This window comes from Chiloscyllium plagiosum, unplaced genomic scaffold (genome assembly GCF_037043375.1).
Source record: "Chiloscyllium plagiosum isolate Xiang-an unplaced genomic scaffold, Cpla_swu_hap1 HiC_scaffold_10, whole genome shotgun sequence".
NCBI classification, from domain to species: Eukaryota; Metazoa; Chordata; class Chondrichthyes; order Orectolobiformes; family Hemiscylliidae; genus Chiloscyllium; species Chiloscyllium plagiosum.
In genome coordinates, this window is record NW_028270148.1 from 31,634,078 (window position 1) to 31,778,256 (window position 144,179).

At 41.8% G+C, this 144,179-nt stretch overlaps 1 protein-coding gene across 1 annotated transcript; it reads right to left on the bottom strand.

The window, feature by feature from the left end:
- Nucleotides 1–4,322: 4,322 nt before the first annotated feature.
- On the bottom strand, nt 4,323–85,839 carry LOC122552714 (calpain-2 catalytic subunit-like). Its single transcript, XM_087991256.1, has 21 exons — nt 85,458–85,839; nt 80,375–80,444; nt 49,499–49,617; nt 48,712–48,845; nt 46,982–47,150; nt 44,127–44,210; nt 40,735–40,820; nt 35,884–35,958; nt 29,528–29,688; nt 27,503–27,672; nt 26,965–26,976; nt 26,169–26,380; nt 24,851–24,893; nt 23,823–23,882; nt 19,717–19,774; nt 15,345–15,409; nt 13,334–13,402; nt 12,655–12,733; nt 11,186–11,302; nt 8,418–8,476; nt 4,323–5,017 (listed from the first exon to the last, which is right to left on the bottom strand). The coding sequence occupies exons 1-21, from the start codon at nt 85,692–85,694 to the stop codon at nt 4,994–4,996; spliced, it is 2,103 nt and encodes a 700-aa protein (XP_087847382.1). The 5' UTR covers nt 85,695–85,839; the 3' UTR covers nt 4,323–4,993.
- Between the last annotated feature and the right edge of the window lie 58,340 nt (nt 85,840–144,179).

The window sequence follows — 144,179 nt, forward strand, 5'->3', positions numbered from 1 at the left end:
ATAAATTACTAGGCTTATCCTTACCACCTTTGTGAACAAGGCTGTGATGTTTTCAATTGTCCAGTCTTGTGCCTCCCATGAGAATAGGGAAGACTGAAATATTATGGCCAATGCCTCTCAATTTTGACTCTTGCTTCAACAACCTTGCATGCATCTTATCTGGTCTCAATACCCTATCAACTTTCGGACTATTCAACACTTTTCCCTTATCAGTTTTGAACCTTTCTCAGAAAAGAGTTTCTTTTGTCATCATGGTTTGTGTAGCACCTACTGCAATAAAGAGCGATGCAAAGTACAGCCATTCCATCTGCCTGCAAGTGGAAATCCCTTTTTTGGTCAAAAATCAGCCCACTTCCTCTTTTTGCCACTCTAAAATGCTTTTTCACATCTCTATTGACCCTTCTATATTCTTCCTGATTCTCAATTGTACTTTCTAGCTGATGCTTGTTGTAAGTGCACTTTTCTTTATCTTAATTTCTTCTCTGTCATCAGGGAACTCTGGCTTTATTTGTCTTTCCCTTTCCCCTTTGATCATGTATACATTGTGCTAAACCTTATGACCTCACTGTCCCCTAAATGTTATCCAGTGACTCTTGATCCACTTGGCCCACCTCATTTCCAAGAACCAGGTCTAACTAACCTTGCATCCTTTCTTGTTGGACTGAGCATGTACTTTTGGAGGTAATTCCCCTGAACAAAATGTAGGAGTACTTGCTATGCCTTTGATTATCCAAATTTAAATTATAATGTTGGCGTCTCTTTGCAATTTCCCTGCAGATTTTTTTCTATATGTTCATATCACTAATTGGTCTATGTAATTGCACCTTTTTTGTTCCTTAGCCTTAGTTAAATTGATGTCTTTGAATCCTCTGAGATGTTCTTTTTCTCCAGCACTGTATTGCGAACCTTTACCAACACAACCACCTCTCCTCCTTTTCTTTCTTTTCTATCTTTTCTGAATTTCTGTAATCTGCAGGAATATTTAACACCCAATCTTGCCCTTCCTTGAACCATTCTGTTATTCCATTTCATATTTGCACCTACCAATCTGCATCTGTTACTCACCAATTTCATTTCCAGTGGTCAATGCATTCATGTGTATGCACATGTACCTAGTAACCCTGAGTTAGACTTCATTACTTTCTCCCTCACTTTGAATTCATTTATTCATTTCCTATTTTCTATGCGATCATTCTCTATAAATTTTGTGAACCCTTCTATTCATCAATATTCTCCTTTGTTTTCCATACATCTACAAGTTAGTTTAAAGTACCCACAAGAAACTCCATCCCAACTCTGTTCAAGTGCAATTTGTTTGGCTTCATGCCAATCAGAGCCAGTCTGTGTTGCAGGAATCTGAAGCCCTCCTTCCTGCACTGTTTTTCCATTCACCTTTTCATCTGCACTATCCTACTTCTGAACTCATTTGCATATGGCATTGGAAGTAATTAGGAGATTGTTACATTTGAGATCCTGCTTGCTAGTTTTCTATCTAGTTGCCTAAATCTGTAAGATCACATTCCTCATCCTAAGTCATTGATACCCAACATAGTCCACAACGTCTGGCCATTCAGCCCCCGTCCAGAAAAATCTGTAACTACTCAACCCTGGTACACAGGGAGGCAACAAAACATCCTGGAGTTATATCTGTGGCCACAGTAACATCTGACTGTTTCCCTAATTGACAAGTTATCTATCGTTATTGCTCTTCCTTTTTTCTTCCCATTTTGTAAAGTAGAGCTGCTCGTGGTGCCAAAAACGTGGCTCTGACTGCGCTTCCGTGAAGAGCTAGCACTATCAGCAGCTTCCAAAACGCACAATCAGTTTGAGAGTTGGACCCCAGGAAATTTGCAAATCCTGATTTTCTCTTGGACTGCCTGGTAGTCACCCACTTCTTTTGCGTCTCCAGGCTCTTAAGCTGTGCTGTGGCCATCTTTCTGAATGTAATTTGCTGCCTTGTAGATGCATCACTTCCTGCACTTATTCAGTGGATTGGCCATGGGAGGTGCAGGATTACAGAGATGGGAGGTGGGTCTGGGTGGGATCCTCTTTAGAGGGTCTGTGTAGACTCGATGGCAGAATGACCTGGTTACACAATGTAAGGATTCTGATTCTATTGTCACCTATATCACTGGTAGGGTCAGTGACTTCCCACAAATTACAGGTCACGTTCCACACAGCTGAACTGAGTTGCTTTTTTTAAAATTTACTTCCCTTACATCAACATCAGTTTGCCTTGGATTACTTATTGCTTCATTATATTGGCACTGACTTTCCTTCATTCCTGTGGTTCTCAATTTAAATATTAGCACCACTTGGACATAAAAATAATATGCTTTTCTAATTCTCAGCAATTTAGAAACAGCCTCTAATACCCACCAGTGAACTGAGGGAAAAGGCCAAAAACACCTCTGCTGCCCTCCACTAGACTCCTCACTCAGCCCTCTTTCAGTAAATTAAAGTACCCCTTTTCCCCTCTGCATCAAATTCCCAGATATACTCAGTTGCCCTCTATCTCACTCAAGTCTCCCTCACATTGAACTTGGGCCCTCTTTTTTTTATTAGAGCTGTGATGAGTCACTTTCTAGCTTAATGTGTTGCTAAACCACTTTATTCAACATTTCTTTTGGGTGCAAAATCAGAAAATGCTGGAAAAACTTAGCAGGTGTGGCAGCTTCTGTGGAGTTATTGTTTCAGATTCAGTGACCTTTTAGAGAAGGAAATCTTTGCTTAGTTTGGCTTTTATGTGAATTGAGATCCACAGCTATGTATTTGGTTCTTAACTTATCAATTCAAGGGCAGTTAGGGATGGGCAACAAATGCTGGCCTTACCAGGAATATCACATCCTGTGAAAAAATATATTTTGAATGCAACTTTTTCCTTTTAGAAATATTAGTTTGACTAAAAAAATTACCAGAATTTTGCAGATAGTATTGTGAGCAATCTGTAGGAAATATTTAATACAATTAAAAGGTGAGTTTACATTAGAGTGGATTATGCTCCTAGTTAGGATACTCAAGAGAACCAATAACCTTTTTTTGCAGGAATTTCTGAAAGGTCAGAACCTATTTTAAAGGTGTAAATGCCTCTGGGCGGAGCAAAGAGCATGCATGTGCAAAAGGGTACCAGATGTCATTCTGAAATGACAGAAAGCAGTAGCCACTCTGAGATGGTGCTGCTTGAGGTTCCTTGTAACCCAGAACTTGGTGGCCTGAATAATGTTGTGTATTGAATATTGAGGGCCAGATCATGAGGCCTTTGAAGAGTCACTGCAGAACGAAGCCCAAGCTGCAGCATTGTGCAATGGCTATACAAAGTTAGCAGTCCAAACCTGTACGAAGTGATGGCGAGGGAGACCTACAGGTGTAGGAGGGGTTTGGAACAGGAGGGCTCCTCCCTTGGCCAACAGCTCAAATGAGGGCACAGAGGCAAAGTGACTATGGTGAAGTGGTGCCATCAGCGCACATGCTGATATTTCCTGTGACCGATCATGGCCCACTGATACTATGGGCCGCCTTTGTGCATGTATGGTAGACCATTTTCGCATTATAATTAATAATTCTATATTTTAAAAACTGGTCCTATCTTTAGCTATATATCTGTAAATAAGTCAAAGTGTAAAGTGACTAGTAATGTCTACGTTGCTAATTTGGAGAGATTACAAGATCATTACAGATGCCTTGAACTTTACACGTAGGCATCCTGCTTACTTAAAAGGCTGAGTTTGTTTCTGGATGATAGGGAATCTCCATTTAGCCTAAATGAGTCAGGTACCTGAATCATCTTTAGATTGTGAGCGAGTGCATACGCAGTTCCCTTTCACAATTTGATACTTAGTTGTCAGTGTATTTTTATGTAAGTCCTTGTTTCCAGGAACTGTGTGGAGATTGTAGTTCTTGAGATTAAAATGCGATTACACATTGCTATATTGTACTGAACCACAACTGTCTACCACGATGAGGCATGGTTTCATAAGTATTACTTACAAGACATGCTGCAACAATTCTGTAAGGCTCCTTTGGTAAAATCTTCCACCGAAAAAGACAACTGCAGTGATGTGATAGCGCCTAGAACTTCCCCTCCAAGCCTGTGCGATCCTGACTTGAAAGTATATGGCTATCCCTTCAGTTCATGGACCTGTATCCTGGAATTCCCTATCTAACAGTATTGTGGGTGCCCCTACAGCAGCTGGTCTTCAGTGGTTCAAGAGACACTTCATCATTATGTCAAGAATAATAAGGGATTGGCAATAAAGAACCCACTTCTGATAGAATAAAACTAAATTGAGTCATATTGAGAGCTTCCACAAAAAGGCAGTTGCCCATGTACTCGTATTTAATTTCCAGATACAGTTTTTGTCAAAAGTAATTTGATATTTCTGATTATATTAAGCATACAACTCTACAAAAACCACTAATATCCATACCATTATAATTTTAAGATAAACGATAGCAATTATAAGTGCCATTCTTTCAGTACCTAATTAATGACAAAGGACAGCAGTCAGACATCTGTTGCATGTTCACTAGTTTGAATATTACATTTGCATTTAAAACATGATGTCCCCAAAATTTTAATCCCGATTCTCCTCAGCTGCAGATCTCAGCTTTAACCTCATGTCTGCATCTACAAATCCATTTTTAAAAGAAGCAATTTGAAGTTTAAATGATTTAGGTTTTAGCAGATAAATGGAACAGATCAATAATTGTAATGAAAAACACATTCTCCGCCATCCAAAAATTGCGTTATACAAAGATTAAAATGTCCTTCATGAGCATGAGTTCTGATTGGTTAATTCATTGCCACCCAAAATGTTGAATAAAGCACACAATGGCAATGTATTTAAAAAAAGCAAACACACGTATTCCCTCATTCCACACACGTTCATGATGCCCATCAAACTAAGCATTTCCCATTTTTCCATTATAGTTTAGATATGTCTGTGGCAAGTGCCTTTTGATTGGCTGAAGTCTGAGTTCTTGCAGCTGAACTTTAGTTTAGTACCAAGTGCAACCACTGAAAAGGAAAATCAGATAATTATTAATGAATTTCACACTATGCAAATTAGGAAGAACATGTAATGTTTGCACAATATGGAATTACCCTCCCCCCAGCAAACAAAAACACACTGATTTAAAACAGGAACTTTTAGCAGTGCATGTTGAAATGAAAGCTAACATTCTAAGTTGAAGTAAGCACTAATGAGTAAGTATTTTTCAAACTGTTCTTGAATTAGGTAAATTGGACAAATTGAAACGAATGTTTATGCTCAATTTCTATGGTAATCTTGTTATCATTAATAAATGAGTCTGAAAAGCAAATTAATGATGAGAAAGGAAATAAGATTAACGAGTATCACATTTAGGGACAAAAGCAGGAGAAACAGGCAAAAATGAAGAGGTAAAAGAATTGAGATGAAAGCGTGATTCTATAGTTAACTCTTGTGAGCTTATCTTGGATATTTTGCTGCTTGTGGCTTTTACAAGGAAGATTAACTTCCATATTATTCCACAATAGCAACCCAAAATATTAGCATTGCATGTGTAGTCAAGCTTCAACCCACAACTATTAATATCACTCTATCTGTCAGCCCTCTGATTACAGGTATCCATGAGGTAGCTTACACATCTCTGACTTTGAGGGAATTTTTTTTATCCGGTAGATAATATAAAAATGTGGATAAATGTACAGCTGAATCCAAAGAGTCATCAATCAAGCTACACCTGTTCTTCTCATCACTTCATTAGGGCTAACCAATAAATGTGCCGAGTCAAATGAAAACACTCAAGAAAGAGTTTCTGTATTTGCCCCCTCATTATGTGCAAGGTGCAGGCTTTGCAGGAGGCAGAAAAATTAAAACCAGTTTCCAGAAACATCTGTTTATAACAGTGACTTCTGGAGCTGCCCTTTTGCCACCCCAATACATTGGCAAGTACCCAAATAGTAGCAGAATACAGAGTAGTTGGTTTCCTGTGTTTTTTTTTAAAACTAACTTTTAATGAGGTCAGTGTTTTTGACTATGATTATTGTATCTACCCTTTGCAGGAATTTTAACATTGGAAGATTTGGCCAAGAGATCATATTTCTATTAATTTTAAAGTAGTTATGAACAAGGATAGAACTGATCAAAAAGTTAAAGGTTCTAAAGGCCATTTTTGATGGTATTAGACAGGAACTTTCTAAAGTTGATTGGAGGAGTCTGTTCACAGAGGAACGCATAGTTGCGAAGTGGGAGGCCTTTAAAAATGAGATAATGGGGTTCAGAGGTAGTACCTCCCTGTTAAGGGCAAGGCTGGTAGGTGTAAGGAATCTGGATGACTAGAGAAATTGAGGCTGTGGTTGAGCAAAAGGAGGAGGCATGTCAGGTTTGGACAGCTGGGATTGAGTGAATCCTTAATGCAGTTTAAGGGCAGTAGGAATAAGCTTAAGAGGGAAATCAGGAGGGCAAAAAGGAGACATGAGATAGTTTTGACAAATAGGGTTCAGGAGAATCCAAACAGATGATATAAGTATTTTATGGACATGAGTAATTGGAGAGAGAATAGGGCCCCTTAAGGATCAACATGGCTGTCTATGTGCGGAACCACAGGAGGTGGATGAGATACTAAACAAATATTTTGTGTAAGTATTTACTGAGAAGGAGGACGTGGAAACTGGGGAACTTAGATAAATAAGTTGTTCATATTAGAGAAGAGCAGGTGCTGGAGATCTTAAAATGCATAAAAAGTAGATAAATCTTTGGGACCTGATTAGATATTGTGTAGAACTTTCTGGGAAGCTAGGCAAGAGATTGCTGAGCCCCTTTCTCAGATGTTTGCATCATCGACAGTCACGGGTGAGGTGCCAGAAGACTGGAGACTGGCTAATGTTGGTGCTGTTATTTAAGAAAAGGCATGAGAACAGACAGGGAACTATAGACCAGTGAGACTAACATCAGTGATGGATAAGCAGTTGGAAGGTATTCTGAGGGACATGATTTATATGCATTTGGAAAGGCAGGGACTAATTAAGAATAGTCAATGTGGCTTTCTGCTTGGGAAATTGTGTCCTGGAGAGTGTCATTAGAGTCATGCACCATGGAAACAGACCCTTTGGTCCAACTAGTCCACGTCGACCATGTTCCCAAACTAAACTAGTCCCACTTGCCTGTGTTTGGTCCATATTCCTCCAAACCTTTCCTGTTCATATACATATCCAATTTTTTAATTAAAATTGTAACTGTACCTGGATCCACTACTTCCTCTGACAATTCACTCCCAACATGAACTACACAGTGTTTAAAAAACAAAAAGGTGCCCCTCATGTCCTTCTTAAAAACCTTTTCCTCTCACCTTAAAAATATGCCCCCGAGTTTTAAACTCCTCTCCTCTAGAGTTAAAAAAACTGTTGTTCACCTTATCTATGGCCCTCATGATTTTATAAACCTCTCTAAGATCATCCCTTAGATTCCTGCACTTAAGTGAAAAAAGTGCTAGCTTATCCAGCCTATTTTTATAACTCAAATCCTCCATTCCTGGCAACATCCTAGTAAATCTTTTTTGAATCCTCTCCAGTTCAGTAATATCCTTTCTATAGCAGGGTGACCAAACTGCATACAGTACTCCAGAAAAGACCTCACTAATATTCTGTACAACTTCACCATGAGTGTTGTTGAACAAAGAGACTCGGGTGTAGGTGCATAGTTCCTTGTAAATGGCTTTGCTGATATACAGGGTGGTGAGGAAGGCAGTTAGCATCCTTGCCTTCATTGATCATAACATTGAGTTGTGATGTCATGTTGTGGCTGAAGATGACATTGGTGAGGCCACTTTTAGGATACTGCGTGCAATTTTGGTCTCCCTCCTATGGGAAGCACATTGTTAAAGTTTAGAGTGTGCAGAGAAGATTTACAAGGAAGTTGCCAGAACTGGAGGGTTTGATTTGTAGGGAGAGACTAAATACGTTGGTGCTTTTTTTCCCTGAAGCATCAGAGGCTGAGAGGTGACTTTATAGAGGTTAAGAAATCATAAGGGACATGGATAGGGTGAATAGCCATGATCTTTTTCCTAGGTTAGGGGTGTCCAAAACTAGAGGGAATAGGTTTTAGGTGAGAGGGAAAAGACTTAAAAAGGACCTGAGGGGAAATTTTTCATGCAGAGGGTGATGTATGAATGGAATGAACTACTGGAGGAAGTAGAGAAGGCCGGTACAATTACAACACTTAAAAGGCTTCTGGATGGGATGTGGGTCAAATGCTGGCAAATGGGACTAGTTCCTACTGGGATGTCTGATTAGCATAGACGAGTTGGACTGAATGGTCTGTTTCCATTCTTATGATGCCAATTCATTCTCACTGCATTTGCCAGGAAACTTTGACACGTTTTATATACCCTGTTCTAAGAGTTCATATGGATTCACTTCATCACAAAATACATACCTGAAATAGATCCAGTTCAGCATATCCCTCATCATCCATCTCTAATTGCTTAAATATTCCTGAAAAGGCAAGAACACAAATGGGCCCATTTCAAAAACGAATCTCCTTTCTTTCAGGCGGAGGATTGGGGATCTTTGAATTTTATGTCAAACAGCTGGTTGTTTCAGTATCTTTGCATTTCTATCTTAAAATGTAGATTTTTTTGAGTAAAACAGCAAAATTGCATATTTGACAGGAAATATGTTTGAAATGGAGCCTGATAGGTTCAGCTTAAGGAATTAGATGATGAATTATCACTTGTGTCAGCTGATCAACAAGGGAATATCGTGGGTGGTAATCTCACAATCGTTGGCATCTGATTGGCCAAACACCCATATCGCAAGACCACTCTCTGTGGCATAGCAGTTTTACAGATATTTATAGGCAGCTTGTGCAACCAGTACATGCAGAACACTGATATACTACACTCCTTCACAACAACCCACCCCCACAAAAAAGGGCCAAGGGACAAATAAATGCTGAAAAGTGAGACTGCAATTATATAAAAGCTTTAGCATTCCCATTCTCAATATCTTAAGCACACTGTAACATCATGAACAACATGCTCAGAACACTAGAACAATAAATGAGATCGCTATGGATTATTGATGAGGCTAATTCACTTGTTTGTTGCAGGTGCAGGCAGCGTTTGAACACTACTAACAGTGAACATATCTACTATGTCTCTCCCGTCAAATTGAGAGAAGTTTCTTTCATAATTCACTCATGGGAAAAATGTCTAAGCCTTGATGCTGCACAAATTACCAGGTGAGGCAGCTAGATGGCTTTGTAACTGAGACACTTGGCAGCCAGTTTCCTAACCTTGTAGCCTCACTGTATAAATTATTTATATTAAAGATTTTTAAAAATTTTGAAAATTTAATCAGTACTTTTTTGAATTTGTTTCTGGAGTCCATTAACTTCTGCAAACATGAGAATTTGAGGGGCATCGTGACAAGATAGAAAAGTTACATTGTGATGCATTATTCAACTTTAGGGATGTAAAACAGGCAGCATATGATCAGCTTCCTAGTCCACAACCTGCCAAATTAACCTTTCTGTTGACATTTTATGATGAATGCATGTTTAAATTATGTCCCTATATCAAATTCTACCAACGTCTACTGAATAGTTTAAAACTGAGCCAAGCTTCAAGTAGGTGGGAGAGCCAAATGCTTTCAGTAATGTCAGAATTAGTGCTGAATCTTAGGTTACTGCCTGTAGCTGGGGAATAGACCTTCTTGATGTGACACATCCTGGACAAAGAAAAGTCCAACTATAATTTGCTGGTGAATAACGTTTGGGGAATATCAATGTATTCCTGGGCAGTTTTTGAATTCCATCCAATAATGCTGTTAGTCTGAGATTATCTCTCCCATAATGTCAGTTAAGATCTTTTATTTCAGTCATTATAGGCGTCCATTCTGTTCTCTCAAGTGTATGGTGCCATTCTGGCTTCCCTACAGGTATTGGGACAAACGCTTCTCACATGTTCTTACAGAATTTCATGTGATCTATCCTTGTGGTTTGGCAAAGGATCTGAATTAATCTCCATCAATGAGAATTCTGAGTTATTCCATAAGACCATAATAAATAGGAACAGGCATAGGCAGTTGGTTGCACAAGCCAGTCTAGCCATTCAATAGGATCGTGGCTGATGAGCCATTTCTAAGTCCACTTTCTTGTATTTATTCCGACTGATCAAGAATCAATCTATCTCAGCCCTAAATATACACTAGGACTCCGACCCATAGCTGTGGCAAGGAATTTCAAAGATTCTCAGTCCTCCAAGAAGAAATTCCTTTTTATCTCAGTCTTACATTGGGGTGGCTTTATTCTGAGACGATGCCATTTTGTTCTGTACTCTCCCATGAGGGAGCACATCCTCTCAGGTCTTACCCTGTCAAGCCCTTAAGAATCCTGAATGTTTCAACAAGATTACCTATCATTCTTCTAAACTCCAATAAGTCCCAATCTGTTTAGCCTTTGTTCATAAGACAATCCCTCCATACCAAGGATCATCCTAGTGAACCTTCTCTGAACAACCCCAAATGAAATATCTTTCTTCAGACAAGGGACCCAAAATTGCTTGCAGTGCTCCACATGTAGTCTCATGAGTATCTTGTATAGTAAGACTTACCTATTTTAGGTAAGTCAATATTCCATTCGCATTCCTGATCACTTGCTGCACCTGTGTGCTAGCTTTCTGTGTTTATGCACAAGTATCCACAAGTCCCTTTCTTTTGCAGCTCTCTGTAGTTTTTCTCCATTTAAATAATACTGTTCTTTTGTTCTCGATTCCAAAATGAATAACTACACATTTTCCCACACTACACTCCATTTGTCAACTTTGTGCCCACTTACGTAATCTATCAACATCTCTGTTTCTATTACTTTTGCAACTTGTCTTTCCACCTATTTTAATGTTGCCTGAAAATTTGGCTACAGTACATTCACTTCCTTCCTCCAAGTTATTAATATATTCTATAAACAGTAGTCCTAGCACTGATCCTTGTGGAACCCCACTGATTATAGGTTGTCAACTTGAAAAAGAACTCCTTATTCCCCCTCACTATTACCTGCCCTAGCCAATTCTCTATCCATGCCAGTATACTACTTTCAACATCATGGGTTCTATGCTTACACCACTAGAGCAGGGTTCCTGAAAGTTGGACCCGACATGTTTACAGAACTTGGACTTCAATGAAGATAGTTTATAAATAACTTACTGAACATGGTTTCCAGACGGATCAAAGAGCCAACAAAGTTATCAAAGTCAATGAGAAGGTCAGTACTTGCATAACGGGCAACAAGGATCTGAGTCAATGTATTATTCAGAGTGAAACCTGGGCAGTAAACCAGAATTACATATCAATACAATTGTTAATTTTATTGACAATGCATTCTGTGTGCACACATTTCTGATCACTATATAACTATGAATAGGAATGCAGACATTGTTTTGGCAAGGTTTGGAATTGACTGTTAGGAGGTAGCATTAAAGGATCTAGAAGTGTTAATACAGTAAAAGAAAGATTTTAAAGTAATAGTATTTGTGGAAAAAGTACATTTGCATAAATGGACAGCCTTCATCTCTTAAAAGTACCTCCGAGATCTGTTTTTCTGCTGAAGGTGTTCAGGGACGGAGGACTGATTTAAAATAAATTATTGTTAATGAAGGGTATTAAGAGGCCTAAAACCAAATCAGGTAAATGAATGTAGCTGAAGTTGTAACATGCTCAAGAAGATGAGTAGCCTACACCTGTTCCTCTGTATTTCCTCCAAGTATATACAAGAATATTCACTTTTCCCTTTCACAGACCCATTCCACCTACATGAAAGTTGGGTCTTATGTAAGTGTTCTAATCTTTTTCCCTAATTAGTATGAACTGCTGTTACAACAAGAACATGCAAAATACCAAATGGACTGTTCGCAATATTAGTGCTAATACTGCCCAGTTACCCCACTGTTCAAAATCAGTCAATCTCTGCTTGAGTGCACTCAATGACAGAGCAGATAAAGCAAGATTATAAATTTCCCCTCATCTTAGTCCTAATTTGTGACCTCTAAACATCATCTCAGCAATATCCTAAAAATCTCTCAAAATGAAATCACCAATCATTGTTCTAAACACTAGTGAAGATAGGCTTGTTCAACACAATTCTCCTTATCTCAATATTCAGTTAAGTAAACCTTCACTGCAATTCTGTGAAGGTAGGTATGTCTTTTCTTAGATGGAGCAACCTTAGCTAAGGTCATATTAAGCAAGACAATAATGATGGAAATTAGCATGCATGATAATACCATATCATTATAATTTCCTTTTAAATATATCCATCCTCATTTTTGGGTGAATATTACTGTTTTGGCCAAATAATTTTGGTACAATGATGAGTACGGATTGAGTGCACCAAATTCTGTTTAGCCTGCAAAAATGTCACCATGAAAATGGGGCAAATATAGGCTGAGACTTATCAGGAACTGACTGAAGAAGAGTGATAAAGTCCGTTGATGAGACAACAAGAATGATCTTTTTGGGCCTAAAAGCTTCTTTTTAAGAGTTTCTAAAAATTCTTGTGTTCTTAAAACAGCTAAATATTTATTGAGCATTTTATACTCTAGTAATAGTAAGTCTCCAAATGCAGTTTGGTTTCATATGGATGATTGATTGGGACAGATGAATTGTTCAAATATTACCTGCTTCTTCAAGTGCCATTCTCATTTCATGTGAACTCATGGTACCAGAGCAATCAACATCCGTCTTCTTGAAGATTTTCTAAATGACAGAAAAATTTTTTTTTTCTGGTTTTATTTTTGAGTTTTACATCAGAATTTTAGTATGATGAAAAATAAATTTCACCACAAATTTCTATGGTTTAAATCAGAAGAGACATAGCATACACATAAACCTATGGTCATATTTATGCATCAAGCTGACTACAATCCCTGTGTAGCACCTTAACTTTCATAAAACAGTGCTTTCGCTCAATTTCCAATTTTTCTATTATTAAGTATGTACTCTCAATCAATCAAAAAATATATTCTCTCTCCAATGTCACAAGCTTCAATAACTCCTTTCAGTCATGATTACAGATTCACCTGTTTCTTTGGCTTCTTTAAATGCCATTCCATGTGACCAGCAGAGGGTGTACATTTCATGCTTTGAACAATTTCTTTACAAAGATCAACTGCGTCCATGGGTTGATTTTCATATACAACCTCTGGGCCATTCAATAAAGTGACTGTAATGAATTGGTTGGACCTCATTTAAATTAATTTGATGAAATATCTTTGTAGTACAAGGCCCTTTAAATGCAGTTTATTGATCTGAGAACAAAGAATCTAACAGAAGGTTGACACAAATCAGGAAACTTACCAGAAACTTCTGTAATTTGTTCCAAAATGTTTTGAATTCCACTAGTCCAATTTTTCCAGATCCATCCTTCTGTTTTACACTTCTCATTCAGGAAAACTACTTTAAAGTACCTCATACAGAAATGTAAAAAATTTAGTAAATCCCATCTTTTATGTCATTCATTAGAACAAATCTTACCCCTGGGCATGATCTGCTCAGACAATATCTGGGATGCATATAGCTGGGTCATTTGGAAGTGAGGGACCTTCACCAGCAAGTGATGTAATGACAGGACACCATACTTGCATTCATTTCACAATCTCTACCTGGGAATTTGGGAAAGGCAGCAGAGAAGTGAAACCATTCCCCAAGAAATTCAGGAATAAAGGCAAAAATGAATCTAAATTGCAATTGTTACACACGTGACAGCTAATTTAAGACTGACAGCACCAGAAACCTGGATTCAGATCACCAGTTTGGTAAGAAAATATTAACAAAGTTGATGTTCAGAGACTGAGACAAATAAAATTTCATCCTGATTTTCATTTCAGCCGAGGAAAGAAGAAGAAATATGATCAAAATAAATTTTGAAGATCTCTTGTGATACAGTGGGTAGTGTCCCTATCTCTGAGCCAAAAGACCTGGGTTCGGTCCACCTGCTTCAAAAGGGGGTATTAACAGGTTGATTAAAAAATATTTTTTAAGACACGAAGAAATAAGTGCTGGTCCTCATGGCAAAGGAATAAGGGCAGTGGATTGGATAATGAGTTTAGCAGCAAAGATGGTTGCTTACATCATGACAGTTAACCAGGAACGTTAAGGATAGCATTGAATTTAAGTAAAAAGAAATACAAAATGTCAAAGGTCAGTGAAAATTCAAAAATGGGAACAAAACTAACAAAAGATGACCAAAAAATAATGAGAAGATAAACTTTGAGGGAATACTTGCAAGTAATATCAAGATGGGCAGCAAAGGCTTCTTTAAATATTTGAAAAGGAAGAGAGGCCAAAATGAATTTAGGCCCCTTAGAGAATGAGGCTAGGGAAGTAATAATGAGAATAAATACTTTGCATTAGTCTTCAAAGGAGAAGACATAATATTCAATAATACTAAATAATCAAGGAACAAAATACATACAATAGCTATCACTAGAAAAAAGTACTCATGAATAAATCACAAAAAGCTAATATACAAACTTAGCAGGCAGTAGGCAAGGCAAATGGAATGTTACCCTTCATTTCAAAGGAAATGGAATATAAAATTCGGGAGGTCTTGCTAAAATTATACAAATCACTAGTTAGATTACAGCTGGAACAATGACCAATTTTAGCTAGTTAACTCAGGAAAGATATACTGTCATGAGAGGGAGTCCAGAGAAAGAACCACTAGATCAATCATGAGCATGGACGGACCATTTTGTGAAGATAGATTGAGAAGGTTGGACTTGTGTTTATTGGCTGCTTTCCCTTGTGGGAGAGTCAAGGATCAGAGGGCATAATCTCAGAATAAGGGGTGCACACATTTAAACTGGGGAGGAGTTTCTTAGATGGTCATGAATCTATGGAATTCTTTATAGCAGAATGTGGTTAGGCTAGATAGTTAAGTATATTCAAGGCTGAGAGTTGCCCCATCTGTCTCTCCATCTCTCCTTATCATAAGCTAGCCAATAGATAATTCCATCCTTCTCCCTGATCCTCTTCCAACATCTCAGTTTCCATTCCTGTCTGAACTCCCTTAGAGATTGGCCCTGGGTTAGGTGGATGATGGACCTTGCATCAATGATGCAATCTTCTGATGCCCATGAGTCAGCTAAAGCTGTCTGAAAACCTCTTTCAAAATAGATGGCAAAGGTGAACACATACCTGTCTTTTAATCGGTAAGCGTATCAAGGATTATGGGGAAAAGGCAGGAAAATAGAGTTCAGGATTAACAGATCATCCATGACCTCATTGAATAACAGAACAAACTTGTTGGGCTGAATTGCCTATTGCTCCTGCCTTATGGCCACAATTGGATCATTTAAAAGGATACATCGAATAGACTAATTACATTTCGACAGGTTTCCAAACTAAAACCATCACTTTGAATGTCATCCCCTAAAATGAAAACAGTGCATATTATTACAGAATAAGGAATGGAAATATAATTTAAGTCAACATTTAAACAGTTGTGTTAATGATGTAACATGAGATTTGAACACAGGGACAGCCCAAAGATCATGAAGCAGGGATTCTTTATTCCATTGACATCAGGTCATTATGAACATGAGAGGAAATTCAGATTAAATAAGGAAGACAACATTTATATAGCATTAAGGCTGTAGTTTACATCTGGTGGAGGAACTCTGGCAGTTTTCACTCCTGTTTCAGACCCCCGGATGGAGTTGGCTTCTCCCCTCTGGATGCACTATAGATTCACCACAACCAAGTCATTCCAGGATTTTTCATTACTGTCTGGCTTCACATGAGATATCACGCACAGTTTCTGCAATGCTACTGGGTGAGCTGCTGGCCTTCATCCACTAGATTCCTGACCTCAAACAAGGTCCCTTTGTGAACTGTAGCTCCAATTGGAAGGTCAATCCTGTCAATGTTGCAATCATGCAATGTTATTCTTCTCTCTGTCTCCTGAACACCTCACTTACCTTCGTGTCATGCTTGGCTATCCACCCATTGACCTGACCATCCCCATCAGCTACAGTAGTGAGGAAGGATTAGGTCTTGTCCAAAGAATGGAGAATAGCCTTTGAATGATGTGAGGTTCTGTTGTAAGCATAAACTAGCCTCTAGGGTAGTACTTGCACTATTTTTGTTTCCACTCAGGAGGCAAGGTAAACAAATGGTCCATCCCCTCTTAGTGATAGGACTGAGGGCAAGGAGTGCAGCTCTTGGCAATATCATTGACCTTGCAAAGTTTGTGTAGGATCTTGCTTTTGAAGTTGCATCCTGATCACTGTGAATCTAACACAATAAAGGAGAAATCAAGCATATATAAAATTCCAGCTTTAATTGAGACCTTTTGGTCAGGAGTGGGAATGGCCTGTGTGAACTTGGTGAAGGCATCCATGAGGCCGAGAATGCATTCAATCATGTTATTACTAGTGTTGAGGACCACAAAATCCATTGCAAGGACCAGCGATCCCATGCTGCGTTGAAGTTGCTTCCCTGCTTTGGCCAAATTGTACCTCTCTTAATTTTGATGCCAGTTATTCATGTCAGAAGTCATTCCGGGCCAGCAACACTGCCATCCGCTCAGGGCAGTCAGCTTTTTAGTCATTTGGTATCTTGCTTGATCACGAACTGTGAACAACAATTGATGCTTGAGGCCATTGGGAAGGATGAGTTGCCCATCTGTCTCTCTCTCTCTACTTATCATAAGTTAGCCAATAGATGACTCCACCCTTCTCCCTGATCCTCCTCCAACACCGCAATAGTTTCCATTCCTGACTGGAATTACCTCTTAGAGATTACCTCTGAGTTAGGTGGATGCCGGGCCTTCCACCAATGACGCAATCTTCTGACGCCCACATGAATCAGCTGAAGCTGTCTGAAGACCTCTTGCAAAATAGATGGCAAAGGTGAATACATACCTGTCTTTACCTGTCTGAACCTGATTTAGCTCTCATTCGTAAGTGCACCAGTGAAACTGTGATGAATCATCAACTGCATGTAATAAGAGTATCAGTGTCGGAATGCTGCATTTGATTTGGGCATTGGCACAGGCTGGGCCACAGCCCCTTTCACTTGGGCAGGCATGGGTTTGCTCCCATGGTCAGTCTTCCAACTAAGGCCATCTGCATTTGTGTTATTTTTGCCTGGCCGATACTGGACAAGGCCAGACCACTAAAACATTCTTAAGCAGGCAGCCCAGACCATAACTTTGCAATTTGTTTTGGTAAGCGTACAGTGAAAATTACCTGGAGTGAGTTAGCTAGGTTGACTAGCAGGTGTTAAAACTGACAAAACTTTATTCACAAAATTACACAATGAAACACCAAGTACAGAATAAAGAACCCCTGCAGAACTCAGTCCATCCAAACTAGACTTAATTATGCTGTTCTGAATATACACAACAGTCCCAAAAAGCAAACCTCCTTAAAATACAGTAAAAGAAAGGAACAGATGTTTACAGATTGAAGATAAAAGGACAGAGAGAGAGAGAGAGGCTGTTCACACTGTCCACTGATGAAGTCCCAACTAGTTCTGGAGTGAACTGCTCAGCTAGAGAGCTGACCACTCCCCTTTCATTATATAGATCACTTCTAAATCATGACCACTTTGGCTTTAAATTTCATCTATTTACATATAAACAAAAGGCCTCTCAAAATCCTTTTCACCTCTGTACCAAACCAGTCTGATCGGAGCCTGACCCGCCTACGACCCCTCTGAAAATAATCAACGACACAGTATCCTTGAGAAAAGGAACAGCTTTTAGAAAAAAAGTGACCAGCTTTGTGATAAATTGATAACTGAACAAGTGCAGTGGCCCATTGGGTCTCTCGTCCAAACTTGGCTGACATTTCAAAAGGATTTTGTTTTGCTGTGAACACTTCACATTCTGCACCAATCACAATGTCTCTGAGCTTCTGGGAACCACTTACTTCAAGATGGGCTAGGTTTCATGCTGGAGTAATTCTCCATATTCTTTTTGTTTGGCTTGAGACTCTGACAGGTATAAGTGATAATCACAATTTCTGTCCTTGAACCTGTGATAGCACCATTCCAAGGCCATGGAAACTGGTGACTGCTTCCAGTATAAAAGGAAGTTGGAAACCTGCGTAACCAAGGACAGGTAAAAGAACAGCCTGATTCTCTGCAACTGAGACAGTTCTCAGGTCTTGTAAAGGCAGATGGACCTTGAGTGCATGGTGCAAGGTCAAAGACGTTTGACCTGTTACAGTCTGAATGATGTGATCCCACATATTTGTTTTGCTCATGCTGGGTATCGGGTCCTTCGTTCTGGTGAGTTGTTGTCTGAGAATTCACCACAAAGGTATACAGGAAAGCCACACACACAGACCAAGTCCTGAACTACGAAAGCAACCACCCCAACACACACAAAAGAAGTTGCATCAAGACACTATTCAAAAGGGCCACAACACACTGCAGTACACCAGAACTGCAAAAAGAGGAAGAAGAACACCTATACAATGTATTCGCCAAAAACGGATACCCGCGCAATTTCATCAACAGAGGCCTAAGGGAAAGACAACGGAATGAGGACATGCCGCAACCCAAAGGACTAGCCACACTACCACACATCAAGAGCATCTCCGAACTGACAGCCAGACTACTGCGACCACTAGGACTCATAACAGCACACAAACCAACAGCCACTCTCAGACAACAACTCACCAGAACGAAGGACCCGATACCCAGCATGAGCAAAACCAACGTAGTATACAAAATCCCATGCAAGGACTGCACAAAACACTACATAGGACAAACAGGAAGACAGCTAACGATCCGCATCCATGAACACCAACTAGCCACGAAACGACACGACCAGCTATCCTTAGTAGCCACACACACAGATGACAAGCAACATGAATTCGACTGGGTCAACACTACTATTATAGGACAAGCCAAACGGAGAACAGCCAGGGAATTCCTAGAGGCATGGCACTCATCCAAGATTCAATCAATAAGCACATCGACCTGGACCCAATATACCGACCACAGCAACGGACAGCTGGAACTGACAACCGGAAGTGGCAGATTCAAACCACTACAAATGCCGGAGGAAAGATCATAGAAGTGCTTCACAGGAGGCTCCCAAGCACTGAGGATGTCACCTAGACAGGGGATGAGACATCTGCAACATAAATTCCCAGCTCGTCGAACAGAACCACAACAACAAGCACCCGAGCTACAAATCTTCTCACAAACTTTAAGGAGGGATCCATGAGGACACCACAGTCTAACAACTTTACCAGTTCCAGGGATACAGAGTCCAGATCCTCAGTTTAGTTGTTTGTGCTCTTCTTTAACTATGTCAGGCTTTTGATGTTCCACAATCCATTGTCAGTACCTGAAACCCCACTGCAGTCTTCTTTGAACAACCATACCACTTCCCAGTATATCCCAACAGGCTTTCCCATCCAGATGCTCCCCCCTGAACCCTGTCTGCTCGCTCACTTTGAGGCCACTGGACATCACTACTAGCTGTCTGTCCATCCTCAATCCAATCTTCAAGTGATAGATCATCAACTGTTTCCAATCTTCCCCCAAATCTGTCCATGTTTGGTCTCATCAGCAAGTAGACTTTCTGACCAGGAGTGTTCAGTTCTTTCTTCCATAGCATCAGGGGAATGCACGTGGTTAGCATTATGTTACAACAACTCGATTCATCTATCAGCACAGATTTACTGGTATAAATTTATGTAGTATGCTTCTTTACTTACGGTTAGACACAATTCTGTTCAGTATTCTTTGTAGCTCAAAGCAAGAAATTTCTGCATCCTGATTTTGAAAGAAAAAAAAAATCAGAATTCAAGTGCCATACCCTTCGCAGGAAAGCAGCCCAAATTCAAACAAATCAGGTAATACCAACCTAATGTTTACTTCCAAGTGGACGAAAATAATGGGTTGAATATTTTTCATGTTTTTTTCAAATAATTAACTAACTTCTTTTCAATTGATGTCACAGTCACTGCCCCAGCACCCCTTAGTTCTACTTGTTTCAAAACAATTCTATTAATATTCCCTGTATTCTTTTAATAACAATCCTGAATCCATGTCATCATGTTTCCAATTAGTTAAATAGTGGAAGATTTACCATTTCAAAGGTAATGCTTATAGAGGTGATAATCCCTATAATTCCTGTCTTATCCTTTTCTTCTTTCTTGAACATAGCCGTAACAAATTTTTTTCCTTGAATTCTTTGGCACAGTTCTTATTTTTTTTTTATTCTTTTTGGGAAATATCCAATTTGGGGACTTTTTGATATTAAAACACAATGAATGAATTTCATTTTCCCAATCGATATTTAATATTAGTAATGGCTCTTTGAAAGCACCCTCAGGCAATCTGCCAATCCTGTTCCATTATTACAAGATCTGATGAACTACTTGAATATTTCTGCTGTCCCATTATTCTGAAATTCAAGATGCCCTCTCTTATCCCTATGTAGCCATTCACCTTCTTTGACTATCCTATGGCCCTTGCCATTTCAATTCATACTGGAATATTTTGCGCTTTTTCCTGTACAATTTATTTACACTTCTTTTAAAAGCTTAATTTTGATCTAACCCCTCAAGCTAACCAGTAAATTCCTGCTACTGACATACCTCTTTACATCTAGTTGCAATACACTTAAACAAATTGTTTCATATTTGAATAATTGTGGATTGATGATCTGCTATCTAATTTTTTTTTGCCTTTCAAATGTGTTTATTTTTGGTTTGCCACCTTTATATTTAATCATAGAGTCATAGTCATAGTCATACAGCATCGAAACAGACTCTTCAGTCCAACCAGTCCAAGCTGAACATAATCCCAAACTAAACTAGTCCCACCTGCCTGCTCCTAGTGCATTTCCCTCCAAACCTTTCCTATTCATGTACTTATCCAAATGTGTGCTTATCCACCAGTTCCTCAGGAAGTTCATTCCATACATGAACCACTCTCTATGAAATAAATTTGCCCATTAAGTTGTTTTTAAATCTCTCTCCTCTCACCTTAAAAATGTGCTTCCAAGTCTTGAAATCCATCATCCTACAGAAAAGACAACTACCATGAACTCCACTATTTTAGAAACTTCTATCAGGTCACTTCTCAACCTCCTACACTCCAGTGAATAAAGTCCCAGCCTATCCAGCATTTCTTTATAACTCAAACCTTCCATATCAGGCAACATCCATTCAAAAACTCTTTTGAATCCTCTCCAGCTTCTTATTACTGGGCAACCAGAACTGGGCACAATATTCTAGAAGAGTCCTTTACCAATGTCCTGCAGAACCTCATCATGACATCTCAACTTCTACACTCAAAGGACTGAGCAATGAAGGCAAGCGTGCAATGTAAACTTCATGAAGTTATGAGTGTGGGGAATGGATGTTCATATTTTCTGATGCACTTGGCACTCTGGAATCAGCACACAATAAATTAAATATTTTCTGTCAATCTCAGGATGCATCTTACATGTGGGTCTTAGGCAATGATGTCTTCTCAAATAATGTTGCAGGCATATGTGTGAATTTCACTCAGTCATGTCTATGATGGTCCAAAATATATTAGCTTAGCTGTTTGTATTTTCACTAATAAAATGGTTTGAAAACTTTAAGAGGGTAATATAGCTTTGGTAGTAAAATAACAGGAAGAGCTTAAGAGAGCAAAGAGATAATGAAAACAGGATCATTCAAAGATATTGGTTGGGAATCCTGAGGGACAGAATTTATATGTATTTGTAAAGGCAAGGACTGATTAGGGATAGGCTTTGTGCATGGGAAATCAGGTCTCACTAACTTTTTTGAAGAAGCAACAGAGGATTGATGAGGGCAGAGCAGTGGACATGATCTATATGGACTTCAGTAAGGCATTCGATAAGGTTCCTCATAGTAGACCGGTTTGCAAGGTTAGATCACATGGAATACAGGGAGACCTACCTAGCTATTTGGATACTGAACTGACTTGAAGGTAGAAGACAGAGAGTGGTGGTGCAGGGTTGCTTTTCAGATTTGAGGCCTGTGACCAGTGATGTGCCACGTGGATTTATGGTGGGTCCACTGCTTTTTGTCATTTATATAAATGATTTGGATGTGAACATAGGAGGTATAGTTCACAAATTTGCAGATGACACCAAAATTGAAGGTGTAGTGGATAGTGAAGAAGGTTATCTCAGAGTACAGTGGGATCATGATCAGATGAGCCAATGGGCCAAGGAGAGACATATGGAATTTCATTTAGCTAAATGTGAGGTGCTGCATTTTGGAGATGCAAATCAGGGCAGGACTTTTCCAGTTAATAAGACCATAGGACATAGGAGTGGTAGTAAGGTCATTTGGCCCATTGAGTCCACGCTGCCATTTAATCGTGGCCGATGGGCATTTCAACTCTACTTACCTGCACTCTCACCGTAGCCCTTACTTCCTTGTGAGATTAAGAATTTATTAATCTCTGCCTTGAAGACATTTAACGTCCCGGCCTCACCTGTGCTCTGTGACAATGAATTCCACGGGCCCACCACTCTCTGGCTGAAGAAATGTCTTCTCATATCCGATCTAAGGCTGTGCCCATGGGTCCTAGTCTCCCCGCCTGACGAAAACAAATTCCCAATGTCCACCCTTTATAAGCCGTGCATTATCTTGTAAGTTTCTATTAGATCTCTCCTCAACCTTCTAAACTATAATGAATACAATCCCAGGATCCTCGGCGAGTCATCGTATGTTAGGCCTTCCGTACCGGGGATCATCCATGTGAATCTCCACTGAACACGCTCCAGTGCCAGTATGTCCTTCCTGAGGTGTGGGGCCCAAAATTGGACATAATATTCTAAATGGGGCCTAACCAAAGCTTTATAAAGCCTCAGAAGCACATCACCACTTTTATATTCCTGGACTAGCACTCCCTTTCACTTTGTACTTTGGCTTTATGAATTTTCTCACTGTTTATAAAATAATCCATGCCTGTATTCTTTTTTCCAACATGCAAGACCTCGCATTTGCTCACATTGAATTTCATCATCCATTTCCTGGATCACTGTGCTAAACTGTCTAAATCTTTCTGCAGCCTCTCCACCTCCTCAGTACTACCAGCCTGTCCACCTAACTTCGTATCATCGGCAAACTTCACCAGAATGCCCCCAGTTCCTTCATCCAGATCATTAATGTATAAAGTGAACAGCTGTGGCCTGGAGCGTCGGAGGCTGAGGGGTGACCTTATAGAGGTTTATAAAATCATGAGGGGCATGGATAGGTTAAATAGACAAGGTCTATTCCCCAGGGTGGGGGAGTCAAAAACTAGAGGGCATAGGTTTAAGGTGAGAAGGGAAAGATATAAAAGGGACCTAAGGGGCAACTTTTTAATGCAGAGGGTGGTGTGTATATGGTATGAGCTGTCAGGGGAAGTGGTGGAGACTGGCACAATTACAACATTTAAAAGGCATCTGGATGGGTATATGAATAGGAAAGGTTTAGAGGAAAATGGGCCAAGTGCTGGAAAATGGGACTAGATTTATCTAAGATATCTGGTCAGCATGGACGAGTTGGACCAAAGGGTCAGTTTCCATGTTGTACATCTCTCTGATTCTGTGGTAAGAGCTAAGTATATTTAGCTGGCTCACTGTTATTTTATTGGCAGTGACTTTTCACAGCACAGGAGGCCACCACTGAGCTTACCGTGGCTATGTCAGCTCCCTGTAGAGTAATCCAGGTAGTAAAGTTACTGTCCATATTTTATCTCAATTTACTTGAGAACAGGCAACATTAAAATAATAGAATAATGGCAAGCACAAGAGTAAAGTTTCAAAAGACATGTGGAATAACTCTAGTAGTGAATGTAAATTTCTCACCTGTCCTGCTAAATGTTCAAACAAAGTCTCAAAGCTCTCGCTAATGTCGTCTTCATCAACCTTTAGGAATTATTGAAGAAGAATTGAATTACATGCACATATAACCATAAATAACTAGAAAAAATTATTGATAAGGCAATACTATAAACATTTCATTTCCAGGAATCAGTCTCATTTAACATGGAAAAGCTCACATACTAGTATTTTTGAATGATACATAGTATTAACAGCATACAATACCAGCGCAGAAATATTAATATACTATCCTAACCAAAACCAAAGGGCAAGAGAAGAGTCTCGGTTCCATTTATCAGTGTCATTACTCTGTAAGGGAAGCCAGCCAGTTCACTAATAATTCTCAGCAGATGGAGTGAAGAGCTGCGCCCTGTAATGGCCACTGACAGCTTCAACTAGTCTTCAAGGAAGCACAGAACAACAAACAGCTATGTCACTGTTTAACGTATCCTTGGGGACCAAAATATCAAACTGTGATCAAACAGAAAATCTGTTCCAGTGTACCACTGCACAAAGTAATGAGTGTGGGTCTAAGTCCAACATTCCTCATGTGCCCTGGAGATTATAGTTGACAGAACTCAAGTTGCAGTCTGACTAAAGTAAAATAAATTTTGATCATGACCTTTACAGATTTTTTTGAATCAAACTTCCCTCTTCAGGCTATTCTATCTAGTTCTCCAATTGTACCCCACCCTTCAATCAGTCATCTTATAAACCTGTTGGGATTCTTAGCATTCAGAGTGGCAGCAGACAGTACCCAGACACTAAGTTCAAGTAGTTACATGGCACAAACCAGCAGCCAGGCATTTACAGAGGCAGAAGGACCCTATAAAAAAAATCAGGAAATAGGTGGCCTTATAGATGTCAGATTTTATACCAGTCAGGACAGCGAGAATGTTAGTAAGAGTTAGGAGAAATGGTGGTATTTCATAACGATGTTTTTGACATTGAGGACAAACAATCACAACTGATCCTATAACACCTGAAAAAAAGACAATTATAGTCACACATACCTCTTCATCTTCCAGTTTTGCATCAACCTCAACATCTATGACTCTGTAATAGAAAGACGATGCATATTACTTGCAATGAATATTTCAGCTGTGTTCCATATATCCTGAGTACATTGCAATTAAATGTATAGAATCCCATTTCTGAATGAAATGCATTGACACATGTTGGGATATTCTTCATGGGCCTGTCTGGCTAGCTACTGCCTCCAGGTTATTTTACCATGATGTGCATCATAAACGAGCTCAATCCCTCATTAGATTAGTACGCAGTCTTTCTAACACAGGACTCAAGACAGCAATCAAGAGGGAAACCTTGCCAAGCTTACTCTACTGTGGGATAGAGATAAAGTATCGTGCCTCCTGGTTGAGAATGACTAACATAGACCAGAAATCAAAACTGGCACCTTCCTCACCTGCATGGTTCAGATTTTACCAATTGCAGACCATAGAGATTGGGAGAGGTTGATTTAATGCTTCCAACATATTTTTGTGAAGACCAAATTAATTATTTGCATGGAATTTATATATGTTTAGGATAGAATTAAAGTATTTTTCTATGCACCGACTTGGAATCTTAAATTCAGACAAAAAGTAGAAAAATGGTTTGCAGAACATGTGCAGAGTTTTCATATAGAACTATTTTCTTCTGAAGGATGAATGCTGGGAAATTAATCATAATATTACTTATAATCAAATGGCACAAAAGGACGCTCATTCAAAAAGACATCCAATTAGTTCTACCTCAGCTCTTCCCTCACAGCCATGAAAACTTTCCCTTTCAAGTACATTTCCAATTTTGAGAGAAAAGATACTGCTGAATCTGTTTCTGCTTTTACTTCAGGCATTACATATTCCAGATGATAACGTAATAGCTCACTGCATAAAAAGAAACTTTGTCTCCCATCTGGTTCCTTTGCCAATTGTCTAAAAACTTTGTCATTTGTGTGCTGACCTTTCTGCCAGCAAAAAATGTTTTTTCCCCATGACTATATCAAAACCCACCCAAGCTTTGAACATTAAAACATCCCTTAAACTATTTTACGCTAAAAATGCAATTGCAGCTTCTCTAAACTCTCCACATATTATTAACACACGTCATTTAATTTCATGGAGAAGAGACCAAGAGGACAGAGATTTGGTCTTGATCCAACATCATAAATGTAGTGAGTTTTCACCGTATTTCCATAAATGTCATAACTGATGACTGGCAGCAGCTTTTGACAGTCCTAGACACGCTTGACTGAGAATGCTTGCTTTAAAAGTATCATGGCCTTTCACAGCATTTGCTCATATCTGAGTTTGTGTTGTTTATACTCACTGTAGATCAGTTTGTTTCTCTGTAAACACACGAATTGCAAAATCTCCATTCTTATGTGGCTCAAAAGTGGATGGTACAATGAGATACTGTCCAGGTTCAAGAGCAAGACGGTTCATGACTTCTCGCAGATTGATGAAGGTTTCTGATCTTGCACTGGCTGCATGCGTCATGAAAAAATCTCTCCTCAGCTGAATATTAGTTTGATCTTTATACTATGGATAAACAAAAGAAAATGACATTAACTTGTTTCTGATTTTGCCATACTTTTGAAATGTTATCACAATCTTTCTGTATATTTGCAATCTTAGCGCTGTTATCAGGAAAGCAACAAATAAACAGAATATATTCCAGCTCTGCACTGACTTCACTGTTAAAACTCTTCTTCAGCATGTGGTTTTGGTCAGGATAATCAAAGGGAAAAGAAAAATCAGACAAGAAGTAAATGTATATACTGATCAGATCAATAAGGTGATCCACTGTACCAGGAGGATACTCTCCCAAAATATAACTGTCTGTTGTGAAAAGAAATTCTAGGAGTTCAACTTCTTCACTTCTGAAGAAGGGTCACTGAACCCAAAATGTAAATGTTGCTTTCTCTCCGCAGACGTTGCCGGATCAGCTGAGTTTTCCCAGCATTTTCTGCTTGTGTTTCTGACTTCCAACATCTGCAGGCTTTGTTCTTTTTTTGCTTGAAGATTAATTGGATGATATTCAGTGCAATATTAAAAGCTATGAAAATACTACCGTCTTCTAAAAATCTAATTAATGTTGTAATCCGGATCTTATTTATACGCACCTCGTCAGGGACCTGTGAAGTTAAGAAAGAAGAACATAAGTCCAAAGGGTTTTATAAGGCATTTACAATTTATGCAAAGTTTAAAAATTTTTGAGCTGAACTGAAGTCATGTGTTTAAGTGCGGATACCAACAATTAAACTTATACGAACATTTCACAAATTCTGTAATGACAGAACTAATAATGTCTGTGCCCCAAAATGAGATTTTATGGTGATAAAGCTTTGGTACAGAGCAATCTAAGAAGATTTGCATTGGTGGCTGCCAATATTTTCATACAAGAGAGTGTGAAGACAGAGCCATATACTCTGCAGAGACTGTCCCAACTTCTAACTAAGGGAAAGATAATATTTCAGTGAAGTACTGTCTTGACAGTCTCAATGATCTGCAACATTAGGTTTATAATATTGATTTCTATTTCTTTTCACCAAATGTCTGAAAAGCCATATGTAAATCAGCATGACAGGAACTGTTACTTATTTTTTACCTGTTAACTTATTTTACATGATCAAAACAAGTAATGAAGCTCCTTAAACCTACCTCATAGATAGCGAAGCCTATGGTATGCATGTCTTCACCCATTTTTCTTTGCTTTCTACGATTCTTTTGAATCACACCAACCAGAAAGCTACATTTATCATCGTCATCTGTAGGATCATCATCTGCTTCATCCAGCTGGATTTTAAATTGAGGATTTGTCCAAAATGTTCCTATAAATGGAAACCAGTTCTGAGCAAGATCAGTCTTTCAGTAATTGATGCTGCTTGTGATGTAGTGTGTGAGATTTATATAGCATCATTTATTTTAGAGTTTGGATCTTGAACTGATGACCAGCATTCCCTCTAATGTTCTTACTGGCTGTGTGGGACAAGGTCAGTGCATGGCTGAGACTTCCAGAACTGGAGGTCAGTACTGCAATCAATGTGCCAATGCTGAATGCTGTGTACAGAGTATCAGAGTGGCTGCATGCATTCACAAGCTTAGAAAGAACACTGCTAGTGACATGTGGGATTTGGTCTGTGTGTATGAAGGAGTTAAATGATTAATTTGTAAGGCTTTCTGAGGCTATAGTTTGTTTAAATAAAAAGAGACAGGTATAGTTCCTGCAGATTAATGAGAATTTATTTACATTGGGAAAGTTTTAACTAGTCAACAGAGAAAAGAGATTGTTGTTCATAAGGTTTCATTTAGAAGGATCAGGCTTTGTGCTTTTTTTATTGTTGGTTTAGGGGAAATGCCCAAATCTTGCCAAGTCCTTCTGGTTTGAGTTTGTAGAAACCTTAGTTGAAGCTGGATGTGTAAAACAGTTTCTCCTGAAAAAGGGAGACAGTTTCAAGCTGTTAAGAAATAGGTTACATGCTTGACTTCGAAGTTCCAGAAATGTCTGTTGAAGGTCCTGAAGGGGGTTAGTTGAAGCTGAGAAAGTTTAAGGTCAGTTGAACGAAGATTCAAGGAAGAGGATATCAGATTCTCAGGACCAGGAATTGAAGCATCAGTTATGTTAAACGCTATAGATGTGATAGAGAAGGAAATTTTAACCGCCGTGAGTACTGTAAAAGGATGCTGTGGGTATTAATGGATTGTATTTTACTACCTATTTTGAAACCTCTACATTTGCATTATATGTAAATAGTTTGGTTTACTCTATTATATCTTGTTTTTCTGCAATAAACTTCTGTTTTATTGTTAAACTTAAATCCATTGTATTGCATGTTACAGTGAAAGACAATTTTGTTAAAACAGCAGAAATCAAACTATGATCTATCAAGCCAGATTTCAATCAGGGATCGGATTTGTCCAGTAACAACACCAGTTGAGATCATAACACCATGCACATTATTCTCGCAGGTCAAAACAGATGGCTTGTTTATTACTGTTTAGAAACAGACAAATAACATATATAATATTATATTTTACCACAGGTATTAATCACACTTTATATTAGAATCCCTACAGTGTGCAAATAGGCACCCAAATTAAAAAAAACGAAAAAAAACAGAATATGTAAAGGAAAGTAACATTAGATTTTGATAGAATTTGGTTATTTGTATGAAAATGTTGTAATTACTAGTGGAAAGGTGGATACAAGAGATCATAAAGCTATTTGAAAAATATATTGAACTGTAATACTATAGACTGATCAGTACAGATTTGGCAAAGAAGGAAGATGTAAAGCAGTAATATCTGATCTTGAAGGAGCAGCCACTCAAGGAAAATTAAACTTTCTTGTTACTGAAGTATCTTCAGTGCAAAGTCAAAAGAATCTCTTGTCAAACTGCATGTTAATAAACTGCATAGGTGGAGAAGATGCAAGATTAGCGATTATGTCAGCAGTAATGTCATAACGGAGTAGAACATGATGGAACCTGAAGCAGACTGTGTAAGGTCTCAGATGTTCTCTCCTATTCTCTCTGATGTAAACACAATTATATTTAATAAAGCCTGTTGATGTTCACTTAACTGAGTGCCAATATGATCTTCGTTCATTTATTAAGTTGCTTAATGTGATAGATTGAACAGAAAAGACAGTGCCATGGGTGAGAGAGAGAAATTGAAATTTCATACTTGGGTAATTTCGACATCCTCCTGCAGTAGATCCAGCCCTCCAACTCCCATTAAATGTCGTCATGCTCCATTTGTGAACTGTGTCACTGCTAAGGGTGTCAGGAGTAAGGTTGCATATTTCCACTCGGGAGAAATTTCGGAGAAAGTCAGTAAATGACATCCTGGAAGGAGATTGGGAATGAGGGCAGAGCCGACAAAAATTTACAGAGAAATGTGGACCAAAAAACACCTAACTATCTTCAACAAATAGTTTTCCTTCACTTCTGTCTTTAATCAAATTAGAATTATATCTACATAGGAATTACAATATAAAACAGGCATTTCAAAATCCTACTCCAATTGGGTGTGTACCCAGTAGTATTAGTCCTACCTTTAAGGTCAGCCTTTCTTCTATTCCTATATCTTTTTATTCCCCTTATTTTAATAATATCCTTCAATGTTGAACAAAAAAAAACCCAGAAGAACTGCAGGTGCTGATAATCAGAAAGAGAAACAGAAATTGCTGGAAAAACATAGCAGGTCTGGCAGTATATGTGGATAGAAATCAGATTTAATGCTTTGGGGCCAATAACCCTTCTTCAGAACTCTGAAGAAAAATCACTGGACCTGAAATGTTAACTCTGATTTCTTTCACAGATACTGCCAGATCTGCTGAGATTTTCCATCAATTTCTGTTTCTGTTCCTTTAATGTTGACATGGTTTCTATCTGAGCCACCAACATTACAGCAGTTCAAAGCCTCAGTAGTCCTCTGTTGAGTGTTTTTTTTATTCATCATTCTAAATTGTTCAGTTTTCTTCTTGTACTATAGTCTCTTCTAAAGTTCTTAATTATTGGAAGGCATTTGCTTCAATTTACTCCTTAAATAATCATAATTTTAAACATTTTTTATTGAATTGCTATGGTTCCTCATACTAGACAGCCTCCTGATGAAACAGCATTGAATGCTCTCTCAACTCTTATTATCCTTCCTAACCTGAAGACTCAGTAGTCCATACAGAAATCTGACGCTAAGATTTTAGACAGGGATAATTATTACCTCTTGGGATTTTATATTTCATTAGTCTATAGCAGTCTTTTAGAGTCATGGAGTCCTACAGCACAGAGACAGGCCCTTCGGCCCAAACTGGTCCATGCTGACCAAAATGTCCATCCACACTAACGCCATTTCCCTGCACTTAACCCATATCCTTGTAAACTTTTCCTATTCATGTATTTGCCCAAATGCGTCTTAAATGTTTGTTAATGTAGCCACCTCAACCACTTCTGCTGGCAGCTCATTCCATATGCGTACCACCTTCTGTGTAAAAAACGTAGCCCCTCAGGTTTATTCTTTCCCCTCTTACCTTAAACTGATGCCCTTAATTCTCCAACCCTGGGGAAAGAAAACTGAGTGCACTCATCCTATCCGTGCCTCTCATGATCTTATACACTTCTATAAGATTCCTCCTCAGTCTCCCATGCTCTAAAGAAAGAAGCCCTAGCCTATCCAACCTCTCCCTATAACTCAGACTCTTGAGTCCTGGCAACATCCTTGTAAATGGGTTCTGCACTCTTCCCAGTTTAATAACATCCTTCCTATAGCAAGGTGACCAAAACTGAACACAATACTCCAAGTGTAGCCTCACCAATGCCCTGTACAACTGCAACATAACTTCCCAATTCTATAATCAGTGCCCTGACTGATGAAGGTCAGTGTGCCAAAAGCTTTCTTCACTGCCCTGTCTGCCTGTGACTCCACTTTCAGATAACCGTGCACCTGAACTCCAAGGTCCCTCTGCTCCATTACACTCCTTAAGGCCCTACATTCACCATGAAACACCTACCCTGTCTTGACTTTCCAAAATGCGACACTTCACACTTATCTATATTTGCTGTTTCTTGGCCCACTTCCCCAGCTGATCAAGATCCTGCTGCAGTTTCTGATAATGTCCCTCACTGTCCCCAGTACCACCTATTTTAGTGTCATCAGCAAACTTACTAATCATGTCTTGTACATTCTTATCCAAATCATTGATATAGATAACAAATAGCAATGGGCCCAGCACCAACTCCTGAGACACACCACTAGTCACAAGTGTCCAGTCCAAAAGGCATCCTTCCACTATTACCCTCTGCTTCCTACCATTAAGCCAATTGTGTATCCAATTTGCCAGCTCTCTCTGGATTCCATGCGACCAAACCTTTTGGTTATTTGTTTTTAACTATCACCTTAACAGCTGAAGTACCTCATTTAAAATTTTGTGAATTTGAACTTATAAAATGTTCTGCTTTCCTATATCATCCAACCTTTCCTCACTTAAAGTATTTATTATGTAAATCAAGATGAAAAACCCCATAAGAATGGACACTGAAGGAAATAGGGAATGGGGTGAGGTGGAATTGGGTGGAGGATAGGCAGAGGCAATTAGAGGCGGAAGAGACTTGTTAGGAATCCAGATCTTATCCAATAACTCAATACCATCCGTATCACTCTTGCAACCACAGATAATGTGTTGGTCTCCATGTAAGATAGGGGTTTCACCTTCACATCCTGAAGTCCAAGATGAACAGACTTGGAATACTTTCGCATACAATTCAAATCCGCGCTTTTTCATTGCAAATAGATTATTTAGCATCTCTGGCCTGTTCCGCTATCCAATAAAGTATTGATCCACAACCCAACTCCTTTGCCCCGTACAGCTTAATAACTTTGGTTAACAAAAATCTATTCAACTCCCATTTTCAAAGTAACAATTGATCGGACTCCCGGCCTCAGCGTGGACTGGTCTCCCAGCATCAGCATGGACCCAGACTCCCGGCCTCAGCGGGGACCCAGACTCCCGGCCTCAGCGGGGACCCGGACTCCCGGCCTCAGCGGGGACCCGGACTCCCGGCCTCAGTGTGGAACCCGGACTTCGGATCTCAGCGTGGGACCCGGACTCCCGGCCTCAGCGTGGATTCCGGACTCCCGGCCTCAGCGTGGGACCCGGACTCCCGGCCTCAGCGTGGGACCCGGACTCCCGGCCTCAGCGAGGGACCCGGACTCCCGGCCTCAGCGAGGGACCCGGACTCCCGGCCTCAGCGAGGGACCCGGACTCCCGGCCTCAGCGTGGGACCCGGACTCCTGGCCTCAGCGTGGACCCGCACTCCTGATCTCAGCGTGGGACCCGGACTCCTGATCTCAGTGTGGACTCGGACTCCTGATCTCAGCGGGGTCCCAGACTCCTGGCCTCAGCGTGGGACCCGGACTCCTGATCTCAGCGTGGGACCCGGACTCCTGATCTCAGTGTGGACTCGGACTCCTGATCTCAGCGGGGTCCCAGACTCCTGGCCTCAGCGTGGGACCCGGACTCCTGGCCTCAGCGTGGGACCCGGACTCCTGGCCTCAGCGTGGGACCCGGACTCCTGGCCTCAGCGTGGGACCCGGACTCCTGGCCTCAGCGTGGGACCCGGACTCCTGGCCTCAGCGTGGGACCCGGACTCCTGGCCTCAGCGTGGGACCCGGACTCCTGGCCTCAGCGTGGGACCCGGACTCCTGGCCTCAGCGTGGGACCCGGACTCCTGGCCTCAGCGTGGGACCCGGACTCCTGGCCTCAGCGTGGGACCCGGACTCCTGGCCTCAGCGTGGGACCCGGACTCCTGGCCTCAGCGTGGGACCCGGACTCCTGGCCTCAGCGTGGGACCCGGACTCCTGGCCTCAGCGTGGGACCCGGACTCCTGGCCTCAGCGTGGGACCCGGACTCCTGGCCTCAGCGTGGGACCGGACTCCTGGCCTCAGCGTGGGACCCGGACTCCTGGCCTCAGCGTGGGACCCGGACTCCTGGCCTCAGCGTGGGACCCGGACTCCTGGCCTCAGCGGGGTCCCAGACTCCTGGCCTCAGCGTGGGACCCGGACTCCTGGCCTCAGCGTGGATCCCGGACTCCTGATCTCAGCGGGGTCCCAGACTCCTGGCCTCAGCGTGGGACCCGGACTCCCGGCCTCAGCGTGGATCCCGGACTCCTGATCTCAGCGGGGTCCCAGACTCCTGGCCTCAGCGTGGGACCCGGACTCCTGGCCTCAGCGTGGGACCCGGACCCCTGGCCTCAGCGTGGGACCCGGACTCCTGGCCTCAGCGTGAGACCCGGACTCCTGGCCTCAGCGTGGGACCCGGACTCCTGGCCTCAGCATGGACCCAGGCTCCTGATCTTAGCGTGGGACCTGGACTCCCGGCCTCAGCGTGGGACCCGGACTCCTGATCTCAGTGTGGGACCCAGACTCCTGGCCTCAGCGTGGGACCCAGACTCCTGATCTCAATGTGGACCCAGCATTTCAGGCATCGAGGCGAAGCCTGGTGCAGTCTGGGTTGGAATTGTATGGAATGAGCTGCCAGAGGAGGTGGTGGAGGCTGGTACAATTACAACATTTAAAAGGCATCTGGATGGGTATATGAATAGGAAGGATTTAGAGCAACATGGGCCACATGCTGCCAAATAGGACTGGATTAGTTGAGGACATCTGGTCAGCATGGATGAGTTAGACCAAAGCATCTGTTTCCGTGCTGTACATCTCTATGACTCAATAATTGTTATTTTGAACTCTTATTTCTCTACTCTTCTAATTTATTGCTGGACCTTTTAATTCCTTTATTTTCCTAATATTTTCCCCTAAGAATTTGCATTTAAGAATTTATATCTAGGTACCTAAGATGGCGCAGGAAGTGGCAACTTGTAAAATATTCACTGTACCCATGTGACTACATATAACACTAAAGCTAATTCTTGTATTCTTGCCTGTCATGGCAGCAATTTCTATTATTGTATGTGTAGAAACTTCAGCCTTGACTGGTCCAACTCTGATTTTCATGACACCACCTGCACCCTTCTACACTGAAATGCAAAATAGTTCTTCTCTATCTACCACATCTGTTTCATTTAATAGCTGGAATATATCAATCAACTCACCCCTTCACTTTCTAACTTCCAGGAATACAATCCTAGTTTGTGTAATCTTCCTTCAAAATTTACAATCCTTAAGTGCAGGAATCATTCTGATAAATCCAGGCTATATTCCTTCAAAGGCCAGTATATACTTCTCAAGGTGTGGCACCTGCTTACAGTGCTCTAGCTTTAGTTTGACAAATGCTTTATGAAGCATAGTCCCATGTGTTCCAGCCTTTAAAACTTCACTTACTCTATCTATTCATGATGTTTCAATGATTTTCACCCTTGTGTCCCTAAGTTTTCTTCGATATCCACTATTTATAGTTTTTCACTATTTAGAAAGAGCCTTCTTCTGTCCTTTTTAAGCCTAAAGTAGAATATCTTACATTGGGCCACACTGAAATCCATTTGCAACAGTTACATCCATTTTCTTAACCTACGAGTATCTCTTTTAAAATTACAATCCCACTTGGATTACTTAAAATGCCACCTGTCCATAAATTTTGATAGATAGCTTTCTATCCCATAATTTAAGTTGTTAATAAATGTGGTGAATAAATTAGGCCCCAACACAATCCGTGGGACATCACAGGTCACATTCGATGTATTAGAGCACCTGTTCATTATCACAATTCCTATCTCCGACTGCTCAGTTAATTTCTTAACCATGTCAAAAATCTTGCTTCACTTCCCTGGGTTTCAGCTTTAATTAACAGTTTCTATTAAGAGACTTTGTAAAATGCCATCTGGAGGAACATATAAATAACATCCATTGACATATGTCTGTCAACTGTTTAACCACCTCTTTAAAAAAATGCAAACAATTCTTCAGGCATGTCCCACCTTTGACAAATGAACTGCAACATCACAGAGGCAATTCATGATCACCTTCTCAAGGGCAATTAGGGATAGGAAATAAATGCTGGCCCAACCAGTGACAACTACATCCCATTAGAAATGCCTCTCTCTCTCTTTCTCTCCGCAACCTAGAATCTCCAACTTCTAGCCTTCTGTGACTATCTTGTAAATGTTGAATCCCAAGTCCATGTACATTCTTTTGCAACGCTCTTGTTTAATTCTCACTAATGCATACCATTGTGGCCTTGACCCAAATCAGCAAGACTGTGCGACTTGCTGCTTTCTCTCATTTCATCCTTTTATCCACCTGGCTAGCCTCCCATCTTCTACCCTCCAAATTGAAGTTAATCCAGAACAATGCTGCCAGTATCAAATCCTTACTCTTTCCCACTTCCCTATCACTCCAATCCTTACTGAGCTAACTTAGTTCTCAGTTCTCCAGTAACACAAATTTAAAATTCTCATCTTTCTGTTTCCCTGAACTTTGTTCAAATTCTTGCCATAACCGAGAGAAGCTCGACAGTCCTTCACTAGTCCCCACAAACAAACTTTTTTGTCTTCTGAATCTGCTCTCTTGGACATCTGAATTCACTTTACCAGAATTCTCCATCTTCTGATTCATCGTGCAGCCGATCTCTTTCTTCACCAGGGATGCAATCCCACTCACGTGACCTGTAATGAGGTGGACAATTGGAAAAAACGTTGTTATATTTTGTAGGAATGAAATGGGAGCAAAACACATCAGCTTTCATTACAACAAGATTCATAATTTGCCCAGCTGCCAATATGGTTTTGTTGTGTGTTTGACCCTTAAACTCTTGCTAACAATGTAGGTGATGGTGGAGTCCTACATGTAATTTACTCATATGATTTATACATAATGCACTATTTTTTTAAAGGGCCAGAGTTTTCTTTATTTGATTGCACAGTATTAGAAAAAGTGGTGGAAAATATATGTCTTTTCATTCATATGTTACATCAAAACCCAAGCCCCTGTCACAATTCAGACACCCATTTTGCATCTGGAGGAAGGAAAAGTAAATTGAGCCACTCAGGGAACCTCAGGGTGAGAAACTAATAGATTAACAACAGTTCACTTTGATGTTTAATGAAATAAGAGATTTTGTACATGTTTGTTGTAGTTCATTATTCATAAAGTCATACAGGAAATTACACACCAGTTTCATACCAACAATCAGTATTTACTTCTGTCATAATCATACACAGACAGAGTTTTGAGCTATATTGATGTTCTAGGATACTTTTCAATATAGTAACTGAAGTTCTGAGATTGATGGTCGCTCTGATAACCCCCGCATGTATTAATGTCTCCAATGCAGCTCAGGCTGTCTCCTCAAAATTAGCTTTTCTTGATGAAAAAGTTATGAAACAACCAAAGAGCCAACTACCATGTGTACAGAGGAGCTCCCCCCTCCTGACCTGATAATGCAATATCATTGACTTCAGGAGCATGCTTCATGGACATGATAGCTGCTCTGATAAAAGTATATTCTTTGCCATATTCTTCTGTCGCTGTTAAATGAGTTATAGTGAGCCATTAAATTCTTTAATTCATTCATGAGATTTGAATATTTATTGCCCATCCTCAATTACCCTTGAGAAGGTGGTGGTGAGCTGCCTTCTTGAACTGGTATAGTCTATGTGGTGATAATTACTATGCTGTTACGAAAGGAGTTTCAGGATCGATATAGGAAGAGTAAAGGTTGAGATTCTGAAGGGAGATTACAGAGAGTTAGGCAGAAATTTAAAAAGGAGGTCCTCAAGGGTAGTAATATCTGGATTACTCCCAGTTCTACGAGCTAGTGAGGGCAGGAATATGAGGATAGAGCAGATGAATGCATGGCTGAGGAGCTGGTGTATGGGAGAAGGATTCACATTTTTGGATCATTGGAATCTCTTTTGGGGTAGAAGTGACCTGTACAAGAAGGACGGCTTGCACCTAAATTGGAAGGGGACTAATATACTGGCAGGGACATTTGCTAGAACTGCTTGGGAGGATTTAAACGAGTAAGGTGGGGGGGGTGAGACTCAAGGAGATAGTGAGGAAAGAGATTAATCTGAGACGGGTACAGCTGAGAACAGAAGTGAGTCGAACAGAAGTAAGTTAAACTGTCAGGGCAGGCAGGGACAAGGTAGGACTAATAAATCAAACTGCATTTATTTCAATGCAAGGGGCCGAACAGGGAAGGCAGATGAACTCAGGGCATGATTAGGAACATGGGACTGGGATATCATAGCAATTACAGAAACATGGCTCAGGGATGGGCAGGACTGGCAGCTTAAAGTTCCAGGATACAAATGCAACAGGAAGGATAGAAAGGGAGGCAAGAGAGGAGGGGGAGTGGCATTTTTGATAAGGGATAGCATTACAGCTGTGCTGAGGGAAATTACTCCTGGAAATACATCCAGGGAAGTTGTTTGGGTGGAACTAAGAAATAAGAAAGGGATGATCACCTTATTGGGATTGTATTATAGACCCCCCAATAGTCAGAGAGAAATTGAGGAACAAACTTGTAAGGAGATCTCTGCTATTTGTAAGAATAGTAGGGTAGTTATGGTAGGGGATTTTAACTTTCCAAACATCAACTGGGACCGCCATAGTGTTAAAGGTTTAGATGGAGAGGAATGTGTTAAGTGTGTGCAAGACAATTTTCTGATTCAGTATGTGGATGTACCTACTAGAGAAGGTACAAAACTTGAGCTACTCTTGGGAAATAAGTCAGGGCAGGTGACTGAAGTGTCAGTGGGGGAGCACTTTGAGACCAGCGACCATAATTTTATTTGTTTTAAAATCGTGATGGAAAAGGATAGACCAGATCTAAAAGTTGAAGTTCTAAATTGGAGAAAGGCCAATTTTGACGGTATTAGGCAAGAATGTTCAAAAGCTGATTAGAGACAGATGTTTGCAGGTAAAGGGATGGCTGGAAAATGGGAAGCCTTCAGAAATGAGATAACAAGAATCCAGAGAAAGTATATTCCTGTCAGGGTGAAAGGGAAGGCTGGAAGGGATAGGGAATGCTGGATGACTAAAGAAATTGAGGGTTTGGTTAAGAAAAAGAAGGAAGCATGTCAGGTATAGACAGGATAGATCAAGTGAATCCTTAGAAGGTTCTCAAGGAAATAGAAGTATACTTAAGAGGGAAATCAGGAGGGCAAAACGGGGACATGAGATAGCTTTGGCAAATAGAATTAAGGAGAATCCAAAGGGTTTTTACAAATATATTAAGGATAAAAGGATAACGAGGGAGAGAATAGGGTCCCTCAAAGATCAGCAATGCGGCCTTTGTGTGGAGCCACAGAAAATGGGGGAGATACTAAATCAATATTTTGCATCAGTATTTACTGTGGAAAAGGATATGGAAGGTATAGGGAAATAGATGGTGACATCTTGCAAAATGTCCAGATTACAGAGGAGAAAGTGCTGGATGTCTTGAAACGGTTAAAAGTGGATAAATCCCCAGGACCCGAGAACTCTGTGGGAAGCTAGAGAAGTGTTTGCTGGGCCTCTTGCTGAGATATTTGTATCATCGATAGTCACAGGTGAGGTGCCGGAAGACTGGAGGTTGGCAAACGTGGTGCCACTGTTTAGGAAGGGCGATAAGGACAAACCAGGGAATTACAGACCGGTGAGCCTGACCTCGGTGGTGGGCAAGTTGTTGGAGGGAATCCTGAGGGACAGGATATACATGTATTTGGAAAGGCAAGGACTGATTCAGGATAGTCAACATGGCTTTGTGCATGGGAAATCATGTCTGACAAACTTGATTGAGTTTTTTGAAGAAATAACAAAGAAGATTGATGAGGGCAGAGCAGTAGATGTGATCTATATGGACTTCAGTAAGGCATTCGACAAGGTTCCCCATGGGAGACTGGTTAGCAAGGTTAGATCTCATGGAATACAGGGAGAACTAGCCATTTGGATACAGAACTGGCTCAAAGGTAGAAGACAGAGGGTGGTGGTGGAGGGTTGTTTTCAGACTGGAGGCCTGTGACCAGTGGAGTGCCACAAGGATCGGTGCTGAGCCCTCTACTTTTTGTCATTTACATAAATGATTTGGATGCGAGCATAAGAGGTACAGTTAGTAAGTTTGCAGATGACACCAAAATTGGAGGTGTAATGGACAGCGAAGAGGGTTGCATCAGATTACAACAAGATCTGGACCAGATGGGCCAATGGGCTGAGAAGTGGCAGATGGAGTTTAATTCAGATAAATGCGAGGTGCTGCATTTTGGGAAAGCAAATCTTAGCAAATCTTAGCAGGACTTATGCACTTAACGGTAAGATCATAGGGAGTGTTGCTAAACAAAGAGACCTTGGAGTGCAGGTTCATAGCTCCTTGAAAGTGGAGTCGCAGGTAGATAGGATAGTGAAGAAAGCGTTTGGTATGCTTTTCTTTATTGGTCAGAGTATTGAGTACAGGAGTTGGGAGGTCATGTTGCGGCTGTTCAGGACATTGGTTAGACCACTGTTGGAATATTGCATGCAATTCTGGTCTCCTTCCTATTGGAAAGATGTTGTGAAACTTGAAAGTGTTCAGAAAAAATTTACAAGGATGTTTCCAGGGTTGGACGATTTGAGCAACAGGGAGAGGTTGAACAGGCTGGGGCTGTTTTCCCTGGAGCGTTGGAGGCTGAGGGATGACCTTATAGAGATTTACAAAATTATGAGGGGCATGGATAGGATAAATAGACAAAGTCTTTTCCATGGAATCAGGGAGTCCAGAACTAGAGGGCATAAGTTTAGGGTGAGAGGGGAAAGACATAAAAGAGACCTAAGGGGCAACCTTTTCACGCAGAGGGTGGTACGTGTATGGAATGAGCTGCCAGAGGATGTGGTGGAGGCTGGTACAATTGCAACATTTAAGAGGCATTTGGATGGGTATATGAATAGGAAGGGTTTATAGGGATATGGGCCAGGTGCTGACAGGTGGGACTAGATTGGGTTGGGATATCTGGTTGGCATGGACAGGTTGGACCGAAGGGTCTGTTTCCATGCTGTACATCTCTATGACTCTCTGACTCTATTTTGGTCCAACATTGGTGAAGGAATAGCGACATAGTTCGAAATCACGTTGGTGAAAGATATGAAGGAGAGTGTACAGGCGATCATACTCCCATGTGCGTCAGCTCTTGTTCTTCTAAGTGGCAGAGGCTGTAGGCTCAGAAGATGCTGTTAAAGGAGCTTTGGAGAGTTGCTACAATGCACCTGTCACTGGGGAGGGAGTGATTTTTAAAGTTTATGTTACGTGTATTTAGGCAATGGTACAAGGGTTGACACTTCCATGTCAACAGACCATTTGTGAGTGTCAAGTTAGACTTTGTACCATAGCCTAAATATGTGTAGAATTCTGAAGGACAAATTTATTGTGACAATTTCAACAAGAGAGTAATTGAGAAATGTGGGTGTATATAACGAAAGGAACCTACTCATCACCCCAGCTTCCAGTCCATTCCGTTTGACCCCAAGGGTTCCTGATCCGGATCAGTTGCTCTTCATCACCTTGATAATTCACCTGTAAGGGTTAAAATACAAGGACAGTCCCATAATGTTTCTAATTCACTTATGGCCTCTGGAATTAATATTCAGAGCTGGATCTGAAGTACACCAGGAAAAAATGAAAAGCAGTTACTTCAGGTTTTTGAATGAAGCATTTATCTTTCAGGATTCTGAATTAGTTTTACGACATTTTTTGATTAAGCATATCCATATCGCCATATAATACAAACATGGACAAAAGCAATTTTTATGCTACTGCAGAATATTTTAATTTCGATCCACTTAATTTTGAGTTAAGAGTAAAATGTTATTCTATTAACAGGAAACAAACAACTTGCATTCATCAATAGGTCAATGGTTCTTTTCTACATATTGACAGAAAGCTCAAGACATGTGGATAGTGCAGGAACAAACAGATTAGTATAAACAATTTACAAGCAGAGTTCAGTTAATTTCCGGAAGTGCATACCTGCCCTACTGGCACCATGAAGGCATTGACCTTCTCAGGAATGCCAAGTGGATTTACCTTGAGGGTGAGGAAAATCTTGGGCAGCTGGCAAAATTGAGTAATGTTTTTGGATTTAAGAAAGATTGCACTAGTATCCAACATAGTCCCCACATAATATTGTCTCAGATACATCTACCGACCAGAGTCATAGAGTCGTAGAGATGTACAGCAAAAAAACTGACTTTTCAGTTCAACTCGTCCATGCCAACCAGATACCCTAACCTAATCCAGTCCCATTTGCTACCACCTGGCCCGCATCCCTCTAAACCCTTCCTGTTCATATACCCATCCAGATGCCTTTTAAATGCTGTAATTGTACCAGCCTCCACCACTTCCTCTGGCAGCACTTTCCATACACGTACCACCCTCTGTGTGAAAAGGTTGCCCCTTAGGTCCCTTTTATATCTTTCCCCTCTTACCCCAAATCTATGCCCTCTAGTTCTGGACTCCCCCACCCCAGGGAAAATACCTTGTTTATTTATCCTATCAATGCCCCTCATGATTTTGTAAACCTCTATAAGGTCACCACTCAGCCTTTGACGCTCCAGGGAAAAACAGCCCCAGCCTATTTAGCCTATCCTTGTAGCTCAAATCCTCCAACCCTGGCAACATCCTTGTAAACCTATTTCCAACTCTTTGAAGTTTCACAACATCCCTCCAATTGGAAGGAGACCAGAATTGCACGTAATATTCCAAATTGGCCTAACCAATGTCCTGTATAGCCGCAACATGTCTTCCCAACTCCTTTACTCAATGCTCTCACCAATAAAGGAAAGCATACCAAACAAGGCGTTCGATAAGGTTCCCCACAGTAGGCTATTGTACAAAATGCGGAGGAATGGGATTGTGGGAGATATAGCAGTTTGGATCAGTAATTGGCTTGCTGAAAGAAGACAGAAGGTGCTGATTGATGGGAAATGTTCATCCTGGAGTCCAGTTACTAGTGGTGTACCGCAAGGGTCGGTGTTGGGTCCACTGCTGTTCATCATTTTTATAAATGACCTGGAAGAGGGCGTAGAAGGGTGGGTTGGTAAATTTGCAGATGAAACTAAGGTCAGTGGAGTTGTAGATAGTGACGAAGGATGTTGTAGGTTACAGAGAGACATAGATAAGCTGCAGAGCTGGGCTAAGAGGTGGCAAATGGAGTTTAATGCGGACAAGTGTGAGGTGATTCACTTTGGTCGGAGTAACCAGAATGCAAAGTACTGGGCTAATGGTAAGATTCTTGGTAATGTAGATGAGCAGAGAGATCATCTGAGAGGTGATTTAATAGAGACATAAGATAATCAGAGGGTTAGACAGAGTGGACAGGGAGAGCCTTTTTCCAAGTATGGTGACGGCGAGCAAGAAGGGGCATACATTGAGGAGTAATAGATTTCGGACAGATGTCAGAGGTAGTTCCTTTGCTCAAAGAGTAGTAAGGGTATTGAATGCTTTGCCTGCAATGGTAGTAGATTCGTCAACTTTAAGTACATTTCAGTCGTCATTGGACAAGCATATGGATGTACATGGAATAGTGTAGGTTAGATGGGCTTCAGATTGGTATGACAGGTCGGCGCAACATCGAGAGCCGAAAGGCCTGTACTACTGTATAATGTTCTATATCTATACCTTCTTCACTATCCTATCTACCTGCGACTGTACTTTCAAGGAACTATGAACCTGCACTCCAAGGTCTCTTTGTTCAGCAACACTCCCTAGGACCTTACCATTAAGTGTATAAGTCCTGCTAAGATTTGCTTTCCCAAAATGCAGCACCTCACCTTTATCTAAATTAAACTCCATCTACCACTCCTCAGCCCATTGCCCATCTGATCAAGAGCCCGTTATACTCTGAGGTAACCTTCTTTGCTGTCCACCACACCTCCAATTTTGGTGTCATCCGCAAACTTACTAACTATACCCTCCTATGTTCACATCCAAATCATTTATATAAATGACGAAAAGCATCCTACTCCTGATTAACTCATTGAGTTTTAAGTTTCTTTGTTGTGAAGTTATTATAACAAATCTCAACTGCAATTAGCCTGCTGCAGTAGTCACCATGAGCACCTCTCTACATCAGAGTTTGCTGTTAGAAAGTTTGATTTTATTAGATTATTGTCCAGATCCCTATAGAAAATGTTAAATTCATTGAGTATATTAATCATTGGGATTGAATCTTGGTCTGTGGTCTCAAACAGGATGTAGATTCAGGCTGGGGTTCGGGAACACCTGGGCAAAGCTTTGTGCATAAGGTGAAAAGAGTGACAGAGTGGCAAATGAACAGTTGCTTTTGGAGATCAGCGTATAGTTATCAGCCAAAAAAAAGAGTTTATCAAGTTGGTGGAGAGGAAGTAAGCTGGGTTTATCTTGCATTTCAGGATGAACTTGCTGAATGGTTCAGCCCGATGTGGCAATAAAAGGCTAAACCAACTGTGTTCCACAATGTTCAAGTCTATGCCATTTGTAACTGAGAATTGGTAAACTGACCAAGGTGGAAGAAAATAAGGGTTCTGCTAGGGACATTGAAAGGTGAATGAATGTTTGAGCAGATTAGCAGCCGAACAGGTCCTGTGGCAAATGGAGATCAAATACCAGACATTTGAGATTTAAAGGCACAGGCATGAATGACTATGTCAGGCAATGGGCCGGGTATCAAACGCTTAATGCACCTGTACAACCAGCTGTACAGCAAGAATAAAGAGAGAAAGAAAAAAAGTTGGAGAATTCATTATATGTTGCATTTGGCAGATGCCACAGAGAAACAACATCACCCTTTTAGATAACATGACATATTTTGGAGAAATTAAAAACTGACTATTTGACACTTACTGTTTCTGCTCCGGTAACAGAATAAGCATGGCCCTTGACCAACTGTTGGGAAGTAATTGCTTCAGTCTCTGCTGCACTGGTGATCTAATGAACAAGAGTATCAGTGTTAAATAGTCAAAAGTCAGATTATCATTGATAAAAATAGCTTTAGTCACTACAATACATAACTTCTATGTTATTTAATATTTTTAAATGGAACATAAAACTTTATCAAATATAGAATTATGCATTTGAGAATCTGTAAAAACTAAGATTCATACTCTACTACATTACCAAATGAAGAGGTGTAGGAGAAGGTGAAGTAAATCATAAAGTTAGTATCTGATGCTAAAGCAGAGCTTCAAAGGTTTGTAGATTATAGAATGGAAGGAACAGTGCAGTAGGCAAGGAAATCTTCAGTCTTGGAATCCTAGAAAATAATTAGAAAGGAGAGAACAGGAGTGCAATAAGACAGCAACGGCACAGGGATCCAAAGCAGCATGCAGTTCAGTTAACTTGGAGATTGTTACTAAGGCTTGCAGGTTACACAAATACCAACTATTTAAATGGTATAAATACCACCAAGTCTCAGAATCAAAGGCAAAAATATTGCAAAAAAGAAATTAAAATCTTTATCTGTTTTAACTGAATTATAGCAGCCTAAAACATAATAAAAAGGCGAAATATTGTGGATGCTGGCATTCTGAAATAAAACACAGAAGGTGCTGGAGAAGCTCAGCAGGTCTGGCAACATCTGTGGAGAGAGAAACAGTTAACATTTTAGGTTCAATGAATCTCCTTCAACAATATTCTGAAGAAGTCATCCGAGACTCAAAATGATAACTCTTTTTCTCTTTCCTCCGATGCTGCCAGACCTGCTGAGCTTCTGCAATATTTTGTTTTTATTTCTGGTCTAAATGTGTACTTTGTTGTTGAATCATGCATTTATAGCCTAGTCACCAGGCTGAATCCTTATCCCTGAGCAAATTGCATTCACTTTATCAGAATACTGGTTTTCACTAAATGGAAACAGATTTAGGGGAATGTGATTGGCTTACCAGAAGTGAAGTCTACCCTATCCTACAATTCCTATTAGACCCACAGAGTGTCGGACCATACATTCACATGTAATGCTGAGCTGTGAAGGATGTTCACTCATGCCCATAAAAGAAAATAAATTGTCACTGAAACAAAGTAAAAAATTGGAAGCTCTCCAATGGAGATGATAATCAGAATATTTAATTGAATTTAATCAATATCTGTGGAAGTGGATAGTTTTTGGGATCAGCAGCTAAGTGCACATTGAGGCAGAAGTTTCTGAGTGTCCTTAGATGTAAAGGAACATTTAGATGCAGCACGTAGAGGCAAACTGTTTGGGAGGATTGCACAGGTAACCGAGCATATCCCATCACACACCCACCCATTTAACATATTCAACAGAATTAGACTCTGGCTCTGTTATGTGTTATTCTGTTTATTTTTATATATTTGATGTTCTATGCTGAAGAACATTCAGGAAATTTTGCCTCACAGATTAAGTCAAGAATACATCGGACAAAGTTCAAGTATTATCTTAGTTTACCTGCTACATTTCTGAAATGAACTTCCAATCACGGCTGCTTCAGAAATTCAGAATTACCTGAAAGCTAACAGGTTCCCTGCAGTGCAGGGTAGTCAGGCAAAATACAACAAAACCCCCTTTTTCTCCGAAGTAGATGCTATGTTCCGTGATTTAAATATCCAGCAAGCTTCGACAAGAGAGATGCTGCTGCCAAATAATAATTCGAAACCTCAGCAATATGCCTTCCCTTCATGCATAGATCTCATTTTTTGTCCCTAATTGGCCTCTTCTGTTCTTACTACCCTTTTATTGTTAATATGTCCATAAATGGTTTTTGGATTCCCTTTTATGTTAGTTGCAGTCTTTTTTCTTTGTTTCTCTTATTTTCTTGTTCAATTCTCCTCAGAAGCTTTCATATTCAGCTTAGTTCTCAAATGTAATTCCCACTTGATATCTGTTGTGAGCAGACGTTTTCTGCTCCATCTTAACATTTCTCCCTTTTTTCATTCAGGGAGCTTTGTTTTTGTTTGCCCTGTCTTTCCCCTTCAGAGGAATATACCTTGGTAGCATTTGAATTATGTCTTTTCTAAAGGCAATTTAAATTTTGCCTGCTAATCTTGGATTCCATTTTATCTATGCTAGATCCATTCTTAACACATTGAAGCTGGCTATCCTCCAGTCAATTATTCTTACTTGGAATTGTTCTTTGCCCTTTTCCATAGCCAATCAAATTGGTCTTGTCAACGTTCCCTCTAATTTGTTTTCACTGCACAGATCTCCAAGGTTCATGCGCAGGAGCAGCTCCTGGAAGCAGAAGCCATGTATTGCCACACTAATCTGCATGCATGGAGCTTATAGGGAAAGTTGGTCCTGATTTTATTTAAGTGCAACTGATCGTGCCTGTACATGTTCCAACCCTCCGTAAGAACTGATACTGAGATCTCAAGAAATTAAAGCCCTCCGTTCAGCACTATCTCTCTATCCGGCCATGCATTCATATGCTGTCTTTCCTAATTCTTTACACACTTGCATGTAGTGCTGGGAATTAATCAGGTTGTTACATTTGAGGTCCTGCCTGCTCATTTTCTACGTAGCTTCTTAAACACTGATTGTAGGATCATTTCCCTTTTTCTCCTTACGTTATTGGTAGAAATATCACCCATTAGCACTGGCTGTTCCAGGGAGGCAGCATACCGTCCTGGAGAAAAACCCTTACAGTCCCCTATCGGACTTCCAATCACAATTGCTCTTTGAGTCTTCATCGTACCTAGGAGTGCGGAGTTCTAATGATATTTTGGATTAATTAGAGACTCACATTAATTGAACAGCCGAGGAGTGAGCCGCATCTTAGTGCCTTTTGAATGATTTTAAAGAGGTTGCTTGGTGCTTTGTCTAATTCATACCACTCGGAAATACCTCCTGTAAAATCTTCAAACCCTTCAGTGGTGGATCCTCCAGAGAGTGCTTCATATGATCCATTTAACCTGGGAAATGGGGACATCGCAATTAATCCAATTAATCCATTAAGAATCTATTGGCACATTTCAGCCCCATATCTGACAGTAGTATTCAACTGGAGAAAGTGAAATTCAGCAAAACGCAGCAGGGCAATCACATACCCAAAGGCTACCATTAATAGATCATGTAACGTCTTTGTAGGGTTAACAGTCAGATGGAGTACAGGAGAATCCACAACAAAAAGATAAAGGATTTCAGTTCTGGATCCAGAGGAACACCTTCTCCTGACCCCCTTCTTAGAAGGAAATTTATAATTAAGGTTAGGCGAGCTGACCATGCTAAATTGCCCATAGTGTTCCTGGATGTGTTGATTAGGCGCATTAGTCGGGGTAAATGTAGAATAATAGGATAGGGGGAATGGGTCTGGGTTGGTGACTCTTCAGAGGGTCAGTGTGGGCTCATTGGGCCAAATGGCCTGTTTACACACTGTAGGGATTCTATTCTATGATATTTCTGTTGGACATGATTAGGCCCCTTCTGATATATGGATCAATGGTGCTGGAAGAGCACAGCAATTCAGGCAGCATCCGAGGAGCTTCAGCAAAATTGACGTTTCGGGCAAAAGCTCTTCATCAGGAATAAAGGCAGAGAGCCTGAAGCGTGGAGAGATAAGCTAGGGGAGGGTGGGAGTGGGGAGAGAGTAGCATAGAGAACAATGGGTGAGTGGGGGAGGAGATGAAGGTGATAGGTCAGGGAGGAGAGGGTGGAGTGGATAGGTGGAAAAGAAGCTAGGCAGGTCAGACAAGTCCGGACAAGTCAAGGGGACTGGAAGTTAGAAACTAGGATGAGGTGGGGGAAGGGGAAATTCAACAGCTTCCTCATTTCCCCTTCCCCCACCTCATCCTAGTTTTTAACTTCCAGTCCCCTTGACTTGTCCGGACTTGTCCGACCTGCCTAGCTCCTTTTCCACCTATCCACTCCACCCTCTCCTCCCTGACCTATCACCTTCATCTCCTCCCCCACTCACCTATTGTACTCTATGCTACTCTCTCCCCACCCCCACCCTCCCCTAGCTTATCTCTCCACTCTTCAGGCTCTCTGCCTTTATTCTTGATGAAGGGCTTTTGCCCGAAACGTCGATTTTGCTGAAGCTCCTCGGATGCTGCCTGAACTGCTGTGTTCTTCCAGCACCATTGATCCAGAATCTGGTTTCCAGCATCTGCAGTCATTGTTTTTACCCTTCTGATATATCTCAAGTTAATGAGAGTGCCATTGCAGCTTCTCATTCAAACCCTTAAGTTAAAATTGCAATTGGGTTCCAATGTTTTCATCAGGGTCAGGCAAATATAACAGCAAAATAAAGTCCCACCTTGAGTGGACACCCTTGTGTTCTGATCGATAGAGTTGGTTACAATCCAAAATGGTCATCTTCCAACGGCTCTAAGCTAGAGATGCATTTACCCACTTCCCAGGAGAAAAGAGTTACACAAACATCAAGAGTAAATGAACAAATCAATAGCTGTTAACAGTGAAACCACTATTTCCACATCCACACAAAGAACCAGAAAATGGCCATAATTAACTTACTTTGAGTAGGCTTTCTCCAGCAGGGCACTCCAAAACTCATTTCCAGAAGCTGAGTGCACAAACATCAGCTGATCATCCTTTGTGGGCAGCCTGTCATCAATCACCACATCTACCCATTCGCCGTACTGCCAGAACTGAACACGAACATCAAGGGGTTAGCACACTGCAGGAATCGAGCTCACATCACTCAACATGGCCTAACAATCTAAATAATAATTACATTCTGTCAGTTTCAACTGCTCTCAGAACTTTCAAAATTCTGCATCTAAGTGTGCCAGTTGGAACTGCTTTTCCCAGTAGAAGAGTTTTCCCTCATGTTTAAAATGATCAAAGGGAACAACATTGATGAAACTCTACTGTAAGATGAAGAGATCCATTATGAGTGCCATTGATATAAGGGGAACAAAAGGATATTGAAACAAAGTACACAGATATTAGATCTATTGTTCATTTAGAAGATAAATAGTAACCAATTGTTTGGCTTATAGGCTTCTGTGTTCTAACTACTACATTCACTGCACTCCTGAAGATGTATGGCCCCAATTTTCACTTCCTCTCAATGTGATTTCTCAGTCCTTGTTTCCCTCATTCAGTCACCCTTCTTATCTCTTCCTCATCCCTTAGCCCTTGCACACAGTCTTTGCCCTTTCACCTGCCCCCTTCATGTATATGCTCTCTTATCGCTCTCTTAAGATAAGGCTCTCTTAACTCGTTCACTTAGAAACAGAATTCCTTTCATTGTCCTTCACTCTGCCTCTCAGCAAAATGTAAAATTAGCAGTGCTTACCTGGAAATGGAAGATTCCAGCATAATCAGATTCAAATTCTTGTCCACTGGGAACAACCTTGCAAAGAACCTCATGATTCAGGGTCAGCGAGGCAATGGCAGCCAGAAGCCAGCAATCACCTGTAAAAGAAAACCAAGAGGAAACCAGAGAGTCATTTCACGTTCATGTTTCCCCAATCAGTGCAGATTAGATGCATTCAGGTGTCAGGTTTGTTTATTCCAAAGTTCTGGAGAGAAAGGTTGAAGCATTTGGAACAGTGTGATTAAAACCTCTGGGCTGAAGGGGGAGGCGGGGATGGCACAAGAAAGGAAGCATTCCTTGAGCATCTTTACAAAACTAGCTCTCCTTAGAAAATTGAAATGGAAGTTTCAGCAATATTCCGCTTCCTCACATCAATAAGCTCATTACTAACCATCTATTCAACTGGTTATGAGGGCTTTAATATTGCTTGTGTAAACAGCATCTCATATGTACTGAGCACACAACCACAGCTTGTCTGAAGAGAAGACATGACCACAGCATAAGGTAAGTCTTAAAAGTCCTTGTGCAGAAACAAGTTCAGTTTGGTGATCTTTCCCTCATCTGGTCATGTATCAAAAGCAACAATTATATTTCAAAATAATAAAGTCCAGAGGTTTGTGCTCCAACCTGTGTTCCCAATAAGAAGTATTCTTGAGAAAGCGCTGGTTGGAGAAGCAGTCTATAATGCTGTAACTCTTGCTTTTACTCATTCAACCTCATTGTCAAGAACTTTGGAAGATACCAAACATTCTTTCATTCTTTGGAAATCAGCACAAACCAAATGGATGCCAGAATGTGATAATGTGAATGTACTGATACAAGCGCACTTTCAGTGGGAGTGTTCCCGGGCTGGACAGCTGCCAGACCTGGGCAGTTCCATTCATTTCATTAAATATATAAAGTTAGCTCTGGAGGCTCACACACACACTGAGCAGGGTGCTGTGAGCAAGAAAATAATGTTTTAAAAGTATTTCAAACTGAGATCCTGGAACTGAACACTGTTGAACCTGAAAGCATCCTGTTTCCATAACACGTGAGAGGCTCCAGTTACAGTGACAATTCTAACTCATGTAGTGGCTTAATGTAGGAAATACTCTATAAATAGTTTGCAGAGGAGAAATGGATAGCAAAATGGAACTATTCGGAGAGATGGCCAGAGTTAAATAAACTATACTTTGAGGAGATCAGAAAGGGAGTCAGGCAGACTCATTTGATGGTGTAGTGTGGACTCAACTCCAAAGATTAGAACTAAAACTGGGGATAGTGGAGTGCAGCTATGAGGAGGCAGAGTTGGTGAGGAGCAGATCAATATTATAAATGAAACCCAGTGTCACACTGAGTACAACAAATAGGTTCCAATGTAAATAGACTGCTTAAGTCTAAATACTGTTCAGAGAAAACCCTTGAGCCAAAAGGCACTAAACTGCTTCCCTTTCGTGTGAGCTGGAAATCCTTCCAAGAAGGGAACAGAGTAAAAGACTGTCTATTGATATGGAACTTTTAAAGTCTCCCCCTATTTAGGAAACTCAGTGTTGCCCAAACCTACACTAATAAACATCCTATGTCAATACTGAGACATGTTTTTTGCACTAATGGTTTAGGCAGTCACACATTTCAACTGGTCTGAACCTTCAATGATTTCTATTTAATGCGTTGAAAATAAACATCTAATTCCCATCTTCATCATTAAATATAGCAGACTTTTTAAAAAGGCAGAAAAGAAAGACAGAAGTAGCAGGAGGGTTGAATGACAGGATCAGGAATTTTGGAAAATCCTGCATACAATCACATATTCACAGTATTGGATACATCTGAATTAGGGAAGAAGGCCATTCAGCCCATCATATCCAGCCATCAAGCCTGATCCTATTTTCTAGCTTTCCGTCTAATAGGTACAGCACTTCAAGAATTCCACTCTGTTTGCAAAACCTTTAAATTCTGCCTCAGTGGTTGGCACTGTTCCTCACAGTGCTAGGCAGCCAGGTTTGATTTGTCTGTGTGGCGTTCACATATTCTTCTAGTGTAATAATGAAGTTTTCATCACAAATTTGTTACAGCAGATAATGACTTTTTTCAAACAAGTTCTACCCATTGGTGCCTGAGAGATAGGGATACCAATGATTCTATGTTTGCACAAAATACCTCACTTCTGTCAAGCTCAAATACACATTTTTGAAAAACGTTGCAGAAACTATCAACTGGCATGTCTTCAGGCTCTCGTTTTCCACCCTAGTTTGGCTGGGTTGTACACCAACTGTATCAGAGAGAAATGTGACCTTCTTCTCAGGTCTGAGAAATGTGGCTGGATTATTTCATAGAATCCCTATGAAATAGAGGCAGGCCATTCGGCAATCTTTCAAACAGCAACCCAGACTCACCTCCCTAAAGTATAACACTGCATTTACCACCTAATGCAATACATTTAACCAGCATATCTTTGGACTGTGGGAGGAAACCAGAGCATCCAGAGGAGCCCCATGCAGACATAAGGAAAGTGCTGCCCTACTGTGGGAGGGGGAGTTAAAGTGTTGTCAGACAGACTATATAGGGCAGCACGGTGGCTCAGTGACTAGCACTGCTGCGTCACAGTGCCAGGGACCCTGGCTCGATTCCAGGCTCCAGTGACAGTCTGTGTGGAGTTTGCACATTTTTCCCATGTCTGTGGGGTTTCATCTGGGTGATCTGGTTTCCTCCCATGGTCCAAAGATGTGCAGGTTAGGTGAACTGGCCATACCAAACTGCCATAGAGTTCAGGCACGTGTAAGTTAGGTGCATTATGGGATACTCTTTGGAGGGTCAGTATGGACTTGTTGGGCCTAATGGCCTGTTTCCACACTATTCTATGTCATTCTGTTCTACTCTACTCCTGAGAAAGGTCCCACTCTCCAATGTGAACATCTGCCTTGCTGGCTTACCCACTTTATCCTTCAATTAGGATGATGCATGATTTCCAACCATGTCCAGGAGGAAGTTCCATCTATTATAACTACCAGCCAGTCAGACATTACCATCACTGCATGATGGCGGCATCGACATAAGCAGTGGCCAATGACAGTACTGTGGGAAATCAAGAAGGCAGCATTCTGCACTAGATTCTGTCATTCAGGTACACCTGGAGCCAGGCACAGGTCATGGGGGGGGAGGTTGGATTGTGACACATATTGGACAAGTATGACGGGGTACAAAGATGGATGATGGAGGCCAAGATGCGAAAGGGAATTAGCACTAGGGGTGTTGGCAGGAATTATCTATAAATGTCCCTAAAAAATAGTTTCACTGGCCAGCAGACAGCTGGACTTCATCCTGCCAGTCACATCAGATTGAGCTCTGGACTCTTCTACTGCTCCCAAAATTAGGGTGAAATGAAATCCTTAATTCGGCATTAAACCATTTCATGGGGGTTATAAGTAGGCCATGGGCAGGCAACCCAATGGAAGCCTCCTCTACTGCTCATAACATCATGGTGGAGGAAGTGGGCTGGCAGCAGGAATGGTACAAGTAACATAGCACCCTTAACATACAGATCCACCCGCATGCTTTCCTTCCCAAGGATAATTCAGCCCAACCTTTAAAATTCAGCCTATGGTGAAATTTTGCCAAATAATAGAATTTATGCAAGAGTGTCGATGTTTGCTGGTTTGAGCTGTTATCCCTTGCATCTTTTTGCTAAGTTCATGACCCTACTTTGAAAATTGATTGCTTTCCCAAAGTTACGCCTGCTTTCCTGCTGTGATTCTTCTTGCTAAAATTTGTTTTGCTTTGTTTGTGGCTTTTTTGGGTGGCATTGCCCATTTCCCTTTCAGCTTCACCATCACCACTATTTGCCAACACCTAAACCTAACTTCCCTGGGACTCTGCAGCTGTGTCAATCATTCTATGTTCGCTCACAGCCTCTTCTCAATAGTGCTGCCCTTAATGCTGTTCCACTCTAACTTGTTGCAATGTACACAATTGACTTCCCTTAACCTCCATCATTGTCAACTCCAGAGTTTTTTAGATTAGATTCGATTCCCTACAGTGTGGAAACAGGCCCTTCGGCCCAACCAGTCCACACCAACCCTCCAAAGAGAAACCCACCCAGACCCATTTCCCTCTGACTAATGCACCTAACACTATGGGCAATTTAGCATGGCCAATTCACCTGACCTGCACATCTTTGGACTGTTGGAGGAAACCGGAGCACCCAGAGGAAACCCACGCAGACACAGGGAGAATGTGCAAACTCCACACAGACAGTCACCCGAGATTGGAATCAAACCTGGGATCCTGGCGCTGTGAGGCAGCAGTGCTAACCACTGAGCCACCATGCCACCCCTTGAATGCACTCTGCCCACAATTCCTTAGCTAAATGCTGCTTTCAGATCTTTCTGAAAAATGGGTATGGTAGGGACATCCACCTCTCGCTCACCAAAGCCATCATTTTGACTCTGAGCAAATGGATTTCTTCTTCTCCTTGACTTCTTGCCCAGGCTAAACTGAGACCTTGGATTAGTGGTGCTGGAAGAGCACAGCAGTTCAGGCAGCATCCAAGGAGCAGCGAAATCGACGTTTCGGGCAAAAGCCCTTCTTCAGGAATAAAGGCAGTGAGCCTGAAGCATGGAGAGATAAGCTAGAGGAGGGTGGGGGTGGGGAGAAAGTAGCATAGAGTACAATGGGTGAGTGGGGGAGGAGATAAAGGTGATAGGTCAGGGAGGAGAGGGTGGAGTGGATAGGTGGAAAAGGAGATAGGCAGGTAGGACAAGTCCGGACAAGTCATGGGGACAGTGCTGAGCTGGAAGTTTGGAACTAGGGTGAGGTGGGGGAAGGGTGAATGAGGAAACTGTTGAAGTCCATATTGATGCCCTGGGGTTGAAGTGTTCCGAGGCGGAAGATGAGGTGTTCTTCCTCCAGGCATCTGGTGGTGAGGGAGCGGTGGTGAAGGAGGCCCAGGACCTCCATGTCCTCGGCAGAGTGGGAGGGGGAATTGAAATGTTGGGCCACGGGGCGGTGTGGTTGATTGGTGCAGGTGTCCCGGAGATGTTCCCTAAAGCGGTGTGCTAGGAGGCGTCCAGTCTCCCCAATGTAGAGGAGACCGCATCGGGAGCAATGGATACAATAAATGATATCAATCAACCACACCACCCCATGGCCCAACATTTCAACTCCCCCTCCCACTCTGCCGAGGACATGGAGGTCCTGGGCCTCCTTCACCGCCGCTCCCTCACCACCAGACACCTGGAGGAAGAACGCCTCATCTTCCGCCTCGGAACACTTCAACCCCAGGGCATCAATGTGGACTTCAACAGTTTCCTCATTTCCCCTTCCCCCACCTCACCCTAGTTCCAAACTTCTAGCTCAGCACTGTCTCCATGACTTGTCCTACCTGCCTATCTCCTTTTCCACCTATCCGCTCCACCCTCTCCTCCCTGACCTATCACCTTCATCCCCTCCCTCACTCACCCATTGTACTCTATGCTACTTTCTCCCCACCCCCACCCTCCTCCAGCTTATCTCTCCACGCTTCAGGCTCACTGCCTTTATTCCTGATGAAGGGCTTTTGCCCGAAATGTCAATTTCGAAGCTCCTTGGATGCTGCCTGAACTGCTGTGCTCTTCCAGCACCACTAATCCAGAATCTGGTTTCCAGCATCTGCAGTCATTGTTTTTACCTCCTAAACTGAGACCTTGCCAGTTTGTTCAACTCATAGCTATGTTTTGAAATCCTTATCTTGTGTTGGATAAGGCTGAAGATAACAGAAATCGATAAGAAATGAACTGCCAGAGGAGGTGGTGGAGGCTGGTACAATTACAAGATTTAAAAGGGATCTGGATGGGTAAATGAATAGGAAAGGTTTTGAGGGATATGGGCCAAGTGCTGGCATTTGGGACTACAGTAGGTTAGGATATCTGGTCAGCGTGGACGAGTTGGACCGAATGGTCTGTTTCCATGCATTACGTCTCTATGCTTCTAAAACACTTTACAGTGGGCTGTAATGTGAGAGGAATTACGCTAATTCATTCAGGTTTTTAAAGAGCTACGATTGCAGGAAATCAGTAACTGCTGTCTCTTCCAAATAAGGCATGCACATGGACAAAATGTTCAGGATTGGTAATGTGCATAAATAATTCCAAATAAGGCATGCACTTAGCACAGACACCTAGGTGTACAGAGCCTGAGGAAATTAGCTTTCAGCAGAACTTCAAAGATTAACAATGCAGGAGATACCCTCTGTCAGGAGGCATGGTGAAGATGTCAAGAAAAGTTCCAGCCTGGCCAGTTGCCAACTCTCCCAGCTAACAATGTTTCAGGTTCGTTACAGAACCCAGGGTAGTGAAAGACAGTGATGGAGACATCTCTCATAGTTAAAAACATCATTTAAGTACTTAATAAACTAATTGGGTTTTATAGAGCTGTAAGTGTATCTCTGTCTATGTATATACTGTTGTCTCTCAGAGATGGGCAACACCTGTTTATTATGAAGGTCACTTGTTTGTATTTCTAATACTTAATACCAACCACCCGCCCACTGCCCCCTCCCCCCGACACACACACACACACCTGAACAACAGTAGCAACAGAATCCTTATTCACACCTTTACATTAGGCCCTAACATTTCCACTATCTGCTTCAGTCCCAATCTTGCGAACTCCAAACTGTCCAACGCACAGTACAGACAGAGTCTGACAGGACCAAAGCCTGATGTGAGTGTGATCGTGGAGTTTGTGTATTGTGATAAAGCTATCACTAATGCATAGGGAAGGCAATTGCTCTCCATCTCTAGAAGCAACATACTAGTGGCAAACTTAAAATGCTGCTATGAAAACAACTATCATTTTGATTCTAACTGTAGCCAGACTATGTTCTTAATTGCTAAGAATGGGCAAAGCATATGGCTGACCTGTGGATCCTCCCAAGCAATGGTAGAGAAGTGTCTGGGAAACTGGAAAGGATCAATCTGTCCGAAGTACAGATTGCAATCTGTAGGAAACCACAAAATCACTGACAAATTCAGCACCTGCGAAACTGAGTTTCCACCCTGTAATCATTTTATCCTCATGCATCTTGTCCTCTAGAGTATAAACCTGTTATGACTTTAAAAAACAGTTCTAACTTATTTCCGAATTTCCATTTGAACTTCAAGACTATTTTGTAAACTAAACTTCAAACTGATTCTTCTCTTTGGTTCATATACCACAGTAGGCCCCAGTGCACTCAGAATGAGCTTGCATGCCAGAGAGATGGATTTCTAGCTCGATATGAAGCTAATTATCACAGCATCATTTGATTGTGAATTGAAATGACAGAACTAACGAATACAGACAAGATCAGTTTCAGTTTTTTTAACATAAAGAGAAGTCAAATGAAGTAGTTTGCCTTTGCAAATACAAAGTTATTCATGTCCTCTTTTGTTTGCACCTGGTCAAACCGGTTTATCATTCACCCATTTCATGATTTACATTCATCAAACTAATTCAATCTATATTTGTGTTTAGAAAAGGTGAGGTGATGCAACAGAACCACAAATGCCAAAAGGAAAAAAAGCAGGAAATGCGCAGCAGATTAATCAATACATGAAATACAAAAGTATATTAGCATTTTGGGTGTAAACTAGAACTCAACCTTCTCCTTCTTTCAGATCAGGTTTGTTCACCCACTTCCTGTTTTTATTCCACATACATCAGTAAGCAGAACTGCTTTTTGTCTTTGTTGCATTGGCCAAAGTGTACACATTGAGATTTCTAATGTGATCATCCATTAATATGAGCTTCTGAAAAAAAAGATTATGAACAGAACTATTTTTAAAATGGCTACTGTAAAACAACGTACTGCAGTGTCAATGTCAACAATTAAACAGCAGATTCCAGAAATCTTCAAAAACAGACATTCAGCATCCAAGGAGAGAAGAGACTGAAGGAAATGTATCTATAGACCATCTAAATGAAAACGTTGCCCCTCAGGTTCCTTTTAAATCTTTCCCCTATCACCTTAAATGTATGTCCTCTAGTTTTAGACTCTTCTACCCTTGTAAAAAGGCCTTGACTATTCACCTTAACTCTGCCCTCATAATTTTATAAACTTCTATCACAGTTTCTGGTTGTCAAAGTTCTGTTCTTGTCCTGTGGAATTGGGTCATCAGTGGTTATTTAGTATATGCGGACAACCTGGCATTAAAACTACTCAGGTATCCTACTGCCAAGGTTGGTGTAGTTTGGTACTCGCCCATCTGGCCAATCACCCTGATGATCTTACCCACATGCCTGCGTGATAATTAAACGTTCCTTCAGTTTAGTCAGGATGGATAGGTAACTGGAGTTAAAAGGTGTGGCGCTGGAAAAGCACAGCAGGTCGGGCAGCATCTGAGGAGCTGGAGAATCAACGTTTCAGGCATAAGCCTTTTATCAGGATACAGCATTCCTCATGAAGGGCTTATGCCCAAAACATCGACTCTCCTGCTCCTTGGATGCTGCCTGACCTGCTGTGCTTTTCCAGCAACACACTTTTTGACTCTGATTTCCAGCATCTGCAGTCCTCACTTTCTCCACGTAACTGGAGTTGAGAAGTAGGTGGAATGTGAAATTCATTCTCGCTCATTTTGTACTCAAGTAGTTTTCCCAGTTTGCATGAATTTAAAACACCCTTTATAACCACATTGTCTATGCTATACCCTTCCCCATTGTCTATATTTATCTATCCAACCCATTACACCATTATTCTCAGTAGTTGGTTAGGTATGTAGACAACTCCCTATTGTGTGTTGCAAGTTTTGCTTTCCCTTAATTTTGTTTCCTGATCAACAAAATCCTTTTTACTGCTGCTATTGTGTCTATTATGCTCTACCCCTTCCTTTTATAATCAATTCCAGGTCTGTTGAAAGTTCAGAGGGCATGAAGTGTATCACTCTAAATCTATCTTTAAGCCAGCTGTCTCTGTAGTGTCTAATGTATCAATCATTGTGCTTCTAACTTGCTTAATTTTCTTATTATGCCATGTAAAATCAAAAAGGGAACACTTATTTGGACTTCTGTACCCAACCTGCTCATCTTGGTTAACATATTTTTGAGCTGAAAATGTGTTGCTGGAAAAGCGCAGCAGGTCAGGCAGCATCCAAGGAACAGGAGAATCGACGTTTCGGGCATAAGCCCTTCTTCAGGAACGCTTTTCCAGCAACACATTTTCAGTTCTGATCTCCAGCATCTACAGCCCTCACTTTCTCTCAAAGATTTTAACATATTTTTGACCCAATTAATTCAAGTCTGTTGCCACTTCTATATTTACCTGATCTACAGGAACACTAGTGCCTCTCCCATCCTGGCGACCAAAGTGATCACATTCTCCAGCAAGCCAAAACCCTCCTTTCTGCACCAGTCTTTCAACCCTGCAGTTGCTGACTTCATGACGTCCACTTGGAAAGCAATACACCATCTAGCACTGCGAATTATCTTTACAAATCTTACCCTTTCTTCAATTCTTGTGTGAAAGTGAGGGCTGCAGAGGCTGGAGATCAGAGCTGAAAATTCTCCTGTTCCTTGGATGCTGCCTGACCTGCTGCGCTTTTCCAGCAACACATTTTCAGTTCAATTCTTGTGTCCCTCAATCACCACATGCCCACTCATTCTCCTTTTAATGTTTCCTCCATTTGCTTCTTTGTATTTTATACTCGCTGATTTTGACCATATGGTATCTAAAGAGTTATGCTTCTTAAGCCAAATCGTGGATGATCACGGTTCTATCCTCGTCTGTTGCTTCCTGCCCAATGGTCACTAAGTCTCTTTAACAGTCCTACTGACCAGTAAAATTGGTTTGAAAAAAATAGATATTCCGCCAAATGACATGAAGTGTATTAAATTGACTCTGAAGCAGAATTTAAAACTCTCTTCTGTGACAAACTTAGTAGTGAGTGAGCAGTTTAATCAGGTGAGTGAGCAAGTGGCATGTGCAGACCACATTGCTTACCTGCATCCAACCCAATTACATCTTTGGGAAAAAACCCACTAAAAGGCCTCAATGCTGCCACCACTAGTACCAGCCCAGCAGCAGATCATGTGGCCTCCCAAGAGGAATGTAGTTAGTTGGGGGCTTTAAGGAGTGGACAGAGATTCCCTCCTTCAACGGTACTTAGCGTCTGATTGAGGGAAACGGAATGAATGAGCAACATACCCACCTGCTCTTGCTGCTCCAGCATTAAATACCTGTGACCTGGGATCCAGTGGCATTACAAGGGCTCAGTTGGATGCAGTGTATCAGCAGTAACCATTGCCTCCCCATTGGTGCTACCTTTCAATAGAGCTGTCGGCCACTGATTGGCCATCAACTTGCTATCCAGTTAAAAGCCCGAGTGGTATTTAACTTGAGGGTTGCTTTCCTACAACTTGGTGACGGGGGTGAGATTTCAGGACTAGACCCTTGACAGCTAAAGACACAGTTGTCAACGGTAGAATGGTTAAAATTGCAAATGTGCAAGAGGAGAGAAATGGAGGAGCTCAAGTACCTTGGAAGATCACCAGGTTGTACAGTTTACAGAGGGAGGAAGGAGTGAGGCTGTGACGGAATGTGAAAGCATTTTGAATCTGTATGTAGCTCAACTGGAAACTAACATTAGCCAAGTACACAGAGACGATCGATGAACCCAACTTGACAATATGAAGAGTGAGTTTTTGATGAACACAAATTTAGGGAGGGGGTAAGACACAAGTCCAACCAGAAGTGCAATAATGAGCCAGTTGAAATATGTCCACATTATGCATGCCACACTTACTACTATTAACTTTGCTTTTGCCATACCTATTTACATAATCAGCTCAACAGAAATTCTTCTAAAAATTATTGCAATTTTAATTCATTAGAATGAGTGCAAAAGTGTGAAGAGCTTCCCATTGAGAGCCTTGTTATAAACAAGAATCTCAATTCCTTGCATCAGTTTATTTGTCAAATTACATTAAGCATGTCTTCAGGCTACAGTTTACCTGTCCTGACTTGCTCATGAAATTCTTTCATTTAATGTAATGGAAAACTGTTGTTTGGAGACACTCACATGTGTAAAGGCAGTGGGAGTGGCTTTCAGAAGCCCCACCCTTCACCACCATCCATATTCCTGGCTCCCTCCAGGTTGCATAACAGGCGTGAGTTAAGAAGGACACCTGTGGACCTTCTCACCCAGAACTTAATGGCAAGAAGTGGGTAGGTTTCCTACCAAGGCCAATTTGCCCAAATTGGACCAAATTTATCCCACTCAGGTCAGTCTGCGAGCTCTCGGCTTCTTTCTCAACCAGAGGCCTGAACAATCCCCACTCTCCTCCACCTGGCTGAACTTGTTCTCTTACTGAACAATTTCTCCATTAATCCATTTCACTTCTTCCAAGTCAAAGGAGTGGCTATGGGCACCTGCATGGCTCCCAATTATGCCTGCCTCTTTATGGAATATGTTGAACAATCCTGGCTCCAGTCTTACACTGGCCCCTACCTATAACCTTTCTTTCAGTACATTGACAACTTCTTCAGTGCCGCTTCATGCTGTCCCAGGACCTTGAAAACTTTGCCTCCAATTTCCACCCTTCTGTAATTTTCACATTGTCCATTTCTGACACCTCCGTTTGTTTCCTTGACCTGTCTGTCTCCATTTTAGTGAATAAACTGTCCACTGCGATCCATTACAAAGCCACTGTTTCCCATAACAACCTTCACTACAGCTCATCAGACCCCACATCCTGTAAGGACTCCATCCCATTCTCCCAGTTCCTTCGCCATCTGTTCAGATGCCGCCTCCCTCCAAAACAGCGCTGCTGACATGGCTTCCTTCTTCCATAACTGTGATTTCCCACCCACTGTGGTTGACAGGGCCTTGAACCGCATTCCACCAATCACCTGTGTTTCCACCCTTGTACCCATCCCATCACTCACAACAGCATAATCAGGTCCCCCTGGGTCTCACTTTTCATCTCACCGACCTCTGTATAGAAAGGATCATTCTCTGCTATTTCAGACAACTCCAGCAGAACGCCACCAATAAACACATCTTCCCCAGACTCCCTGTCTACATTTTGCAGATATTGTTCCCTCCAGGACACCCTAGTCCATTCATCAACGGCTAACACCACTCCCTCCCCTTTCCCACGGCGTCTTCCCATGTAACTGCAGAGGATGCATCACCTGCCTCTTCCCCTCTTCCCTGCTCACTATCGAAGGGCCAAAACAGTCTTTCCAGGTGAAGCAGCATTTCGCCTGTACCTTCTCCAATCTTGTGTATTGTATTCACTGTACCTAATGTGGCCTACTCTACATTGGAGAAACCAAACGCAGACTGGGTGACCACTTTGTGGACATCTCAGATCTGTGTGCAAACAGGACCCCGATATGCTCGCATGTCCTCATGTCTGTCCTCAGCAAGCTGCAGTGTTCCAGTGAATCACAGCACAAACTGGAAGAACAACATCTCATCTTCAGACTAGGCACTTTACAGTCTTCTGGACTTAACATGGAGTTCAACCCCTTCAAATTGTGAACCATTTCTTTTTTTTTTCTTTTAGCTTGTTATCATGTCCTCCTCTCTCCCATCCCACTTATTGTCCTTTCAAGTCTAGCAGGATTTCCGTCATTTAATATACCTTAGGAATATACTTTCTCCACCAGCACCCTACACACCCACAATCCCCACCACGACCACCACAACCGTCCACCCTCCCCCCAAACTATAGCATAAATGCTGCTTCCTCCACGCTTCACTTCAGCTCTGAAGAAGTCTTCTAGACTCAAAACGTTAGCTTGCTGTCTTTCCAAGGATGCTTCCTGACCTGCTGTGATCTCCAGCATTTGTTGTTTTCATGTCTAAGTTTATGTGTATTTTTGACAGATGCTTGTAAGAGGTTCCCCATATCCTAACCACAAGGTCTAGGTCAATAACCTGTTTGCATCATATGCTCATATCTGCTTCGAACTGATTTCAACTGCAGCAGCAAGCTTCCTTTTTCTTAGAATTTTCAAATTTTACCACAATTAACGTAATCACCACAATTTTCAATTTACTCCACAGTTATATTGCAGCATGGATATCTGAATGTTGAAAAATGCACTAGGTATGAAGCATACCATTTCTTCAGGCCTTGCGTTACCACACAGAAAATTTACTGGAAACTTACTGGAAAATTTAGGAAGGCTATAGCAACTTTCCATCCATTAATTTCAAATGGAAGGAATATCACAGGCAGTGCATTTACTGATAAGCTGCTTGATGCATTCAAAGTTCTGTCAGCAACATTAAATCTTGAAAATTCTAACCGCATGTTTAAAATGGACAGGAACTGGCTATTATACTTCTGTAGGTAGCAGATTCCCTTCCAGTGTTCAAACCATAATCCAATCTCATAAGTGCCTTCCTTTGTTCAGCTTATGAGAGATGACTAGCAGGTCAGATCATCTCACAGTTCTGCAAAAGCCAAGTTGCACAAGTGGGAAAGATGTTATTTAAAATACACAATATTCAGCCTGACTTTCCATTTTTCTCATTTCATGTTGTAATTGTTCATTCCACCTTCACAAAAGCTGTTATATGAATCCTCTCTCGCTTGCTCTTTCCCAGCATCTGAGAAACAAAGTCCTGCTTGCACACATCATAAGAAAAAGCCTACTCTCGGCACAATCAGCTGGTCACACCTTTATAGGTTGCTATGGTTACTGGCCTTGGCAGTTTATCCCAACGTCATAAGTGTCAGGTTGCAGTTTAACATCTAATTTGCTGTTGTATACTTTGCTGCAAAGGGGGGAAACGAGAAGCCCAGCTCAAAACACTGGCCTCAAAAAGAAAACAGGAGTATGAGCTGCCAAAGGTGAACCAGCTTGACTTGGAAGCAGAACCCCAAAATTTATTGTCACTGATTTAGACAGTGCCAACTCACCGAAATGCATCAAAATTCCAATCCCGACAGAAAGAGGAGTGTGAGGGAGATTCAGGAAGCGTCTTTTCATTGGCTTCAAAATATAGGAGATGTATTCCTCATTGGCCCCCAGCACTTAATTGACAAACCCAATTTAAATCCCTTTGATGGGTAGCATTGGAGACAGAAACCTTTCCACAACTGAGGGTCTCATTTTGCACAAAGAAAATCTTCATTCAAGGCCTAGGTAAACCCGGTTGATGCTGGTTACAGTTGAGATTTTAACACTGAGGTGGTTTGCGATATGCTCTTCCCCAGGGCACACTAAGAAAGGTGGAAAGGTTTGATGACTACCAGCAGAAAATTACAGTGCAGGCACGGATTAGATTGCATTGACACATACTATTGTGCAAAAAAGTAAAGGATGGTCCAACTACATACTCGATCAAGAAATCAGACGTTAACTTTCAGTTGACATTTCAAAGAAAATTAAAGCATGGCTTAAATGTGGGCGGCACGGTGGCACAGTGGTTAGCACTGCTCCCTCACAGCGCCAGAGACCCGGGTTCAATTCCCGCCTCAGGCGACTGACCGTGTGGAGTTTGCATGTTCTCCCCGTGTCTGTGTGGGTTTCCTCCGGGTGCTCCGGTTTCCTCCCACAGTCCAAAGATAGTGGGCGGCACGGTGGCACAGTGGTTAGCACTGCTGCCTCACAGCGCCAGAGACCCGGGTTCATTTCCCGACTCAGGCGACTGACTGTGTGGAGTTTGCACATTCTCCCCGTGTCTGCGTGGGTTTCCTCCGGGTGCTCCGGTTTCCTCCCACAGTCACAAAGATGTGCGGGTCAGGTGAATTGGCCATGCTAAATTGCCCGTAGTGTTAGGTTAAAGGGGTAAATGTAGGGGTATGGGTGGGTTGCGCTTCGGCGGGTCGGTGTGGACTTGTTGGGCCGAAGGGCCTGTTTCCACACTGTAAGTAATCTAATCTAAGTCAGGTGAATTGGCCATGCTAAATTGCCCGTAGTGTTAGGTAAGGGGTAAATGTAGGGGGTATGGGTGGGTTGCGCTTCGGCGGGGAGGTGTGGACTTGTTGGGCCGAAGGGCCTGTTTCCACACTGTAAGTAATCTAATCTAATCTAAGTAAGTAATCTAATCTTAAATAAATAAAATCAGAATGCTAGAAACACTTAGCAGTTCTGGCAGCATCGGGGGAGAGAGAAACTATCAGTTACCTATCATCAGAACCAGTCTGAAATATTAGCCCTTTCCCTCTCTCCCCATATAGTGCTAGACCTGCATTTCCAGCATTCTCAGTTTTTATTTCAGATTTCTGTTGTCCATGATACTTTGCTTTTGTATTTATGGCCTAAACAAAGTTTGTTAATTCACACACTGCATACTGGCGATTCTGGGATATTGTGAATGTAAAGTTAATGTTTGAGGAAGTACCAGCAATTTAACTCCTCATGTAGGAGATAAACTGCATTGTCAGTGCTTCCAATGCAAGTGGTGGGACCTGTACACAAATTCACTCAGTACTGTGCAAAAGAATAAGTTGTGGTCAATTGTTCAGGACTGAAGGTGCTATCCTAGAAATTAAAGGAACATGGAAGATTGCATATGCTTGTGTGTCACATTAAAATTTTACAGGAGTAGATTTGGAATTTTTTGAAAATGCAAATATAATACATGAAATATCTGGAACTCAAACTGTGCTTAATCATCCAAACCAAGCTCCTGTCTAGCCTCTTGTACATCTCAAGTTTCACTTGTTTCTATCTGAACTAGAGGTACAATTAAATAAGTTCTCTTTTTAAATGACAGCTGTTCAAGAACTTACTAAGGATAGGTCAGGATTGGAATTTTAAGTTGTACTGAAAAACCAGATCGGTAACAATGTGTAATATAATCAGGCCTCGGGCCTGTGTGCCTCACCTCTTCCATCTTCAGACTCAAATCCAGACCAGAAAGACAGAAAAAGAACTGGTTAATTTGCAGGATGCATGATATTTTAATTTTAAGCACTTTTTCATTTTATCGTGGGCCGTGTGTGTTTTCCATAGCAAGTGTTTCATGTAAAAATAAGTCAGATGTCCAGCTCACCATGTTCCTGCTCACTCCCATTGTACAGAGAGGGTACTCATATCAGTACCCCACCCACCATTTGTAAATTTTAAACAAAGGATAAACTGTGCTGATTAAAAGCTGAATAGATAATATGCTGCCTTCATCTGAATATGGTGGGTGTGGCAGTCAGATAGGAGTAGTTGGGCTGTTTTTAAATGTCTATGTGAACAAAGGCATGGAGGAAGGGGGAATCTCATTCAGAGGGCACCAGGTACATCAGGGGCACCCCAAAGATGTTATCCTACCCCTCCTTCTATACTGTCTGTCCTACAGAATCTTGCTCCCTCTCTGGGCTGGAGGATTGCTGTGAAACCTTGCTAAGGACCTTATCAGGAGAGTCAGAGCCCTCTTTCAGCTCTCACCTACAACACTGGCTGTGCCCCCACTGCACTCTGGTGTGGTTGGAAACTCTCAGGGGTAGGACCACCTCCCACCCGAGGGTGCAGAATTCCCAATGTTAACCAGTTATACCTGAGAGTCGGGCTTGAGAGAACTGAATAAACTTCCTTTCCATTGGTGAGGGCGTATGGGTCTTCCTACTGTCCCCACCCGCTGTACATTTCTCTGTATATGATCGATTGTGAACCGCATTTAAAATAAAAATGTACAAACATCTTTTCATGGTGTAGAGATTTTTTCTCTCCACTGACGCACTAACCAAAAATGTGTACTTTGCTACTGGGAGTTGAATTTCAAAGCTCTTATTGTGAACTCATTTTATTCAGAACACTGTTTCATGTGTTCACAACTGCTCCAGAGACATGGCTGTTTTGGAAAGTTCATTAATAGGCAGTGAAGGATATACTTCGAATGATCATCACTAACTAATAATAGAGATATTTGTATCATCTATAGCCATGAGTGAGGTGCTGGAGGACTGGACAGTAGCTAATGTTATACTTTTATTTAAGAAAGGCTGTAAGGACAGAAGGCGTTTGGTATGCTTTTCTTTATTGGTCAGAATATTGAGTACAGGAGTTGGGAGGTCATGTTGCGGCTGTACAGGACAATGGTTAGGCCACTGTTGGAATATTGTGTGCAATTCTGGTCTTCTTCCTATCAGAAAGATGTTGTGAAACTTGAAAGGGTTCAGAAAAGATTTACAAGGATGTTGCCAGGGTTGGAGGATTTGAGCTATAGGGAGAGGCTGAACAGGCTGGGGCTGTTTTCCCTGGGACGTCGGAGGCTGAGGGGTGACCTTATAGAGGTTTACAAAATTATGAAGGGCATGGATAGGGTAAATAGGCAAAGTCTTTTCCCTGGGGTCAGGGAGTCCAGAACTAGAGGGCATAGGTTTAGGGTGAGAGGGGAAAGATATAAAAGAAACCTACGGGGCAACTTTTTCACACAGTGGTATGTGTATGGAACGAGCTGCCAGAGGAAGTGGTGGAGGCTGGTACAATTGCAACATTTAAGAGGCATTTGGATGGGTATATGAATAGGAATGGTTTGGAGTGATATGGGCCGGGTGCTGGCAGGTGGGACTAGATTGGGTTGGGATATCTGGTCGGCATGGACGGGTTGGACCGAAGGGTCTGTTTCCATGCTGTACCCCTCTATGACTCTATGGTGAGTCTGACATTACTGATGGGTAACTTGTTAGAGCTGATTCTGAGAGATAGGATTTATATGCATTTGGAGAGGCAAGGACTGATTAGTCAGCATGGCTTTGTGCATGGGAAATTGTGTCTCACAAACTTTAGTCTTCTGAGGAAGTAACCAAAAAGATTGTTGAGGGCAGAGGGGTAAACATTGTCTTCATGGACTTTAGTAAAACCTTTGACAAGGTTCTGCATAGTAATTAGTAACATTAGACCACATGGGATTCATGAGTGCCTGCCGATTGGATTCAAAATTGGCTTAACCTAGGAGAGAGGGAGGTGGTGGAGAATGTTTTCCTGGACTGGAGACCTGTGACCAACGGTGTTCTGCATGGATCAGTGCTGGGTTCACTTTTGCTTGTCATTCATATACATGGATGAGATGTTTGGAGCCAGGGTTAGTAAATTTGCAGATAATACCAAGATTGGTGCTTGCATCAACAGTGAAGAAGGTTATATAAGATTACAAAGTGATCTTCATCAATCAGACCAGTGGGCTGAGCAAAGGCAGATGGAGTTTAATTTGGATAAATGCGAGTTATATAGTTTAATGGTAGGATCCTGGATAGTGTTGTGGAACAGAGAGATCTAGGAGTTCAGATACATAACTCTTTGAAAGTTGCATCACAGGTAGGTGGGTTGGTTAATAAGGTGTTTAACATGCTTGTCTTCATTGCTCAGACCATTAAGTATAGGAGTTGGGACATTATGTTGAGATTGTACTGAGTGTGGTGAGGCCACTTTGGGAGTACTGTGTGCAGTTCTGTGGCCCTACTATAGGAAGGATATTATTAAATTGGTGAGGACTCATAAAAGATTTACCAGGAAGTTACCGGAACTTGAGGGTTTGAGTTATAAGGAGAGGCTGGAATGGCTGGGACTTTTTTCACAGAAGCATAAGAAGTTGAGGGGTGCCATCATAGAGTTTTATAAAATCATGAGGGGTATGGATAAAGTGAATGGCAAAGGTCTTTTCCTGAGGGTGGAGCAGTTCAAAACTGTGGGCATATTTTTAAGGTGAGAGAAAAAGGATTTAAAAGGCACTGAGGGGCAACGGTTTCATATAGAGGGTGGTTCGGATGTGGAATGACCTGCCAGAGGAAGTGGTAGACGCAGGTACAATTACAACATTTAAAAGATATTTGGACTCGTACATGAATAAGAAAGATTTGGAGAGATTTAGGCCAAACGCAGGTAATTGACGCTAGTATACTTTGGGAAACTTGGTCAGCATGGACGAGTTGGACCAAAGGGTCTGTTTCAGTCCTTTGTGATTCTATGACTCTATTTTCTTTGATTCCCATTCACTGAGGATTTGGTAGAGTTCCTTAATGCCACATTTGGTCAACTAAATGAAGTAAGATTTTTCATTCCTTTTGGTTCCCTTTCACCTGCCTCATGGCCTAGCAACATAGTCTAGCAGCAATGCCCTTTAGGACATAGCTTAATAAATAGTGGTGCTACCAAGTCATTTTGGTGACAGACATTAACCCAGTCAGATTATTCTGTGCCCTTGTTACCCTTGCTGCAACCCCCAAGTGGCATTCAACATGGAGGACAGCAAATTCATTAGCTGAGAATGGGAGAAGATGCTAATCTGCAGATGGTTTACTTGCTCATGTTTGACCTGATATCATCTGACTACATGGGGTTCTGGAGCAATATTGACATATCTCAGGACAAACCTGTCCTGACTGTGCTGCCACCTCTGATCCCACCCAGGGATTTTGAGGTCAAGACATTATCTGCAAGGCACAATTCTTTGCGAATGACTATATTATGCTGTCACCTAACTAGTCCCTGGTACAGCTCTGTCAATTTTGGCACATGATGTGAAGATACTGGTGTTGGACCGTGTTGGACAAAGCTAAAAATCACACAACACCGGGTTATAGTCCAATAGGTTTATTTGAAAGTACAAGCTTTCGGAGTGCTGCTCCTTAATCAGGTAAGTAGTGGGGCAAGATCCAAGGACACAAACTTTGTAGTAAAAGATCAAAATTTCATACAACTGATGCAATACATTGAACAAACCCAACTTCTATGAAGTTTTAATCACTTAGAATGACTTGCAGGTTTCAATTCATTAATATGTAAATCACAGAAGTTCTTTCAAGTCACATTCCCCGGATAACTTAAGGATTTTGAAAAGGTGACAAGCTCAACAATGCTTTAAGGGTGTGATCAAAGTTTGTGAGAAGATTTGTAGCTCGGGTGCTCGTTGTTGTGGTTCTGTTCGCCGAGCTGGGAATTTGTGTTGCAGACGTTTCGTCCCCTGTCTAGGTGACATCCTCAGTGCTTGGGAGCCTCCTGTGAAGCGCTTCTGTGATCTTTCCTCCGGCATTTGTAGTGGTTTGAATCTGCCGCTTCCGGTTGTCAGTTCCAGCTGTCTGTTGCAGTGGTCGGTATATTGGGTCCAGGTCAATGTGCTTATTGATTGAATCTGTGGATGAATGCCATGCCTCTAGGAATTCCCTGGCTGTTCTCTGTTTGGCTTGTTGTCCCAGTCGAATTCATGTTGCTTGTCATCTGCGTGTGTGGCTACTAAGGATAGCTGGTCGTGTCATTTCGTGGCTAGTTGGTGTTCATGGATGCGGATCGTTAGCTGTCTTCCTGTTTGTCCTATGTAGTGTTTTGTACAGTCCTTGCATGGGATTTTGTACACTACATTGGTTTTGCTCATGCTGGGTATTGGGAGACCATGGTTTCTTCCTTGTCTCTGTGTATATTTTTGATGGTGTCCAAGAATTCCTGTGTTGATTGTATAGAGTGTCTGGATCCGCAGATCAGGTGTTTCAGTTTCTGCTGTAGTTCTTTAGCCAGTTTGTGTGATGGTGTCCCTGGTGGTGATACTATGGGTCTGAGTGGGATGTCTGGTTTGTGCACTTTAGGTAGTCCATAGAATCTGGGGGTGTTGTTGCTTTCAGGTTTCATTCTTTGTAGATACCCAGCATGAACAAAACCAATGTAGTGTACAAAATCCCATGCGAGGACTGTACAAAACACTACATAGGACAAACAGGAAGACAGCTAACGATCCGCATCCATGAACACCAACTAGCCACGAAATGACACGACCAGCTATCCTTAGTAGCCACACATGCAGATGACAAGCAACATGAATTCGACTGGGACAACTCTATTATAGGGCAAGCCAAACAGAGAACAGCCAGGGAATTCCTAGAGGCATGGCATTCATCCACAGATTCAATCAATAAGCACATCGATCTGGACCCAATATACCGACCACTGCAACGGACAGCTGGAACTGACAACCGGAAGCGGCAGATTCAAACCACTATAAATGCCGGAGGAAAGATCATAGAAGCGCTTCACAGGAGGCTCCCAAGCACTGAGGATGTCACCTAGACAGGGGACGAAGCGTCTGCAACACAAATTTAAGGGTGTGAGGTTAGAGTCTGTCTGTATTCCAACCTTGAGTCAGATGGTTCTGTTTCCAAAGGAGGAATTTAGAAAATATCACATGGACTACAGATAGTGTGCTTTTTGATCAAAACAAAATGTGTCTGCAAATACAAATTCACCCCATAGGCGCGCGCGTGTGTGTGTATGTGTATAGGAGTGTGGGGAGTGTGTGCATGTGTGTGCGAATGTGATGGAGTATATGTCTGTGAGAGGATGTGCATGTGTGAGTGTGGGGGCCGTGTGTTGTCTGTGTGTCTGAGAGGGAGCATGTGTATGAGAGAGGGTGAGTGTGTAAGAGTTTGATTGTGTGTAAGAGTGTGTATAGAGTAGCGGGGTCACCTGTAGTATGACATGAACCCAAGATGCTGGTTGAGGCCATCACCATGGGTATCGAACTTGGCTATCAGCCTCTGCTCAGCAACTCTGTGTTGTTGCATATCCTGAAGTCCGCCTTGGAGGACAGTCACCCGAAAATCTGAGGCTGAACGTCCGACTGCTGAAGTGTTCCCCAATTGGGAGGGAACACTCCTGTCTGGCAATTGTTGTGGGGTGTCCATTTATCCATTGTCATACATTTGCTTGGTCTTGTGGGGGACACCACTCACCACGTGACTCAGCCAACGTTGTCTCATATGCTGCAAGCAAGGATGCCCTTTGGTAGTTAAGGACATTTGGCCTTGGATCTTCAGGTGACTGTCCTCCAAGGCAGACTTCAGGATACACAACAACGCAGTGTCTCTGGGCAGAGGCTGATAGCTAAATTCAGTAACCATGAGGATGGCCTCAACCGGGATCTTGAGTTCATTCCACACTGCAGGTGACCTCTCTACACTAAGCACACACACACACTTACACTCTTACAAACTATTTTGTTCAAAAAGCACACAATCTGTAGGCAGTCAGTCCATGTGACATTTTATAAATGCCTATTTTGGAAAGAGAACCAGTCTGACTCAAGGTTGGAATACAGACAGACTCTAACCTCATACCCTTAATGCATTGTCTGAGCCAAAACGTCACTTTTTCTTTAAGAGCCTTATATTATCTCGGGAAACTTGAAAGTAGTTCTAGGATTTACATACTAATGAATCGAAATCTGCAACCATTTCTAAGTGATTAAAGACTTAATGGCAATCTAGGTTTGTTCAATGCATCGCATCAGTTGCATGACACTTTGATCTTTTACCATAAATTCAGTGTCCTGGGATCCTGCCCCACTGGTTACCTGATTAAGGAGCAGTGCTCTGAAAGCATGTACTTCCAAATAAACCTGTTGGAGTCTAACCTGGTGTTGTGTGATTTTTAATTTTGACATAAGCACATGGGTGTTAGTAAGAAGGGTTCTGCAGGCTCCCTGGTGCAGTGTGTGTGCCATTATTGTTTCTATTGGTTTCATTTCTTCTATCAGTTCTTGAAGCAGTTTGATACAAATGAGTGGGTAACTAGGCCACTTCAGAGGACAGTTAAGAGCCAACCACATCATTTTGGGGCTGGAGTCGTATGTAAGACATACCAAGTAAGATCAGCAGATTTCCCTTCCTTAAAGGGCATTAGTGAAGCAGATGGTAATGGACTGGCTTTTAGTTTCAGAATTATCAGTTGAAGTAAAATTTCACCATCTGTCATGGTTGGATTTAAAACAATGGTCAAGAGTTTTAGCAAGAGTTTTGATCTGCAGATTACCATTCCAGTGACAAACCATTATGTCCCAATTTATATTTTAGTACCATTCACTAGTCTGTTCCATTCTTTTTAAATTCAACGTGGATGACTTCACATTAATTATATTGAAATCCATCCAGCACAGTTTCGCTCATTAATTTAATCTATAAGTATCTCTAATTTTATTTTTCCAGTTAAACTGCTTGCATTGCATCAATGTGCAGTTTAGATTTCCTTCCGATCACCTCTCATTAGTGAATACTATGAATAGTTGAGGTCCTCCACCATAACTTCTCCAGACTAGTCATGTCTTGCCAAGGACAGACCTGCCTATTATCTTCCAGCTCAGCCCATTTCCCAAACAGATCAAACGTTTGCTGTAAATATTGTCAGCTTCAAGCTTCATGACTTAGGAAGAAATGTTTCCACTGCTTAGTGAGTCAATAATGGGGAGTGTGTGGTGTTGGGAGTGGTACAGAATAGACAGAATTAGTATGAGACAAATGAACAGAGTAGCAATAAGACATTTTGTTCCTGCTCACAGGCTATTAGAACATGCAATGCATGCCACTGTTACCAACTGGGGTAGAGTCTCTAATAACAGTCAAAAAGCAAGCTTGGTTCTACAAAAGGCAAAATATTAAAATAAGTCGAAGTGATCTTTAGAAATGGACAGTGGAGATATGTAAAATATGTTCATCCAAGTTGAGTTCTTGAGCTCCAAAAACCCTGTTCCATCATGTTTATGCAGTTGGATAACAATAATTCAATTCTGTTTTATTCAGATATAAATATCAACAGCTGGTACCACATAGGATTCACATTCCAGCTTATGTACCTTCTTCGCACGACCATTTTGTTTTAGCTGGGTTACGTTTCCAATGGAGATTCATCGCCTATGTAACTCCATAGAATTCTTTGAGATTCATGAGACCAAATTTGCATGGCTCACCTGACAAAGGCAATACCTGCTCCCATTTCCATCACTTCTCAGCGGCACTGCTTAGATGTGGAGATGCCACACCACACACAGCACTACCAACCTTGCCTGCTCCTTTGAACAGTTGGGCATTTTCGACAATACCCCCTGTAGTGATTAGACCAGGTTGGTTTCATTTTTGATTGGGGTTGTTAACCTGGGCCAATCAGGAAAGCCTTGGCTGACCAATAATATAATCAGGAGGTTGCCCCATACGGACTATTGCTACACACCATCCACCTCTTGTCTTTCATCCACCACCCGGATACGCATGGACACGCCCATTTACCAATGAGTGGTGGGAACTCCCAGTGGAGAGCTCTCTACATGGGAGTCTTCCCCCTTTCTCTTGGGATTCTGGGGTGGAGGGTGTTGCACGCAGCAGTCCCCTGCAACCGCAGATTGCGGTGGTTCACGGATTCCCAGCCCAGTTGCTTGCTCTGCGGTGCTGTGGATTCTGTGGACCATGTATATACGGGGTGTGGGCATCTGCACTCCCTTTTTTAGTTTTCTTAAGGATCTTCTTTAATGTTTTTGGTTGCACTTCTGCCCCACGCTTCTGATCTTTGGGCACTCGGTACAGAGGGGGGTAGGGCAGATCAAAGGATCACCTCATGGGTCTGCTCCTGGGCGTGGCCAGACTAGCTATAAACAGGTCCAGTCAGCGGGCCATGTAGGGAGTCATTTCTGTCGACTGCAAGGTACTCTTCCGCGGCTACCTTCAAGCCTGGGTGTCCTTGAAATGGGAGCATTTGATTAGATTAGATTAGATTACTTAGATTAGATTACTTACAGTGTGGAAACAGGCCCTTCGGCCCAACAAGTCCACACCGACCCGCCGAAGCGTAACCCACCCATACCCCTACATTTACCCCTTACCTAACACGACGTGCAATTTAGCACAGCCAATTCACCTGACCTGCACATCTTTTGGAGTGTGGGAGGAAACCGGAGCACCCGGAGGAAACCCACGCAGACACGGGGAGAACGTGCAAACTCCACACAGTCAGTCGCCTGAGGCAGGAATTGAACCCGGGTCTCTGGCGCTGTGAGGCAGCAGTGCTAACCACTGTGCCACCGTGCCGTGGTGTCCATCGAAACTCTTGGGGTCTTCAGGGAGAGGTGGGCACCACGGGGATTGGAGTGCTTTATTTCCCCCTCGAATACCATTTTGGTTTAGTCCTTACCCTCCCCTTCACTTTTTGTTTCCTGTGAGCATTTCTCCTGTCAGGGCTTTGCTTGTCACTAGTTCCCTAGGCACATGGGTGTTTTTCCTGATGGAATAAAATAAATAACCAGGAGATTAGTACCTCCTCAGTCAAGGACTGACTCCAAGCTGGCTGACCAACCATAGTCAATGTACTGTGCACTAGTAAATAAAGGATGACTTAATTATGGGACCCAGCCTCTCTGTGCAGTTATTTCAGTGGTGATGGGAGAAACATTGTGCCTGAAGAACATTCGCTAGCAACTGTCACCTTGGAGTTGGGGTAAGCATTTCCGGCATCATACCTCTATTTGGGAAGCTTGACTCATTTGATCCGGATGCTGCCTGACCTGCTGAGCTTTTCCAGCAACACTGTAATCTTGACTCCGATTCTCCAGCATCCGCAGTCCTCACTTTCACCTCATTTGATCCTGTTGTCAAAGACTGGGCCCAGTATGTGGAAAGAATGCAATTTTTTTCTAGGCATTTGATATTGGGGCAGATGAAAAGCAACAAGTAGTACTTCTGACTGTGTGTGGACCTGCGGCATTTTCAGTTATAAGGGGCTTAACTTTCCCAGAGGCAGCATACACTAAAACCTTCCAAGAATTGACAGAGTTGGTTAAGGAATATTACGACCCCAAACATCCTCTAATCCTGAGATGCTATCGGTCTTATTTGGCTGTTAGAGAACCGGGGGAAGCCATATTGGGATTTTTGATGAAATTAGGATGACTGGCAGAGGCATGTGAATTTGGGTTAACCAAATAAGACACTGAGAGACCATTTGGTATGTAGGATTAATGATGTAACTATGCAGAAGCAGTAACTAGCTGAAACCCAACTGGACCTCAAACAGGTACGACAACGGGCTTTATCATTAGAAACTGTGGCAAATGGAGCATGGGGCCTACAGGGCATCCCAGTGGAAGTGAACACCCTCACTTGTTCAACTGAGCTAGGAAAACACCACTGGAGTATAAGCAGTCACAGAGCCTCACACACGGAATGTCCTGAGTAGAGGGACCTTAGGCCAACCCACAGCAGAATCCCACATCAAAGCCAAGCTTCGGCCAAATGGCCAAACTGTTAGATTTGATTAGATTACTTTACAGTGTGGAAACAGGCCCTTCGGCCCAACAAGTCCACACCGACCCGCCGAAGCGCAGCCCACCCATACCCCTACATTTACCCCTTACCTAACACTACGGACAATTTAGCATGGCCAATTCACCTAACCTGGACATCTTTGGACTGTGGGAGGAACCAGAGCACCCGGAGCACCCGGAGGAAACCCACGCAGACACAGGGAGAATGTGCAAACTCCACACAGTCAGTCGCCTGAGGCGGGAATTGAACCCGGGTCTCTGGCGTTGTGAGGCAGCAGTGCTAACCACTGTGCCACTGTGCCGCCCACTCAGGATATGGTTCTTCAGGATATGGTCCGACCAGCCATTGTCATGGGAAGGTTGATCACACAGCCAGTTTGTTACAGTTATTCCTTTTTCTGGACTGGTTTCTGAGCTGGCTGACCACACAGTCAGTGTGTTATTGTTGTATTTCAGTTCTCACTAGGGAACTGCTGTTTTGTTGTTTCACTGGCTGGTTGCAGCCTGTGTGTTACTCTTTTTGTTTTTGAGCAAGGACTATGCTGATTTTGTGGCCTTGCACAACAGTTTTTAGTGCACTTTATTTTTGCATGTGTTTTCACCATTTTGTGTTTGGACTTAGCCCCTTGTGAGTGCTCCTTTACAAATGGACAGTACCACTATGAGTGGGCCTCTGTGGATGGACCAGGCTGCTGTGTGTGTGCTGTGAGGTGTATATTTGCTGCCTTCTGGAGTGGACTCTGTCTTCAGGCATGGACTCTGCCGTTGGGCATGGACTTAGTTTTGGTAATGGACTCAGCTTTTTGGTCGTTGGTTTTATCAGCTGCACTGTGTCTTGTGTATCCATGGGTCTGGCAGGCCTTACTTTGAGCTGGTAGATTCTTGGGTCATCCTGAAAGCTGCCACCCCAAGAGGCAGAGGGTGGGTATGCCGTCCTGAACACTATCACCCCGAGAAGGGAGCGAACCAAGGGCTGGAATATGTGTAGGGGTGGTCCAGGCCCGGAAGGCATGTGGGCTGTCCCGAGATCCATTGTCCTGGGTGGTATCTGGACAGGCTGGCTTGTCAGTCAAGCCAGGAACCAGAAGGGGTGGATAGGGAGCAGGAAGGAGTGCTGAGGCGGGCTACCTTTGAGTGGCCAGAAAGTGGGAGGGGCAGGCTGTTTGCTGGTTTACCAGGAGTATCTGTGTAATGTGCACGGTTTTATTATTCGGTTAACTGGACTGTATTGTATGTGTTTGTGTCTACTGTTTCATCTTTGGTAAGATGAAGTGGGAATTGCTTGTGAATTGGTTGTACGGTTATAGTTTGGGGTTTGGCTTTATTGCCCCTTTCCCCTGTAAGTTGCTGTTTATTGTGAATTGTTGTTTTTTGTTCACTGTTGACTTTAGTAAACAGTATGAAAATAAAAAAAAAACAGGAAATTAGAATCTCTTAAATTGAGGACTAACTCCAAGCAGGCTAGCCAGCCACCGTCAGTATACTGTGCACTAGTAAATAAAGGGTGACTTGGTGATGGGACCTGGCCTCCCTGGCAGTTATTTCACTTGCTCCTCCCCCAACTCTGAAATTTTGAAGGAGTCAGGTCAGAATATCATGGCATTTTACAGGAGTGTTGTATTATGGGGGAGCCCTAGCCCGAGGTCAGGAATCGTTTTACAGGTAAATTCAAAAGGTCTTGACAACTTTTCATGTCATAACAAAATGGTCGAAGAGTTCAATAGATTTTAATACAGGTTTTGATGATAGGGCTTTTGTCTTAAAAAGTGATTGACTATTAAATTGGCCAGCACTGTGAAAATAGAAATGCATTCAGATGCCTGAGGATAAATTAATCTTCTTCTGCATTAAACAATAGCAATGTTCACATATGACTATGTCAGCGGTCCCCTGTGATTCAATCTTTTGTATTGAATGACAGTTCAGACTCAGCCCTCCGCTTGTAAGCTTGAAAAGATATTCAAACTGTTTGATAGACAGCTCAGTTTTGTACTTTATGGAGCTGGGTGAGCAGATGTGGGGGCACACCAGGCTATGGTGAAATCCTCAAGGGCTTGGTGATAAAACTTGGAGTCACAGGACTATTGAAGGGGAATGAGTGACTGGAGGTTAGTTAGGCCTCACACAGATCTTGTTAAATGGGACAATGACCCTGAAACTCAAATGGCACCTTCCACCCTCCGAACTCTCCCATTTAACTTGGAAATATATCACTGTTTCTTCACTGTTGCTAGATCAAAATTCTAGACAGCGCTGTGGGTGTACCTACACCAAATGGACAGCAATAGTTCAAGAAGGCAGTTCATCACCACCTTCTAAAGGAGAAGTAGGGATGGGCAATAAGTGATGTCCTATCACTTGAATGGATAATTTAAAAAGGTAGACTACTTTCCAAATGGGGCAGAAAGGTTATAGCATTGAGCTCATCTTTTAGGCTGAATAGCATGTCTAGAAGCACAGACAATCTGGTTCAGCCTGGGACAGGTTGCTGCATGGGGAACTGGAATGGAGTTGTGGAGTGTGTAGTTTCAGTTTTTTCGATGTTTAATCAATGGAAATTGCGAATGATTCATGGATGACCTGTGGTCATTTCCAACTGTAAGGCTTTATCTCTCAGTATTTCAAAACAAAACAAATTCTTTCCCTACCTTCACACCCCAAACCCACCCATCCCCCACCCTCCAGCCCAGTCCTGTGTTCCTTTTCCAAAATTTATGAGTTTTTCCAAATTCCATTATGGTGTTGCTCAACTGTTATCACTCATATCACCTTCCCCTAAAAAGCAAAATACTACACTAAATCTGCTGAAAAGTTCTGGGATAAAAACGCCAAATGCTAAATTCATACACTGGTCAGTCAGTACCTGTGGAGAGGATAAACATAATAACATTTTGTGTAAAGTTGCTTCTTTGAAGCACAAACAACTAGAATTTCCACAGGATTGTTCTGATATCTTCTGTTAATCTCAATGAAAATCTAAAGGGAATGTTAGTTTTTAACCAGAAGCCCCAGAGTTAAATGCCTTTGTTAACTTCTACTCAAAGCCTTCAAAAGTAGCTCACATCAAAAATATCATTCTGTCTAACTGTTCCTCAGATCACGGATGATCTTATAACTTGCCAACATTTCTGTTCTTGTTGACTACTTTCTCCTTGGCATAATTCTACAATATTCACCTCAGTCTTTCATCTAGTTCTCTCAATATCGCATGTTTAAAATGAAGTTATATTTTATGTGCAGTAGTTGCGAGCATAACTTGCAATCCTTGGATGAAAAAAAGGTGAGTTCTATATAACAAATAATATTAAAAATAAAATGTAAAATGTTGTTTGTTCTTAATGTTTATGCCTCAGGTGGAAATACGGTGAAGGTTGTAAAACAGGTTATCTTAAGAACTCAATAACGTACTATCCATAAATGCCACATTATGAAATATTTCTTCCATGAAACAAAAAGTGCAGCAAATCCCTATTTTTCCAATTGCATAGATAATCCAGTTTATGGAAATGTTTTCATTTTGTTTGTGTTTAAACAGGTTTTTTTTTGGCAGGAGACCAAACATGACATGAAAATACTTCTTCAACAGGTGAACCATCATGTTTGTACTGCTAACAAAAGAGGAAATACAGCCTTACAGTTCTTTATTTCACAGTGGTTCAATGGAGGTAGCTATATATCCAAAAAAGTCCCCAAATCTGAATTAGTGTCAAAGAATTTGCACAGTTCCAACCGACTTAGCTAAATATTTACCCTGGAAAAGTTAGAGGAACTAAAACGTACTGTAACTCCAGGTAACCATTAAACTGACAATTCCCCAAACCCCATCACCCTTGCACTGATCCATCCTGGCCCTGACCCACCCCGGCCCCAACCCACCATCACCTGAAGACTTACCACTAATCCCCTCTCCACCCTAAACACACCAAATATCCCTCACCCACCTTCTGACTGGATGACTGACCCCTCCACCACATCATCCTCCTAGATTTGACACTCTCCCCCAGACTTAACTCTCTGTGGCCTACACTCTGCACACATTTACTTACCTGCATCTGCCAACCATCTGATCAACCTTACCCATCTGTTACTCCCACCTACAAACCATTTACTCACCCACACTCATTCACTGTAAATCAATCCCATTGAATGTTAAATATGAAATATTAATTTTAATTGTTAATAAATTACAATGACATTAAAACTTTAAAGTAAATTTTAAAAATTACAAGGTACATTTACAAATAACCAATTAAAAATTGAGATTTACAAACAGAAAAAGTAATATAAAGCTGCAATATTACAGAAATATGATTAACCCAGAAACGGTAAGCATTATCTCCACATTGTTTGCTGCTACTTTTAGGAACTCAGAAGTCTGGCCAAAACAAAGACAGAAAGTTAAAAAGGCCTTATTTGATCCATTTAGCTTTGGTTGAATCTGTTCTGATGGCAATTGGAGGTTCTGAGTCTATGACTCTACGCTGGCAAGAAGTTTCCAATTTTAAAGCTCAAATCAGAGGCAATTACATGTCTTTCTACTTAAAATATGATGGCATTATTAGGTCCACTTTACCTCCATCTTGGAAAAGATAACATCAGGCTAAAGAACACAATTCCACCTCAGGCCCCCTCCACTTATGCACACGCCCAGATTTGGTCACCCTGCAAGCGTTAGGTATCAGGAGATATTGCAATCCCAATTTTTGAAAAATGTCTTTACCCAGAGAATGGTAAGATGTGGAACTTGTTATCACAGGGATTAGTTAACACAAACAGCACACAGGACTTCAGCAAATATAAACTCTAACACAAACCAACAGAGCCAAATAACTATCTTCTGTCCTCCTCAGAACATTCATCATGTTATGCCCCAAAGAAAAATTTTCTTGACACTTACCCAGTGCCCCCTGGCAGATATCTGTGCGGGATGCCTCTCCAATAATAAACTTGGGGTCTGCACACAGATCCTGAATAATTAAACAGAAATAAAGAAATGGAGAAAGAATTTCACTTTTATTTCTATTTTTAATCTTGTCTAGCTACAATAAAAAATTTTTGCTTATTACCAAGAGACATGAACAGTTTTATATTTATAGTTATCTGTCAGATGCACTAAAAGGACAAGGGTTCATAATTCACAAGAGTTCTCTGCATTCACAATGGAAAAATAATCTATTTTCTACATTAGCTATCAATACCCTCTGCCAAAGAAATCGATAACACTTGTGCAAATATCAACAAAATGTATTGTTGGTCAATCACTGGCAGTCAGGAATGGTTTTGAGAGAGCCTAAATTCATATCACACAGCAAGGTTATCCTCTGCAGAGTTCAGTTTAGATTATGACCATTAAATGGTTTTAGAAACTCTGGAATCAGTTGACATTTTATAAAAATAAACAATGTACAAATCAATTCAACATGTCTGTAGAAGCTTGGATCTTTTTTAAAAATTAATTCATGGGATGAGGGCGTCGCTGGCTATGCCAGCATTTATTGCCCATCCCTAATTGCCCAAATAGCAGTTAAGAATCAATCACATTTCTGTAAGACTGGAATCACATATAGGCCCAACAGGGTAAGCATGGCAGTTTCCTTCTCTACAGGGCATTGGTGAAACAGATGGGATTTTCCTGACAACTGACAATAGATTCATGTCATCATTAGACTCTTCATTCCAAATTTTTACTGAATTTAAATTCCACCATCTACCATGGCAGGATTCAGTCATGGTCCCCAGAACATTTCCAGGTCTCTGGATTAATAGTCTAATGATAATACCACTGGGCCATCACCTCCTGTAAAATATAACAGACTATATTAGATACACTACTCTCACTGTCCTATGTTTATATTCAACAACAAAATAATGCATAAAAGTTCGTTTCCCAAATAAATTGTACAGCTTAGCATGTCTGTTAACAAAGCCATCCTCATTCCCAAAAGGAATCAAGAAGTCATCTCAATTTTTACCTTTGGGCAAGTAAAGGACAAGACAGAGCATAGGAGTTTGTGACTGCTTCCCTCACAACTTTATACCTGTACAACAGGTGGAGTGCAAAAGTTGGAAGAGCATTAAGGAGCAGGGACCATTCCATAGAAGTCACAATAATTGCTGTATTTTGGGTATAAAGTCTGTATACATCAATTTATGTGCTTAAAGTTCAAACCATTGCTATTAGAGTTTTAAACATTCCCACGATGTAAATTGCCTTTGCCATGAAGATGAAATCATGAGTAGGAAGCACACTAATGAAATTTAAATAAATTTGAAGTTGCTGTGTGTTAGAATATGGTCTAAGGCAATTGCAATGGGTGATGAGGTGTATATGCATTGGTCTCATTGATGCTGACAATTCATTGTGATTTAGGAGAACAGCCAGCACGAACCTTGTTATTCAATGGTTCTATTGGTAGTTTGTGACATCAGGTTTCACTGACGGCACTCCTTAAAAAGAAGGTTCACACTGATAGCAGACAACAGTGAGTAGTTATGAAGACAGAACTGGCTCAGAGTTCTTCAATGCTGAAAATGTGTTGCTGGAAAAGCGCAGCAGGTCAGGCAGCATCAAAGGAACAGGAGAATCGACGTTTCAGTTCTTCAATACCATGTTTAAGAATTTTTTCTAGGCTATTGAGATAAAGAGGGAAACTTTGTTCGGAAAGAAGCAGAAAATGTTGTAGGATACCTCCTCAGAGAGACAGGATTTCACAAGGAATTAATTCTGATACTGTGACTGCAGGGCTGGAGAAAGTTCAATAACCTGCCAGGTTTGTCTCAATAAGAAACTTATGAATCATATTTTCCACTCGTTCACCATCTGCAGACTCATTCAATGCTCTTGATGCTCCCTGCTTCTTTACAACCAATGCAGGACATAAAACATTGCACTTACTACCCTTACCACCACAGCAACCTTCACTACCCCACAGCTCACATCTTGCCTTTGTTGGTACAGTCTGTATATAATTCACAAGGTGGTCATTAACACACTTCCTACTTTCTTGCAAGAAGTCACACAAAATATGCAGCAGGAGACCACAATCAGATAGGTTCAAGCTGTCTCCATGCTGACTATTATGATTGGGGAATGAGGTGTTTTGTCGGAGGAGGATATTGCACAAGATTTGTTCACACCTTCGCTCTCCCAAGGAGGAGGAGGAAATGGTTGAAAATAGACAGCAATATCTGACATTTAAAAAAAATACACCCCCTACATAAAACAAATAAATTAAACACAATTGATTAAATACATTTATGCATTTTCAAAGCAATAATGGCAAAATGGCTGTGATGAGGAAAACAAAAAATATTATTAGGAATTAAACAGTAGTCAGCCAGTCATGCATCAGAATTGCTCCCCCATTCAAGAAAATCATATCTAACTGATCATGACTAACTCCACCTTCCTGCCTGTCCTCATAACTTTGTCAATCAAATAATTCTCTAATGCAATCCTGAATAAATTCAATACCTCAACTTTACTAGAATTCTGCTTCACAGTCCGCAACAAAATAATTCATCCTGATCTCCACTTTAAATGAAAGATAGTTTATTTTGAAATGGTGACTCCAGCCAACATTCCCATAAAAAGGGAAACATCTTCACAGTAGTTTCCCAATCAAGTCCCTTCAGGATCTTATATGTTTCAGTGAGACCCTCTTATTCTTCCAAACTCCAATCAGTATAGGCCACCATCCCCTCACCCTATCTGTGTAACCCCATGTTTCTCATGGGAAATCCACCCAACCTAGACATTCTACTTGGACACTTTGGGGTATTTAGCACAGCCAATACAGCTAACCTGCATATCCCTGCACAATTTAGCACAGCCAATACAGCTATCTTGCACATCCCTGGACAATAGGTTTAACCTTTCCTGATAAGACAACTCCCTTCATCCTCGGAATCAACCAAGTGAATCATTACTGGATTGCTGCCAATGCAAATATATCCCCCTCTTAAATAAGACGACCAAACTTACACAAAATATCCTGGATGTGGTTTCACAAAGGCCCTACAGAATTGTAACAAAACAAACCCATTTTGTTCTCCATTCCCTTTGCAATAAAAGCCAACATTCCATTCGCCTTCCTAACTAATTGCTCTGCCTACATGCTAACATTTTGTGATTCATGTTCAGGGAAATGAGAATCAATGAAATTTGTGATTTGTGTCCGACAACTATGTTGTATTAGAAACATCCAACTAATCTGACTCATATCATATTCTGTCAAGTGTCCCTGCTGAGAACCCATAAGGTCATAGATATAGGAGCAGAATTAGGCCATTCAGCCCATCGAGTCAGCTCCACCATGGCTCATATATTTCTCAACCCCATTCTCCTGCTTTCTTCCTGTAACTTTTGATCTCCTTACTAATGAAGAGCCTATCTATCTCTGTCTTAAAAACACTCAGTGACTTGGCCTCCACAGCTTTCTGCGGTGATGTGTCCCACAAATTAACCACTCTCTGGTTGAAAAAATTCTTTTTCATCTCAGTTTTAAAGGGTTGTACCTTTGCTCTGAGGTTGTGCCTTAGGGTCCTAGTCTCTCTTACACCTTCTTCATGTCCACTCTATCCAGACCTCCCAGTCTTCAGTTTCAATTAGTTTCCCCTTCATCCTTCTAAACTCCATCAAGTACCAACCCAGACTCCTCAACCGCTCCTCATATGATAAGTCCTTTATCTGCTGAATCATTCTTGGAAACCTCCTCTGGACCCCTCCAATGCCAGAACCTCCTTCCTTTAATACAGGGCCTAAAACTGCTCACAATATTCTAAATGTGGTCTGACCAGAGCCTTCTACAGCCTCAGTAGTATATCTCTGCTCTTGTATTCTAGCCCTCTTGAAATGAATGCTAACATTGCATTTGCCTTTCTAACTGCCAAATAAAGTGCATTACAACTTTGAAAGAATTCTAAACTGGGACTCCCAGCTGGGTTCAGATTCCACACCAGGGCTCACAGTCTAATGCAGCACTGACAGAGTGCCACAGAGTCAGAGGTGTCATTTTTCCAGCGAGGCATTAAACTGAGGTGCCATGTGCCCGCTCAGGTGAATGTAGAAGATCCCAGAGCAATGTCTATCAACAGTCAACATTACAAAAATAACAGATGACCCGATTACATGTTTTAAACCATGAGTGTGATTGATGGTGCTGGAATACAGATGCTGATCTGCGATGGGAACCAGCTTCCACTGATAGTTGCACTCGGTAAAAAAAAACCGTGAGGCTATAGCACTAGGTAACTATCTGACATGACATGACATAAATCATGGAACCATAGACTGTCCACAGTGTGGAGGCAGGTCCTGAGACCCTTGGAGTTCACACCAACCCTCCAAAGAGCATCCCCACCCAGACCAGCTGCCCCCACCCTATCCGTGTAACTCTGTGTTTCCAATGGGAAATCCACCCAACTTGGGGCAATTTAGCACGGCCAATACAGCTAACCTGCACATCCCTGCACAACTTAGCAGAGCCCATACAGCTAACCTGCACATCTTTGGAGTATGGGAGTAAAACCCCTCAGACACGGAGAATGTGCAAACTCCACACAGTCACCTGAGGCTGGAATCGAACCGGAGTCCCTGACGCTCTGAGGCAGCAGTGCTATTACCACACCTTCCACACTTTATTCCGCTGTACAAATAAAATCGAAACCAGTACAGACAGGTACACTTATTAGTTCTCTACTCTAGATATTTCTCGGAGCCGAGAATGCTTCGTTTTGTCTTGTCTCTAACAGCTCGAGTGTGTTTCTGCTTCGAGGATTGTCACATTTGGTGGCACATCTCGATATTTCTTTTTTTCTTCTGAAGAGAAATTTCACATCACCGGCACCGACCCTAGGATTCCCAGCTGTTTTGATGAACCCGCTAGTTATTACTCAGTAGAAGCATCGAGTTGAAATTAACTAAAGTGATAAACGAATGAATACAATCAAATATCTGCTGCGAGAGGAAAGCTGAGTACCGTGGGGCGTTTCCACTCGACGTCTCTGGTCTTGTATGAACCCGGTCCCAGTTCATTGTAGCCCAGAGCCGAAGGGCAGGCGGGGAAGGTCTCGTCACAGAACAGAGTCCCAGTTTCCAAGCATTGCTGCCGCAGTGCTTCAAAATCCTGGTTGAGGAATTTCACGGGCTGCACATGGGAACCGATCCCCTCCGCCTGCCCTCGCAGCTTCTTGATCCGACTTGCCATCCCTGACATAATGAGAACCTAGCGGCAGCTTCACGCTCTTCAGCGGCTGGAGACGGAAACTGGTCGAAAAGCAGCAGCAGAGTCACGCCTTGGAGCGAACTCCTGCAGAGTGTGTGTGGGTGTTCGCGTGTATGTGTCACACAGTCTGGGCTGGGCGACGTTTCATCCACGCCAACACCTGCACTGCAAAGAATAGATGTGGGGAGATTATGTGACCGCCCAGCAGAGGGTTTTATTTGGAATATTCCGACCGCCTTTTGCCAAATCACAACCCCAACAGCACGTATTCTCAATCACTGCACTGGGGTCATATGTGATGGCATTCGATCTCCCAAGGTGAAGGTGCTATATGGGTAATGCCTCATTACGGGTTCTATTAAAATTTCCTCTTTTAATTTTGGCAGGACGTACCTTCGGAAATTTCTTTTGATGCTGACGGAAGTGCGTTTATAAGAAATCAATGCCTAACATCACAGACAGAAGTAAATGTGCAGAGTCGCATTTCCCCAGTAGATAGTTGCATTGTAGTCACTGGATAATATTTCTTCTGTTGGCTTCAGGACTCTTAAAAGGCTCCACAGCACTGAGGATATCGCCTAGAAAGGGAACGAAAAGTCTCCAAACCAAATTCCCAGCTCGGCAAACATACCCACAACAACTTTGAAAATGTACACAAATATATATTTCTAGGAATATTGACCAAAGATTATCTGACAATGTTTTGGAAGTTCAGTTCTAGAATGTGGATTTTGTTGACCATCTAATTGTTGTTGAGAAGGTGATAGTGGGCCACTTCTTGAACCAGTGGAATCCATGTGGTGCAGACATTGCCCCTGGTTTTGGGAGGTAGGAACTTCCAGGAGTTTGACCCAGCACTGCAGAAATGGTGATAAATTCTAAAGTGATGTATAACTTGAAGATGATGTTCCCGTGCAGCTGCTGTCCCCACCCTTTACAGTGAATGAGGTTTTAGGCTTGGGAGTTGCCCTTGCTTTTAACTGTTTCAATTATCAGTGTGAGAAAATCTTATCCAGTTGACATTTATTATGGAAAACAAGCATTTCTATCGAGTACATATTTAACACATTTGCAAGCAGCCTATTCCAAGTTTGGACAAGTGACACCTCAGAATCGAAAGACTAAGGAGCATGACAAAGTTTTCTTCCATAGCAATACCAATAACCCTTTCATCCTTTGGACACATGGGTCAAGACAATAATAACCTTTTAATAATGGGGAAATGTCCGTAAAGATTTTTACCAATTTTTATAGATGCATTGTAGAAAGCATTCTATCTGGAATGCTTTGTATGGCAACTGCCCTGCCCTGCCCAGGACCATTAGAAACTACAGAGAGTTGTGAACACAGCCCAATCCATCATCCAAGTCAATCTTCCATCCATTGACTCCAACTTTACTTCTCACTGCCTCAGGAAGACAGCCAACATAATCAAAAACCCCTCACAACCCGATTATAATCACTTCCAAACTCTTCCATCAGGCAGAAGCTCAAAAGCTTAAACACATGTACCAACAGATTCAACATCAGCTTCTTCCCCGCTGTTATTAGACTTCTGAATGGACATCTCAAATTTTAAATTTAATGTTGATCTCACTCTTTGTGCACCTTCTCTGCAGCCGTAACATTGTATTCCTCACTCTGTCCTATTGTCCTAATGCACTTTCTATGGTATGATCTGCCTGTACTGCACACAAAACTTTTCACTGTACCTAGGTATATAGAACAATACTAAGTCAAATCAAATCAAAAAGCAACAGTTCGGCCCAATTCTCACCTGATATCCCATTCATACTCACATTGCAGTAGAGTCACTAGATAGCGATCAGAATCATGAACCAAAATTAAGTTTATATTACAGATTACTTTTCGTGAATTTAGACAGGGACAAATTCATGACATTAAATTCATTTTAGAAGTTAAATTATTTTAGATCTTAAATAGCATTAACCTTTTTCCATCTTTCCTGTCATTTTCAGTGATTTGAAAAAAAAACTTGAAAAAAGGTTCATGCTGACCTCATAGTAATGAATGAATTGCATCGGAATATTGGCTGAAACACAAGTCAAATGGATACAACTGGATTGAGGGAGGTACATAGATGGCTATGAATCTGTGTGGTTTCAATCCAGTTCCTAAATTTAAATGCCATTCCATGATACACCACTACCCCACACTAGAACTTTAGTTTGAGTATTGCAGAACAATCAGGGCGGCAGGTTTAAAACAGAGATGAGGAGGAATTAATTCTCTCAAAGGGGTATGAATCTGAGGAATTCACCGTCTCGAGTGCAGTGGAGGCCAGAATACTGAAGACATTTAAGGAGGAGATAGATTTTTAATTAGAGACAGGTTAAAAGATTATTGGCAGCAGACTAGAAAATGGAGTTGAGGCTGATGAGATCAGCCATGATTATATTACAGCAGGCTCAACTCCTGCTTCTAATTCTTATGTTCAATCAGTGCCTTTGTAACTCCTGGAATGCTAAAGGTATCCATGCCCACACACTGCTAGATATGTATAAAATTTAGCCTCAGGCTGATAAGTGGGAAATACCATTTGTGCCACACTTTCCCACATTGAGTTCTGCCTCCCTCATTCTATGACGATTAATGATTTCTTCTTCCAATTACAGAATTTTCTGTCTCTCCTAAATTAGCAACAGCTTGAATATACAACAATTGTTCTTTCATCCAAGTCATTGACATGATGATGGACCAAAGTACCAAATTACATTTTGAATTTTTGAACAGTACATATTTTTTTTTAAACTAAAACTGCAAACTGAGCCTGACTGATAATGTAACTTCAAAGCATGGAATTCACTGACTGTCTGAAGATAATTTGTGTAAAGCCCTTGAACATTGCACCTCGTAAGGTGCCAAGGAAGCTTGAAAAAGTGAAAGACTTCAAAAGGTTGAAGTGGAAGGTAATCTAATTTCCCACCTCATTTCAACAGGAAAGCATCTCCTGTGGGTTATATTCCAGACTGGCAACATCAGTCTGTGCTTTGCCCTTTCGGTAATATACAAAACAGTTCTGGATGTAAGTTTGCTTGCTGAGTTGGTAGGTTAGTTTTCAGATGTTTTGGCACCATACTAGGTAACATCATCAGTGAGCCTTCGGTGAAGCATTGGTGTTGTGACCCTCTTTCTATTTATGTGTTTAGGTTTCCTTGGGTTAGTGATGTCATTTCCCGTGGTGATGTTATTTCCTGTTCTTTTTCTCCTACTATCACTAGTATCCTTACATGCAGATGAGGAAGGACACCACTTCGACTGGGACAAAACATCCACCCTAGGATAAGACAAACAGAGACACTCGCAAGAATTCCTAGAAGTATGGAATTCCAACCAGAACTCTATCAACAAACACATCGACTTGGACCCCATTTACCATCCTCTGAGAAAAAGAACAAGAAATGACATTACCAAAGGAAATTACACCACAAACCCAAGGAAACCTAAACACCAGTATTTCACCAGAGGCTCACTGTTGATGTTACCTAGTATGGTGATGAACCTCAACCTGAACTCAAATCTTCTCAAAACTCACTAATACAAGAAGTGCAAACACCAGCTGCAAACCCTGATATTAATAGACTGATGCGCTAGCATGGAGTAGTGTGCTGTGAAGTTCACAGTTTGAGTATTGTCCTTAAATATTCCTGCACTGAAGGCAAAACTAAAATACAATGTTTCACTTTAAGAACTTCAAACCAGTCACCATCCAAATAAAACTGGACAAATGGTTCTCAGTCAACCTGCAAAGCCAAAACTTTCAAAATCAATTTCATCAATAGCAATGGTGTTATTCAATGTAATTGATGCAATGTTCCACTGTCTTCTCTTCACAAAAAACACAATTGTATATCCTTTAACATTTATATTTTTTGGAGTCAGTTCTCATTTCTAATCTGCTTTTTCTGACACTACTATTTCTCATATTTAGCAACTAAGAAACTTGATCCTTTTTGACTGCAATTCTGGTCTCCCTCCTATAGGAAGGATGTTGTGAAACTTGAAAGGGTTCAGAAAAGATTTACAAGGATGTTGGCAGGGTTGCAGGCTTTGAGCTATAGGGAGAGGCTGAATAGCCTGGAGTGTCGGATGTTGAAGAGTGACCTTATAGAGGTTTACAAAATCTTGAGGGGCATGGTTAGGTTAAGTAGACAAGTCTTTTCCCTTGTTTTGGCGGGGGGTCCTAAACTGGAGGGCATAGAATTAGGGTGAGAGGGGAAAGATTTCAAAGGGACCTAAGGGGCAACTTTTTCACGCAAAGGGTGGTGCTGATATGGAATGAGCTGCCAGAGGAAGTGGTGGAGACTGGTACAATTAAAACATTTAAAAGGCATCTGGATGGGTTTATGAATATGAAGGATATGGGCTAAGAGATGGCAAATGGGACGAGATTAATTTAGGATATCTGGCCGGCATGGACAAGTTGGACTGAAGGGTCTGTTTTGGTGCTGCACATCTCTATGACTCTACGATTTAAGAATGCCTGGATAAACCAGTTCCTCTTGAAGAAAGATATCCACTAGGGAAGGGATTCTTTTAAATTAACCTTGTTTTGATCAACTGAGGAGGTGGGTACATAATAAAAGCAAACCCAGCTTGTCCCTTTCCTTCCCTTCCCTACAGTCTTTAACTGTAATACGTCGGGAAACTGTGATTGGGACTGGCTGTAACATTAACACATAGGAAAAGCTGAGATATCAGCATAGATTTGTGGGTGACACAACCTTCGACATTTCACCATTGGGAGTGCAGGATATTTTATAAATATAACAAAAATGTTTTCTTTTACCAAGCTTTCAAACACACAACACACACTTTCTCACATGCACTCACACTCACTCACATATACTCACATGCTCTCTCTCTCTCTCTCTCACATGCACGCAAACACATATAAGTCTAAGGGGTGAATATGTATTTGCAGAATTATATTTGCAGATACATTCTATTTGGCTCAAAAAATGCACAATCTGCAGGCAATCAATGCAGGCACTCAATACGTGTATTATTTTGTAAATTCCACTTCGGAAATAGATCCAGTCTGACTCAAGATTGGGATACAGAAAGACTCTGACCTCACAACGTTAGTGCATTGTCTGAGCTGAGATGTCACTTTTTGATATAAAACCTTAAAATATCTTGACAAAGTGACTTAAAATAAGTTCTGGGATTTACATATTAAGGAACTGAAACTTGCAACCTATTCTAAATGATGAAAGACTCAACAATCCAGGTTTGTTCAATATATCAATTCAGTTTGCATGACACCTTAATCTTTTGCAATAAATTCTGTGTCTTATGATCTTATACTCCACAACCGTCTAATGAAGGAGCAGTGCTTTGAAAGCTATTGCTTCCAAATAAATCTGTTAGACTATAGCCTGATGTTGGGTGATTACAATTTTAGTCATGATTCAGAGATGCAGTGTTGGATTGGGGTATACAAAGTTAAAAATCACACAACACCAGGTTATAGTCCAACAGGTTTAATTGGAAGCACACTAGCTTTCGGAGCGACGCTCCTTCATCAGGTGATTGTGGAGGGCTCGATTGTAACACAGAATTTATAGCAAAAATTTGCAGTGTGATGTAACTGAAATTATACATTGAAAAATTGATGTCTGTTAAGCCTTTCATCTGTTAGAATACAGTGATAGTTTCACTTCTTTCATGTGTAAATCACAAAACCCTTTTTTTTAAAGTTTCATTCTTGGGTTAGCTGTTAACAATGGTGATAGCTAGACAATATGTTGAAGGTGTTAGCCCCCTGTGTTCTCTGTCTATGACCTGATGTTGAGATTGATTCTAATCTAAAACGTGAGATAACAGAGTTTTACAGAAATTCATGCAGTTTTTGAGCTCAGAGTTCTACATGAATGTATGCAGTTTTTGAGCAAAGTGCAGTTTTTGAGCAAAGTGCAATGTAACTCTGCAAGTACAAATTCACCACACAAAATATATGTGTGCATGTGGGTCTGTCTGGGGTGGGGGTTGTGAGTGTGAGAAAGTGTGTGTGTGTAGTGAGTGCAGAGTGTCTTAAGTCTGTGAGGGGGTGCATGTGTGAGTGTGGGAGTGTGTGTGTGGGTGTCAGTGTGCGCGTCTGTGTGTACCTGTGTCCGTGTGTATGTGAGAGTGTGTGTGTGTAGGAATATCTGTGTGTGTGTGTAGTGAAATGGTGATCACCTGTAATGTGACATGAACCCAAGGTCCCGGTTGAGGCCCTCCCTATGGGTACCGAACTTAGCTATCCGGTGTATGCCAACATTTTTATGCACAGGTTTGAACAAGATTTCTTCTCTATGCAGGATCTCCAACCAACATTGTACACCAGGACATTTTCTTCCTCTGGACCCATGGCGAGGAGTCACTGATAAAACTACACAGTGACATCAACAAGTTTCATCCCACCATCAAACTCACCATGGACTACTCTCGACTGTCTGTCTCATTCTTGGACACGTGCGTCTCCATCAAGGACGGACACCTCAGCACCACACTCTACCGCAAACCCACAGACAACCTCACAATGCTACACTTCTCCAGCTTCCACCCAAAACATATTAAAACAGCCATTCTCTATGGACAAGCCCTACGCATACACCGGATCTGCTCAGATGAGGAGGAACGTGACGGACACCTGGAAGTACTCAAGGATGCCCTCACAAGAACGGGGTACGATACTCAACTCATCGACCGCCAGTTCCGACGTGCCAAGCAAGGAACCGTAATGACCTCCTCAGGAGACAGACACATGCTGTAACTGACAGGGTACCCTTCGTTGTTCAGTACTTCGCAGGGGCTGAAAAATTACGCCATGTTCTTCGTGACCTGCAACACATTATCAATGAGGATGAGCACCTCACCAAGACCTTCCCCACACCTCCACTACTTGCCTTTAAACAACCACCAAACCTCAAACAGATCATTGTTCGTAGCAAACTGCCCGGCTCTCAGGACAACTCCATACAACCCTGTCACGGTGGACGCTAAAGACGTGTCAGATTGTGGACATAGATACCACTATTACGCGTGGGAACACCTCCCACCTTGTACATGGCAGGTACTCATGTGACTCAGCCAACATTGTCTATCTTATACGTTGCAGACAAGGATGCCCGGAGGCATGGTACATTGGGGAAACCGAGCAAAGGCTACGACAACAGGTGAATGGGCACCGCACAACAATCAACAGACAGGAGGGTTCCCTCCCAGTTGGGGAACACTTCAGTGGTCCAGGACATTCAGCCTCAGACCTTTGGGTGACCATCCTCCAAGGTGGACTTCGGGACAGGCAGCAGAGGAAAGTGGCTGAGCAGAGGCTGATAGCTAATTTCAGTACCCATAGGAATGGCCTCAACCGGGACCTTGGGTTCATGTCACATTACAGGTGATCACCATTGCACTACACACACACACACAGATATTCCGACACATACACACTCTCACATACACACGGACACAGGTACACACAGATGCCCACACACACCCTTATAGACACACACATTCCCACACTCACACATGCACCCCCTCACAGACACTCTGCTCTCACTACACACACACACACACACTTTCTCACACTCACAACCCCCACCCCAGACAGACACACACACACACACACAGACAGACAAAGACCCACATGCACACATATATTTTGTGTGGTGAATTTGTACTTGCAGAGTTACATTGCATTTTGCTCAAAACTGCATACATTCATGTAGAACTCTGAGCTCAAAAACTGCATGAATTTATGTAAAACTCTGTTAACTCACTTTTTAGATTAGAATCAATCTAAACATCAGGTCATAGACAGAGAACACAGGGGACTAACACCTTCAACATATTGTCTAGCTATCACCATTGTTAACAGCTAACCCGAGAATGCAACGTTTAAAAAAGGGTTTTGTGATTTACACATGAAAGAAGTGAAACTATCACTGTATTCTAACAGATGAAAGGCTTAACAGACAATCAATTTTTCAATGTATAATTTCAGTTACATCACATTGCAAATTTTTGCTATAAATTCTGTGTTACAATCGAGCCCTCCACAATCACCTGATGAAGGAGCGTCGCTCCGAAAGCTAGTGTGCTTCCAATTAAACCTGTTGGACTATAACCTGGTGTTGTGTGATTTTTAACTTTGTACAATGTTAGTGATTGTGAGCAGAGCTCTGCAGAGATGCAAGGCTCCACACAAGCAGATTTACACACTTGGATTTGTAAGGGAAAGGTTGGGAGTAGTTTATAGATGTTACTTACTTAGATTTGGAGAAGGCAAGAGACTATTCATTAAACTCCAAGTTCAGGGAGTTCAAGGCAAGCTATTGACATAGTTTGACAGAGATTAAGGATAATTGCTGTAACTGGCAGGAAGTCACTAGTTGGTTTTAGAAAGGATCTGTTTTGGGACTTCAACTATTTCCCATATTTATTAATGACTAGAGGATGGAATAGAAAGTCACACCTTTCAAAATTTTATCAAATGAACAAAGGTTGTTGAAATTATAAGCTATATATATGTAAGAATTAAATGACAACGAAATAATGAAACTTTAAATGAAAGGACTAGACTGTGCTAAATGGACTTCAATACAGTAAAGGATTGAAGGATATACTTTCTAATGATGAAATCTGGAAATAATGGACTTCCAGAAAGACTTGTGGGTCCAGGTACAGAAGTAATTCAGAGACCATGAACAGGTATAGAAAATAATCATGATGTGGAGATGTCGGTGTTGAACTGGATGGACAAAGTCAAAAGTCACATGAAACTAGGTTATAGTCATACAGTCATAGAGACGTACAGCACAGAAACAGACCCTTTGGTCCAATTTGTCCATGCTGACCAGATATCCTTAACGAATCTAGTTCCATTTGCCAGCACTTGGCCCGTATCCCTCTACACCCATCCAGTTACCTTTTAAATGTTGCAATTGTATCAGCCTCCACCATTTCCTCTAGCAGTTCATTCTATATATGCACCATTCTCTGTGTGAAAAAATCATCCCTTACATTCCTTTTAAATATTTCCCCTCTCACGCTAAACTTCTTGTTTTGGACTCCCCCATTCCAGGGAAAAGACCTTGTGTATTTATCTTAGCCATGTCCCTCATGATTTTATAAATCTCTGTACAGTCACCCCTTAGATTCTTACACTCCGCGGAAAGTAGCCCCAGCCAATTCGGTCTCTCCCTATTGCTCAAACCCACCAAGCTTGATTTATTTCATCAGGTGAAGTGGAGGGAGGCACACAGCCACAGAATTCATAGGTGGAGAGATAATGGCCATTGTGCATTGGAGGAAATGCTGTATAAATTTTCCAGAATGATTAATTGAGTTGAAGGATTAAATTACATGGAAAGATTATACAAACTGGGATTGTAGCTCTTGAATATTAGAAGCAAGTATCATTACTATTGTCCACAGATGACTGTTGGTGGCTAACCTAAGGTCACTAGACCTTAGGCGAGGGGTGAGGGGAAAGTCCTTTGTGGTAATCTCAGTTGGTTGGAATTGAGAAAATCAGCAGGTCATATAGTGGTTGCTTTCAAGATAATAAGCTAAAACGTGGAATATTTATGGATAAACTGTTGACCTCTCAAGGACAATTAGGGATTTGCAGTAAATGCTGGTTTGGCCAAAGACGTTGGCATCCCATGAACGATTTTTGTAAAAAGTTGAGACAGAACTTTCAAGAGTGCAATGCAGAAACACATCCACACCTAAAGGGGGCTAGACGTTTGGAACTACTTCCCATAAATGCCTATTGCTGATTTTCCAGTTAGTAATTATTAACGTAATTTGATAGCCTTTTGCTAACCATGGTATTAAGCTATGACGTTAGACACAGTACAGTTATGGATCTCATTGAACAGTGGACATGTTTGAGTGGTTAATTAGCTGACTCCAATTCCTAAACTCCTTATTGCCTGTGTAGGTGGTAATCTATAACATGCCACTGGCAGTTGAGCTGTTGGTGGGGTGAATCAATGGGCTGATAATTGGGCAGATTCTATCATAGTTAAATCAGGTCCACTACATTATCATTTAGGCAACAATATTGAAAATCTTTCCCACAGAGTTTTACCATGATGGATAGAATAAAGATTCATGCTTCTACGCAGCCCACAGCAGAATTTAAATGTTAATGAGTCTAAATCTTAATCTGTAGCTCTGTTAGTCAGTTATTTGTAATGGAAAACAGCAAATAATGGAAAATCATTCTGTATTTGAGTGATTCTTATCTGTGTAGACATACAATAGATAATAGAATTCTTTCCCCAAATGGTAGGGTCTTGGGGAGTGTTGCCAAACAAAGAGACCTTGGGGTGCAGGTTCATAGCTCCTTGAAATATCATTCATAGCAAACAACTTAGCCTTCAGGAGAACCGCACAACTCTGCCATGGCAACATTTGCAAGACATGCCAAATCATCGATATGGATATTAACATTAGACATGGGAACAACACCCACCAAGTACACGGTATGTACTCATGTGACTCCAACAACCTTGTCTACCACATGTACTGCAGGAAAGGATGGCCCATGGCATGGTATGTCGATGAGACCATGCAGATGCTATTACAATGGATGAACGGACACCATGCAACAATCACCAGAGAGGAATATTCCTCCCACTCGGGGAATACTTCAGCGGTCAAGGAAATTCAGTATCCGATCTTCGGGTAAGCATCTGCCATGCAGTCTTCGAGGTTACAACAATGCAGAATCACTGAGCAGAAACTAGTAAAAGGACGGCCTGAACTGTGATCTTGGGTTCACGTAACCCCACCATACTGTTCAGTGTTTGTAAAATCTTCCTTACTGGTGTTTTGACACCATTACCTTGATTACTTGTGATCATCTCTCTACCTTGATTATTGGGTTTGGTTTTTGATTACTTGTTACTTTGTTAGACCCCCATCATGCGACTCTGATACCTAACATGATATTCCAGCCATTTGGTTTGTCTATAACATCATTTTATTTTTAATCTCTCTGCCTTAATTAGTTGATTCATAGGTCATTCCTTCATTTATTATTCAGCTGTTGACACTTTACTTACATCAAAGATGACTCAGGGATGGGCAGGACTGGCAGCTTAATGTTCCAGGATACAAATGCTACAGGAAGGATAGAAAGGGAGGCAAGAAAGGAGGGGGACTGGCATTTTTGATAAGGGATAGCATTACAGCTGTGTTGAGGGAGGATATTCCCAGAAATACATCCAGGGAAGTTATTTGGGTGGAACTGAGAAATAAGAAAGGGATGATCATCTTACTGGAATTGTATTATAGACCCCCCAATAGTCAGAGGGAAATTGAGAAACAAACTCAGCTATCTCTAAGAATAATAGGGTGGTTATGGTAGGGGATTTTAACTTTCCAAACATAGACTAAGACTGCCATAGTGTTAAGGGTTTAGATGGACAGGAATTTGTTAAGTGTATACAAGACAATTTTCTGATTCAGTATGTGGATGTACCTACTAGAGAAGGTGCAAAACTTGACCTACTCTTGGGAAATAAGGCAGGGCAGGTGACTGAGGTGTCAGTGGGGGAGCACTTTGGGGCCAGTGACAATAATTCTATTAGATTTAAAATAGTGATGGAAAAGGATAGACCAGATCTAAAAGTTGAAGTTCTAAATTGGAGAAAGGCCAATTTTGACGGTATTAGGCAAGAACTTTCAAAAGCTGATTGGGGGCAGATGTTCACAGGTAAAGGGACGGCTGGAAAATGGGAAGCCTTCAGGAGTGAGATAATGAGAATCCAGAGAAAATATATTCCTGTTAGGGTGAAAGGAAAGGCTGGTAGGTATAGGGAATGCTGGATGACTAAAGAAATTGAGGGTTTGGTTAAGAAAAAGAAGGAAGCATATTTCTGGTATAGACAGAGTATATCGAGTGAATCCTTAAAAGAGTATAAAGGCAGTAGGAGTATACTCAAGAGGGAAACCAGGAGGGCAAAAAGGTGACATGAGATAGCTTTGGAAAACAGAATTAAGGAGAATCCAAAGGGTTTTTACAAATACATTAAGGATAAAACTGTAACTAGGGGGAGAATAGGGCCACTCAAAGATCAGCAAGGCGGCCTTTGTGTGGAGCCACAGAAAATGGGGGAGATACCAAACGAGTATTTTGCATCAGTATTTACTGTGGAAAAGGATATGGAAGATGTGGAATGTATGGAAAAAGATGGTGACACCTTGCAAAATGGCCATATTACAGAGGAAGAAGTGCTGGATGTCTTGAAATGCATAAAGGTGGATAAATCCCCAGGACCTGATCAGGTGTATCCTAGAACTCTGTGGGAAGCTAGAGAAGTGATTGCTGGACCTCTTGCTGAGATATTTGTATCATCGATAGTCACAGGTGAGGTGCCGGAAGACTGGAGGTTGGCTAGCGTGGTGCCACTGTTTAAGAAGGGTGATAAGGACAAGCCAGGGAACTATAGACCAGTGAGCCTGACATCGGTGGTGGGCAAGTTGTTGGAGGGAATCCTGAGGGACAGGATGTACATGTATTTGGAAAGGCAAGGACTGATTAGGGATAGTCAACATGGCTTTGTGCGTGGGAAATCATGTCGCACAAACTTGATATGAGTTTTTTGAAGAAGTAACAAAGAGAATTGATGAGGGCAGAGCGGTAGATGTGATCTATATGGACTTCAGTAAGGCGTTCGACAAGGTTCCTCATGGGAGACTGGTTAGCAAGGTTAGATCTCATGGAATACAGGGAGAACTAGCCATTTGGATACAGAACTGGCTCAAAGGTAGAAGACAGAGGGTGGTAGTGGAGGGTTGTTTTTCAGACTGGAGGCCTGTGACCAGTGGAGTGCCACAAGGATCGGTGCTGGGTCCACTACTTGTTGTCATTTATATAAATGATTTGGATGCGAGCATAAGAGGTATAGTTAGTAAGTTTGTAGATGATACCAAAATTGGAGGTGCAGTGGACAGCGAAGAAGGTTACCTCAGATTACAACAGGATCTTGACCAGATGGGCCAATGGGCTGAGAAGTGGCAGATGGAGTTTAATTCAGATAAATGCGAGGTGCTGCATTTTGGGAAAGCAAATCTTAGCAGGCCTTATACACTTAATGGTAAGGTCCTAGGGAATGTTGCTGAACAGACAGACCTTGGAGTGCAGGTTCATAGCTCCTTGAAAGTGGAGTCGCAGGTGGATAGCATAGTGAAGAAGGCATTTGGTATGCTTTCTTTTATTGGTCAGAGTATTGAGTACAGGAGTTGGGAGGTCATGTTGCAGCTGTACAGGACATTGGTTAGGCCACTGTTGGAATATTGCATGCAATTCTGGTCTCCTTCCTATCAGAAAGATGCTGCAAAACATGAAAGGGTTCAGAAAAGATTTACAAGGATATTGTCAGGGTTGGAGGATCTGAACTATACGGAGAGGCTGAACAGGCTGGGGCTGTTTTCCCTGGAGCGTCGGAGGCTGAGGGGTGACCTTAAGGAGGTTTACAAAATCATGAGGGGTATGGATAGGATAAATGGACAAAGTCTTTTCCATGGGGTCAGGGACTCCAGAATTAGAGGGCATAGGTTTAGGGTGAGAGGGGAAAGATATAAAAAAGACTTAAGGGACAACCTTTTCACACAGAGGGTTGTACGTGTATGGAATGAGCTGCCAGAGCAAGTGGTGGAGACTGGTACAATTGCAACATTTAAGAGGCATTTGGATGGGTATGTGAATAGGAGGGGTTTGGAGGGATATGGGCCAGGTGCTAGCAGACTAGATTAGACTAGATTACTTACAGTGTGGAAACAGGCCCTTCGGCCCAACAAGTCCACACCGCCCCGCCGAAGCGCCACCCACCCATACCCTTACGTTTACCCCTTACCTAACACTACGGGCAATTTAGCATGGCCAATTCACCTGACCTGCACATCTTTGGACTGTGGGAGGAAACCGGAGCACCCGGAGGAAACCCACGCAGACACGGGGAGAACGTGCAAACTCCACACAGTTAGTCGCCTGAGGCAGGAATTGAACCCGGGTCTCTGGCGCTGTGAGGCAGCAGTGCTAACCACTGTGCCACCGTGCCGCCCACAGGTGGGACTAGATTGCATTGGGATATCTGGTCAGCATAGATGGGTTGGACCGAAGGGTCTATTTCCATGCTGTACATCACTATGACTCTATTTGACACTTTTGATTACCTGTAAAGGCTTGTTATGCAGCCTGACGTCACTCTGCTCACACTATTTGTACTTAATCTGTTGCCATTCTAATCATCCGGAATTATCTTGCCATTTACTCTCTGCCTATATATTCTGTGCCTGAGTGCCTCCCTCCACTTCACCTGACAAAGGAAATGTTTTCTGAAAGCTTGTGATTTTAAATAAACCTGTTGGACTATAACCTAGTGTCAGGTGACTTCTGACCTTGAAAGTGGAATCACAGGATAGTGAAGAAGGCATTTGGGACACTTGCTTTTATTGGTAAATGCATTGAGTATAGGAGTTGGGATGTTATATTGTGGCTGTAGAGGACATTGGCTTGGCCACTTTTGGGAGTACTGCATTCATTTCTGCTCTCCTTGCTATATTGTGAAACTTGAAAGTTTCCTTACAAGGACATTGACAGGGTTGGAGGGTTTGAGCTGTCGGGAGAGGCTGAGTGGGCAGCGGCTATTTTCCCTGGAGAGGCAGGTGAAGGGTAACCCTTTATACTTTTATAAAATCATGACGGGTATAGATAGGGTGAATAGTCAAGGTCTTTTTCCCAGGGTAGGGGAGTCCAAAACTAGGAGGCATAGATTTAAAGTGAGAGAGTAAAGATTTAAAAAGGACTTAGGGGTCTACTTTTTCACACAAAAGGCAGTGCATGTATGGAATGAGCTGCCAGAGGAAGTGGTGGAGGCTGGTACAATTATAATACTTAAAAGGTACAATTATAATACTTAAAAGGCATCTTACTGTGCACATGAATAGGAAGGTTTTAGAGACACCTGAGGCAAATACTGGCAAATGGGATTAGATTAATTTAGGATATCTGGTCAGGACGGATGAATTGAACTGAAGGATCTGTTTCTGTGTTGTTTAACTCTATGTACCTCCAGCTCAGGTGAGTTACAGCAAGAGAGCCTGGATGTCCTGAGAAATGGATGAGTTGTTTGTTTGTAATCAAATACTTTTTCTAACTAAATGTTTTAATTTGAACATTGTAAATCCTTCGCTCAAACAATAATATCTTAGGCCGTGAATTTCCGTTCAAGCATCCAGCATGTAAACATCCCATGTCATAGCAGATGTCCCTGAAGCTGTGCTCTTCGTTGTTGTAGGACTTCATATAAGAAGGGGTAACACCACACATTCTGAGCAAGTTGCGTGGTAAATATGATGATTTAATAACTGGTGAGTGGAAAGTTACTGAAGGAACTTATGCAAGAGTAGTTCCTGAAGGATTACTCATCTCATATTGTATAGGCACAACAACTTAAATAAGTCTTAGACAGCATATTGACATCATGTATTTTAAATATGCTCCACAGACTACTTCAATTTCTCTTGAAACAATAATCACCAAAACATGAACAATGGTGTGCTGAACCGTGTTTGTTCAGTTAATTATACAAACTGTGTTGTGATTTACAGATTAAGTAGTCCCAGTCTGAATTTAAGATGAGAATCATATGGGCGGAGTACACAGGCTGCAAACACTCGTGAGATTGCTTAAAAAGTGATGAGTGGGCCAGCCTCCTGATCGCTTGCAGCGTATTTCATATCGTTTCTTCACAAGCCTCGTAGCTTTAAGTATCTCCACGTACCTTCCTGCTGAAACAAGCACACAGGAGCTCACCCTCAGGGCAGGATTGTGCATAATACAGTGTGTGCATGACTCCTGTGTTTAAAATTGCCCTGCTGCTCTCAGCACTGCCAAGTTGTACATTTTAAAGCCGTGGCAATTCATGCAACCAATTGCCTAACTAGTGCCACCATGAGGTGGGGAGTCTCAAATGCAAACTAGAATTCTCACATGGTGGTGGAAATAGTCTTTGGCAAAAATATTGCTTGAATTTTTTTAAGTTGGATGTTTAACGTAAGAAAAAAAAGATTGAAACTACACCTTTCCTTTGTCATGATTTGGAGATGCCGGTGTTGGACGGGGGTGTACGAAGTTAAAAATCACACAACACCAGGTTATAGTCCAACAGGTTTAATTGGAAGCACACTAGCTTTCGGAGTCACCTGATGAAGGAGCGTCGCTCCGAAAGCTAGTGTGCTTCCAATTAAACCTGTTGGACTATAACCTGGTGTTGTGTGACTTTTAACCTTACCTTTGTGATAGATTTTATCCTAAGTGGCTGTCTCTCCTCAGGAACCATACTTTGAAATGCTTTAGGTGACTATGGCTTTGGTCCACAAATATATTTGGAAAAGCACTGTGGTGGTTTGCCATTCTCTTCTGCAGACCATTGATCAGGGATCTTCCACCTGCTACTGATATATGTTTTAAGGATTTACAAGTTGATGCTCAACCTGTTTGACCATATTATGAATGCACCTTCCTTGAACACCAAGACTTAGAATGGAACTTGAATTCAGAATGTCTAGCTGAGAATTAGAGATACCCATCACTGCATTACAAGATCTCCATATTCCAAGTGGCACATTGTGGCTTAAATTCCCATCTTCATGTTACCATTCCAATGCTACCCTGATTGAGATCAGCCACCTGAATCACTGAATCAGGAATCATACCTTTGACCTTATGCTCTGTGTGGTTCAGCACACTTTGGTATTTTCAATGATTTATACGTTCCACCATTGGTGATGCCTTTTGCTGTCTGTAGGGACTAAGTTCTGGATTCCCTTTCGAAACCTCACCACATCCCAACATTACTTTCCTCCTTCAAAATGCTTCTATAAACCTTCCTGTTTGACAAAACTTTTGGTTACCTAATAGCTTGGTGGGAAATTTTATTTTACAATACTCCTGTGAAGGACTCTGAAACATTTCAATTATATTCAAAGCACCATTTGAATGCAATTATTTGTTTTTTTTATGGATTAATCCTTTGGCTGGTTTGTTTAATATTAGTTATATTCCTGATGTAGCAATACTGCTCTGAGCCAAAAGGTTGTGTGTTTAAGATCCATTCCAATGATGTCTTCCATGTTGGCATGTCCAGTGCAGTACAGAGGAAGTGTTGCACTGTCAGAGATGCCAAATTCAGATGAGACATTGAAACCCACAACTACCTGTTCTCATACATAGATGTAAATATCACAGGGTTATTTCTTTCCACATAGCATCTGCAAGGAGATGTTTCTGACTGGCATTTACACATCTTTAGAAGATTTAGCAGCTGGTCAAAATAACTGGTCTGAAAATCAGACCACTCTGCCTTATAGAAATGGTTTAAGATTACAGTTCAAACAAGAAAGAAAAGGCAAATTTAGGACTGAAAGGTGTATTTGCCATTATGTAAATTTGTGCAATATTAATAAGATTTTATTCATCAATGACTCATGCAGGAGCAATTATCTTGTTAGAAGTCTGGTAACAATTCATGGGTGTGACTTCAGGTGAATCAACAAATAAATTACAGCCATTAATCCTTATTGCAATATTTGTAATTTACAAAACTCCCAAAAATAATGATTGCATCACATGAAGATAAGCATTTAACCTGCTGAACTGGTTACAATATTGAGTTCAACAAATGTACACCTTCTTTCAGAAAGTGATCTGAGTAACAACTACACGTAAAGAATGTAAAATTTGCCTTTCCTAGGCTTTAACCCAATTATACAATTTCCCCAAAAGTTACAAAAATCTAAGTACATAAAAGTAATTCACACCCTACAGTTCTGATTATTTACTTTCCACTGATGGCACTCTATTGTTCATTTTGCTATGAGTATTACTGTAGTCTGTATTTGACAAAACCATGGGAACTTATGTTCAGAGTGAGGCTATTTGTCCCAGTTTGCCTGCGTAAACTCCATTTTGGAATCATCTTCTTGCACCATTACCATGCCCATTAATTTCTTGTTGAATTGTTTATTTGATACATGTCATCCATGAGCGTCCTTCAATTACCAATAATGATCATGTGCCCAACATTTTAATGAAAAAGATGTCTGCAAGCCCATGATCTTATAATATGAATCCAGCAACCAGTGGAAAACAAAAATATTCGTTATTAAGCCTTTTAGATTCTTTCACATTTCCAACTTGTCCATTATATAACTCCCTAACCTTTGCTGTAGTTAATCCAACCTGAGTGTGTCTTAACCTTGCACAGTTGAACTTGCTTTTAAGCAAAGTGAGCAATGCTCCAGTCACATTCTTGTGGTGCAAGGGCAGTGACACTACCTCTGAGCCAAGAATCCTGGGTTCAAGTCCCATCTGCACAAGAGGTGAGTAATAGCATCTCTGCACAGGTTGCTCAGAAAATATGAGAATATCCCACCTCAGCACCCTGCTTTTGAACTCTGGGCAACGGGGCAGAGAGGAGTCAATACATTGGAGGATTGTGTTTTGTCCCAGCTCCTGGATCTGGCCAAGGTGGCCGTGACCAGATCTAGGCAGCAAGCTATGGAGGGGGTTATAGTTGCCAACTGCTTGCCTCTCCACCGTGGCTATGTTTGTGCACATGGTGTCCCCCGATATTACCTATGTCTTCAGAGAGCACTGGGCTCTGCAGAGGGTGGAGTGTCTTACTTCCCGAATACCATTTTGATTTCCCTTTCCCTTTTCATTTGGAGTCATTGCACTGCCCCTGATGTCCATTGGTAATTTAAGGGGTGGTTTATTAGTGGAAAATAAAATAGAAAAGTAACATAGATGATTTGGTGATGGTAAAATCTGTTCAGTTGTGCATGAAAGCACGTTGGGATAAAAAAAAACACTCCAGTGCTATTTCTAAAAGCACATGCATGATGCTAGTCATTATAATCCTACACGTTTTTAATGCTCCCCATTGCTGCTTCAAGGTTCAGACATCTACACTGACTGATGTGGCAGGATCAGGTTAGGATCAGGGTTAGTGATAGGGGTCTTTTGACTTCAGCTTTCTGCACAGGCAAAGTGCCAAAGTTCAGTACAGACGGAACATCAGGACCTAGAACTGGGCCACACTCTGCTGTTGCCAGGGTCTGGGTGTCGAGCGGGGCCAGGGGTTTAGACCAAGAGCAACACCAGGACCTGTTTCTTCTGTCCCTGTCCCTGCCAGGTGCTTCATGATTTGCTGCAGGAAAAGACCCTCAGAATAACCAATGACTGGAAAAGGGCGGCACGGTTGCTCAGTGGTCAGCACTCCTGCCTCACTGCACCTGGGACCCTTGTTCAATTCCAGCCCCAGGTGATTGTGTGGAGCTTGCACATTCTCCCTGTGTCAGTGTGACTTTCCTCTGGGTGCTCTAGTTTCCTCCCACAGATATGCAGGTTAGATGGATTGGCCACAGGAAATACAGGGGTGAAAGTGGGTCTGGGTGGGCTGCTCTTTGGTAGGTCAGTGTGGACTTGATGGGCTGTATGGCCTGCTTCCACACTGTAGGGATTCTATGAACAGATACCACATAAAGTCTGAATATTGGTAAAGGTGTGTGGGAGAATGACTCTTAGCAGGAAATTATACCTGCCAAGGCATTCAATAACAAGTATTTGAAATGTCTGCACTCCATTGCAGAAGTCATCACCAACTGCTGCTGTATGTAAAATTTTTAAAACTCTGACAATAATTAACACCTGAAGAAATGATATTCCCCAAATGCAATGGTTAATTATCAGTGCTGAAGGAGTTAACTGGGAATAAATCACACAATGTGTCAGTAAAAGGGCACTTATGCGGTCTGAAAATGACAAGATTTAACATCAAACCACACCAATACCGCAAACCTGATGAACCACAAACTAGTCAGACAGTGGCAAGACCAGTAGTGGGCTTGCTTTTGGAATCAAGTGTCCAGGGGTGGAGGTCTCACCTGCTGAGAGGAGACAGAGGTGGCAGCTGAAACAATGAGATTTCAAGCCCCAGGATTGCAGAGTAATCCAGGCCAGAGGTTAAAAAAATGTCAGGATGTGAGGGCTGTAGGAAAAGTGGTTTAGTTGGTGGTGTTGGTGGCAATCAGTGATCATTCCTTTTCCTAAAACTGATTCCCTCAATTGGGCACCAAGTGCCTTTTACCAGGGGAACTTCTCCAGAACTGACAAGCTGGCTGCACAGTTTTATATGTCATGCCTGGCACATGGTGGCAGGCACACCTGTCCCTGGGTGGGATATGGCTCTTAAATGTTTACTAATTGGCCACCTAAAGGTTAGATTGGGAAGGCTGGCCACTGACTTTCCCATCCAGAACTTAAATCTGATGGATGCAGGAAGGCCTCCATCTACTTAATTAAATGTCTTTCCTCACTCCGGGCTCACTGCCAAAAGGATTAGAAGACAACACCTTTCATCCCTGAGAAGCTAATAGCAGAGCAATGGATCTTGGAAAGCAAAGTGTCATTTCTCTGCATTTAACTATGTATCTGTCCATGTTAATTGTTGCTGTTCTTGCAAATATCCATTTCATAATTTGTATACTTCAGAATATAACTGTTAGTTTTGCAATTAGATGTTAAATGTTAAATAAATGAAAAGCTAACCCTATTGCAGGTCACAGTTAGACAAAAATGTTTTTTTCCTATCTATTGGCACCAAATCAACTTTTGAGACTTTAATAGCTTTTGTGTATCATTTGGTTATTACTCTAGAAGATCAAATATATATTAACTAACCTTTTAAACATTTCATTCCTCAATTGTCCTGGCATTTTTGTTTCACTCCCTCTGACTTTCACTACCTTAAATATAACTTCCTGCTCTCTATCTTCCCTGTCATAATATCTCTTGAAGATATCAACATGACAAATAAACTGATTTTTTTTCCGCTACATAATTCACATGATTGAGTTTCATTTTGAGTTAATAATCAGTTCAAAGGGACTGAAACATATAGACTCATTAAGAGCACCCCTAATGACAAACAGTAACAAAGGAATTCCTTTATCACAATCATGAGGATATTCTTCATAAGAAACACAAATTTGATGTCACCTTTCCAATGCACCTTGAGATTATGGATGATAAATAGCAGGCACAACTTTCTTTTATTTCCAAAGTAGTCATCATTTATCTGAATATTTGTCACACAAAATTTGAATCTTGATCTGACTGTATGTCTTTTGGTAAACATATTTTGTAATAAAAAATAACATTTCCTCTATCATATTTGCAGTAACTTGACCTTTAAAGCACTACTTCAGGAAATTTTGTTGACATCCATAATTGTTAAAAGATACTGATTCCTATTCAGGTTTCAGTGAAAGATCTTAGACAATCTACTAAGACCCTGTTAAACAGTTCTCCAAAAGCTGGTTTCAGGATTAGAAGTGGAAGTTTATTTAATGGTTTCCCCCACTGCTTGACATGTATGGCCCCTAATGACAAACAGTAACAAAGGAATTCCTTTATCACAATCATGAGGATATTCTTCATAAGAAACACAAATTTGATGTCACCTTTCCAATGCACCTTGAGATTATGGATGATAAATAGCAGGCACAACTTTCTTTTATTTCCAAAGTAGTCATCATTTATCTGAATATTTGTCACACAAAATTTGAATCTTGATCTGACTGTATGTCTTTTGGTAAACATATTTTGTAATAAAAAATAACATTTCCTCTATCATATTTGCAGTAACTTGACCTTTAAAGCACTACTTCAGGAAATTTTGTTGACATCCATAATTGTTAAAAGATACTGATTCCTATTCAGGTTTCAGTGAAAGATCTTAGACAATCTACTAAGACCCTGTTAAACAGTTCTCCAAAAGCTGGTTTCAGGATTAGAAGTGGAAGTTTATTTAATGGTTTCCCCCACTGCTTGACATGTATGGCATGTCTGGCAAAATTTGACCACAACTTTATGTAATCCTGCTCAATAAAAATGTTTTAGTCTGTGTTTTCTTAATACCTAAAATATCTGACCTTGGAATTTCATGAGCCATTCATAAAGTTCCTGATGAGACTCAGATAGAATTACCACCTAATGGAGAAACCACCTGATGGATCACCACATATTTCTCATTGTCATTATCTGAGATGGCTTCCATTTCCTTATTGTACCTCATCTTTCAAGTATTAACATTCAGATATTGGTTCTGATTCAATTTATGTGTAAGCTGTTTGATGTAATTCTCTCAACTCAGAATCCTTTGCTGTATTTCATGAAAGAAGCTGGGCTAAACATATCCGTCTCATTCTCTTTACCTTCACCCTTTTTAGTAAAGTTTTCCTTCTTTTTAATGGTCTCTTTTTCTTCCTGTCTCAGTGAATGGAACTTGAGATTTAGTTACAATACAGTCACAGAGTCATAGAGATGTACAGCAGGGTCACAAAACCATTTATAAATACTATTTATCTGCAATGTCACAATTCCAATTATATCCTCTTGTTGTTCCCTCAGTGAGGAAAGTGATTCCCCAAAATAAAATCTTTTCCTCCATAGGGATTTGTTTCACTACTCCAACTACAACTTATCTGTTTACTAAGTTGCTGTCTCATCAATCTCTCGAAAGTGGGTTTGGTATGTAATATCCATGTATATGTCCAATTAATATTTTCTCCTTCATTAACCCATCTGAAAATCAAATCATATCATCAGTCAACATCAGTTGCCGACTTATTCCAGCATCCCCCAATATCTTTATTGGAATACCTCCTTGATTCAAAGTATAAGGAAACTTCTGTCACTTGAGAGAAAATATTATGAACTTCCAGTGGTTGGATTGTCTTTATCAATATCTTAAGAAGAACTTTCTTGCTTGTCCAGAACCATCTCACTTGCCTTAGTCCATTCTTTGGAAACATATGCTTTTTGTACTACCACTACATTTTTAATACCTATTTCCTTTTTTGATGCCATTTTTTTCTGTGAATTCCTTAAATGGTCTTGCAACTGCAATCAGTCTCTTATTTAATTTCCAGCAATTTGCTTTGGCATATCGAGTCTTATTACAATGGAAGCATGGTTCTAGCCTTTCTTCTTTTTCATTTTGGTGCCCTCTGTTTGTTCACTAAACCTAGTGTCTCTTACATCTGCAGATTTTCTACTCTTCCAGTTCGGTTGTGGGTACCCATATGACTACCTTCTCTGCAATTGTCTGTGTGAGATACTATAGATATCTGACAAAACTGCTGCTTTTATGATCTTTGATTCTTGATGCTCATCTAAATACAATATTCAGTTTGCAGGAATGTTATTCTTTCATAGTTTTTCCATAAGCCTTTTCTGTAACTTCAGAGATCAAAGCCACTGATCCCACAATATTTCTGTTTCTCTGAAAATTCCACATACGTCTGATTAATTTTCTTTCTTGTAGTTCTAAATTTTAATTGATAAGCTTCATGGGACAAGTCTATAAGCTACTGAATATCATTTTGCTAACAGTTACATTATTTGAAATCATTACTTACTCATTGTCTCCATTATCAGTTTTTCTTTCACCCCTAGCTTACTATCAAGTGCCCATTATCTGTCTAATCTTCTTTATCTCTCCCTGGTCTCCGTCTTCAACTATCTCCTCACTCCTCCTCCCATCCACAACCGCATCATAAAGTAAAGTTTATGACTTACAAGGCAAAACAATGAAATAAATCAATAAAACTAAATAAATATAAATCACAATTTACAATGCCAAACCCAAAGGTTACCCTTTTATCTCAAATCTTTAAGTTCAATTGACTTTTCCAGTTCACTCACTCTCCCTCTCTCTCTCACACACACAACCACACACACACCACACACACCTGAAAACTTACACTTCCTTAGTTATTTAATAATCTCTGACAACATTATGGTCTGGATCTCAAACAATGACAAGACAGAATATAGGAGAGAGAGAGATAGAGTGCTTGGTGGCGTGGTGTTAAAGATAAAAATCTTGGGGGGGATTCAAGATGGCTGCAACCCAGAAGGTCTGCTTTGCTGAACTCTGCTCCAGAACCCAGACAAAGTGGGGCACAAAGTGGGGGTCTAAGGGAAAAGGAGCATGGGGATCAAATCAGGCAGGGGCCCCCCTGCAATAACGGACGCACCCGTGGCTGCAGCGTTGGCCTCTGCGATCGCCCCAGGAGACTCACCTGCAGAGCAGAGCCTGATCTCGGAGTTCATGAAACTCCGAGGGAAGATTGATTCGTCGATGGAAGAGACCCGAGCCAGGCTTGAATCGATCTCAGTCATGTTGCAGAGGCATGACCTGGAGATCCAGCATCTTGGGCAGTGTGTTGGGGAGGTGGAGTAACAGGCCGCGGCTTCCGAGACTGCAGCATAATCCTCGGCAGGTTGGGTTCAGGCCCTGGAATGCCAAGTGTGGGCCTTGGAGGAGCAGGTTGACGACCTTGAAAAGAATATCGGTTGCTGGGGCTTCCTGAATGGGAGGAAGAAGGCCAGCTCATCAGCTTTCTGGAGCATTGGCTCCCACAGTTTCTAAGGCTGGAGTCTGAGGTAGGCTGGGTGTAGGTCGGGCGGGCCCACCGGGTCACAGTGCGCAAGCCCAGATCGGATCTGCTCCCCCACCCAGTCCTAGTGCAACTCCAGCATTGTAGAGACAAACAAATGATGCTGGAAGCCTCTGGAGCACTGGGGAAGGATCCTCTGGCTATGGTATATAAAGGAGCACGAATCATGCTTTTTTAGGACTTCTCTCCGGTTGAGATTTGCAAGAGAAAGGCCTTCGATGAGGTTAAAAAGGCGGCTGAGGGACCTGAATATCTAGTATTCCATTAGATATCCGGCAATACCGCGTCTCAGCCACAGAATATTTGTGTTCAACTTTGATTCACCGGAAAAGGGAAAGGAATTCTTGGATGCTTTAAAATAGACTGATTGGTTTGAACTATATGGACAATTTTTTTTTCTTTGTAATTTGCCAGGTTTACCTGGTTGTCGGGGTGTTGGTCTTTTTTTTAATATATGCCGGGGACATAATTATCACTTTTTTTTTGTTTTCTCTCCCTTCTCTCCCCCTCCCTGTCATCCATTGTTTTGGATGGGGGGGGCAGTGAGGGGAAGCAGGGAGAGGTCATATATTATCATTTTTTTGTTGTTCTACCAGGAGTGCCTAGGATATTTAATATGGGATTTAATATGGCCAGTAATTCATCGGTACTGTGGGAGACTGCCAAGGCCTATGCACGGGGTTTGATTATTTCTTACTCTGAGAATCAGAAACGACAGAGGGGAGAACAGCAATGTTTGCTCAAGGCTCGCCCGAAGGCAGCTGAGCTAGCATACCTTGATAGGCCGTGTGTAACTAAATTGCAGCAGATTATAGCCCTTACGGCTACTTTGAATGCTGCACTTACCCAAACAGCAAAAAGGAAAATCTCTTTTGCGAAATAGAGATTATTTGAGTATGGTGATAAACCGGGTAGATAACTAGCTAGAAAGAAGAATGCCCTTCAATCTATTACATCCATCAAAGAGAGCGCTGCTACTCTGACTTGCAATGCTAAAAAGATTAATGCAGCATTTAGAAAGTTTTATTTTGAGCTGTATCAGTCGGAGGGCTGTGAGGATAGAATGATGAAGATGGAGTCCCTTTTTAAGACCTTGGACCTTTCAGGTGTAACCTCAGAGCAGGTGTCCTTTCTGAGTGCGCCCCTGACAATTCAGGAAGTACAGGAGGCACTGAGGCTGCTCCAGAGTGTAAAGCGTCCAGACCAGATGGATTTCAAAGTGGGCCACTCTTGGATATGTACAATTATTCTTTCAGTCAGGACTGCCTCCCATCTTTGAGAGAAGCAAATATTTCTCTTATTCTTAAGTAAGGAAAAGCCCCAGAAGATTGCACTTCGTAGAGACCCATATTTTAACTGAACATGGATTTTAAAATCCTGCCAAAAATGCTGGCGTTAAGGCCGGAGAGGGCATTGCCTTTTATTGTAAAGGAGGACCAGACAGGTTTTATTAAGGGTCATAGGTCTACCAACGATATTAGGGCTTATGCCCGAAACGTCGATTCTCCTGTTCCTTGGATGCTGCCTGACCTGCTGCGCTTTTTCAGCAACACATTTTCAGCTATCAACGATATTAGAAGAGTATTAAATATGGTCCAAATATGTCTGCAAAGAGCAATCCCAGGTTTGGTAGTCTCCCTGGATGCAGAGAAACCATTTGACCAAGTAGAGCCATACCTCTTTTATGTCATGGACAGTTTGGTCTTGGAGAGGTTATACCAAATGGGTGGCACTGCTGTGTAATGATCCAAAAGCAGCAGTTCTCACTAATGGTATACGGTCAGATAGTTTTAGTGTCGGCAGAGGCTGCCGTCAAGGGTGCACTCTCTCGCCACTATTATTTACAACGGTGATCGAGCCACTGTCGGAAGCCATCCGGAGGGATCCCAATATAACTGACCCGGAGGTAGGGTCAGGCAGGCATAAAATCACCCTCTATGTCCTTTTCTTTTTAACTGATCCAATGATATCTGTACCCTGCTTAATACAAGCGATTAGTCTATTTGGCTTGTTTTCAGTGTATAAAATTAATTTCATGAAATCAAAGGCCATGCCTGTGGGGGGGGTCTTACTAGTATATCCAACTTTGGGGATGGAACCCGTTTCCCCTCCTGGTGGTCACAGGGAGGTTGTCTGTATTTAGGCATTTTTATTACCCCAGTTTTCAATCAATTATATAAAGCCAATTACGGGCAGTTGCTAGAGAAGATAAGGCAGGACCTTCGGTGCTGGGAAGATCTTCTGATATCTTGGTTGGGCAGAATAGCTCTGGTTAAGATGAATGTTCTTCCTCGCTTATAATATCCTATGACAATGCTCCATTTGATGCTGCCAAGGCAAGCACTGCACAAGCATTACAGCTGGCTTGGATCTTTTATTTGGCATTATAGGTGGCCTCTTACTAAACTGGATAAATTGCAGCTTCTGCAAGAGGTGGGGGAGGGGGGAATCTAGATTTTCCAGACTTTTAGAAATACCAATTGAGTTCTTTACTATCCTATGTGGCTGAATGGGCCTGTCAGGATCTGCGATCAATCTGGCTAGACATTGAGACCTCCCAGACAAAATGCCCTCTCATTAATTTGTTGTTTATGGACAAGATGAGAACTGTTATGGATCATTGTAAAAAACAGTGAAAGCATGGAGAATGATGTGACAGCGTGAGGGCTGAAACTTCCCCTTTCACTCCCATAGTAAGAATGTTGGGATTCCAGCCAGGTTCGATGGACACTGGCTTTAAGCTCTGGGAGTCCAGAGGAATCTCCTGTTTGGGAGATCTATTTGACGGGGCAGTCATGATGTCCTTCGAACAGCTGAGTCAGAAGTTCGAGGTACCTAGGAAAGATCTCTTTCATTACTTCCAGGTTAGAGCCTTTGCACAAAAAATGACTACATTGATGGTTAACCCCTACAAGTTCGACATAGAGAGGAGAGTGCTCCAGTCTACAGGCACCCTCTTGGTTAGCACTCTCTATCACTTGTTAGGTAGTAGCATCTCGAAGGACATTGAACGGTTATATAAACCTGGACTCAAGAATTAGGGGTGGAAATCTCCTCAGATGTGGGAGGATATCTGGGAAAATGTTAGGAAGATCTCAATTTATAATAAGATCCAGGCTATTCAACTGAAGTACGTCATAGGGCTCACCTGGCACTGGAGCGGCTTGCGAAAATTTAAGACAGGAGTATCCCCAATGTGCCCCAAGTGTAAAATGAGGTTGGTTCTCTTACCCACTGCTTGTGATCATGCCACAAGCTCCACAGGTATTGGGATGCCATCACGAGTGTTTTGGCAAAGGTTATGGGAACTGAGGTTAAGTTGGATCCAGTATCCCTCCTTTTGGGTCACCCAATGTTTCTCTCTCTTGATACGCATGGGAAGAAATTGTTTAAAATTCTTTCTTTCTGTGCAAGAAAGAACATTCTAATGAGCTGAGTATCAGAGAATCACCCAGGACTCTCGAGTTGGTGTAGGATAGTCATGGAACACATCCCCCTGGACTTCCTTACAAGTATGGTACACCAGAAAACGGAATTGTTTTACAGATCATGGCAGCCCTTTTTGTGTTATATTGATGCATATATATTGGCTATATTATTCAGGGCCTTGGTATAGCCATGGGGATTGTGTCTATCGATGCAGGGGCCCCTTTGGAGGAGGGGGTGGGGGGGAGTCCTGAACAAATATGGGTTTACTTACTATTGCTCCAAGTGGTGGGAGCTTCGATGAGATTGTGCTGAGTGCAGTAATTTAATTAAATATAATTTAAGCTACCTTGCTATAAGTTGGTTTAATGTTATTTTGTTGTTTATTTATTTTTCTTCTTTCTCCTTGGTTATTTATTGAATTGTAGTTTTTGTTGAGTTAGTTTGTTTTTTTTGTGTTTCGGTGGTCTGTGGAGTAGAGTAGTAGTTTGTTTTCTATTATTGCTATTATATTTTAATGTTGTCATACTATTTTGTACTGATTTTATAATTTTGTAAAAAGCCCAAATTTTTTTTTCCCCAATAAAAATATTTATATAATAAAGATAACAATCTCTCCCTCAAAAGTCAGAAAAATGAAAGAGCTAGTCAGAGGATTCAGAAACGAGAATCGACGTTTCGGGCATGAGCCCTTCTTCAGGAATTCCAGCAACAAATTTTCAGCTCTGATCTCCAGCATCTGCAGTCCTCACTTTCTCCTAGAGGATTCAGAAAGCAAGGTGAAGGGCTATTTACATCAGTGCAGCTGAGGTGAAGATGATCGAGATTGTCAAGTTTCTCAGAGTGATGATCGCCAACAATCTGTCCTGGTCCACCCACATTGATGCGACAGTCATGAAAGCACAACAATGCCTCTACTTCCTCAGGTGGCTAAGGAACTTCGGCATAAAGACTCTTACCAATTCTTAAAGATGCACTAAAGAAAACATTCTATCCAGATGCATCTCAACCTGGTATGGCAACTGCTCTGCCCTGGACCAGAAGAAACTACAGAGAGTTGTGAACATAGTACAAGGTCCATCATGCCAGCCAACCTTCCATTCATTGATTTTATCTATTACTCTCGCAGCCTCAGAAAGGCAACCAACATAATCAAAGACCGCTCACATCCCAGTTATAATCTCTTTCAACCTCTACAACTGGGCAGAAGATACAAACGCATAAACAAATCATGCCAACAGATTTAAGAACAGTTTCTTCTCTGCTGTTATTAGGCTGCTAAATGTGCCTCCCTAATTTCAAATTTAATGTTGACTTTGCTCTTTGTGCACCTTTTCTGCAGCCATAACATTGTATACCTTGCTCTGTTACCTTTAGAGACCATGTACTATATGATGTGCCTGCACTGCACACAAAACAAATCTTTCACTTTAGTTGGGTACATATGACAATAATAAGTCAAATCAAAAATCTCCAATAATATCTATAAATCAGGAGATGGAAGAGAGAGAGAAACTGAACAAAATTACAATCAATGAGGAACTGTACTAGGCAAGATGATGTATCTGTAGGCTTACAACTCTTTGCGTTTAGATGGATTTCATCCTAAGATCTTAAAAGAGTTTTCTAATTAAGTAATAAATGCAATAGTTTAAATTTTCCTCAGTTCCCCAGATTCAGGAAAGAGTTCACTGACCTGAGAAGTAGCAGTATAACATCTCTAATCAAGAAGAGAGGGAAGCAGAATATGATGAAACTATGAAGTCGCAGGTAGATAGGATAGTGAAGAAGGCATTTGGTATGCTTTCTTTTATTGGTCAGAGTATTGAGTACAGGGGTTGGGAGGTCATGTTGCGGTTGTACAGGACATTGGTTAGGCCACTGTTGGAATATTGCATGCAATTCTGGTCTCCTCCATACTGGAAAGATGTTGTGAAACTTGAAAGGGTTCAGAAAAGATTTACAAGGATGTTGCCAGGGTTGGAGGATTTGAGCTATTTGAGAGGCTGAACAGGATGGGGCTGTCGGAGGCTGGAGGGTGACCTTATAGAGGTTTACAAAATTATGAGGAGCATGGAAAGGGTAAATAGGCAAAGTCTTTTCCCTGGGGTCGGGGAGTCCAGAACTAGAGGGCATAGGTTATGGTAAGAGGGGAAAGATATAAAAGAGACCTAAGGGGCAACTTTTTCACGCAGAGGGTGGTACGTGTATGGAATAAGCTGCCAGAGGATGTGGTGAAGACTGGTACAATTGTAACATTTGCGAGGCATTTGAATGGGTATTAGAATAGGAAGGGTTTGGAGAGATATGGGCCGGGTGCTGGCAGGTGGAACTAGATTGGGTTGGGATATCTGGTCAGCATGGACGGGTTGGACCGAAGGGTTTGTTTCCATGCTGTACATCTCTATGACTCTATGGGTCAATTAGCTTAACATCTAACCAGGCAGCAGTGCTAACCACTATGCCACCGTGGGCGGCACGGTGGCATAGTGGTTAGCACTGCTGCCTCACAGCGCCAGCAGACCCGGGTTCAATTCCCGCCTCAGGCGACTGACTGTGTGGAGTTTGCACATTCTCCCCGTGTCTGCGTGGGTTTCCTGATGTGCAGGTCAGGTGAATTAGCCGTGCTAAATTGCCCATAGTGTTAGGTAAGGGGTAAATGTAGGGGTATGGGTGGGTTGCGCTTCGGCGGGGCGGTGTGGACTTGTTGGGCCGAAGGGCCTGTTTCCACACTGTAAGTAATCTAATCTAATCTAATCTGTCATGGGGAAGATATTAGGAAAAATCACTAAAGAAATTATAGCTGTGTACTTAAAACAAGTTCAAGGTGATAGGGAAGAGTCAGCATAGTTTCATCAAATGAAAATCACGCTTAATCAAGTTATTAGAATTCTTTAAAGGAGTAACAATGCTCCATCCATAAAGAGCAGACTGTAGACATATTATGCTTGAATTTTCAGGGGGCATTTCATAAGATGCTACATCAAACTTTCATATGCAAAATAAAAGTTCACGGTATAGAGGGTAACATATTATTGCAGATGTAAGATTGGCTTGTTGGGTAGCAAAAAACAGAGAGTATGCATAAATGGGTCTGTGTTTGATTAGCAGAGTGTGACAAATAGCTTTTACAGTACATTTTAATGACTTAGATGAGGGGAACAAAAGCTTGGTAGCTAGATTTATAGAGTACACCAAGATAGGTAGAACATATGTTATGAAGATAGCATAAGGCATGTGCAGATGGAAAGGTAAGTTGAATGAGAGGGCAAGAATCTAGCAGTAGAGTATAATGTGGGAAAATGCAAAGTTGTACAATTTACCAGGAAAATAAAAAAGCACAGTATTCCTCAAGTGTAGAAAGATTGCAGATTTTCAAGATGGCGAGGGATCCAGGTATTTGAGTGCATTTGTCACAAAATGTTGGGAAGCAGATACAGCAAGTGATTAAGAATTCCAATGGAATGCAATGTTTTAATACAATGAGAAATTGAACATAAATGTTTTTGTTTTGGCAAGATAAAAAAGAACAGAATTTGACATAAATATAGTAGATTGCAGAATTCTAAGATACAGAGGGATTTAGGTTTTTTAGTGCATGAGTCACAAAAGGTTAGCCTGCGGTTACAGCACCTAATCAAGAATTGTATGCAATCCTCTATTATGAGAAAAATTAAACATAAAAGTAAGGATGCTATGTTTCAGTTATACAGGATATTGGTGAGACCATATTTTAATACTGTCCGCAGTTTTGGTTTTCATATTTAGGGAAGGAGGTAAATGCATTGGAGGCAGTTCAGAGGAGCTTTCCCACATTGATACATGGAAAGAGCAGGTTATCTTATGAGCTTAGATTGGACATGCTGGGCTTGTTTTCACTGGAGTTCAGATGAGTGATTAACTTAACCTGAATGATCTTGACAACATGCATGTGGAAAGGGTATTTTCTGTTGTGGGTCAGTTCAGAACTAGAGGTCACTGTTTAAAAATTGGGGTTGATATTGCAGGCCAATGGTGAAGAGAAATACTTTCTCTCAGAGGGTTGTGCAACTTTGGAATGTTTTCTGGCTGAAAGCAGTGGAAGTGGATCATTAAGTCTTTTTAAAACAGAGGGTAATGGATTCTTGTTAGGCAGGGGAGTCAAGGGTTATTTGGGGATAGTATGGAATTCAAAACATAAACTAATCAGCCATTATCTTATTGGATGCTGGAGCAGACTACAGTGGCTGAATAGTCTACAATTGCTCCTACTCCATACATTCCTAGGTTCATATCAGCAGCTATGTGCTATGGAGTCTCTGGGAGAAAGTGAGCAAAGCCTGTACTGCAGAGCTCTATTACATGGATCAGAATGGCGTATACTTATGTGTAAACAAAATAACTTATGAAGTGTGGCGATGAAATAGTCTAAGGAAGGAATCTCTCAGATGTGCAATTTGGATCCCCAACCATCATGGCAACCTAACCCCAAAGGACTCAAAATCAACCAGGGATTATATCCGTAATGACAGATGAAGCCAAGTACTACAGCTGGTGCTCTCCTTGCCCTTAGGCACAGGGCTCCGCTGTGGGAGGACTCTTATTAGATTTGCACCTTGAAACACAGGCTGGTTCAGGCCTCACAAAGCATACCTTTAGCTTGTTTGACCAGAAACACCCAGGTGGGGCCTGGGAAGCAAAAACCAGCTCTTTAAAGTATTATGGTTGCCAATGCACTTCCTTTGAAATGTTCTTTCTTTCTGACTTCTATTCCCATTTCATTGGATAATCATGAGTGTTCAGCCCTTAAAGCCTGCCTTGCTTAAAACTCTATACTTCATATCTTCCCCAAGAGTTTTGTAACTTTAAGCTTGAGCAAAGGCAACAGAGGATGTTTCCTACAAGAATCTGCCAAAACAAAGAATGTTCACAGGTACTTACAGATGTAGATGTGCAGGTTTGAACAGGTGTAGACCAGAATTCACTGCCATTCCTTGCCCAACTTGTAATGACTTTGCTATTCCCATTGGGAAACCATTGGGTGCCAGTGATGCTGAAGGGGGATAAAATAACTAGCTCATGGAAAACAGATGTCCTAGCATAAATGGTTGAGAATGGGTTGAAAAGTGAATGCTATTATATTGCTACATCATTTAAATGAATTTAAATGCTTTAAAGGCAAGGATTGATTAGAGGTAGTCAAAATGGCTTTGTGCATGGGAAATCATGAGTTTTTTGAAGGAGTGACAAGATTGATGAAGGCAGAGCGGTGGATATTGTCTATATGGGCTGCAGCAAGGTATTCAACAAAGTTCTGCATGGTAGACTGATTAGAAAACTTAGATCACATGGAATCCAAGGAGAGGTAATCATTTGGATACAAAATTGGCTCGATGATAGGAGACAGAGGGTGGTCATTGACGTTTGCTTTTTGGACTGCAGACTTGTGACCAGCGGTGTGCCACAAGAATCGATGCTGTGTCCACTGCTTTTTGTCATTTATATAAATGACTTGGATGTGTACGTAAGAGGTATCGTTAGTAAGTTTGCAGATGACACCAAAATTGGTGGTGTTGTGGACAGCAAAGAAGGTTACTTCAGAGTACAATCGAACTTTTATCAAATGGGTAAATGGGCTGAGAAATGGCAGATTGAGTTTAATTTAAATAAATATGAGGTGCTGCATTTTGGTAAGGTGAATCAGGGCAGACCTATATGTTTAATGGTAAGGTCCTGGGGAGTGTTGCCAAAGAAAGAGACCTTAGAGTGCAAGTTCATAGTTTCTTGAAAGTGGAGTCACAAGTAGATAGGATAGCAAATGAGGCATTTGGTATGCTTGTCTTTATTGGTCAGTGCATTGATTGTAGGAATTGGGAGGTCATATTGCCGCTATACAGGACATTAGATAGGCCATTTTGGAGTACTGCGTTCAATTCTGATCTCCCCGCTATAGGAAAGAATTTGTGAAACTTGAAAGAGAGATTTACAAGGATGTTGCCAAGGTTGGAGGGTTTGAGCTGTAGGTAGAGGCTGAACAGGCTGCAGCTATTCTCCCTGGAGTGTCAGAGGCTGAGGGGTGACCTTATAGGGTTTATCAAATAATGAGGGGCATGGATAGGGTAAATAGTCAAGGTCTTTTTCCCAGGATGGGGGTGGGGGGGGGGGTTCAAAACTACAGGGCATAGATTTAAGGAAAGATTTAGTTGATTGATTTGTCATTTGTACCTAAGTGCAGTGAAAAGCTTTGTTTACGAGCTACACAGGCAGATTATAGTAAGCGAGAACATACAGATCATAGGGTGAAAAAAAACCTTAGACAGAGGCATATAGTTTACATCACACAGTGCGTGTGCTAGGGAAGATCAACTTTAGCAAGATCAACATTACTTGCTGTCAGAGAATCCATTCATCAGTCTAATAACAGCCAGGAAAATGTTGTTCCAGAACCTTCTGGTGCATGGGTTCATGCTTCTGTATCTTCTGCCTGACAGAAGAGATTGTAGGAGAGTATTAACGGGCTGGGAGGTTTCTTTGATGATGTTAGCAGCCTTTCTGCGATGACAAGAAGTGTAAATGGAGTCCATGGATGGTTGGTTGGCTTCCGTGATGGTCTGGGTTGTGCACACAACCTTTTGTAGTTTCTTATAGTCCTAGACAGAGCAGCCACCATACCATGCCGTTATGCAACTGGACAATATGCTTTCAATGGTGCACCTGTAAAGTTGATGAAGATTCTTATGGACATGCCAAATTTCCTGAGCCACCCGAGGAAGAAAAGGCATTGTTGTGCCTTCTTGACAGTTGCATTTACATGGGATATCCAGGACAGGTTGTCAATAATTGTCATTTCTAAGAATTTATAGAAGGGTTTGGGGGGATATGGGCCAGGTGCTGGCAGGTGGGACTCGATTGGTTTGGGATATCTGGTTGGCATGGATGAGTTGGACCGAAGGGTCTGTTTCCATGCTGTACATCTCTATGACTATATCTCTGTAACTTGATGCTCTCCACCCTCTCAACTTCAACACCGTTGATGTAGATGGGGGCGGGGGGAGGGGGGGGGGGGGGGGGGGCGGGGTGTTCTCCTTCTTTCTTACTGAAGTCAATGATCAGTTCTTTTTTTTGCTGACATTGAGAGAGAGATTGCTTTCATTGCACCATGACACCAAGCTCTTTATCTCTTTCTGTATTCTGGTTTGTTGTTGTTAGATATCCCTCCTGCCACAGTGGTGTCATCAGCATACTTGCAGATGGAATTTGACAACACAGTTGTAGGTGTATAGGGAGTTCAGCAGGGGGCTGAGGACATGTCCTTAGGGACCTCAGTGTTGAGTGTTAATGTGGAGGAGGTGCGATTGTTCTTCACTGATTGCAGTCTGTGGGTCAGAAAGCTGAGCATCCTTTAAAAAAGGACCTAAGGAGCAACTTTATCACACAGAGGGTGGTGCCTGTATGGAATGAAGTGCTAGAGGAGGTGGAGGAGGCAGATACAATTACAACATTTAAAAGGCATCTAGATGGGTACATGAATCAGAGGGTTTGTAGGGATATGGGCCAAAGGCTGGCAAATGGGATTGAATTAATTTAGGATATCTGATTGGCACAATTTGGACCAAAGTGCCTGTTTAGTGCTGTACATTTCAATGAATTGCTGTCTGACTTACCAGTTCTCCAAAATAGTAGCTGTCTAATTTCCTGGATATTTTGAATCTCCAAATATCTAATCGCCTTTTAAACATTGTAACTGTACCTGCATCCACCACTTCCTCTGGAAGTTCATTCTACACATAAAACAAAACAGTGCAGCTCTTTGGCCCTCAATGTTGCGCCAACATGAGGAAACAATCTGAAGCCTATCTATTCTACACTATTCATTTTCATCCATATGTCTATCCAATGACCATTTAAATGCCATTAAAGTTGGCAAGTCTACTACTGTTGCAGTCAGGCTGTTCCACGTCCCTACTACTCTCTGAGTAAAGAAACTACCTCTGACGTCTGTCCTATATCTATCACCCCTCAATTTTAAGCTATGTCCCATCTCACTGTCCACCCTATCTAACCCTCTGATTATCTTATATTGAACCACTCTCTGTGTAAAAACATTGCCCCTCATGTCTTTCTTAAATCTTTCTCCTCTCACCTCAAAAATATGTCCCCTAGTCTTGAAATCCCCCATGCTAGGGAAAAGACATCTGGCATTCACCTTATCTATGTCCATCATGATTTAATAAACCTCTATAAAGTCACCCCTCAACCCCCTTACGCTCCAGTGAAAAAAGTCAAAGCCCATCCAATCTCTCTCTATAACTTAAACATTCCACTCCAGGGAACGTCCTGGTAAATCTCTCCTGAACCCTCTCCATCTTAATTATATTCTTCCTATAGCAGAAAGACCAGAACTGGACACAACAATCCAGATTGTTTGAGTGTAAATTGAACAAGCTAAATGTATTCAACATTTGCAAAGTTAATAAAGGGTGAGGATGAAATCAAAAGTTAACTTTCCAAGTAATCAATTATTGACAAGGTAAAGAATCTATGAAGAAATTTGGGAAACTGATAAGAATTTTCACTCTCCAAATCTCTCTAGAACCAATGTTCAAGCTGTAGGTAAGTTCTAAGAAATAAGCAAATACCACTTACGCCCGTGTTCACTTGTTTTGTTTTACAACTTAAATATGTTTTTTGCTATACTTTGTTTATGAGATGTGGATATTTTTGACACAGCCTACATTTATTACTCATGCCTAATTACTTGGAAGTTGAAAGTGTGATAGGGAACTGATAAGGGAATCTTGCAGTATAGAGAAACAATCACTAAAGGCTGTCTCACAGGTTAGAAAGAACTTAAAACAAAACAAACATGAGGCTTTATTGCTTGAGAGTGTGAATTGTAAAAGAATTTGTAGTTCACTTTGGATTACATTTAGAATAAATTGTGTAATTGTGGTTGTCATATTGTTAAAGGAGTAATGAGGCTTTGGAGAGGATGCAGAGAAAAGTAAGGATTATATCAGATATATGTGGGGATATACATTGGAAAAGGATGCACAGACTGAATGTATTTTTCTCTTGTAAACAGAAGGCTGAGGAATGACTTAATAGAGACGATTAAAATAATGAAAAGTTTTGGTTGGCTAGGTACAGAGAGATTAGACTGAGTCTAATGCATGGAGTTTCTATGCATTTCCCAGCTGTGCAAACCTGACCTGAGAGATAGTGCAACAGAAATTACATCTTTCATTCTAAGTGCCCATATTCCCTTGGAGTCAGGCTAGGGGACTCTAGAACTCATGTTCAGGATCCCCAAAGTAGAGGAGGATTGGGCAGAAGGCTTGCGTTGGTGATCTAGCAATGTCTTGAAGTTTTCATTTAAAAGTCCCATAAAACAACACTTCAGCCGTAATTCAATTTCAACAACCTCCCATATTCATCACCTCCCATCCATGACAGGCCTGTGCCATGTCATGCCTTCCACTCACAGCCATAACCTCTCATACCTCCCATTTCAATCTATATCCCTCTGCCTACCCTATGACCTTTCATAACCTCAATGCCAATCCTATAAATCTCCACACACTCCCAAAGTCTTTCGTAGCCCATATTCCAAATTAGTGCCAATTTATGTCAACTCATAATACTCCAAGCAACCAGCCTTTACCCTTTCACCTATCATCAGATTAAATAAAATAAAGTTCTATATTTATTGCAGACTTCAGTTTTGAAGAAAAATACATCATTCATTAAAAAAAATTCATTACATTTGTGTATTTACAACTCTTAATCCCTTATTAGAAAAACATTGAATTTGACTATAATCACAATTAAAAACAAGCTTTGGAATTCACAGTCCCACTTCAAACAGTTTATTGCCACTTGGAGCTGTCAATTAAACTATAAAATTGCAGGTACCCTACTGTGATAACAGAAAATTGTGAAATCCATCATGTAGCACAAATCCAGTAATGGTAACTCACAGGTTTATGTCAACAGACAAATTAAAATTATAAATGAATTTTTCATGGAAAAAGAGTGGAAGTTATGAAATTGCTGACAGCTGGGCAGTTGCTTTTGATGGGTCCTTTTGGCTCTTTTGACTATTGCTTTGACACTTCTGACAGTTCCAGTAAGGTTGCTAATTCTAATAGGCTTATGCATATTTTATGCACATTCATGTCTGCTTTTAACCATCCTAAAGGACACCTAGCTCTCCCAATGGCACATGATCTCTCCTGAAGGGTACTTTACTTCTCTCCTTGCAAGATGTGTGCAAGGACTGTATCCAAAGGATATATTTCCTCTATATACCAGCTCTCTAACATCGTGTTACCAGATAGGGGGTTTCAAGATTTTAAACCCAGCAACAATGAAGTAATATACTTTCCAGTGAAGTAATATATTTTCTAATTGGAATTATGCTATTTGGAAGGCATTATTTATATTGTTTCCATCTAACTCAGATGAGGAAGGAATGGGTCAGATTATAGGGAGTGGTTGGGTCAGGATCTGGGAGTGGTGTAGGTGGTTTGGGGAGATGTAGTTGGGTGTGTGTAAGGAGGAAGGGATCATTATTAGACTATATTAGTAGTTTAAATTTTCCTGAGTAAATATCTTACTTAATTTCATTGGAGCCCCCAAAGTCTCATTCAAATTTAAATGGAGATTTTCAAAGGGTTTGAAGTGTAGGAAAATCGCCCAGCAGCAAATTCAATTTCCTGGGCAATTTCTTCGGAATATATTGCGATGGCAATCCTACAAGGATCCTATGAGCAATGCCCATCCAGGCTGGAATAACTGGACTATCTGGTCACTGAATAATCTGGGCTGATGCTCTCCCTCACCTTAACACACATAATATAGAAATAGAGATTTATTGTAAAGTTACACATCAATCCTCCACTTTAGAACATAAGTTCTCAAACAATAATAATACATTATGAAATTTCATCAAACATTATTTTTCTTTTAATAAGGGAACCAAAATGCACACAATATTTGGTGCAGTCTCATTGAAATTTTGCACAATTAAAGCAAAGCATTTTTATTTCCATTCTCAAATTCTCTTCATTAAGACCAATTTACCATTTACTGTCCTAATTGCTTGCTGCATGTACATGTTAATATGCTATTTATCAAGAATTAATAGCCTTGAAAATGTCCATATCACAGAAGAGGACACCTTAAAATACAAAGGTGGATAAATCCCCAGGATCTGATCAGGCATACCTCAAAACTTTGTGGGAAGCTAGAGAAGAGATTGCTGGGCCCCTTGCTGAGATATTTGTATCATCGATAGCCATGGGTGCAGTGCCAGAAGACTGGCGGATGGCAAATGTGGTGTCATTATTTAAGGAATGTGGTAAGGAAAAGCCAAGAAACTGTAGACCGGTGAGCTTGACAGCAGTAACGGGTAGTTGCTGGAGGGGCTTCTGAGGGATAGGATTTAGATGCATTTGGAAAGGCAAGGACTGATCAGGAATAGTTAATATGGCTTTGTGTGTGAGAAATCATGTCTCACTAACTTGATTAAGTTTTTTGAACAAGTGCAAAAGAAGATTGATGAATGCAGAGTGATAGATGTTGTCCATATGGACTTAGCAAGGCGTTCAATAAAGTTCTGCATGATAGCCTGGTTAGTAAGGTTAGATCATGGAATCCAGAGAGAGCTTGCCACTTGGATACAAAATTGCCGTGAAGCTACAAGTCACAGGGTGGTGGTGGAGGGTTGTGTTTCAGACTGGAGGCCTGTGAACCAGTGGTGTGCTGCAAGGATCTATATTGGATCCACTGCTTTTCGTCATACATATAAATAATTTGGATGTGAATATAAGAGGATTGGTTAGTAAATTGGCAGATGACACCAAAATTGGTGATGTTGTGGACAACAAAGAAGGTTACCTCAAAGAACAAGGGATCATGATCAGATGGGCCAATGGGCCTAAGAGTGGCAGATGGAGTTTAATCTAGATAACTGTGAGGTGTTATATTTTGGTAAGGCAAATCAGGATAGAAATGTACAGTTAATGTTAGGGCCCTGGGAAATGTTGCCAAAAAAAGGGACCTAGGGGTACAGATGTGTAGTTCCTCAAAAATGGAGTCGCGGGTAGACAGTGTGGTAAAGGAGGCATTTGGCACACATGCCTTCATTGGTCACTGCATCGATTATAGGAGCTTATACACATCCAAATTATTTATATGAATGACAAAAAGCAGTTATTTCTACTAATTCTAGCCTCAAAACTTAGTTTGTACTTTTGAAATCTTTTAAAAAATGAATTGTTCCAGTTTAAAACGGGAACTTCATGAATTCGCCACGATATGGATTTATGCATTTGTGGATCAATTTAAACCTGTCGAAAATGATACACAAGGTAACAAGTACTATTTTGTGAGATGTATCTAATTCATGACAAAGGACACCATTTTATGAGCAGTTGCATTATTTCCACTCTCAATAAGATATCCATGACAAAACAATCTCTATTGGTCTAAATTTGAAATATGGAATATGATCATTTCCTTTCTTATAAATTTATGCAGGTCTGAAGGGAAACTTCTTCATGCAGACATTGGAGGGAACTGATCTGATGCATTCACATAGGTAGCAGTATGAAATTTTTAATATGGGTTACCTGAGAGTGAACCACACAATCCCAATTAAGTCTTCAAGTATGGCAGAAACCTTCAGGAACAGTTGTGGGCAGCATTCCAGAAGTACAGGTAGCTCTGAGAGAACCTCTTTGTAGTGTTCTGTTATCTCAGAAATCTTGTGGATAGTAACATTCATAGCTATAGTGTATTCTAAATGTCAGTTAAGGATTCCTCTGAATTTATCTGCTATCTCTAACACGTAGAGTTTTCACAACTGCTGGCATATGATATCTAAGTTCCTAAATCATGGCTATTTTGAAGTTCGTTTTCCTGATGTTTGTTTCATTGAGTTTCCATTCTCCATCATTTCCGCACAAAAGAGGTAACTGTTTCCTCATGCTTACTTGTCAGCTCCCCCTGCTGACTGGTGCTCTGTACTTCACTGCTATTTACAACCTCCTTGTGCTTAAATATTTCAGTAATAAACCATTTGTCTGTGAATCAGGTGTGAGATTGAGTACTGCAGATTTGCCAGGTCACTCATTAGTTCCTTTTCTTCCTTAAGCATCCAGTCACCTGTGAGATTACAGCGCTCATTCATTTTCTTAAGGTGCATACTTACTTGTGATTAGAAGAAATGAGTAGACAATGATTGTTAGCAGGAGATCAATGTATCTTCAACAGACTATAAGCACTGACATTATTGTAGTCAGTTCATGCCATTACTAACCTGAACCGGATTGCCTTTCCCTAGCCTCATCAAACTTGCGGTGTTTGGTTTCCTCCTTAAGAGTCCAATGATTACTTGCCCTCTGTCTGTGATATTTCAAAATTATTGACTTGTACAATGTTTTCCTTTATCAATAGTTTTATCATTAGCTCAACACATAACGATATCTAAGAATTTGTAAACATTTCATTAATTTAATGTTTAGTTGGACATTCTGATCGCATTTTGCTTGGTTCAAGCAGAATGCCAGCAGTACAGTGACACCCAACAGCCCGGGATGCGCCTGTTCCCTCCATCACCACTGCACATGTCAGGTCAGTCTTCCTCAGAATCAACCCAAGGAAAGCGATGGGCTCAGATGGAGTCCCCAGCTATGCACTTAGATCTTGTGCAGACCAGTTGGCAGAGCTATTCACTGACATCTTCAACCTTTCTGTCTTACAAGCCAAAGTTCCCACCTGCTTCAAGAAGACCATCATCATCCCACTACCAAAGAAAGCACATGCAACATGCCTTAATGATTACCACCCAATGGCTCTGACCTCCATAATCATGAAGTGCTTCAAGAGGCTGGTTACAGTCACATTAACTCTATCCTCCCAGCCTGCCTCGAGCCCCTACAATTTGCCTACTGACATAACACTTCCACATTTTCATTTCCCTAGCCTTGTACTTATCTCGTAACATCTGGACAATAAGGAAACCTACGTCAGCCTCCTACTCATTGACTGCAGCTTCAATACCCTTCAGACTGATCTCAAAACTCAGAGACCTAGGTATTGGCTCCACCCTCTGCATCTGGATCCTCAGCTTCCTGAACCGTAGACCATAATCAGTGAAGATAGACAACAGCACCTCCTCCATGATAACCCTCATCACTGGAGTCCCCCAATGATGTGTTCTCAGCCCTCTACTGTACTCCCTGTACACCCACAACTCTGTAGCCATATTCTGAATGAACACCATCTACAAGCTTGCTGATGACACCACCAAGGTAGGAGGAATGTCTAACAATGATGAATACAGGAAGGGGATAAAGGGCTAACAATCTCTCTCTCAGTGTCAGCAAAACTAAAGAATTGATCATTGACTTTAGAAAGAAAGAAGGATGACATATCCCCCCCCTAAAAAACAAATCAGCAGAGCGGAGGTAGAGAGGAGGTGTCCTAGGAGTGACAACAACCAACAACCTGTCCTGACCTCCCACATCGATACAACAGTTAATAAGGCACAACAACGCCTCTTGTTCCTCTGGCAGCTTAGGAAATTCAGCATGTCCATTAGGACCCTCACCAACTCTTACAGTTGCAGCATAGAAAGCATACTGACTGGGTACATAATGACTTGGTATGGCAACTGCTCTGCCCAGGACCATAAGAAGCTACAGAAGGTTGTGAACACAACCCACACCATCATGGAAGTTAACTCCCCCATCCATGGACTCCATTTAGTCTCTTTGTTGCCTTGGAAAGGTTGCCAACATCATCAGAGACCCCTCCCACTCCAATAATGCTCTCTTCCATCCTCTTCCTTCATGCAGAAGATACAGAAATTTGAACACACAAACCAACAGGTTCAAGAACAGTTTCTTCCCTGCCAATATTAGACAGGTGAATGGACTTTCTAACTTCAAATAATGTCGATCTTGCTAATGTTGATCTTGTTTTGTTCACCTCCTCTGCAGGATAACTTATATACCTTGCTCTGTCTATGATCTGTAAGTCCTTGTTTGTTATGATCTGCCTGTACTACTCGCAGTACATTTCACTGGACTTAGGTACATGCGACTACAATAAACCAAAAAAAAATTTTAAGTACTTAAACTTCCGGGTCGCTTTCTGATCCACTCTTAGCAATTTACATTCCCAATCAACAAAACGTTCAACAACGTTCTGCATGGTAGACTGGTTAACAATATTAGATCACATGAAATACAGGGAGAACTACCATTTGAATACAAAATTGGCTCGAAGGTAGAACACAGAGGGTGGTGGTGGAGGGATGCTTTTTGGACTGGAGCCCTGTGAACAGTGGAGTGCCACAAGGTTCAGTGCTGGGTCCACTGCTTTTTGTCACCTCTGTAAATGATTTGGATGTGAATATAGGAGATATGGTCAGTAAATTTGCAAATGACACCAAAATTGGAGGTGTAGTGGATAGCAAAGAAAGTTACCTCAGAGTACAACAGGACCTTGATCAGATGGGCCAATGGGCCAACGAGTGGCAGATGGAGTTTAATCTAGATAAATGTGAGGTGCTACATTTGGTAGGGCAAACCAGGACATGACTTATACACTTAAGGTTAAGGTCCTGCGGAATGTTGTCAAACAAAGGGACCTAGGGATGCAGGTTCACAGTTCCTTGAAAGTGAAGTTGCAGGTAGATAGGGTAGTGAAGAAGGCGTTTGGTCTACTTGCTATTATTGGTCGGTGCATTGAGTATAGAGGTAGGGAGGTCATGTTGCAACTATACAGGACATTGGTTTGGCCACCTTTGGAATACTGGATTCAATTCTGGTCTCCTTCGTATCAGAAGGATTTTGGTAAAACTTGAAAGGGTTCAGAAAAGATTTACAAGGATGTTGGCAGGGTTGGAGGGTTTGAGCTATAGGGAGAGGCTGAATAGGCTGGGGCTATTTTCTCTGGAGCATCAGAGACTGAGGGGTAACCTTATAGATGTTATAGACATTATAAATCATGAGGGGCATGGATAGGGAGAATAGTCAATAGTTGAGAGCGTCGAGAGCAAACAATTCCTAGAAGTGATGATAACCAACAAACTGTCCTGGACCTCCCATATAGATGCAACAGTCAAGAAGGCACAACAACACCTCTTCTTCCTCAGGTGACTCAAGAAATTTGGAATGTCCATAAGGACTCTCACCAACTTCAACAAAGGCACCATTAAAAGTGTACTGTCCAGGTGCATAATGGGTTTGGTACAGCAACCGCTCTGCCAGGACCATAAGAAACTACAGAAGGTTATGTGCATAGCCCAGGCTATCACGGAAGCTAACCTTCCACCCATGGACTCCATTTTCACAGCTCATTGCTGTGGAGAGGCTTCCAACATCATCAAAAACCCCTCCCACCTTGGTAATGCTCTCCTACATCCTCTTTGGTCAGGCAGAAGATATAAAAGGACTCTCCAGGTAAAGAAGTCCAAAACTAGAGGGCATAGGTTTAGGGTGAGAGGGGAAAGATATAAAAGGGACCTAAGGGGCAACAGTTTCATGCAGAGGGTGATGGGTGTATGGAATGAGCTGCCAGAGGAAATGGTGGAGGCTGGTACAATTACAACATTTAAAAGGCATCTAGATGAGTATGTGAATAGGAAGAGTTTAGAGGGATTTGGGCCAAATGCTGGCAAATGGGACTAGATTAATTTAGGATATCTGGTCGGCATGGACTAGTTGGACCAAAGGGTCTGTTTCAGTGCTATATGACTCCATGACTCCTCTAGTATACTTGCTGTCAATTTTCTTTCCTTGGATTAATACATTTATCTGCATTAAAATGTACTCTACCATTGTTCAGCTCATTTCCTTATTCCAATTCTATGTTCTGTGGTTTCTGGGTTGCAGCTGTCAATTCAAATGCTTCTTTTAATGTTATATAATGTGCTGATTAAAAGACAAAGTTATTTAGATTCTTCACTAACAAATCAGGAGTTACTGGGGAGAGGGGATGGGAATGTAGATTTGAGGCCATGTGTGGTGGACTGAACTCCATCAACGGTGACCGACTCAACATGGACATCTTCTACAAACCCACCGATTCCCACAGCTACCTGACTACAGCTCCTCCCACCCTGCCTTCTATAAAAACGCTATCCCTTCTTCCCAATTCCTCCGCCTCCACTACATCTGCTCCCAGGAGGACCAGTTCCAACACAGAACACACCAGATGGCCTCCTTCTTCAAAGACCGCAGTGGCCCCCCCTCCCACCAAACGTGGTTGATGATGCCCTCCTGCACATCTTATCCACTTCCTGCACCTCCGCCCTTGAACCCCACCCCTTCAACTGCAACAAGGACAGAAACCCCCGGTCCCAACTTCCACCCCACCAACCTCCGTATATATCACACCATCCTCCGCCATTTCCGCCACCTACAAACGGACCCAACCACCAGAGATATGTTTCTCTCCCCACTCCATCCGCTTTCCATAAAGACCATTCCCTCTGCGACTCTCTTGTAAGGCCTTGCCACTGCAGAATTATAAAACTTGCGCCCACCCCTCCCCCCTCACCTCTGTCCAAAGGAGCCTTCCACATCCATCAGACATTTACTTGCACTTCCACATGTGTCATTTATTGTATCCGTTGTTCCCGATGGGGTCTCCACTACATTGGAGAGACAGGACGCCTACTCGCAGACCACTTCAGAGGACATCTCAGGGACACCCGCATCAACCAATCCCAGCACCCAGTGGCCAAACACTTCAACTCCCCCTCCCACTTTGCTGAGGACATGCAGGTCCTGGGCCTCCTCCATTGCCACACCCTAACCACCCGACGCCTGGAGGAAGAATGCTTCATCTTCCGCCTCGGGACCCTCCAATCCCATGAATCAATGTGGATTTCACCGGTTTCCTCATTTCCCCTCCCCCACCTCATCCCAGATCCAACCTTCCAACTCTGCACCGTCCTCATGACCTGTCCTCCCTGTCCATCTTCCTTCGCAACCATCCGCTCCACCCTCCTCTCCGACCTATCACCATTACCCCCACCTCCATCTACTTATCACACACTCAGCGACCTTCCCAGCAGACCCAGCTGCCTCCCAGTTATCTCTCCACCCCTCTCAGTTTACAAGCCTCATTCGTGATGAAGAGCTCTTGCCTGAAACTTGATTCTCCTGCTCCTTGGATACTGCCTGACCTGCTGTGCTTTTCCAGCACCACACTCTCACTCTGATCTCCAGCATCTACAGTCCTCACTTTCTCCCTCAAAGGGTCAAATGGCCTACTCCTGCTTCTAATCCATATATCTGTATTTGGACTGATTATCAGAAACCAAGTATACAAGTTAAATTCGGAACATTATTGATCCCAACTATGAGGCTTGAGGTTCCTTGATTTTGCCCTGTTAATTAATATTTCTTGTTGTTATTTTCAACTACACTCTGCTCAGCCACCATTTAGCCATTCTCCAAGTGGAATTTTATACAAATCCTCTTGCAGCGTAAGCATGCTCGATCTGAGGATGAAAGCAATCCAACTTGTCACATCCACAAATAACCAGAATTGGTCTGAGGGTATCTTTCCTATCTAAAGCTTTGCTCATTGATGCTCAGTTAGCAGTGCTCTTGCCAATATGTCAGCAAGCTGTGGGCAGAATTTCCTGCCCCATGTGGTGAAGATAATGGTGGGTATGGGGACAAAATAGGGTGAGAATGAGAGAAACAAAGTCTCAACATTGAATAGAATGTTCCCGATTTTCCCAAGTCTTAAATGGTGATTTCAGAACTTTGTTCGTGAATGGCGACTATTTTAGTTCCATGCTTTTACATCTCATTAAAACCCCAGCTCATCATATATCAATCCCGCTTTCAATTCTCTTTTCCCCCAACAAGACACCAGATGGCGCAAACTTCCAACAGGTGAAACAGAGTGGGTACCTGGGAGCAGCAACTTGCCGTATGCCCATCCCATTCATTTTACCAATCCAAACAGGTGCTTTAGCCATCCAAATTAGTTTATGAAGCTCAGAACTGTACTTAACAGGCTTAATGTGCAGACTCAGTACAGAGGGAAAAGGGGTTTGGGTCGGTAACTCTTTGGAGGGTCGGTGTGGACTTGTTGGGCCGAAGGGCCTGTTTCCACACTGTAGAGAATTAAGAATGCTAAAATCCCACTTCAGTGGAGATAGCTGGTGATTCTCCTGCTCCCACAGAAAAGAAAAATGCTCTGCTCGGGAATAGGAATTCTGATTTTTTTCTCACTTCCACCATTTTTGCTAAAATGGTCGAATCTCTTTAGTGGTGAAAATCCAATGGATGGATAAACTGCTGTTGCCAGTTTTACATTCCTGCTAAAATTGGAACTTACCATTTTTGATTTGATAATTAATATCCTTTGAAGCAAATAAAATGCTTTACTATGTTGGCTAAAGAACCTGTCAGAACCTTATGGTAAAGACCTCATCTACTGGGACTGATCTGCTCATTTTACTTTATGGCTGTGTGCAGACTTTGTCTGAATTTAATATATTCTGCATAGAACCTGATGATAGCAAGGCCCACATTGGTTGGGATTGTGTCCCCATATAAAGGTTCTAAAACGCACATTGCAAACTAAGCCCATGAGTTTAGAATCTCTCAAAATCAAATTTGTTACCTCTGATCTACAGAATTAGCACATCTGCTAGTTTCAATCAAAGAGAAATTTAGAGATCTACCTGTCACTTCATCAATGTTACTGAATGTTATGATAATTTTTAGAAAGTGTTCTTAGTGTTTTCCAGTCTGATTCCCAGTCTGATTTGAACACTCATGATTTTTTGTTGTTATATGTACTGAGATACAGTGAAAGGTGGTGTTTTATGTGCTATATAGTCATAGAGCTGTACAGCACAGAAACAGATCCTTCAGTCCAACTCGCCCATGCCAACCAGACATCCTAACCTAACCTAGTCCCATTTACCAAACTTGGCTCATATCCGTCTAAACCGTTCCTATTCATATACACATCCTGATGCCTGCTAAGTGCTGTAATTATACCAACCTCTACCATTTTCTCTGGTAACTCATTCCATACACGCACCACGGTCTACATGAAAAAGTTCCCCTTAGGTTCCTTTTATATCTTTCCCCTCTCACCCTCAATTTATGCACTCTTGTTCTGGACATCCCCACCCCAGGGAAAAGACCTTGTCTATTTATACATAACATATACATGATTTTATACAACCTCCATAAGGTCACCCCTCAGCCTCCGAAGCTCCAGGGAAAACAGCTCCAGCCTATTCAGCCTCCCCCTGTAGCTCAAATCCTCCAACCCTGGCAACATACTTGTAAATCTTTTCTGAACTTTTTCAAGTTTCACAACATCCTTCCGATATGAAGGAGACCAGAATTGCATGCAATATTCCAACAGTGGCCTAACCAATGTCCTGTACAGCTGCAACATGATCTCCCAACGCTTCTACTCAATGCTCTGACCAATTAAGGAAAGCATACCAAACGCCTTCATCACTCTCCTATGTACCTGTGACTCCACTTTCAAAGAACTATGAAACTACACTCCAAGGTCTCTTTGTTCAGCAACACTCCCCAGGATCTTACCATTAAGTGCAGAAGTCCTGCTACAATTTTCATTTCCAAAATGCCGCACCTCACATTTATTGATCTCGGCAGTTGGACGATACAAAGTGCATTAAGGTACCAGAAATCTGATGTGACTTGGCATAGGACTATGGTAGCATTGTGGTCATTTTTCCAAAACAGTAATTCAGATTCAAAGCCCATCAATAGAAACAGAGGCAAGTGTTACTGATAATAATCATTAAACTACTTGATTGTTATAAAATCTCATCAGGTTCACTGATGTCCTGTAGGATAGGAAAACATCAGTCCTTACCTGTTCTGGTCTACATCCAGATCAATAATACATAATTGGCCTATGAAATGGCTTTGGAAGCCACTTAGTTGTAATCAAGAAGATGGTTCACTGTTACTTTTTTAAGATCAATAACAGAGACCCTGGAAATTTTAATAAATAAAAAAAGAGCAGATGCATTTCTATGGCATAGCTTTTCAATATTTGTTAAACAAACGAACCTAAATTTTACCCAAATTAAACTTTGGTTGACTATATCGAGTTCAATATTTAATTGTGTTTTGCGATATTCAGCACCAATAATGTCAATCTTGCATTTCTCAACATTTTAAAGATCACTTGATGTTCAGCCAGCTGAGTTATGAAGCAGTTTTAGTTGCGTCCATCTCTTCTGAACTGTTGATCTTCCCACTCCCTGCTGTCCAGACTTTGACTGTCTACTGAGATTGTGTTTATTGAAGCCATTAATAAATATTAGGAGTATCAGGTGTTCCCGAACTGAACCCCAGTGAGCTCCACTAATCACAGCTGCACAATAGGGATGGCTATCATTAATAAACCATCTCCTGGTTGTATTATGCAACTGATTACTTATCCAGTTTACAACTTCCTCTATGATCCCATGAGTTTTCATTTCAGAGCTTCAGTCTGTGTAAAATGGCAGGATGACCCTGAATTGTTGCTGCTAACTTATCCCTCCATAGAATGTCTGGTTTGATACAGAATCAATGCAGAAAAAAAAAATCTTATTTCTCCCATTCTTCAGTGCCACTTGCATTGTCTGGGTAGTTCCTTGGTCAAGCTCCGCCTAGTAATTGTGTTAGAAATACATCAGGACCTCTGGCACAGTAATATAGAAATAAGCAGGAATAGTTCGGGGCAGTTTTCCAGGCAATGTTTGTCAGCTGGTGAGCAGCCGGGAATTAAAACGATTACTGCTGTAAAATTAGTTTGGATGGAATTTGCCTAGCCCTTGACCTCATTCCTAATGCATTTCATGATTCTCTCATTCACCGTCAAGAAGATAGACCATCAATTCCTAAGGTTACGTGGCAGTAGCAGTTTGCCAACTGTTTCTCATAGGGTCATAGAGTCATACAGCACGGAAACAGACTCTTTGGTCCAACTCGTCCCAAAATAAACTAGTCCCATTTTCCTACATTTGGTTCATATCCCTCTAAACCGTTCCTGTTCATGTACCTTTCCAAATGTCTTTTAAATATTCCAATTGTACCTGCGTCCACCACTTCCTCTGGCAGTTCTTCCCACAATTGCCCCTCAGGTCTCTTTTAAATCTTTTGCCTCTCACCCTAAAACTATGCCCTCTCATTGTGAATTCCCCTACCTTAGGGGTAAAAATCCATTGCAATTCACCTTATCTATGGTCCTCATGATTTTAGAAACCCATGTAAGTTCACCCCTCAACCTCCTACGCTCCAGTGAAGAAAGTTCCCGCCTATGCAGCCCCTCCTTATAACTCAAACCCTCCAATCCCAGTAACATCCTTGAAAATCTTTTTTGCACCATCTCCAATTTAATTTCTTTTCTACAGCAAGGTAACCGGAAGTATACACAGTACTCCAAAAATGTCCTCACCAACACCCTGTACAACCTCAACATGACGTCCCAATTCCTACTCTCGATGGTCTGAGGAATGAAAGCCAATGTGCCAAATGCCTTAGTCACACTGTCTACCTGTGATGCAACATTCAAGGAACAATGTGCCTGAAGCCCTAGATCTCTCTCCTGACTACTAATTGTGTAAGTCTTACCTTTGGTTGACTTACCAAAGGGCATCCAATTTAAGATCCCAATCATCAACATGTCATGGCATGCTCCATGGTCAACAACAGCCTCCATCATTCATCTCTGGAAGGTGGCATTGAGAAAACACTAGCCTCATCAAGTCACCATGGATGAACTCATAATGATGCACACCCATCTCATCTGTCTGCACAGGTTCGTTTATGGCAGTCAAGGGATATCTCCCCACTCAGACTAGGGAGGGGTGTTGCCACATTCTTTCAGAGTGATCAGGGTCCAGGGATCGTTGTCCTCACAGTCGGGGGCTTGGGCCACACTGGACCAAGTGTGCCGGGTCTGAGCATTATAGATCACTCAATCTGCAAGCTGTGGAGACATCAGTCAGTGGCTGGGCCAGTCACAGCTAACCTCATTAGTTCCTGGGGGGAATATGGACAGTAAATGTTGGAGGGTCGGGGTTATCTGTGGAAAATTCGGGGGGGAGGGGGTTTCAAGTCTGTGAATGGGCTGATTTACAAAGTGATGCTGATGGGATAATGACAGTGAGGGGGCGGAGGGGGGGTGGGATTGCTGAAACAGCCGAGGAAGGCATAGACTACTGTAAGAGTTGGGATGGGCAGTTTACACAAGCCGCCCTGACTTCATGAAGAGGACAGTGTATCAAAATAGTGGGCCTAGCATTACAGTAGGCCAGGGGCTGAGGGGAAATATATTAACCATCAAATAAAAGGCAGACATAGGGTGACAAGAGGGAGAATGATGTGTGTATGAGGCGATACCTGACTAACTGTAAATCATTGAAGATATAAAACAAAATTTGTTGTGAGGGTGTACGGTAAGGCAGAATAATTGGTTAGCTCTTTAAAGAGTGCATAGAAAGGATGGGACAAAAGGCCTCCTTCTGTGCTGTAAAATTCTACAATTCTATATTCTTGAAAATGACATAGAAACACATTTGAGCTGTCAGGTCCAGCCATTCACCAGTCAACTGACTAAACTGAGTACTTGGTTTGCTGTTTGCTCAGCTTCTTACTGCAAATGTGCAGCAAAACCTGGCATTTTAAATCTTTAATTTGCAATCACCCGCCTGTAAGAAATTTGTGCTACTGGACAATCAATGGATATTGGAATAACTTCATCATTTACTGCAAAACATCACTCAGAGCCTGGAAGTCCTGCCTCATTGGCACCAATCCCTCATAATTCCTCATGTGGAATGACAGGGCCACACTTTTTAAAGTTGTAGCTGCATAGTGCAGAATCTCCTATAGGTGGCAACCAACTCCAACTTTCTTCCTGATGGATGATTGTTCTGGGCCTTTTGTCTTCCTTCCATTTCGTTTTTCTGAATATTGTTTTGCCTTAAATATATTCGTGCTGATCTTTGGTATTCATCGTTTTTTTCTGAAGATAATTTTCTTTTATATAATTTACAGTACAATACAAACAAGTACACATAAACAATGCAGAAAAAGTTGAACAGGATTAGATAGACATAATATTGAACACACTGAGTAAAATCTGACCTTTAGAATATACTCGTATGAAATGTATTTACTTTTAATGCTTTTGGATTTTTCCTTCTCAAGCTTCATTCTCTTCAAGATTCATGAATCTTTCTGGACTTCAGAATGATTACTGCTCTATTATTTCCAAATGACCAATTCTTAGGTGTGAGCTGGACGGTGAGTGCTATTAACATGTTTTATTGCCCCAGATTATAGTTGAGGCCAAGACATTCTTACACAATGGCCATATCTGCTGCTTCTTCCTCACTGAGCTCCAGGCCCGAGAAACATAGAAAATGGGAGTAGGGCATTCATTCTTCAAGTCAGCCCTAATATTCAATATGATTGTGGAACAGGGATCGGGTCCTTGTTCTTGCTTTTTCCCCATACTCTTTGATCCCTTTAGGCCTCGGAACTCTTTCTTGAAAACGTTCAATGTTTTTGCCTCAACCACTTTCTGTGACAGAGAATTCCACAGGCTCAATGCCTAGGAAAAATGGATGAGATTCTTAATGTGTACTTTGCATTGATATTCACCGAGGAAAGGGACATGGCGGATGTTAAAGTGAGGGATAGATCTTTGATTACTCTAGGTCAAGTCAGCATCAGGAGGGAGGAAGTGTTATGTATTCTAAAAGGCATTAAGGTGGACAAGTCCCCAGGACTGGATGGGATATATCCCAGGGTGATAAAAACAATGACTGCAGATGCTGGAAACCAGATTCTGGATTAGTGGTGCTGGAAGAGCACAGCAGTTCAGGCAGCATCCAAGGAGCAGCGAAATCAACGTTTCGGGCAAAAGCCCTTCATCAGGAATAAAGGCAGTGAGCCTGAAGTGTGGAGAGATAAGCTAGAGGAGGGTGGGGGTGGGGAGAAAGTAGCATAGAGTACAATGGGTGAGTGGGGGAGGGGATGAAGGTGATAGGTCAGGGAGGAGAGGGTGGAGTGGAGGTGGAAAAGGAGATAGGCAGGTAGGACAAGTCCGGACAAGTCATGGGGACAGTGCTGAGCTGGAAGTTTGGAACTAGGGTGAGATGGGGGAAGGGGAAATGAGGAAACTGTTGAAGTCCACATTGATGCCCTGGGGTTGAAGTGTTCCGAGGCGGAATATGAGGCGTTCTTCCTCCAGGCATCTGGTGGTGAGGGAGCGGCGGTGAAGGAGGCCCAGGACCTCCATGTCCTTGGCAGAGTGGGAGGGGGAGTTGAAATGTTGGGCCACGGGGCGGTGTGGTTGATTGATGTGGGTGTCCCGGAGATGTTCCCAAAAGCACTCTGCTAGGAGGCGCCCTGTCTCCCCAATGTAGAGGAGACTGCATCGGAAGCAACGGATACAATAAATGATATTAGTGGATGTGCAAGTAAAACTTTGATGTATGTGGAAGGCTCCTTTAGGGCCTTGGATAGAGGTGAGGGAGGAGGTGTGGGCGCAGGTTTTACAGTTCTTGCGGTAGCAGGGGAAAGTGCCAGGTTGGGAGGGTGGGTTGTAGGGGGGCGTGGAACTGACCAGGTAGTCACGGAGGGAACGGTCTTTGCGGAACGCGGAAAGGGGTGGAGAGGGAAATATATCCCTGGTGGTGGGGTCTGTTTGGAAGTGGCGGAAATGTTGGCGGATGATTTGGTTTATGCGAAGGTTGGAAGGGTGGAAGGTGAGCACCGGGGCGTTCTGACCTTGTTACGGTTGGAGGGGTGGGGTCTGAGGGTCACGCTCCCCTACAACCCACCCTCCCATCCTGGCACTTTCCCCTGCCACCGCAGGAACTGTAAAACCTGCGCCCACACCTCCTCCCTCACCTCTATCCAAGGCCCTAAAGGAGCCTTTCACATCCACCAATATTATTTATTGTATCCGTTGCTCCTGATGCGGTCTCCTCTACATTGGGGAGACTGGGCGCCTCCTAGCAGAGCGCTTTAGAGAACATCTCCGGGACACCCACACCAATCAACCACACCGCCCCGTGGCCCAACATTTCAACTCCCCCTCCCACTCTGCCGAGGACATGGAGGTCCTGGACCTCCTTCACCGCCGCTCCCTCACCACCAGACGCCTGGAGGAAGAACGCCTCATCTTCCGCCTCGGAGCACTGTCCCCATGACTTGTCCGGACTTGTCCTACCTGCCTATCTCCTTTTCCACCTATCCACTCCACCCTCTCCTCTCTGACCTATCACCTTCATCCCCTCCCCCACTCACCCATTGTACTCTATTCTACTTTCTCCCCACCCCCACCCTCCTCTAGCTTATCTCTCCACGCTTCAGGCTCACTGCCTTTATTTCTGATGAAGGGCTTTTGCCCGAAACGTCGATTTCGCTGCTCCTTGGATGCTGCCTGAACTGCTGTGCTCTTCCAGCACTACTAATCCAGAAATGGGATATATCCCATGCTCCGGAGGGAAGCAAGAGAGGAAATAGTTTGGGCTTTAACAGATAGTTTTGCAGTATCCTTGAACATGAGGGAGGTCCCAGAGGACTGGAGAATTGCTAATATTGTTCCCTTGTTTAAGAAGGGTAGCAGGGATAATCAAGGTAATTACAGACCTGTGAACCTGACGTCAGTAGGAGGGAAGCTACTGGAAAAGATACTTAGGGATAGGATATCTACCCAGTTGGAAGAAAATGGCTTATCAGTGATAGGCAACTTAGTTTTGTCCAGGGAAGGCCACATCTTACAAACCTAATAGAATTCTTTGAAGAGTTGACAAAGTTGATTGATGAGGGAAGGGTTGTAGGTGTCATATACATGGACTTTAGTAAGATGTTTGATAAGGTTCCCCATGGTAGGTTGATGAAGAAGGTGAAGTTGCATGGGGTCCAGGGTGTTCTAGCTAGATGGTTGGTGAACTGGTTGGGCAACAGGAGACAGACAGTAGTAGTAGAAGGGAGTTTCTCAAAATGGAGACCTGTGACCAGTGGTGTCCCACAGGGACCCGTGCTGGGACCACTATTGTTTCCGATATTCATAAATGATTTGGAGGAAAGTATAGGTTGCCTCATTAGCAAGTTTGCAGATAACACTAAGATTGGTGGAGTAGCAGGTAGTGCAGGGGACTGTCAGAGAATACAGCAGAATATCGATAGATTGGAGAGTTGGGCAGAGAAATGGCAAATGGAGTTCAATCTGGGCAAATGTGCAGTGATGCATTTTGGAAGATGCAATTCCAGAGTGAACTATACAGTAAATGAAAAAGTTCTGGGGAAAACTGATGTACAGAGAGATCTGGGTGTTCAGGTCCATTGTTCCCTGAAGATGGCAACACAGGTCGATAGAGTGGTCAAGGAGGCATACAGCATGTTTTCCTTCATCCGACGGGATATTGAGTACAAGAGTTGGCAAGTCATGTTACAATTGTATAAAACTTTGGTTCGGACACATACGAAATATTGCGTACAGTTCTGGTCGCCACATTACCAAAGGGATGTGGATGCTTTGGAGAGGGTGCAGAGGAAGTTCACCAGGATGTTGCCTGGTATGGAGGGTGCTACCTATGAAGACAGGTTGAGCAGATTAAGATTATTTTCATTGGAAGGAAGGAGGTTGGGGGGGATCTGATTGAGGCCTACAAAATTGTGAAAGGTGTCGACAAGGTGGATAGCAAAACACTCTCTCCCAAAGTGGAGGACACAATTACTAGGGGTCATGAGTTCAAAGTGAGGGGGTAAAGTTTAGGGGAGATAGGCGTGGAACGTTCTTTATGCAGAGGGTGGTGGGTGCCTGCAATGTGTTACCAGCGGAGATGGTAGGGGCAGGAAAGATAGCATAATTTAAGATGTATCTAGACAGATACATGAATGGGCAGGGAACAAAGGGATACAGATCCTTAGAAAATAGACGGTAGATTTAGATAGAGGATCTGGATTGGCGCAGGCTTGGAGGGCCGAAAGGTCTGTTCCTGTGCTGTAATTTTCTTTGTTCTTTGTTCTTTCTTTCTGACTGGAGAAATTTCTCCTCATCTCAGTCTTAAATGGCGATGCTAATCTTGCTGGACTGTTAACTTAGAGACCCGGGTAATGTTCTGGGAACCCAGGTTCAAATACCATCATGGCAGATGGTGTAAATTGAATTCAATAAAACATCTAGAATTAAAGAGTCTAATGATGACCATGAATCCATTGTCGATTGTAGGAAAAGCCCATCTGGTTTACTAATGCCCTTTAGGGAAGGAAACTGCCATCCTTATCGGTCATGCCTACATGTGACTCCAGACCCACAGCAATGTGGTTGATTCTTAACTGCCCTCTGGGCAATTAGGGATGGGCAATAAATGCTGTCTGGCCAGCGATGCCCTCATCCTGTGAATGAATAAAGAAACAAAAACCCTATATTCTTAAACTGTGAGCCCAGGTTCTGCACTTCCAAATCATCTATTTTACCCTGTCTAGTCATATTAGAACTTTATAGGTTTGTATAAGATCTGGCACTCATTCTTTTAAACTCCAGTGAATATAGTCTTAACAGATCTAATCTTTCTTCATATGTCAGTGTTGTCATCCCAGGAAACAGTCTGGTAAACTTTTGTTACACTCCCTTCCTAGCCAGAACATTATTCCTCAGATAGTGATAATTGGGGGAAGTATAATTAGGGGCATAGACAAAGAACAAAGAACAAAGAAAATTTACAGCTCAGGATCAGGCCCTTTGGCCCTCCAAGCCTGAGACACTCCTGTCTGTCACCAAACCCGAGTGTCTCAGAGGCCATGTTGCATATCTGGTGCCAGGGTTTGGGATGTAGAGAAACTTGGAATGGAAGGGGAAAGATGCAGTTATCATGGTCCACATAGGTACTAGTGATAGAATAAGGAAAGAGGTTATGCTGAGGGGCTATAAGCAGCTAGAGACTAAATTAGAAAAAGAATCAAAAAGGTAATAAACTCTGTATTACTACCTATGCTGTAAGCTAACTGGCACAGGGTGAGTAAGATTAAAGAGGTAAGTGTGTGGCTGAAAGAATGGAAGAAACAGTCTCAAATTCATGGGACATTGACACCAGTACTGGGGAAGGAGGGAGCTGTTCCCATGGCTTGGGCTCCACCTGAATCATGTTGGGACCACAGCCCTGACGAAGGGATATAGGTAGAGCTATAAACTAAATAGTAAAGGGGGAAGGTTCAGTTGCATGGAAAATTAGGAAACCAAATTAAAGGAGAAGGTAAGAGAGCAGATTCGTGATGAGGCTGATTGTTACCATCAAAGGAAGGGACAAAATGTGTGAACGTCATATTTCACCAAGGAGATATCTGAAAGTAGGGAAATTTGAGAATACAACAAACTTTAAAGGCTTTGTATCTGAATTAACAAAGTGTCTGGAATCATGTCAATAAGTTATATATGCAAATAGAGATGAATGGGTACAATTTGGGTAAAATTGCTGCGATGTGATTGCAGCAAGACCAGCTTTGGAAATTGAATATCCAAAGATACTCAGTGTCTCTAAAGGAAGGAAAAGGAGGTGGTGTAGCTTTGTTTGTAAAGGATGTATTACTGCTGTAGTAAAAAATAATGTAGGAAAAAGTGAGGTCTGCAGATGCTGGAGATCAGAGATGGAAATGTGTTGCTGGAAAAGCGCAGCAGGTCAGGCAGCATCTAGGGAACAGGAGAATCGACGTTTCGGGCATTAGCCTGAAGAAGGGCTAATGCCCGAAACGTCGATTCTCCTGTTCCCTAGATGCTGCCTGACCTGCTGCGCTTTTCCAGCAACACATTTCCATCTAAAAAATAATGTAGGCACTTAAGATGAAGACGTAGAATCAGTCCAGACAGAAATAAGAACTAGCAAAGGAAAGAAGTCCCTGATGATAGTGATCTATAGGTCCCCAAATAGTAATTTCACAGTGGGACACAGTATAAACCAGGAAATACTGGCAGCTTATAAGAAAGGTTCAGCAGTAATCATGGGGAACTCAGAACAAACATTATCACCGGGGGAATGTACTGAGCAAACTATTGGAGTTAAGCAATTAAGACTCATAGAGCCTAAAAATAAGCATAGTAAAACTAAGAAGTCCCCAGGGCCTGATGGCTTACATCCTAGGGTCTTAAGGAAGTGGCAGCAAAGATAGATGGTAATAATACTCCAAACTTCCCTGGATACAGGGGTTCTAGTGAATTGGAAAATGCTAATATAACATTTTAGCATTTGGGAGAGAGGCAGAAGGTAGGAAATTTAGACCAGTTGATTTTAACATGTCGTTGGGATTTTGTTAGGATCCATTATTAAGGAAGTAACAACAGGGCATTTGGTAAATCAAAGTGCAATCCTTTAGAGTGCTTGGATATTCAATTCCCAAATCTGGTCTTCTACAACCACGTCTCGGCCATTGCCACCAAGTCATACCCATTCATCTCTATTTGCATTCATAACTT

Coding starts and splice junctions, on each gene's coding strand:
- LOC122552714 (XM_087991256.1), bottom strand. CDS start 85,694: ATGTCAGGGATGGCAAGTCGGATCAAGAAGCTGCGAGGGCAGGCGGAG. Junction 48,846..49,498: donor CTGGAATCTTCCATTTCCAG/GTAAGCACTGCT, acceptor GTTCGTGTTCAG/TTCTGGCAGTACGGCGAATG. Junction 13,403..15,344: donor ATGTAATTAGTCTATTCGAT/GTATCCTTTTAA, acceptor AGTGTAAAACAG/AAGGATGGATCTGGAAAAAT.